The 139,802-nt window shown below is 39.1% G+C and overlaps 15 protein-coding genes across 15 annotated transcripts in view; 5 read left to right on the top strand and 10 right to left on the bottom strand.

Annotated features, from left to right (window-relative positions):
• myo15ab (myosin XVAb) overlaps nt 1-9,584 on the top strand; it is a 48,431-nt gene extending 38,847 nt beyond the window's left edge. The window contains exons 60-75 of the mRNA XM_053326163.1: nt 1,362-1,567; nt 1,654-1,772; nt 2,348-2,417; nt 2,560-2,632; nt 2,825-2,898; nt 3,062-3,144; nt 3,236-3,366; nt 3,460-3,554; nt 4,772-4,849; nt 5,178-5,274; nt 5,922-6,082; nt 6,175-6,308; nt 7,446-7,579; nt 8,961-9,094; nt 9,231-9,371; nt 9,483-9,584. Coding sequence (XP_053182138.1) covers nt 1,362-1,567; nt 1,654-1,772; nt 2,348-2,417; nt 2,560-2,632; nt 2,825-2,898; nt 3,062-3,144; nt 3,236-3,366; nt 3,460-3,554; nt 4,772-4,849; nt 5,178-5,274; nt 5,922-6,082; nt 6,175-6,308; nt 7,446-7,579; nt 8,961-9,094; nt 9,231-9,371; nt 9,483-9,584 — 1,832 coding nt within the window. The remainder of the gene's footprint in view (nt 1-1,361; nt 1,568-1,653; nt 1,773-2,347; nt 2,418-2,559; nt 2,633-2,824; nt 2,899-3,061; nt 3,145-3,235; nt 3,367-3,459; nt 3,555-4,771; nt 4,850-5,177; nt 5,275-5,921; nt 6,083-6,174; nt 6,309-7,445; nt 7,580-8,960; nt 9,095-9,230; nt 9,372-9,482) is intronic.
• A 2,259-nt stretch (nt 9,585-11,843) lies between these two features.
• On the top strand, nt 11,844-17,236 carry alkbh5 (alkB homolog 5, RNA demethylase). The gene is made up of 4 exons (XM_053337557.1): nt 11,844-13,156; nt 13,250-13,330; nt 13,424-13,540; nt 14,953-17,236. The coding sequence occupies exons 1-4, from the start codon at nt 12,435-12,437 to the stop codon at nt 15,110-15,112; spliced, it is 1,080 nt and encodes a 359-aa protein (XP_053193532.1). The 5' UTR covers nt 11,844-12,434; the 3' UTR covers nt 15,113-17,236.
• A 1,580-nt stretch (nt 17,237-18,816) lies between these two features.
• mief2 (mitochondrial elongation factor 2) lies at nt 18,817-32,289 on the top strand. The gene is made up of 8 exons (XM_053337489.1): nt 18,817-18,979; nt 24,859-25,018; nt 26,625-26,790; nt 27,448-27,545; nt 28,310-28,486; nt 29,002-29,165; nt 29,561-29,713; nt 30,878-32,289. The coding sequence occupies exons 2-8, from the start codon at nt 24,881-24,883 to the stop codon at nt 31,383-31,385; spliced, it is 1,404 nt and encodes a 467-aa protein (XP_053193464.1). The 5' UTR covers nt 18,817-18,979; nt 24,859-24,880; the 3' UTR covers nt 31,386-32,289.
• A 2,927-nt stretch (nt 32,290-35,216) lies between these two features.
• smcr8b (Smith-Magenis syndrome chromosome region, candidate 8b) lies at nt 35,217-44,016 on the top strand. Its single transcript, XM_053337348.1, has 6 exons — nt 35,217-35,625; nt 38,003-38,415; nt 38,822-39,579; nt 39,922-40,422; nt 41,154-41,637; nt 42,732-44,016. Exons 1-6 carry the CDS (start codon nt 35,305-35,307, stop codon nt 43,177-43,179), a joined length of 2,925 nt encoding a protein of 974 aa, XP_053193323.1. The 5' UTR covers nt 35,217-35,304; the 3' UTR covers nt 43,180-44,016.
• Nucleotides 44,017-45,583: 1,567 nt separating this feature from the next.
• On the bottom strand, nt 45,584-57,380 carry zgc:112980 (uncharacterized protein LOC503706 homolog). Its single transcript, XM_053326149.1, has 21 exons — nt 57,354-57,380; nt 55,421-55,559; nt 53,960-54,068; nt 53,745-53,838; nt 53,143-53,293; nt 52,920-53,031; nt 52,665-52,790; nt 52,461-52,523; nt 52,229-52,351; nt 51,838-51,993; nt 51,313-51,366; nt 50,532-50,758; nt 50,359-50,438; nt 49,581-49,670; nt 49,391-49,468; nt 49,194-49,298; nt 48,280-48,370; nt 46,985-47,057; nt 46,634-46,694; nt 45,830-45,880; nt 45,584-45,703 (listed from the first exon to the last, which is right to left on the bottom strand). Exons 1-19 carry the CDS (start codon nt 57,378-57,380, stop codon nt 46,676-46,678), a joined length of 1,917 nt encoding a protein of 638 aa, XP_053182124.1. The 3' UTR covers nt 45,584-45,703; nt 45,830-45,880; nt 46,634-46,675.
• A 1,337-nt stretch (nt 57,381-58,717) lies between these two features.
• On the bottom strand, nt 58,718-64,182 carry ptcd1 (pentatricopeptide repeat domain 1). The gene is made up of 8 exons (XM_053337370.1): nt 63,603-64,182; nt 62,955-63,095; nt 62,465-62,683; nt 62,280-62,381; nt 61,518-62,201; nt 60,879-60,995; nt 60,049-60,231; nt 58,718-59,165 (listed from the first exon to the last, which is right to left on the bottom strand). The coding sequence occupies exons 1-8, from the start codon at nt 64,050-64,052 to the stop codon at nt 58,911-58,913; spliced, it is 2,151 nt and encodes a 716-aa protein (XP_053193345.1). The 5' UTR covers nt 64,053-64,182; the 3' UTR covers nt 58,718-58,910.
• A 486-nt stretch (nt 64,183-64,668) lies between these two features.
• LOC128365412 (stonustoxin subunit alpha-like) lies at nt 64,669-66,825 on the top strand. The gene is made up of 5 exons (XM_053326135.1): nt 64,669-64,697; nt 64,792-64,843; nt 65,454-65,517; nt 65,826-65,876; nt 66,305-66,825. Exons 2-5 carry the CDS (start codon nt 64,802-64,804, stop codon nt 66,823-66,825), a joined length of 678 nt encoding a protein of 225 aa, XP_053182110.1. The 5' UTR covers nt 64,669-64,697; nt 64,792-64,801.
• A 1,930-nt stretch (nt 66,826-68,755) lies between these two features.
• Nucleotides 68,756-75,488, bottom strand: fbxl18 (F-box and leucine-rich repeat protein 18). The gene is made up of 7 exons (XM_053337359.1): nt 75,359-75,488; nt 73,280-73,477; nt 71,800-72,149; nt 71,284-71,419; nt 70,085-71,169; nt 69,410-69,628; nt 68,756-69,290 (listed from the first exon to the last, which is right to left on the bottom strand). The coding sequence occupies exons 1-7, from the start codon at nt 75,410-75,412 to the stop codon at nt 69,134-69,136; spliced, it is 2,199 nt and encodes a 732-aa protein (XP_053193334.1). The 5' UTR covers nt 75,413-75,488; the 3' UTR covers nt 68,756-69,133.
• A 4,798-nt stretch (nt 75,489-80,286) lies between these two features.
• On the bottom strand, nt 80,287-84,108 carry actb1 (actin, beta 1). The gene is made up of 7 exons (XM_053337525.1): nt 84,035-84,108; nt 82,796-82,920; nt 82,453-82,692; nt 81,709-81,955; nt 81,431-81,622; nt 81,141-81,322; nt 80,287-80,947 (listed from the first exon to the last, which is right to left on the bottom strand). The coding sequence occupies exons 2-7, from the start codon at nt 82,916-82,918 to the stop codon at nt 80,804-80,806; spliced, it is 1,128 nt and encodes a 375-aa protein (XP_053193500.1). The 5' UTR covers nt 82,919-82,920; nt 84,035-84,108; the 3' UTR covers nt 80,287-80,803.
• A 6,452-nt stretch (nt 84,109-90,560) lies between these two features.
• On the bottom strand, nt 90,561-97,737 carry si:ch211-14k19.8 (uncharacterized). The gene is made up of 9 exons (XM_053337416.1): nt 96,996-97,737; nt 96,820-96,908; nt 96,645-96,703; nt 95,797-95,960; nt 94,654-94,819; nt 94,329-94,520; nt 92,923-93,144; nt 90,821-90,980; nt 90,561-90,731 (listed from the first exon to the last, which is right to left on the bottom strand). The coding sequence occupies exons 1-9, from the start codon at nt 97,486-97,488 to the stop codon at nt 90,657-90,659; spliced, it is 1,620 nt and encodes a 539-aa protein (XP_053193391.1). The 5' UTR covers nt 97,489-97,737; the 3' UTR covers nt 90,561-90,656.
• LOC128365404 (uncharacterized) lies at nt 97,667-101,503 on the bottom strand. Its single transcript, XM_053326122.1, has 4 exons — nt 101,410-101,503; nt 99,419-99,802; nt 97,810-98,987; nt 97,667-97,705 (listed from the first exon to the last, which is right to left on the bottom strand). The coding sequence occupies exons 1-4, from the start codon at nt 101,501-101,503 to the stop codon at nt 97,667-97,669; spliced, it is 1,695 nt and encodes a 564-aa protein (XP_053182097.1).
• A 3,278-nt stretch (nt 101,504-104,781) lies between these two features.
• LOC128365394 (perforin-1-like) lies at nt 104,782-117,990 on the bottom strand. The gene is made up of 12 exons (XM_053326110.1): nt 117,907-117,990; nt 116,992-117,173; nt 114,217-114,466; nt 109,919-110,104; nt 109,728-109,807; nt 109,208-109,253; nt 107,111-107,343; nt 106,890-107,028; nt 106,712-106,792; nt 106,124-106,620; nt 105,921-106,014; nt 104,782-104,991 (listed from the first exon to the last, which is right to left on the bottom strand). Exons 1-12 carry the CDS (start codon nt 117,988-117,990, stop codon nt 104,782-104,784), a joined length of 2,082 nt encoding a protein of 693 aa, XP_053182085.1.
• Nucleotides 117,949-120,563, bottom strand: LOC128365384 (perforin-1-like). The gene is made up of 7 exons (XM_053326098.1): nt 120,257-120,563; nt 120,064-120,143; nt 119,800-119,845; nt 119,094-119,230; nt 118,809-119,008; nt 118,752-118,774; nt 117,949-118,606 (listed from the first exon to the last, which is right to left on the bottom strand). The coding sequence occupies exons 1-7, from the start codon at nt 120,524-120,526 to the stop codon at nt 118,067-118,069; spliced, it is 1,296 nt and encodes a 431-aa protein (XP_053182073.1). The 5' UTR covers nt 120,527-120,563; the 3' UTR covers nt 117,949-118,066.
• Nucleotides 120,564-124,419: 3,856 nt separating this feature from the next.
• Nucleotides 124,420-129,806, bottom strand: LOC128377544 (perforin-1-like). The gene is made up of 9 exons (XM_053337501.1): nt 129,537-129,806; nt 129,350-129,429; nt 129,003-129,048; nt 128,525-128,667; nt 128,283-128,421; nt 128,103-128,183; nt 126,900-127,396; nt 126,722-126,815; nt 124,420-124,614 (listed from the first exon to the last, which is right to left on the bottom strand). Exons 1-9 carry the CDS (start codon nt 129,804-129,806, stop codon nt 124,420-124,422), a joined length of 1,545 nt encoding a protein of 514 aa, XP_053193476.1.
• Nucleotides 129,807-133,852: 4,046 nt separating this feature from the next.
• Nucleotides 133,853-139,032, bottom strand: LOC128365366 (perforin-1-like). Its single transcript, XM_053326076.1, has 9 exons — nt 138,763-139,032; nt 138,576-138,655; nt 138,192-138,237; nt 137,715-137,857; nt 137,473-137,611; nt 137,295-137,375; nt 135,978-136,465; nt 135,795-135,888; nt 133,853-134,071 (listed from the first exon to the last, which is right to left on the bottom strand). Exons 1-9 carry the CDS (start codon nt 139,030-139,032, stop codon nt 133,853-133,855), a joined length of 1,560 nt encoding a protein of 519 aa, XP_053182051.1.
• Between the last annotated feature and the right edge of the window lie 770 nt (nt 139,033-139,802).

The following is a 139,802-nucleotide window of genomic DNA, read 5'->3' as shown; positions in this document are numbered from 1 at the left end:
AACCACATGTCAGCGTCACCGTCAGGGCTCAAAGTTAAGCTGTCCAAACTGACAGCTTTTAGAGATCTACTGTCGTGGACTCTCTGTGTACCCCGGAGCTGTCACGGTAGTTTACAGAAATAGGTACAGTGATGTTGACAGTGCCCATGGCTGCTCTTTAAATACAATATTGTATCAGAAAATTATTTTTCAGATAGAGGATGGCAACTCAATTTAAAAAATACTGATTCATATTTTTTTCTTGAGGCCTCAAAGGATGAAATGGGATTACAGATGAGAAAAAGTCACGTCAGACAGATAGTAGATGGATTGAACAGACTCAACTGAAAGTGCACCTGCACACATACTGTATTTGTCATTTATTGTAATGTATTTATTTTTTCTTTAAACCCTGAAAATCTCCAAGGCTGCCATAAATCAATCTTACATAGTTCACTGTGCTCATGTTTCCAGAATTTAAATTTACAAAGCACTGGGCACCTTTACTTCAGTAAAAATGTACTTAGGCATTAATCCTAATAATATCTAATGTCAGTATAAGATATTGTCAAACTGCATGTGTATATGTGTGTGTGAGTGTGTATTTACATCATTTCATGTCTGGACTACAAGTTAAACTATTTAAAGTGCTTTGGGCCACATGTGAGAAGCAGAACAAGCTGTAAACACAAGACTGTACTATAACTATACTGTATAAAGCTTTTATGACTAATGTTTTGCCAAATATTTGCTCATGTACACATCCAGAAGACACAGAGCAACATCAACATTCATTAGGAGTCATGTTTCCGTGGCCACCTAACAATTACAATATTCACTCTCCTTTTAGTTCTGTTTTTGGTCTCCACCACCTCCTGAGAGCCGCTAAATTCTCCACTATGTTCATCCTCAGCTTGTCACTAACTCTGCCCGTCAGCTGTTTGCTAGGGTACAGTGGGTTTATCAGAGCTTTTATTGCTTTAACCAAAGACACTTAGCTCTCAGCTGAGATGGATGATAAATCTCAGTGGGTTCATCACTTTCAGCGACCCCTCTCGCATTACACTTTTAAGTCATTTGATCCATTGTCAGTCTAAAAATATTTATAAGTGCAGTATATGACTTCTGGCAGGAGATAGTATAATTAGATCAAAGGCTACATTAAGTGTCAGGTTATCAGCTGTGGAGGAGAATTAGGTCTTGTACATGATAAGAGAAGAGGATGCAGGTAAGGATCTGTCTTTCTGTCAGAGGAGAGGCGGATATTGATCAGGATTTACAGCAGAAAGGAGGGTTGTTATTCTGTACGACTGGGTGATGTAATCCCTCTGCTGTCTGTGTCTGTGTCTGTGTATTTGTGTGTCTGTGTGTGTGTTTGTCAGGCTGGAAGTTTGGTGCCGTGTTCGGCCGCTCCGGTGCGTTCCCGGCTGACTGCGTCCATCCTGTTGCGCCTCCTGACTTCCTGTCCTTGCCACTGGACCGCAAGTCGGAGCCTCGAGGCGGAGCGGGACAGTTTGCGGTGTCATCAGCTGTGGCTGTTGCCGTGGCGTCCACCATGGCTGCACACGAGATAGATCAAACGATTGAGGTGCACAGACACAAACACAACACATTGTTTTTGTCTGTCTGAACTGAGCATTAAGTTGTTTTAATTATCAACCTTTTTGCTTTTAGAAGGTTTCCCTTGACGGCTTTGCTGATGGAGATCTGGATGAGAGGACTCTGCAGGACAGTAAATATGATATGTTGGAGTTTGCCAAGAAGTATTTCAGACAGGGAGCCAGCGGGAGGGGGTGAGCACACACACAGGAAAACACTCACACACAGAAACCATCTCATTTTTAAATCCAGTTATGGAAATAAAACATTTACTGTACTTAAGAATAATGTTGAAGCATTTTTACTTTTTCTTGGGTATTCCCATTTCATGCTTCTTCATATTGCCGCTCAGGGTGTCTGCAGGTCAAACTCAAATTAAATTGGGAGAACATTGCAGAAAATCTGTCTACTCCACCACAAGTCTGAGTGGAATATGGCACGTTTCCCTCTGCTTTATTTAACAGCTGTAGTTATTGTTTCAGATTTTTAATTTTACAAACAAAAGATATAATTAGCTTATAAAATATGTTGCATTGGCACAGATTAAACAGTATATAAAGTTGCTCAAATCAGCAATAAAATAATACTATAACACTGACACAGTCCAATCTGCACAAGTTTATTTAAGTACATTTTTATGCTAACGTAAAACAGTAATATCTTATAGTTTGCTGTAGCTACTTTAATTGAAGTGAATAATCTGAATACTTCCTTTATCATTGTTTAAATCTAAAATGCTGACCTTCAATTCTTCAATTATTGTTCACAGCGATTCCCTGAAGAGCAAAAGCAAAAGCAGAGACATCAGGGAACCCACTGAAATGATCAAATTCTCCAAGGTGCCCTTCCTTCCTCATCACCGTAACTTAAAACATCTTATCACACCGCAAGACTTAATCATCTAATACATTCATATTAGTTTCCAGTGTAACCAGTTTTTTATATTACACCTCCTTTGTGTGTTTTTTTTCTCCTTTGCAGACTCCTCTTACCCAGTCTCTGATAGAGTTTACTGACCCTGCCATGAACAGAGTGGCAGCGGATCTCTTCCTGTGTAAGTCATCTCTCCTCTAATTACATCATCTTATTACAGCTGGCCTCTAATTACTACTCTGGTGAAATGAGACAAGCTCATGTACTAGATTTTAAATAATCAAAGCAAGCTGTATTTCTTTACCAAGTCTGCTATTCAAGACTTAAATAGCGTTGATGTGTGTGTGTCCTCCTGGATGTGTAATTTGTGCAGCGGTGATGCGCTTCATGGGTGACTCTCCGTTAAGGGGATCGACCGAACAAGAAGTGGTCAGCACTTTCCTAAAGGTAACCACACACACACACACACACACACACACACACATATATACACACAGTTATTTGTCAGGTTGCTATTTTCTCTTTAACATTTTTCTAATCTGTGCATGTATGTTTGTGTGTGTGTGTGTTTGTGTGTTTGTGTGTGTGTGTTTGTGTGTCCTCCCCTCAGCTGATAGGAGAGTTCACCTTGATGAGGGATGAGGCTTACTGCCAAGTTATCAAACAGCTTACTGCTAACACCAGCTCCAAACCGTAAGTCTTACAACATACACACACTAGTCCAACAGAGAGTGAACCTCGGTCTGTGATCCTGAGTGTGACTGTGAGCTTTCGTGCTCCATAGTGACAGTTGCCAACGTGGCTGGAGGCTGCTGTACATCCTGACCACTTTCCACCGCTGCTCTGAAGTCCTCAAGCCTTTCCTGTTGAAATACCTCCAGCAGGCTTCTCGCAGCGCTGGGACTCAGTATCAGGGTAAAAACACACACACACAAGCACACACATTATCACCATGTGTACACATTAACAAAGGCCACCAGCTTGTAATGTTTTCTTTAAATATTTTAGGCATTGCTAAAGCCTGCGAGCAGAACTTGAAGAAGACGTTCCAATGTGGTGGCCGCATTGTTCCTCCCAACAGCATGGAGCTGAAGGCCATGATGGTTCGTGCTGTCTTTTATTCATTATATACTTACTTTCAAGTTGTAGAGTGTAGAATTGAATGGTATGTAGTGTGACAGACCTGGCAGAAATGGAAAATAATATTCATAAGTATGTTTTAATTAGTAATCACCTGAAAATAAGAATCATGTTTTTGTTACCTTGGATTGAGGCCTTAATATCTACACAGACAAACCAAACACTATCTCTAGTTATAGTCTTTCACAAGTTTTCGTCTACACACTTAAAGCAGAGGGGTAAGGGCGAGGGGTTGCAATCTGCAATCTCGCCGCTAGTTGCCACTAAATCCTACACACTGCTTCTTTGAATAAAACTACCAATACCCAAAGTGTAAAGATACATTACACATGAAAGTCCTACAAGTAAGAGAGTGGAAGGCAGCAAAAGTTATTAAAGTATTAAAAGTGAAAGTACTCATTATGCAGAGCAGCCTCGCTCAGAACTGTATTATTATACAAGTTACTTGATTGTATAACTATTATTGAAGTAAGAAGCAATTTAATGTGGTAACAGGTCAAATCAGAGTTCACTTTGAAGGATAAGACTTCTAACTCATTATTTTATTGTTAATTGTAGCCTGAATTGTTTCCTCTCCACTCCAGAAACTATAAAATTACACCAGTCAGCCTTACTACTTCAAATGCTTCCTCTTTGAGTGATGTTTGCTAAAAACTACAGTGCCCAGCTGTTTTAGGAAATCACTTTTACGATTTCCTAAAACCATTTCCTTTTTTTTAGGAACCAGTAGGAAAGTTGAGAGATAGAATAAACAATGGTTAGTTTAGTCTTTTCATGAAATTTGTTGACCATAATAAAGATAAAGAATATAGCCTTTTATTTTCGGACAATTTAATTCATAACAATACACCATATTTTATAATATAATATAACTGGTAATATGATTTGTATGTATAATATTGTGATGAATGGTATGAGGTAATTAATGCTGTAACATAAATGAGTGAAGTAAGAACAAATCCTTTTCAAATTTACTGGAATAAAAGTATAAAGTTGCATAAAACAGGAATACTTAAAGCACAAGAAGCAGTATGTGAGCGGCGTACTTTCCAACATTGTGTACGTGGGTTTAGGTGTATTAATATCATGGAAAAATCAACCACGGTCCAACATGCCTGTGTGTATGTATAGTATATATATAGTATATATAGTATACAAGTGTGTATTTCTACTTCCTCAGGCGGGACGCAGTTCAAAACGTCAGCTGTTTCTCTTTCCTGGAGGCATCGAACGCCACGTGAAAATCAAAACGTGTTCTGTAAGTGTGGAGAGAAGGGGGCTCTAAATGTGTGTGTTGATATTGGTGGGGTTTTTTGTTTATTTGTTTTTTGTTATAGTGATGTAATATATATACACCATATAGCGTACATGGATATACATGGATATACACTGTTGTGATGTCTAATTCCCCCAACATTAAATAATGTAACATATACTCTTATACAATGCATAAACACAGATAAATATAATACTGATAATAAGATAATAAAATAGCTGTAATATATAATTAGACAGCTTATAATTAGATAAATAAGTCTTCATCAGTGTAATGAGGTCCCGACTGTTTGGCTAATGCTGTTTTTTAGGTTGCTCTGGAGGTGATTGAAGAACTGTGTTATGAGATGGCGTTACACAGGCTGGAGGCGATGGAAGAATACTCCATATTTTTAGTCACCAATCGAGGTGCGTTTACACCCCTGTGTAATCTTCTTCCTCAGGCACACACTCTGTCTTTCTCGCTCTCTGTCTCACACACATTAAACTTTGTATGAGTGCAAGGGAAACAATCTCCTAGTCATGTATCAGGTTGCTCTCTGGTGGCTGTTCAGGATCACAGCAGCTCACATGACGTGGCTTTACTAAGTTTAAGTATTAATACAATTAATAAGTAAAAGAATAATTAATGTCAATAGTTTGTACTGGCTTGTAATGGTTATTTTTTTCAATACCTGATGCCAAATTAACTAATCCAGTAGTTTAGGTTTGTCCTAAAAATCTCAATAAATCTGTGTGTGTGTGTGTGTGTGTGTGTGTGTGTGTGTGTGTGTGTGTGTGTGTGTGTGTGTGTGTGTGTGTGTGTGTGTGTGTGTGTGTGTGTGTGTGTGTGTGTGTGTGTGTGTGTGTGTGTGTGTGTGTGTGTGTGTGTGTGCGCGCGCGCACCTCCTTCCTGAGATACAGTCTCCAGGGAACATTGGTGTAGGTGTAGTGCTCTTCGTTGGTGCTCTGATGAAGCTGTGTCTGGATGGTCTCTGTCTCTACGGGGAGCTCTCGAGAAACTGCATCAAATAGGTCATGTTCACATTTTATTTTGTGTGTGTGTGTGTGTCCAGGTCAGAATGTGCGACCTCTGCACAAAAACGAGTACATCCTGGATGTGGCGACAGAGGCGGAACTAGTCGACACAAACTACAGTTTCTGGTTCAGGCGGGTCGTCTGGACTCAGCCGCTCAAGTTTGAGAACGAGCTTTGTGTGGCCATGCACTATAACCAGGTACGACAGGCGATACTTCACACAGTGTTACTGTGTTACAGTGTGTGTTTGAGTCTGTAACTGTGTTTGTTTGTGTGTGTGTGTGTGCTCAGATCCTGCCAGACTACCGTAAAGGTCTGCTAAATATTCTTCCACACGGAAAAGTGAGCGATCAACAGTTCCACCAGATCTCCAAGCTGGCAGCGCTGCAGCACAGAGCCAAAGACATCATCTTCATCCCCAGCATGTGAGAAAACAATGATAATAACAACTTTATCAATCATATCATCACCACGTTAACACAATATGTGAAAAAGAGAGAGAGAAAAACACAGTGAGGATTTTCCTAAATGCATGATGAAAAATACATTTACATCTGAAATATACATACACATATACTGCATGTACATACAGTATATTAAACACACATCCACCCACAAAATTCTTCCCAGTCTCTTAATGATTTCAGATATTTAGCCCATTTTGATCAAATACAGTCAACATGGCCTCTAATTTTCTCCACCAGTTCTTTCCATTTGTCTTTACCTGCGTTTCCCTTTTGCCTCCAGTTTCTCATAATTACATTTTCATACTTCCACTGTAGCTGAACAGGGAAAGACTGACTAAGGAAGTACAGAGAGGGAATTCAATGCTAAAAAAAAACTTAATGTGGCAGTTATACTTGATATGACACATTCAGACTGTTTAAGCCTCATATAAGTCTCAAATTTTGGCCCCTCATCACTTAGAGAGAAAGCACATTGTTGTTTCAGGATGGCCTTGAAAAATTATAAACATGTTCTTGAACAGTTTGTCTCAATTTTCTCAGTAATTATGAGAAAATGTGATTTAATTATTTCACATGTCCAAAGTATATCTGGAAATGAGCACAGATCTTTCCACTGTGGATGGTTTTTTTTAAATTCAGACAACACATGAAGACCAACGCAGCTGCTCTGGAGCTCCACTGAGCTTTAGCTTCACCAGTCAGCTCTGAAGTTCAACATTCAGGCACAGATCTGTCTTTGGAAAGATGAGAATCCACTGCACTCACTAATAGTTGTGTTTAAGGAGCAAGAGTCTCTTATCTTTCTCTACTGGTAAAACTCTGTTGGCGTTTCTTGCTTTCGCTGCTGTTATCACTCTCTCTTTCCTCTTTCCTCTTTCCTCCCACTCGTACAGCCAACAGCCGAACAGAACGGCTCACCGAGTTGCGGAAAATCATTTTGAGAAAAGTTGGAAATCACTGAGTGAAGCAGACTTCTGTTTATCTGAGACTCTGTTTCTGCTCCGCCTCGCCTCCCTCCCTCTATCCCTGTCTCTCTCTCCCTCTCTCTCTCTCTCTCTCTCTCTCTCTCTCTCTCTCTCTCTCTCTCTCCTCCAGACATGAACTGTCAGAGTATATCGCCACACCTCTGTTCAAAAAGCAGCCACCGCAGCAGTGGGTTACCATGGTGACGCAGCACATGCAGCAAGTGCAGACCCTGAGCCCACACCAGGCCAGAGCACAGTTTCTGGGTAAGATCCTTATTCACATTTAGGGGGAAACACTGCAGGTAAAAAAAGTGGTCAGTTTTGAGATATTGTTATATTTTCTCTACACTGATTAGTACATGTCATTTTTACTCATGATATTGATATGTGTTATATTCTGTGGAAAATAAATGAATTTTCTGTTTGAAATTTCAGAAAAAAAGCTGGTTGTGGGTCAATTAACTGGACATTAATGGCAGTTTTTGGCTAATCCAGCAAATTAAATACCTGACAAATCAAAGTATCAAATCTGATAAAAATCCAATATAGTCATGAAACATTCCTGTTCACGGAAACTTTGCCCTCAATACTCCAATTCAACAACAAATATATAACCTGTGTAGCAAGATCTCTGCTGGTCAACATGTGTTTTGTGTATTTATTGTCATATTGCCCAACCTTCACACCTTCTTAAACTAAATAAAACATACTTCAGGAACAGCTTTGTACAGGCCGACCACTTACCAAACACATTTCCCACAAATACAAACATACAGTATATAGTCACCAAATTTCACATATAGTTTAAAATTTGTTTAAAAGCTTTTGAACGTATTTTGGGATATTTATGGCTCAGATTTTATGACATGCCAAGTGTTTGTGTAGATATTTCTAACTGTTTCAGAGAGTCCTTATCAGCACATGTAGATGGTTCATTTTCATTTAACTGTAACACTTTAACACCTCTTATCCATGTTGACTTGTTCTGGACCTTTTTTGACCTTATAACATGGTTGCCATTGCCAGATTTAGTCTGATTTGTACATTTGCACTTTATAAGAATATTGTCATAATACAGAAAGTATTTACAGTAGTTTAACAGTGTTTTTGGTTTTTCGCTTCTTTTATAACAGACATATTAAACAAAGAAAACAGTCAAACTTAAAGCAGCAGAGGCAGAGATTTCTTGACTTTGACTTTCTCGTTGAGGTCAAGTCTCAGAGATACTGGATCCTACATTCCCTCGTAATGCAGTGTTTTTCATTAGACTCTTGTGCCTGCCTGTTAAACTCAGTGCCCTCAGTTTGTAACAGAGGCTGTCTGTCTCCAAACCCGAGCCGAGATAACTCTGATGACACAGCGGGGTAATTTTGTTTAGACTCAGCAAAGCTCCTTCAGATCCACAGAAAACATTATACAACTGTCTTCACAGGTTGTGCAATATTTCTCGTGATGAGGAAACTGAACCTGACATTTAAAAGTTTGAGAGTCGCCTCTGATAATGTCAGGGTTTTTCTATTTCCTATTTATGCAACTCCTCCTCTCAAATGATAAAAAGTGACAACATGTGCTCAGTCTTGTTAAATTCAGTGTGTGTGTGTGTGTGTGTGTGTGTGTGTGTGTGTGTGTGTGTGTGTGTGTACAGGGTTGGTCAGCGCATTCCCCATGTTCGGCTCGTCATTCTTCTACATCCACAGCAGCAGCTCCACCACCTTCTACGCCCCCTGTATTGTTGCTGTCAATCAACACGGTCTCCACTTCCTGCACAAAAATACACACGTAAGGAACCACACACAGACATTCACAAGGCTCAGATATGCTGATCGTGACTGAAACGTGAGCCCCACAACCTAGAGTTGCATTTTCTTCAGTGGACAACTTGTGTGTGTTTTAATCTTTGGTGTCTGTGGTGCAGGAACAAATGGCAGTGGTCCCCCTGGTGGAGGTTCAGTCCAGCCGCACTCAGAGGCCCACCGCTGGAACCAGTTATCCGTATGTAGATCTCACGCTGGGGGACATGAACACACAGCGGGTCATTCAGCTGCAGCTGGAGCAGGTATTACATAAATGTAGACGAGCACACACGTCAGAGGTCACACATGATCGTTTTCAGTGATGTCGCTGTGTTGTGCGTCTCCGTGCTCACGCTGGTGGCATTTGTCCGCAGGGTCTGGAGTTGTGTCGAGTCATCGCCATGCAGGTGGAAAACATGATGTCGGTACGGGAGAAGAGGCTCACCTTGCCACCCAGCGAAATCACCATGTTATAACACTAAATGCTAAATAACAAACAATATGACACAACACATTCAGACACACACAAATAGATCAACTCTGAATTAATAGCCTACCTCTTCTTACCTCCAGGTGTTTGTTGTGTGTCGCTCACACACACACACTGATAATAATAATATGTGAATGCATGTATTTACCACTTTTATTGAATTGTTATTTGTTATATATGCAATAACTGAAACACAGTGCAGCCGTGAGACACTGAAAAGTCAACATTAATTGAGATTTCTTTTCATGTGGACATTTAATAATTGCACTTGCTACTGTAGTTTAGATAGTTTAAACACATTAAAGGTGTTTTATTTGTATTGAAGCTGTTAGCGGACAGTGACGGAGCTTCACGGGCCTGTGCCTTGTCATTCCAAAGTTTTATAACTGATGAGCAATATGTTTTTTTAATTTTTTTAATTTATACTGTTGACTGGTAAACTTGACATGTTACTGTAAACAATTGTCATTTTTTAACCAATGTTCATGCATGAACTTGGTTGTTTTGTAAAGAATATTTTATCAAAATAAAGCAATTCAACACTTATCTGTCAAAATGATTCAAACATGATCAACTCATCGGTTGTTTGACTCATCGAAATCTCGCCTTGTTTGAGCTTCACTGCAGAGTTTGACACATGAAGGCTGTTTTTACATTCATCTGCTGAAGGTGGAAAGTTTCTCTGTGCTCATGCAAGAAGCCTGTTTTAAGGGGCGGGTCTACGAGCAGGATTTATGACACCACAAATGGTTTGGAGGTCAATCCTAGTCCAAAACTGAATTTACACAAGTGTGATGTGGAAACCTGAAGCCACTGAAAAGTGACTTTACAATGAAGTAGGAGACATCTTGTGTCCAACATTTAAAATGAAATACATTACCAGTGAAAGGTTTTGGCACACTCATGAAAGTGAACAAGGAGGAATGTCCAAACTTTTAATTGTTAATGTATGTTTGTACAATCATGGTTTCAGGAAGTTTTAATGAGGGAGATGATGATGTAATGTTTAGTATTTTAATAGATAATTGGACTCTTTCTGTGAAAAAACCATATCAAATGCACATTATTATTCAAAGTTTTATCAACAAACATGTTTGGAGGGGGGATCTTTAATAAGAGTAAAATTAAAATTTAGAATACAAAACAAGGTTAGAATAGATTAAAAAACAAAAGAAACACACAAAGTTCAAGTGTTTTTCATGGATACTGACATGATTTATTAGGGAGACCATTTCTTATAAAGTAAGATTTATCTCTCATTTGAAAAGTATTCATTAGTTGTAGATTTCTTAGTTGTAGAAATCTTAGTTTGTAGATTTTGGAATATAAAATACAGATATTTGATGAAAAAAGTCAAAGTCTGTCATGGGCTTAATTGGTACTGTGACACATTTAAGCCCAAATAAGGTCTATGTCATGATTCATATTGTTTTCAAAGAATTAAAAGCTGCAATGTATGTATTCAGTAACATGTTAAATATTTTAAAAATGAGAAAAAATCCCTTCTGAGCAAAATCTCTGACTTCAGATGTAACCTCCTCTGTAAACGTCCACATTTTCATAAGTAACTGTGATTTAACCCTTACACTCTGGTCATACAGTAATTTCAGACTTGAACACCTCATACCAAAGCTTTCAGAGAGTGAATTCTTTAGTTTGTATGTCTCTTGTTGATGGAGGAAAAACATTTACAATCACACGCTTTTCAATTAAATGTGAATATGTATCAGCTGCACAAAAACATTTTTAGACAATTTAAATATTTCCATTTTTGTATAGGTAATGTGGGTCACATGAGGATAAATTATTAAATTTCTGGCTAAAAGAAAAGTTTTCGAGGTTGTTTTTCCCCCTCTATCCACTTTAAAACGGGTCAAATTAGACCCTGAACAATATGTAAGGATTAATCTCTCTCTCTCACACACACACACACACACACACACACACACACTTGTTTCTCAATAACTGTAACAGATCACAGTTAAATTTAAATGAAACGACTAGTTACTCATTAACACTGGTTATAATAATCACCAATAAAGCCACTTTAACACGTGTATTAATCAACTAAGGGGGAACTTTTCTGCAAGTAAATAAAAGGTTAGTGGGACCAAATTAGAAAGCGGCTCCCAAAATGGATCCTGAAGGACACGTGACGGTCCCTCCCCAAAACTGGCATGTCGCCACTACGCATGCGCAGATCTCCTGCAGGTTTACACGAGTTTATTTTCAGCCTTTTTTTTTCTTGGAGACGAGTCTGCTGCTGCTGTGTTGTTGTGTGTTTTGTTTGAGCCACAACTACAAACCTTTTTCTTGTGCGAACATGACAGTGTTTTTCCTGGACTCTCGGACTTGAGTGGAGGAGGTGGTTTTTTTTGGTCGTTTTTATTTGGCGGTGACATGTGAAATGTTGCTGCGCGGTTTGTCGGTATTTCCAGGCGGCGACGCACAGACTCAGCCAGGCTAGAGACGCTAACTAGCAGCTCGACTAGCCTCCTCTATTTAGCCTCTCCTCTCCTCTGCTGCTTTTATATACATATATATATCACTACTTCCTGGTTTGTGTTTTAAGTGCATAAAACCAGTCGGGATTATTTGCTGCTGCTTTAATTTGACACCACGTCGCTGTTTCAATGCACAGCTGCTAATAGCTCATGGTAGCCACTCTGGACACTACTGGGAGTGAAAGAGAAAGACAGACAGAGAGAGAGGGCCCCACTATTATATATCTTGACGTGTAGTCCTGTTAATATCAACTAGACTGATGCATGCAACGTGTTAAAGCCAGGAGCTCAAACCCCAACACCACACATTTTTTTGTTTTGTTTTGGCTGACATGGCAGCCAGCGGATACTCGGACCTGAGGGAGAAGCTGAAGTCCATGACTCCTCACAGGGATGAGCACAAGACTAATAAATACGTGGATGGGACGAGTAATGGCAGTGGAAAAGGTGGCAAGCGTAAATACAGGGAGTCAGATGATGATGAGTGTGAGCACAGTGATGACAGCGCAGAGCATCGGGAGCAAGAGGCCGACCGGGTGAGGAGCAGCATCCTGCAGAAAAACATCTTCACCCCGGAGGAGTGTGCACACATCGAGGAGAAGATAGACGAGGTGGTTGCAACAGGAGAGGCTGGGCTGTACAGGGAGCACACTGTGGACAGGGCACCCCTTCGCAACAAGTACTTCTTTGGTGAGGGTTACACTTATGGAGCCCAGCTGGAGAAGCGTGGACCTGGGCAGGAGAGGCTATACCGCAAAGGAGAGGTGGATGAGATCCCTAGCTGGGTGCATGAGCTGGTGATCAAGAGGCTGGTGTCCAGTGGGGTGATCCCGGAGGGGTTTGTGAACAGTGCAGTCATCAATGATTATCAACCAGGAGGATGCATCGTGTCACATGTGGATCCTCTTCACATCTTTGCACGACCCATCGTCTCGGTGTCCTTCTTCAGTGACAGTGCTCTCTGCTTCGGCTGTCGCTTCCAGTTCAAGCCCATCCGGGTGTCTGAGCCAGTGTTTGTGCTGCCTGTGAGGAGAGGGAGTGTCACAGTACTCAGGTGACTGTCTGCCTTTTGCTGTCATGCATTGATTGAGTTGTTGTCATGTGTGTTTTATTTGTTGTTGGTAACACACCTCTCTTTTTTTCTCAGTGGCTATGCTGCAGATGAAATCACCCATTGCATCCGCCCTCAGGACATAAAGGAGAGGCGTGCAGTTATCATCCTTAGAAAGTGAGGCCACATACAATCAATGCATAAACTATAATCTTTAATGAAAGCTTGTCTTGATTCATGTGTTTCTTACCCCTTCCTCCTATTTGCCAGGACCAGACCTGATGCTCCCAGACTGGACAGCACTTTAAGATCGTCCCCAGCAGAGAGACCAGCTCCTCTGAAAGCTAAGCGGTCTCATCGCAAAGCAGACCCCGATGCTGCTCACAGGTACACACACACACACTAGATGAGATATGATATTCCTTTATTAGCGCCACAATGGAAATCAAGATGTACATTAATGCAGCAGCAAAGTGGGTCGTAAATATAGAAGAGCGTCTAATAAAAAGAATAAAGAATAATAAATAATAACTAAGTACAAAAGCAATAAAAACAAGAGTAGTAAGAGATGAAGAGACTTGAATTCTTGTGCATAACTCACCAAGTCAGATATTTAAAAACATGCAAATACAGGCAAAATAAGTAAAGCTTGACATGTGGAAAACTTATTGAATTTGCATAAAATACATTTAATGATAGGGAACCAGTCCAAAACAGGTACGAGAAAAGTTGCAAACAATCCAGAACTAACTATTATTACTATTAATTCAGTCAAAGCAGACACACACAGGTTGTCTGTTGTGTTTTTAAAGTTGTGGTAAAAAATAGTGGACTGGTATGTCATTTTGTTCCCCAGTACTTTCAAGTTCACACTCTGCTGTGTTCCCGCTGTTTACCTGGTTATCGTCGTCACAAAAGATGAAATGTTTGCCATCCTGATAACGTCTCAGAGCAGTAAAGTCTTTCTTCATAACATTGTAATGCTGATAAGTGACAACACCTCACTTAAACAAATTGACATACAGACTTTAAACTCACAGCAACACAATGGCTCACAATTAGAATAAATATAGTTTGGACACAAATCGGTCTCGGTTGCTAGAAACCTATTAGCTCATTGAAAACCTCTAAGGCGGCATTCAGACCGACATCAGCTCTGTGTGAAAGGAACGCAGCCTCTTATTGGTCTGAATAGGGGCAGTGCTGTGACGCAGCGTGGACGCTAACACTGAGAGCTCCAGTGAAACAGTTGAACTACCTGACAAGCCTTTAAACATATTCATCTGTAGCTAGCTCCAACTCAGCTTGTACCTTTAATCTCCTAATTATTTGTTTGATTAATCAGCAAATGATCAGCAAATGTTTTGGTCTATAAAATGTCAAAAAAAAAAACTGTGGGGAAAAAAGTCAATAACAATTTCCAAGAGCCCAAGGTGACGTCAATAAATGTCTTGTTTTATCCAAGCAACAGTCCAAAAACCAAAGCTATTCAAGTTACTATAATGTAAGACAAAGAGAAGCTTTAAATTCTCAAATCTGAGCACCTGAAGCCATCAGATATTCAGCATTTTTGAGCTAAATGATTAATGGGTTATCAAAATAGTTGCTGATTCATTTTCTGGTGATCAATTAATCGACTAATTGTTGCAGCTGGGAGAAAGCACAGCTGAAATGCCTCCTGTGTTGACACTTTGATCAGGTGTCATATAAACAGTAAAATAATAAGGTATCGTACAATCAACCAGCACGTCGTTAACGATAAGAAACTGATGCAGCTTTTCACTCTTTTCCTCCTCCAGGCCGAGAGTTCTAGAGATGGACAAAGAGGAGAACAGACACCCGTCAGCTTCCCGCCAACGACGTCACAGCATCAGCTCGGAGAACTACTGGAACCGAGGACAGGATTACAACAAACACCGGGAGAGTTCAGGACGCAAAGTCAAAATGAGACGTCACTGAGAACTTCTCACACGCACACACATAACACAACACACACACACACACACACACACCTGTACACATATATAAATATACAATTTCTTTTATGTATTTCAATATTGTATCATTCATACTTTATCGCTCCAGTTTTAGTCTGGCACAAGGAGCACAGTCATTATTTCATCTCTGTTTTGATTTGAATCCGTTTTGAGTGTATATTTGTTTCTGGGCAGACGAAGCTGGCGTCTCTGCTGCACATTAAAGATCCTCAAGTTACTTATTACAGTTAGGCTTTGTTGGTAAAACTGTTCAATTACCCTGAATTAAGCATTTATTGTTTCTATGTTCATAGATACTTCAAAATGGCATGTATTTTTTGTAACCAAGATGTACAGAGCTTAAGAGCTAAAAAAAGGAAGATGTATGTATGGACTTGTACAAAAGGAAACCTGAGCTGTAATCTAACTTGTTATAATGTACAATACGTTTGTATAGTCTTTGATCGGGGGAACTTTTATGCAGAAAGACACCTTTTTAGTTTTTTTTTTTTTTTTCCACAGTTAAATTTCTGATCCATACCTTTCCTGTGCCATCTCAGATCGTGGCTGTTTGTTCACGCCTGCAGTTTATGTTGCAACGACCGGCAAATGTGCAGCCATGTTTTCTGTGCTATGGTTTGATTCGGCCATGTTGCTCATCTTGGTGGAGGTCACAAAAATGGTGTGTCAACTAAAACCGCTGCGTTATGGAGTGATGGGAAAACTCAGGCCTCGTTTTACACTCCTGTTTTAGTATATATTTGCTTTACCTGAGTGACAGAGGCCATGTTATAGCTGTTGTGTGTTCTGTATTATTTTCCTCCTATAAATTGACATTTGAGTCAGATTGAAAGTTAATTTGGGTAAAAATCACTCCTATTGTGTCTTGTTTAATTTGGGTCTTAATTTTCAGTGGAGAAAAACTCAATTTCCAGATGCATTTGTCCTTGCGTTTGCTATGTAAACACATAAATTAGTTTCTGCTTCCTGTCTGCCACAGTTGGCAGAGGTACTCATTAGCTGGCTGCTAGGTTAGTCTGGAGTTACACATGAACAAAAATAACCTTGGTTCAGAGGAGAAATTACTTTCTAAAAACAGTGTAATTGAAGATGAAGTTTGCTGTTTTTCTGAAGGTCTCCTGGAGCTGTGAACTTGAACATGACACTAAAATATAAGGGCTGACATTGACGTCATGAAATAGGAAAAATCCTGCAGTTTTTTCTGACAGTGAATGGGACACTTTGTGGACACTGGCGGCAAATGAAGTGGTTTTCGTGGGATTCGGTGGTTGCATTTTTCGGGCTAAGAAGGCGCTGCTGGGTGAAATAAAGCTGAAATTGTCTCCACAGAGTTGGCCTGCCGTTCATTAAAGCAGCACGGTCCCTCAATCAAGCAACAACAAACTGGAGCGTGCCTTCCATTGCCAGGAGCTGTGTTTACTTTCACATTAATGAAGGAGCCATACAGGTTTTTCTGACCACTATAAATAAATCACAGAAACAGTGGCTTTGTCTGAACGCTCTAACTTGTTTATATATATAATATTACATTGACCAGGTTATAAAGGAGGAGGCCACTGATTGAACACTATTATTTATAATATAAAGTATTTTTATACAGGCTTGGTGACAACTCGGAAAAACATCTGAAACAAATACTGTATACTATTCCTCGTGTGTTTTAGCTTTTCTGTCTATGTTTTGTCCCCCTGAATCGCTGCATTGAGATTTTAACACACATCTATTTCCACATACTGAGAAAGGCTCAGTGAATAAACTCTGAACTGTCATTACTGTAGAAAGTTTCTATGATCACATCAATGAAGACTTTACCTTCTCATCAGTGGAGAAGACTATTTCTGTTTGGGCCTTTCCAATTAAAGTTCTATATTCTGATATTTACTCACTTGATTCATTATGCATCCTGGATATTTACAGTTTATAATTCACACAGGAATATGTTCAATGTATCTGTGCTTTGATCTTTTCAACTGTACAATCAAAGGCAACACAGACTCAAAAAAACAATTAACAGAGGAAGAAAAGATAAGAAAAAAAGTGTAAGCCTGAGAGGTTTATGTAAAAACAGCATTTCATAGTGAACAGTGGTTAAAATGGGAATGATGAGTCAGTCAGGTGCCCATATGTATATTTAAAAATGAAGACTATAGATTTAGTTATTATGAGGTTTCAGCAGTGTGATATTTAGAAAAACAATCTCCCAAATTGACTCTTGTAGGAACAGAATTACCTCTTTGTGCTCGGTTTGGACACACTGTCGTCGGGGGAACGCAAGGGGGAACGTGGGCAAAGTTCATCTGCTGATGAAAATCATGTGACGTGATCAAAAACACCAAAACAGCTTCTGTGGTGGAATGCAACTAAGTACATTTATTCAAGAACTGCACATAAGTTTTGAAGTTATTTTACTTTACTTGAGTGTTTTCATTCTATTCTGTTTTTATAATTCAGCTCTTCTATATTTTAGAGGACAATAAACTTTTACTTGACGTTTATTTCACAGCTATTTTCAGGTCAAAACAGATGATATATTTTGTAATTTTTAGGCTCTGTTTGTAATTAATTTAGATTACTTTGTAGAGATCTGTTTTCACCTTGACATTAAATGGTATATTTCTATTTCTGGAGTATTTATTAAAAAATATACATTAAATTCACTTTGATTCAGTGTTTTAAGATAAAAACAAATCCCAAGAGGGGTGGCACTTTTTACAGGCATTGTACTGTATATCTGTGCATATTATGTAATAAATATAACACTGAGTGGGGGTATTTTGCATACTGAGTATTTGTTATGCTTTAGATACATTTGCAATTAACACTTTTATATTTTTTATCTGTGGGGATTTTGCATGTTCTCCTTGTGTCTGCTTGGTTTCTCTCCAGGTACAAAAACATTCAAATCAAGTTAATTAACCCTAACCCTCACCCAATGACAGATGGGATTGTCTCCAGCCCCCGTGCGACCCTCTGTAGGCTATGGATATAGAAATGGAAAAATGGAATTTTATATGTGTGCTTAAAGAACAGGCTCACAACTTTCCAAGTCTGTCTTAAAACAATGCGAGGTGCACGGATGAACATTGAAACAGGTTTTTCTTGCTGTCATCATTCCTCCTGTTCATACTGGCCAAGAGATCCCTTCATAATGCAATTTCAATGTAAGTGAGGGGCCAAAATCCACAGCTCTCCTGTACAAAAATGTATTTAAAAGTTTATCTGAAGCTAATAATGAAGCTTCATATCTTCCAATTTTCTTTTTAGTGCACTGCAGCCCAAAAAGATAAGAAAAGATTAGATTAGATAAGATAAGATGTATCTTTATTGATCCCCCTTGGGAGAAACTCAAATTGACACAGCAGCACAGTGGGAAAAAGTAGCAGTGTAAAGTGGAAAGTGTACTAAAAATAGAATCAGCAAGTAAATAGGACAAAAATAGGATAAAATTAAATACTATATACAGTAAACTGGATATTTTGTAAATAAATCTGCAATATATAAATGTGCAATGTCCAGAAAATCTGAGATACATGTGTAATGTATACTCTATATAAAATATGTGAACCCGTCCTTTAAGTCAAAGCTACAATACCGGAGCTGCTCACTGGGGGCGCTGCTGCACCTCGCCGGCTGCCAACCACCGAAGAAGAAGCAGGCAGACAGCTGTGTAGCTAAAGGCTGAGCTATATTTATATATTTATATATTTGAATTTACCCTGACATGGTCCTGAACGATAGCTAAAAGCCTTTGTTGTCATCGACAGTAGTATTTAAACAAACAAGCTAATGTTTTGTGGTCAGACTTTGATCTTTGTCTCCGCTCTGAGTGGTGAGTATATTATTATTATATTTAACATTAGAGCCGCCATAGCTCACTGTTGTTAGCTGTTAGCATGTTTCTTGTTTAAATTCGAAAAATCACCAAAATAAAATGTTTATTTAGTCGGTGTATTGATCTTAAAGCTGCTTTAGATGGATATTTATAGTAGCATGTTACCCACGATGACACTCACTGTGAGCAGGTTCAGGTATTACATCCACACAGTTAAAGGTTTTAGTTAATCAGTGTATTATTATAAATATTAATCAGTGTTATTATTATAAATAATCAGCAGGTAGAGGATTAAAAGATGAGAAGTGTTTACATCCTTTAATTTAAGTAAAAGTAACAAATACAGCAATGTATATACTCTGTTACAAGCTAACTCCTTCATGACAATCCTACTACTATTGGCAGCAAAGTGTAGTTAAAGTATTGCAGTAAAAATACATAAGTATTATGAGTTTGATGTAGATCATTAATAGTGAAGCATCAGTGTTAGAGCAGCATGTTTCTGCTGTAGCTGCTAGTTTACACTACTTTATACAGTTAGCTAGTTTACACTACTTTATATACAGTTAGCTAGTTTAGTCCAGTGGGTCTCAACCTACAGGGTTTCCACAGTCATGAAAAGTTATGAAATGAGAAAAACTGTTTTCCAGGCTTGGAAATATTTGGAATTAGGTGAATGTTTTGCTATTGTTTTGAAGTAGGGATGACCTGATCGTATATCAAAGATAATGGATATAAGACAGGCTGCGTGAACATGGACCCCCCCCCCCCCACACACACACACACACACACTTTTACTATGTCAAAAACCAGTAGATTCATTTAATATGAATATGCTTTTTAATATCGTCTAATATGTGATCTGGGGCCAAACGCTTCCTCTGGATGTAATTATAAAATGCAGCCATCATTTAGTGAGATCAAAGTGTTAAAAGGCACCAAAATACAAGAAATGACATCTACGCTGTTAAAAATGTTCTGGGGGAGAACCCTTTGATAAACCTTTGATAAACTACTTAGATTAAGTCATGGAAATTGGGTAAAATATTATGGAATAGTTATGGAAAACTTTTGGAAATTCATTGGTAAAAATGTGTGGGGAACCCTGAATCTAGGGGTCCGGCCCCTCCAAGGGGTCAGCAGATTATCTGAGGAGTCGTTAGGTGATAAATAGAAGAGGACAGAAGAAAAAACAAAGTCATGATTGATCACAATGTTAACAATTAATAGACATCTGATATGTGACCCTGACTGACGTCCAAAAAGGTTGAAGTCTCTGGTGTCATCTATAACAATGTGTTGTATTATAAAAGCTTGTTATATTATTAGGACTTGTTTGGAGAGGATCAGCACTCTATCTTTAAAGTATCGACCTGAAATAAAACAATACCAAGTATTAAACGTCTCCCGTCAAACGATACCTGCTATTGATCCCTTTTGCACCCACAGCTAAATATGACAAATATGACTATTTGTATGGAGTTGCTCGCTGCTGATCAATGCAAGCATGAATAAATATTAATAATTTGACTTTCAAAATGCATTTGAGTAAAAATCAAGTAATTTAGATGTTGAGGAGTGATGGCATTTTAGGCAATTTAATACTTCTTTCCACATGATGTGTATTGAATGAATTACTCAGTTGGTATCGGTATCACTTTATGGGTGTTTGGATTGGTACTGGTGTCATCATTTTTAAAACAATACCCAGACCTATTGGATCATTAGAATTTGATTTATTGAAATGAAACAATGTGAGAATTTTAGAAAAAAATCACTATTTGTTGGAGCTGTTAACAACTCATAGATATCTGAAATGTGACCCGGACTACACACTGCTTTTTATAATGTGTTGTCTTTTTAAAAAGTTTGTTATATTATTCATTATGTAAAGTCTGTAAAGTAACTAAAACTGTCAAATAAGTGTAGTGAAAATGTAGTGAAGTGGAAGTATAAAGCAACATAATATAGAAATACTCAAGTCAACTACAAGTACCTCACTATTGTACTTAAGTTAATGTTACTTTCCACCTCTTTATAGGAGAATGCAGTGCTCTTATTTATGCTAACTACTTGCTGCAGTGTCACCACCTTTAGTCACTATCAGACAAACACAAAAAGAAGCTAATTTCTACCTAAATATTAACAATAAGCAGCTTGTCCCCTCCCTCTCCCTCTGAAACAGTAACTAGTGTGTATATTATAGGGCCAGAGATAAATAAGGGTTGGTAAGATGAGCTTAAATATAAAATATATATTTTATAAAACAGTTTTAAAAGCACATTTTTAATTTTTGTTGGTTTTATATCATTTGAAATGACATTTGCACCATTTGTTTTAACCAAAAGTAAGACTGAATGCTCCTGAAAATGTCAAATGGTGTAACCACACAAGAATGATAAATATTAAATATTTTATCCACCTACAGTGTATTTAAGTGTAATAATTACTTCATTTAAAAACAACAAATGAAAAGAAAACAATTTGAGTATTTCTACATTTTAATTTTAAAGCTTTTTGTCAATATTGAGCAGGACAACCATTCTTTTCTAAATAATTTGTAATAAATTATGTAAAATTTGTTAAAAACCACAGTGTTGCGTTGCTTAAAGTGGATTATATTTATTCCATATTTTAGGTCACATTTATATTCCTGTATATATAATCTGATGTTTATATATTTAAAAAATGGGTTAGGGTTACACCAAATGACAATGGGTTGCACCACGTCAATGATAAACTACATTTTTGAACACATTGGTCAATACCTGTGTGTGTTTGCCTCAGTTTAACCAGGATTAGGTAACATTTATCAACACCAGGTGACCTTCACTCGGCCCAAACATTACCTAACTAACAGGAAACTGAACTCTGCTCTCCTGTCCACGGTGTCACCTCAGCGCTCCTCTCTCTACGTGCTACATTTGTTCTACTGTAACTTGACGAGGAAGGTTGTTTTATATTTGAGCCGGCCGGTGTGACTCAGGCATGTATGTGGTTTAAAAATAGAGAGTGTCTCCATTCTTGGGACTGCGTACATCGAGCAATGGGGGAGGAGGATGTGCACTCGTGGTGACCTGTGGTTATTTCTGGATCTCAGGTGTCAGGAGTTGATGGAGTTTTGTTTTTAAAATGCAAAATAAAAGTTGTATTTATTATTTATCTTTTCCAGAAATTACCAAACTTAAAATGATTGACTCACTATTTTTCCACCCAGACCAAATTAAAATGTTGTTTCCCATCAATAAAAACCTAACTGATGGCTTTAATATTTAAAAAGATACTTTAATCCTCCTGTCTTTAATCGCTGAGCTTATAATCAGGAAAGCAGGTGTTTTTTTATTTCATTTACCTCCACAGGAAAATCACAGGTGTAATTAATAACAATAACAAAGGCTGCATACTGGATAATGATTGAGACAGTGGAGCAGAACTGGTGATTAATGTTATTAATTACACCTCATATAACAAACCTGAATTTGTCTATTGCTTTCAACTTACAATAAAGAAACAAACTTAACACAGGGCTTGGTAATATATTGATATTATATCGATATGGTGACATTAGACTAGATTTCCTGCTTTTAAAGGCTCATTATAGTAAAATTATGTAATTTTCTGAACTTAACAGACTGTAGCTGCTCTATTATTAACCTTTAACCCACTTTATTATATCCACTAATTACTGATGAGTATTTATCAAAAATCTCACTCTGTAAATATTTTATAAGAAAAGCATCCAATAGTCATCCCTGCAATATTGTCGTAATATCGATATTGAAGTTAAAAATATTGTGCTATTTGATTTTATCCATATCGCCCAGCACTGACGTAACAGCATGATGTCCAATTCTCTTCTTAAAAGTCAAACACATTTCTGATTTTTTTTTTTCTTTTCTTTTCTTCAGTAAGATTCAACACGGTTGTTAAAGGAGCAGTTTGTAGAGTTTAGCGTCTAGAGGAACGGACTTGGCACAAATAGAATATAATATCTATAATTATCTTTTAATTAGAGCCCGACTGATATATCGGCCAGCAGATATTATTAGAGCTGCTATCTGGCACTGATTATGTATTTATGATGTATTTATTATCTTGTGTATTGCTTCTTGTGTATTAAGGTTTTTATGGTTGTTTTTATTGATTTCTTTTTAATGGCTGTAATACGGGTGGTTAGCCCAAATGACAAAGTAAAAGATAAAAATTGAGCCCATTACAAGCAAGAGAAAATATGGATGTTAAAAATGTTAAAATTTAATTTAAATAGTAAAAAAAAGGGGGAAAAAATAAGACAAAACTTAAAAACGTTACAAAAATGATGATGATGATGATGATTATTATTATTATCCATTAAAAGCAAAATGTTTCCATATCACGTGTTTAATTTCTCCATATTCCAGTAACAAGTTTTAAATGTATGACACATTCAGTAATTGTAACACTGAAAACAACATTTTTAGTCACAGTGACGAATGCTCTGTGGCTTCCTGCTGGAGCAAAGTTAAACAGACGCTTCAAATAAAGAGACTTAGTGAGGTGTGGATCCTCCAGAGCGGCTCTAGTGCTCCTTCACAGGGAACATCTCCCCTCAGATGTTCAGTTCAGATGCAGCGACTGTGAAGTGTTTTTGTTATGTTTCTCTACCTCAATTTATTCAGGTTTGCACATATTTAAATATTAATCAGTTGAATTCATTTCTAATTATAATAAAAATGCTGCATTGCACATCATCATCAGGGTCTCTGCAGATCCTTAAAAAGTCTTAAAATTAGTTTTTGATATTCAAGGTCTAAAAATGTAGTGTGTTAAATTGTAGGAGGCATTAAATTTGATTTGAGTTCAGTTATATTTGTTCAGTTTATGTTATTGTTCATTATTGTCATTGTTTTTGGATTATTTTACAACAAATTAATTAATATAAGAAATGATCAGCATTAGTTCGAGTCCTTTTATAAATTACTTCAAAATGAGTTCCACTACAACAATAAAATCCTGCTTTATTTCAGGTTACTTAACAATTAACAATAATTCAATCGCGCCGACTCATCCCTCACAAGGCCCAAAGAAAAATAAATATCCAATCCAACTTTATTTGTAAAGCACTTTAAAACAACCACAGTGGACCAAAGTGCTGTACGGAAGAATAAATAAAAGACATAACGGCTCACACGAGGCATAAAATACAAAAATAAATAGATTAAAAGACATAAAACACAAATAAAAATAACAGCTATACAATGAAATCAAATCAAATATAGTGAACGTCTTAAAAGGTGTCAAAGGCCATGAAGAAGAAATAAATTAAATGTTTAAAAAAAGGAAATAAAGTAATGTATATATCAATATGTACTTGCACACTCACATAGACCCTCTCATATACTTAAATAATGTATGCCCATACACATGTACTCATGTTATCTATATAAATTATATCAACTTAGTGTTGTGCTTATTTTTATTGTATCAGAGACACGTTTAGTCTAATGTGTCGTATTATTTTGTGGTATTATTTTTTCCTGTGGTTTTAAAAAGGTCTTAAAAGTCCTTAAATTTATACTTAATGTGCAGAAACCCTCATCATGTGAAAAAAGAAAGAGAAGAGAGGGTTTATTAAAAGTTAGAGTAACAACTACATTAAAAAGACAAAATAAAAGATGTTTAATAAAAGCTAGACTAAAACTAGGTTAAGAAAATAAATTAAAAGACAAATTGCCGATCATGTGTCAGTTCTGACTTTACAACATTCATACACGAGAGAAGTTTCTAAGATTTGAAGAAGAGAAATGTGCAGGTTGAGTTTTTATCCTCTCTAGCTGACCTTCATGTGTCGTTACTCTCTGCTTCTCTAAATGTGTGCTTGTTCCTTTTTCCCCAAGGCTAACCACAAATAAGGAAGCGATGAACTTCCAGGGCAATCGGAGGCGGGGGGAGGATGGCATCGCCATGGTGATTGACTTCCTGCTGTCGAACGCCCGGCTGGTTCTGGGAGTCGGTGGGGCCGCCATGCTAGGCATTGCTACATTGGCGGTGAAACGGGTGAGTGCTTTACGAGGCTGTTAGCAGCACATCAGCGAGTCCTTCATAGGAACTGTGAAAGCTTAAATTACTGCAAAAAGAAAAGTTCTGACATGAGCTGAAGTTTCATAAAATCCAGGAGTCTCCATGAAATCTAAAAATCAACATGCAGCATCTCTCAGGAAGGTAGTATGAGTTATAGAAAAGAGTAGAGCAGTCCAATGCGGCATAAAAATTTTAAATATATACACACTGGACGATATGGGCAGAATCAGATGTCACAATATTTTTGACCAAATACCTCGATATCGATATTTTATTGCCCACATACACATTCATACCCATAAAACTTAAAAATGTGTTCTAAAACATAAATAACAACAGTATACAGAGTCCATTATTGTGAGATATATGTTGAGTTGTCCTGAAGTGATAAATAAAAATAGAATTAACCCTCCTGTCGTCCTCCCGGGTCAAATTGACCCAGTCTCCTTTTGATTCTTCCTTCCTTCCTTCCTTCCTTCCTCCCTCTTTCTTTAATTTGTCCTTTGTTCTTCCCCTCCTTCCATACTTCTTTCCTCACTTCCTTCCATCCTTCCTTGCTTATTTCCTTCTTTCCTTCCTTCCTCCCTCCCTCCTTTCCTTCCTCCCTCCTTACTCCTTTCCTTCCTTCCTCCCTCCTTTCCTTCCTCCCCTTCTTTCTTCCTTACTCCTTTCCTTCCTTCCTCCCTTCCTTCCTTCCTACCTTCTTTCCTTCCTTCCTTACTCCTTTCCTTCCACCCCTCCTTCCTTCCTTACTCTTTTCTTCCTTACTCCCTTTCTCCCTTCTTTCCTTCCTTCTTTCCTTCCTCCCTCCTTTCCTTCCTTCCTTCCTTCCTTCCTTCCTTCCTTCTCTCCTTACTTCCTTCCTTCCTTCCTTCATTCTTGACCTGAGGACAACAGGAGGGTTAATGCCTAGTGTAGGAACGGAAGAGGAGAGAGAGAAGAGAGACTCTGGGATGCTTCCAGCTTTCCTCGTGCTCCTCTGCATCAAAATTTATATATTTTTACTGTTTACTGTTTAGATTGGAAAGTAGCCTAATAATATAATCCACGATATGTTTTCAAATCAAATCGAAACAAAAACAAATATCGTTTAGTGTGGGGTTTTTAGTGTTTTACATAAAATTAAAAAAGATTACTGTTTGGCTACTGATTTTAAAATCAAAGATAATGTAGTCGACTAACAGACTTCTCTAATTAATTATTCCCCAGCTGCAATATCACGCAACAGTCGTGTAACACGGAGAAAATAACTAAAGGCATCGAAATACTAACAAGTATAGTAAGTATAATATTAGACCCCAAGCCCTGCGTAGTGGCTCCTAGTGCTTAGGATGCAGAGTTCCTTTACCTTGAATTTTACCTGCAGCATCCCAAGTTCATATTTGTGCCTGGAAGGTATGAATTTAGTTTAAATATGTGTTTCATCCTTGTAAAATATTTATAGGCGATTGGCTTCAGTCCCCCGATCTCCCTCCTGTTGAGGCCGAGGTTATCTTTGTGCCTCTAAATTTCTGTCTGCAGGTTGTGACAGTGAACACACTCCGAACACGGCCGCTGTTTTATCTGTATTTGTGTGTTTTAGCTGATAGAGCGAGCGGGCCGCGCAGCTGACGATGAAAAGGTGGAGCAGAAGATGGCCGAGAGCTGGGAGGAGTTGAGTTTAGTCTCCGCTTCCCCGACGCTGATCAAGAAGGGCATCGAAGGCGTCGTGATGAAACATGTCGCCAAGGCAGCCAAACAACAGAAAGGTATCGGCAACAGGAAGCGTTCAGACACACAAGTACTCACAGCATATGGGTCAGTGACAAATAAGGGTTGGCAAGATGAGCCATTCAAAAATAAAAGTAAGACTGAATGCTCCTGAAAATGTCAAATGGTGTAACCACAAAAGAATGATGAATACTAAACATGTTATCCACCTACAGTGTATTTAAGTGGACTTATACTAATAATTACTTCATAAAAAAAAAAAGGTTCCTGATTTACATGATTCCCCAAATTAAATTTAATATTAAAACAGTTGTATTTCATTACCTTTATTTAATATAAAAAATTATAATATAAGATCAATTAATAGTTGATTTGGTGTTTTATTGAGAATTTAGTGTTTTAAAGCAAGTTTAATTATTTGGTATAAAGTTTTAATGGTTACACCACTTAGACAGTTTTGCCATAATCCTCTAATATAGTCTCTCAAAATGGATTAAAAGCAGAAATTTTATGCTGGGTCCAAAAATGAATGTGTGCAAGATATTCATACTTTTTTTCACATTTTAACCCCTTTAAATTTGACTAAACCACATGGACACAAAATAACCCTCAATGACCCTTATATATATTCTAATCTTCACTCCAACCTGACTGATGTTACTCGACAGCTGTTTTAAACCCTTTCTCTCAATCAGCTGACCTGTGCCAACAACCTCAGATGTCGGCCCTGGAGGTACAGTCCAAACCCGAGTCAAAGTCCAAGAGGCTCCAGCTGTGCGTGGTCACTCCGCAGGTACGCTCGGACATTTCAACCCTGAACTCTTGAAGGGGATTATTATGAATTCAGTGTTTTGCAGCTGCTGTAAGCGCTCCGCCTCGGTGTTGGCTCATTCATTTATGCATGTGTAGCATGTTTTGTAAAGTGCAGTGCTTAGGGGATACACATTGTTATGCACTGGTTAGGCTGCACAGAGCCCCCCAAGAGCCCTGCATAATGAAACTACAGCGCAGAGAGCTCGTGCTCAGAGAGGAAGTGAAGCGAGCATGAACACACTGTAGTGTTAGTGTGCAGAACGATTGTGGATTCATTGAATAAATTTGTTCAGTTAATGTTAGCAGAGTTCAGAGCGGTGAAGTCACACACATTACAAACACATGAGCGGCTCTGGGAGGTGATTTAAAAAAAATGTGGGTTGTCATTGAAAACTTGAGCAAATGTGTCTTCTTATGAGCAGCCTCTTATCTTCATTCTCTGCTCTTCATATCGAGTACTTTACATTTGCAAATAGTAATGTGTGGATTATGGGAACAGTTTAAACAAAGAGAAAAAAAGTAGAGCACTCCTTTTTTTCTTGTTATGTGAATGAGTCTTGTTTCCACCCAGGAGACTGCTGCATATATTCCCAGTGCAGGTGTAAAAGACTTCTCTCTGAAGGACGTATATACACAGTGCTCGTCTACCTGAACAGAGACTGGCTTGTTTTACTTTCCTATCTCATTATACTCTGAAAAATAAGAGTGGAAACTGTATTAAACTGTTGTAATCTGTGTTTTTAGGAGCGTCTGCTGCAGTACTATCACACGAGGGCGGCTCTCGCTCCACACGAGGTCCGGAGGGCTCAGGCTCTGGCTCTAGACATCTGCACTGAGATCCAGGGCTTTATGCACAGCCGTCATCCAGACATGCCGCTGGGTGAGATGAACCTCGGAGGATCTCTCCTGGATGACCTGCAGGTACTCACAAATACTGATTTAGCTTTGATCTCAAGGCTGATAATCAATCAATCAATCAATCAAACTTTATTTATATAGCATCTTTCATACAGACTAGAGTAGTTCAAAGTGCTTTAAAAAAGGAATAAAAAAAAATAAAAACGAAAATTGAGACAAGTGCATGCAAGAGAAAATAAAAATGAGTAACAATAAATAATTAAATAGATTTAATTAAAAAAAATTAATTAATAAATAAGCAGAGTATTAAAATAGATTTAAAAAAACAGAAGAAATAGACAAATAATTAAAATACATAAATTGTATTGTATAAATTAAAAAAGATAAAACTATAGAAAAGACAGATAAAAAAGGTTAGAAGATAAGACAGGTCTTTTTCACCTCAGCAAGACGTTGGATTTATGCCATCTGGTTTAATGTGTGTGTGTGTGTGTGTGTGTGTGTGTGTGTGTGTGTGTGTGTGTGTGTGTGTGTGTGTGTGTGTGTGTGTGTGTGTGTGTGTGTGTGTGTGTGTTTAGGTGGTCAGTGCGGACCACGCGTGTCTTCTGGTGCCGCTGCAGCTGGAAGCTTCTCTGTGGCGTCTCATCCCGGGAGAGGAGACACTGCTCACACACCCGCTGCACTGGATGGTCCGACGAGTCAATTTAGAATATTTTCCCAGAGGACGCAGCTACTGGGACAGGTGACGGCACACAGGAAACACCACATTTGAATGCTTACATCTTTATAAGTACATAAGGTCAGTCGGTTTTACTAGCAGATTATTACTAGTGATTGGCCAAAGAGGTGTTTTTGCAAAAGTGACTGTTGAGGTAATTAACACTGATTCACATCGATATATGTAATATAATAGGTGACTGGGATAAAACAGACTCATCTAACTTTGCAGCTCCACAGAGTCATTTAGCTTCCATTAGCTCACTGATCATTGAGCAACAAAGTTCAGCAGCGTAAACGCAAAGGCTTATACGACCAACATGAGGATTTTACATCAACCTTTTAAATAATGTAGAGCAGCAGTAAAAAGATGTATCACAAACACTCAAACTGTCATTTGTCCCTCGTTGTGTCTTGTAGGTACCTGGTGGGAGGTTATTTGTCAGCAGAAGCCGTTGTCAACATGTTCAATAAAGCAGTCATGGAGACAATTAACTGGCCGTCCATCAGCAGCACTTTGGACTGTCTCGTTAGACCAGTACTGGGAGGACCCGACCTTCGACTTGAGATTCGGTGCGTTTATGCTTTAAATTATGCTTTGCTCTTTTTCCAGGGTTGAAAAAGTGCTTCCACTATGAATGAAGTGTTTGAGTGAACACCGCAGCTGCTGCTTTTTTTAAACTACAGTACATAATGTTACAGGATGAATTTATGTCTTTGTTGATGTGTCTCTTGCTCTCTTTTATCCTTTGCTAAATTTTGCCCCTGAAGCATCAGAGCCTTCCCGCAGTCTTACATGTAAAGGTTTTAAAAAGTCAACTTGATGCAGATCCCTCAAATCATGTGTGTATACAAGATGATATACAAGATTAGTTCTCCTTAAAGCTGCACTAAAAGATATTTTTATGTGAACAATGATCAAGTGACTGTCATGTGAAAGGTTTCACCCACAACAATTCTCACCCAACTCTGTAGTTCCCTTCACATCTACAGAGCTTTTTAGTGTCACTGCTTCAGCTCTTTTTTTTTTTAGGACCTGAAACTTTACTGTTTTAGTTCACTCTCATCAGTGATGTTTTTGGCCACAGCAGGTATTTGTTAAAAGTGTTATACCAGTATGTATAAATGTTCAGAGAAACACACTGAACACTACCAGCCAAACAGCAGACTGACAGTTAGCAGCTAGCTGGTGAACACTGTCGGGCATTTAGTAGCTAAAAAGATCAATATTTTTCTCAAGAGTTGGTGGACATCAAAAAGGAGCTAAAGGAGAGTGAACATTTATTTTATATTTATCAGCTGATCAGATAAGTGATTTTAAATGAATGCTAATGTTACTCTGTAAATGAATGTGTAAGGCTTAAACTTTTAATTAATTACTTATTTATTCATTTCGAACATGTTAAAATAATGAAACAAAATAAACAGGCTGTGGATTATAACAAGACAGAAATGACAGCAAATTCTTTTAGACAACAATACAACAACCATCCAGTGTTCGAAAGGGTGTAGGATGATATAAAGAACTTATCTAGTCCTACCCCTGTTTTCCCTTTTTCCTCTTTTTTCCTCTCTAAACAACAGCCAAACATTCAAACATCCAATATGGGTGAATAATGAAACAATAACAAAACAAACATCATTCATCCTGTCTATATTGGTCAAAAGTGTTATCTTTAAATATCTTCTTAAACCTGTTTAATGTTCTTCAACTTTCTTCCTGTTGGGATCCTTCAGGCCTGAAAAAGAAAAAGAAGAGGCAGACGGCAGCCAGCCACTCTTCATCTCCGTGTTGCCTCTGCTGAGAGAGGAGGACGTGGCTCTGACCGCCCAGCCTGAGCTCACCTCCCCCTGGGTCAACGCCTGGCACCTCTCTCTCTACCCGTGGGAGACTCAGCGCCTGGTTCAGCTCGACGCCACTGACGACGGTCGCCGCAAACTCATGCTTAAAATCCTGAAGGCGGTGTGCAGACTGAACCCCGCTCTGCGACCGCTCGAAGCCGCCCCGCTGGCCAACCTCATCCTCCACCTCAGTGACAGTGAGAGCGACTGGTCCGAGAGCAGCCTGGATGTGCGATTCCAGCAGTGCATCACAGAGCTGATTGGCTACCTCGAGCAAGAGGCGTTGCACAGTTACTTCAAGCCAGCTGTCAATCTGCTGAGCGGCTTGTCAGATGACCAGGTGGACCAGATGGGCTTCATGCTCTACTGTGCTGTGTCAGAGCCTGAAATATTGCTTATATAACACTCCGCACACTCTACACTTCTCATATCTCAAGCTCTGACACACACAGATCAAAGGAATATTCTTTTATCATTCATGATGTTTGGTTCAAGACAAAAAAAAGGGAGGTTGTATTCTTCCCATTGCCTCTCCTCTCTCCTTATTTAGCTCCTCCATCTTGCTTTGATGCAGACATACAGGGTACAGGTCGGAGTGACAAAATGTCAGGCGCCACAGTGAGGAAGGTCGAGGAGAAGATACACTGAGAAAGCGGATGTGAAAGTGACAATCAAAGCTATAAAGAGGATGAAAGGAAACGTGCCAAGGAACGGAGATGAGGACGTGTTAATCAAGATGTTTGAAATAGCGTTTCAGGTTGTGCCTGATCTTTAAAACACCAGAGCCAAGCCTGTATTTAAGTTTGTGTGCGAATGTTTTTCACCTGAATGTTTAAGTGTGGGAGACGACGATGGTCAACAGTACATCCATCATCATCATCAGCAGAGGAGGAACGCTGATTAAGACACTGTTTCTGTTCTTCGACTGATAGCGTGTGTTCTGCATCATTTTCCTTTAAATATTCTAACTATGCAGATTAATAATGACCTGCTGGGTTTTGCTGCACCTATTAGACTACTGAGTCTGCCAGAGTTGAACTTATTTAACTCGACGTGTATATTTTATGATACTGGAGGTTGAAGTGTGCTGAATTTTCTGTTCATTGTCTTCCGTGTTGCCAATCTTATTTTTGGGGTGAACTAGCCCTTTAAACTATGATTAAAAATTTGCCTAATAATTTTATGCAGTTGCTTTTAATATATGGTATGAATGTTGTGGGGATCTTCAGTTGTGTTTTCTTGCTGAGTGAAAGGAAAATGGATTTTCTGTGAAACTGCACATTGAATTAAAGCACTTATATTCTGAACCATTTGCTCCGACAATTTCTTTTCTACCTTGCGTAAAATCGATTGTCACACATGTTCGTCTCAGATTTATCCATGTCGTTTCTGTGTGTGTAACATCCCGTCATTAACTGAGTCATGCAGCCATTTGAACTTTTTGTGACTTTTTGTTCTTGTGACATTTCGTTGGCTGACCATCAGCTGATAGTGACGTAACATATGAACTGAAATCACCACAACTTCAAATCTTGTTTATTAACTTTATATATACATGGATGTTACTATAAATTGGGTGACTTAAATAACTTTTCTGCATGAATTCTTTTAGTTTATACCTATTTTAGAGCAACACTCCCACTGGTAGTATAGATGGATTAGACAGATAGATAGATAGATAGATATAGACTTTATTCATCACCATTGGGGAAATTCATGTATCTAATAGCTCATACAAATACACATATACATAAATAATATATACAAAAAAACCCAAAGTAAAATATGTAAGAAAATTATGTTAAGAGGAGGAAAAAATGTTCAGTTTATTGCAGTGCCTCGTCATTATCTTGTGATGTTATCAATGTAAAAGTCTGATGGCTGCAGGTACAAAGACCTCCTGAACCGCTCTGTCTTAGCGCAGTGAAATGAGCCAGAATTGCTCTTCTGCGCTTTGAAGATGTTGTAGGGTATTTGAGGTTGTTCATAATGGCTTGTGCCTTTGCACCTGTAGACACTCAACAATTAGGCCAAGATAACCTCATATTGCTGTTTGATATACTTCAGACTGAACCAAATACATAACACAGGTCTTTCTGAAGGCATTTATTTGTTCCAGACTCTAGCAAAGTGGGAAAATCACACACATAGGCTAGTGTAATAACTAAGATTTTTTCACTTCCATTCACTGAGCCTTGCCTGAAACTGTTTGGAGCCCCCCTGATGAGGCCAGACTCCCACTTTCAAAACCTCTGCTACACCACATGGTTGTGAGCTTTGCCTACAGCAAAAATTCCCAGTCGGCAATGCTTGTCTTGTTCTCTTTGGGGTTGGTCGTCACATTCATGAATATTCAACATGAAATTAAACTTAATAAATTACTTTTTTGATTTTCCACCATTCACATCACAATCACATAGGGACAACCAACCCCTCAATGGGAATAGTTGTCACAAGTGCACAAGACGCATTTGACCGTCCACATCTTTTTTGAGTAGAATAACCTAAAGGAGAGTAAAGTCAGTCCTAGTCTCATGATACCAGACAATCTCCACCCACCAAAGTCTGGGTATATCTATATGTGGTAGTTGCTTGAATGATGGCAAGAATGACTGCTAAACCTACTCCCCTTTAATTTTGTCAAGGACATGCATTAAATGATGCAGTCTTCCCCCCATTCTACCAAGTAGTGAACAGCAGCCCCAATATAAAAGGCTGCCCGAAAGACTTTGCTGTGTTTCTGCAATGCAGGTATTTGGTTGTTTTTTTTAATTCTCTAATTGTTTCCACCAGTTTTAACAACAAAACTTGGGAGACTGTCCTCAGTTTCTACAAGCAAAACGTTTAGAGCTTTTTTTTTTGGTCTAACTTTATTAAGTAAATGATGCGTGCCAGGTTGGGAAGGTTACTTTGGAAATGTAATAGATTACAGATTACTAGTTATCCTATTTAAAATGTCATAAGTAATGTAACTATTTCAATTACTTAATCAACGTAATGCAACTTATTACATTTGATTACTTTTTGATTATTTCTAATTTTCTAACAAATGTATTCAGCTGTTAGGGTACGTATACCCATTAAGCACCAAAATCGAAGTTCAAGTGTTTTTCATGGATACTGACATGATTTATACGGGAAATCATTTATTATAAAGCAAGATTTATCTATCATTTGAAAATGTATTCATTAGTAGATGTAGATTTTGGAATATAAAATAAAGATATTTGATGAAAGAAGTCAAAAGTCTGCCATGGGCTTAATTGGTACTGTCACACCCCCCACCTCGTGATTTATTCACAAAATATATATATAAAAAAATTGATTTCAAAGAATTACAAAACAGCAATATACACAATGAGTCATATGTTAAATATTTAAAAATCCTCCTGAGCAAAATCTTAAAGGTCTGACTTCAGATGTAACTCCCTTTGTAATAATCAACATTTGGTCTGAGATGCTGCGGTGCTATAGAGCGACATCTAGTGGCTGAATGTTGGGTACTACAACTTTCAGGACAGTCGGAGGTTTTTTAGGGATTTAAGTGAAAGTAAAAAGTGTGACTACCAATCCCTGCTCTCCCTTGTTTACACAGAATAACAACACACACAATCTTCAAAAAGATCGACAAATAGCCTATTTAGGCTATATAAAAGTGAAACAGTTTCTGTGAACTGTAAACAGGATACAAATAGTGCAAAGAAATGAATATTGAATGGTGAAAAAGTGAAGTTACCTTACACACATACAGTAGATGTGTGCAGTAGAGTAGACTACAGCTTGTTTAGATGAACACTAATTAATTAAATGTTTTAGTGTGTTTTAATGTGATGTTAATATGTATAATTTGTAGTTAAAAATAACGTGAGAACATCCAAAAAAGGGGTGAATATGTTTATGGGTAGTCTGTGAATACTTAATCTAGTCTAACTGTGGTGTATTGTGACCGGAAGTCTTTGTGATTGTGTCTAACTTGACTCGGGACCACCAGAGCTGCTTTTCCATGAAGCGTCCCCGACCCGGTGTCTTACTGTCACATGGCTAAATATGGGTGCACAGGGTCAGTCAGCCGGTCCGAAACCTAACACAGAGGGACGAAGTTTTTAAACCGAGAGAAAGTTTGCTTAAAGAGGAACTCAAATCCCCGGGACAAAGCTTGCTGCACCTTGTGACTGCCGACGAGTCCGCAGGAAACTTTCGGTTCTCCGTGAAGTTTTCTTGTTCCTGAAAAACACCACGTTTACTTGACTGAGGTAGCTGAAGCGAGACGGGCAGGGTCCTCTCAGTTTTTGTTTGAGTGCCACTTCTGTGTCCGTCGTTGCATGACTGTAGCCAACTGCGCAACAAGTTTTTTAATAACCCCTCCGGCTGCTGCTGCTGCTGCTGTTGTTGTTGCGCCTGAACAGCTGACTGCAGGCCGAGCTGAGCTGCTCCATGGGTTGATCCCTCACGGTCTGAAGATGATCGGGTCACCGGACCTGCTGGCCTTCACCGGGACGGAGGGGTTTGGAGAGGAGGAAGGTCAGGAGGTGCATGGTCTACCCGAGGAGCTCTCCGTACCTCTGTTACCTTCATCCAACCCCTGGACCTCTGCTGCACAGTTTCACACAGACTTCATACTGGTGGCTGAATTTTCAGAGCAGGTGCGTCTGTGTTTAATGTTCACTTTCTTCTGGGAGTCATTTCATATGTGTTAGAGTCATATAATGTAAAGGCAGGGGTTATTAAGGAGGAAAAAAGGTGACAAGATGACACTTTACTGACCCCCTGGGTGGTGTGGGTAATATATTAGCCTAATATTGTATCAATATCGTGATATGACTCATCTTAGTTGTCTTTCCCTGATTTTAAAGGCATTATAGTTGCATTAGGGTAATATGGGATACCTAAGCTCCAATGCATTTATCTAATTTTCTACAACATTAAAGTGAACATGATTGGTGTTGAATCCAAGTAGGGATCATGTCATGTAATAAGTTTGTGTTGGTGTAGAGGCACTTTCAGTCAGTTCTACTATCGGGGTCATGTCATAAAAAGGGGTAGGAAACAGCAAGTATATGTTAAGGATATAAATCTGTCATGATTAAAATAGGAACACTTATATAGGTGCCATTTCCCCCTTTGAGTACAATATCTGAAAATTGTCTTCTGATTTAACTAGGAAACATCTAGGAAACATTTCATAATGATATTAGGTGTTGATATAATGTATTTGATTCAAATGTCAATATGGTAAATGAATCAAAATTGCAAAATGTGTTCCACATTACCCTAATCCACCTATCTTAAGAGACCATTATAGTTTGCCTTTATCCACATTACTGATTTTCTGAAATCAATTGTGATCCTTACAATATTGTGGCAATATGTGGTATTTGATCAAAAAATATTGTGATGTTTGATCTTGTCCATATCACCCAGCCTTATCCCCAGGTTGAATATTAGGTGTTAAAACATTACAAGAAACAGACCAAATGGAGATCCTAAAATTACAAAGAAATTGAAATTAGAAAAATAGAACAAAGCCACAGGGTGAATTGGTGTAAAATGGGACACCTAAGCTCAAATGCATCTATCTCTTGTCTACTAAATGCTAATGATTAGGACTTCCGTCAAATTAAAGCAGGAGTGACATGTAGTAGAAATCACATGACTCCCCACATGTGGTGCCCTAGATTGGAGCAGGGCAGTCATCCAACAGGAAATACTTGTTGTGAAGTCCAGTCAAAGTTCAGTGATTCAAATGTATCATAAATGAAGGAATGCTATGTCAGTTTTATTTATGTAGCACTAAATCACAGGGATTATCTCAGGGCTTTTCACACACAGAGTAGGTCTAGACTGTACTCTTTAATTTACAGAGACCCAACATTCCCCCATGAGCGAGCACATTTTGAAAGCAGCAAGGGAAAACTCATCTTTAATGGAAAGAAACCTCAAAGCAGAACTGGGCTCTAGGTGCACGGCCTCTCCTTGTCTGGTTAGGCTGAGGAGAGAGATACTGCAATTATAATGATAGAAATATGACTAATAATGATAACAGTAGCGGTGATGATGCATCACGTTGGACAGAAGTCGGTCTGCAGCCAAAGGTCTCCTGGTAGATGAGAGAGAGCACAAAATTACGGGGAAGATGCATGTTAGTGAAATGCATTAATGGTACATGATTGCTTAAAGATGGCGAAAGAGAGGAGAGAGGAGCTCACTGCATCATAGGAAGTCCTCCGGCAGTCCAGGCTTAAAGTAGCAAAACTAGAAGCTGGCCCAAGGCGAGCCTGGGACAGTCCTACCTATAAACTTTATCAAAAAAGAAAGTTTTAAACTTGCTCTTAAATGTAGTGTCTGCAACCCAAAATGGAGGATGATTCCACAGTAGAGGAGCCTGATAACTGAATGCTCTGAAGGCCTCCTACTCTACTTTTAAAGAATTTTGTTGCTGTAGTTTCTTGACATTTAAGTTGCAGTTCAGTTTTTTTTTAATTGGTCATACTGTTGCAACTGATGGTTGTTTGCACTTCATTTATTCAGGAAGTCTCATAGTGATTAAGATCTCTTGTGCAAGAGAGATCTGCAAACAAGTTAAATATAAGCTCACACATACACAGAAATACAGCAAGTGAAACATCAAAGTCATTGGAGTAATGAGGAAGGTGCAGAGTGCTAGAGTCTTTGAGTTGGTATGAGGAACGTTTAAAACTGATGTCTCTCTGTCATGGTCACTTAAAATCTGACAAAAGTTAAATGTTAAATATCTGAACAACAGATAAAACAAACAACATGAAAACAGGTTTGACAGGATGCTGATGTATTCTGGATGACTGTTAATATCCAACTTGGACTACAGTGATGATACTAAATGATAATGAACTTTATTAATCCCACGAATCATGCATCACAAAACATAATGAGACTCAAAGAGGGAGATCAGAAAATAGAATGAGCATTGTTCTATTTATAATAATAAATAAGGATTCCTTTTATTGTATTTGGTCTCTAAAAAACTCTGCTGTGTGTTTCCAGGTGGGACCAAAGCCTGTGCTGACGATACCGGATGACCCCCGAGTCATCGGATCGTTTGATCTCAACCACTTCTCTGTTCGTATCATGTCGGTGGACTACCAGGCATCCGGCCCCGGCCAGGCCCCTCCTACATCCCCTGGTCCCCGCCTCAACTTCAGCGAAGACTCCAAAGTGATCCTGGGAGATTCAGCTGAGGATGCGTATGCGTACGTTCACCACATGACCTTGTACGACCTGGAGGCTCGGGGCATGGTGCGTCCTTTCTGTATGGCCTACGTGTGCTCGGACCAGGCCAAGCTGATGGAGAACTTCTCTGATCTGTCGACATGCTTCTCTCAGGCGTCCGAAAGCCTCAAGACGGGAAACAGACAAGCGTTTTCTATGGAGCTGCAGAGGAAACTACAAGAGCTTGAGTAAGATCAAGATGTACTCTGAAGGCTTAATAATATACATGTTCAAGGGGTCAATAATATCTCCCATCGTATCACAATATATTTGTAATTTTCAATTAATCAATCAGTTCATAGAAAATTAATTGGCAATGTATGAATGGATCTGTTTGCATGTCCACAAGACCACAGCTGTCCATGGATGTAGAAAGCATGAATTGGCCTTAACGCCACTGAAACTCTTGACTTGTCTTTGCTGACCTCGAAAGGCTGCACTGATGTACAGGTGTACCCCAGGACATTGGGTGTGGTTACAGGTGCAGCAGACTTGAAACTTTCAACCGGAGCGGGCGATGAAATGCTGCTTTTAGCTTGTTGTTAAGTTGCTCTTTAAGTCTTACGACTAAATCTGACTCTCTGACTGTTTCAGGTACAGGCGGCTGACTCTGCAACCGGAGACGGACCCTCAGACAGTGAATGGGTTTGAAGAAATGGGAGAGAAAGCCAATGAGCTTGAAGCTGTGATGCGTTCCATCTCAAACAACAGAGACCTCCTCCGCCAGGTCACCTCCTACCCAAACAGGAAGCTCAAACAGCCCGACTTTCTGCCCTACGACCCAGCCGACTCGCTCACTGATCCACTTACATTACTGCCTCCTGAGCCCCCCACCACCCGCTCCAGTTCCCCCTCCTGCAGGTCCGAGCGTCATCTGAAGCAGCTGCATGAGCTTTGCAACGCCTACTTCCTGTCGCTGATGAAGGAGCAGTTGGCTGATACAGAGCGACGCTTGCGTGGCGACAGGAGTGCACTGCGAACTACTCATATCACACGCTCACTATCCAGGAGGCTCACACTCACCAACTTCCTGTTTGAGCTGTGGACTCCAGAGGACGGAGAGGAGGAAGAGAGGGAGAGCGCTGGGGCGGAGAGGGAGACACAGAGGACAACAGAGAGTAAGAGCAGTGGCGAGCTCTTAAGTGCTGAACCCATGAGCCTCGAGTCCTTCTGCTCCTGTGTGGAGGAGATCCCAATCAAACTGGTGGCAGGAGAAGCTTTGAAGGCGAGCCCTGATCCTAGTGTTGCCATGGAGATGACAGGAAGCGTGAGCAGCAGCGATAGCATTGAAGTGCTGGGGACAGAGAAGTCTTATCGGACGCAGCATGACGTCACTGGGTCTGATAGCAGAGGTACGTCCCACTGACAGTAGCACTGAAAAAAGATTCAATAACTGCAATTTTGACATTTAGAGAAAAAAAAGCCAAAAAGTCTCAAATGTGAATATTTGCTGCTTTTTTTCTGTTCTCATTGTGAACTTAAATATCTTATAGTCAACTCACCTAGCAAACTAAGGCTGCAACTAACAATTATCTGTCTATTTAATTTCTCAAGTAATCAATATATTTTTGGTCAAGAAAATGTAGGAAAAACTGGCTAATTGAAAAACAAGCAATAGATTAGTCAATTGATATAGGCCCTCACACATGCCTCTCTTATATCTGGACCAGCTGACAGCTTTCCCACTTCCTCAGAAACACACGTCGGGATGGCGGACAGCTCTCTCAGACGAGCAGTGGTGGAGGCAGGCGTCAGGCGAGTTCCAGCGTACGCCAGACGGGCCAACAGCGAGGACAGCATCGAGGTCCTGAGTACCACCGAGTCCATCTTTCCCGACGACCTCACAGCCATCACAGAGGAGGAAGCAGAGCACCAACCTCTGAGTAACGGCCTGCAGGGTGAGGAGGAGGAAGAGGAAGAGGAGGAGTTACTGTCAGAGTGTAAATATGATGACGTCCACAGAAAGGAGGAGACAGTCCTCGAGGAGGAGTCGTTGAATGTGACTGTTGTAGAAAATGAATGTGAGCCGCCCGTCCAGGAGGTTGATGAAAGTCGAGATGACGGAGAAGAGTCTGTAAAGCAAATAACTGTCGCTAAGGAAGTCGTGACCAAAGAGGAGCCGGACGCTGAGTGTTTGAAGAGAGATCACGTCAATGAAGATAACAATCCAGAGAGTACAACCAGAAAGCTGCAGGGTAATAAATCTATAACAATATTGATTTTAAAAGTGTTATTTAAACAGGATTTAAGATTTCATCAACACATGTTTGACTAATTTAGAAAACACTGTGTGAAAAAGTTACATAACATTTTATAGAAGGGTGTTAAGACCCCATTTCCCCAAGAAATTAAGTCTTTTTTTTTTTTAGCTTACTACAATGTATGTAACATTGATTCTGATATGTGATGATGCATCTGATGCAATGCTTATATATAATATGTATATTTCGATATTTCTGCACTTAACTGAATTATTAATTTGTTTAGTTTATTTGCACATAAAAAAAAGAAAAGAAAATATATAATCAAAAAAGTAATACATGCAGATTTGTTGAGATTAGTTTACTAAAACAACAACTAACTAAAAAGAAAGGAGGAGCCAATCAAACCCATCAGGGCTTGTCAGGTGGCCCTCCTATAGTGAAACATACAACTAGCTTTGAGGTGTTTATCTCCTCGGTGGGTTTAATGGTTAACCACACCTGTGTGTGCAGGATGTATAAATACGGATGTTTTCAATTTTTACAAGCATTGATATGATTGCAATCAAAACCTTATCTAGATTAAACTGTTTTGGCTTGCAGTAAGTATGCAGGTGTTGCCTTTCTTTTAATTGATGCTTCTCCTTCATCTGATAGAAATGATACCAACGCTGCAACACTTTAACCCAATCTGTAATAAAGTTACATTTCCTCTTTATCTTTAGTTGTAAAAGCAGCGAAGTCGCTTGAGGTTCATCTGACGGTGCCCGACGTCCAGGTGGACCTTTCCCCACCAACTCCCCTAACTGAGGTTGAACGATGGTCTCCTCCTCGCACTCCCCTCCGGCTGCTGAGCGTCGACGAAGCGTCTGACTGCACCAGCTTCAGCGGCACCTCGGACCACCTCTCTCCCACCCAGAGTATCCACGGCAGCACGCGCTCAGAGAGGAAGAGGAGAAGGAAGGCTGGACTCAGAGCCCTCAGGTTCCTGAAGCACCACTCGTTCTCCCAGCATGCCGTGTTCTGTCTGCTGAGCGGCCGGCCGCTGGTGGTCATCGGAGGAGACGAGGGTCTGCTGAGGAAGCAGGTGGACGCACTGAGTCTCTTCCTGCCGGCTCCTCTCGCTGATGGGAGTGCTGTGATGCAGAGTTTGACCTCACCCCTTCAACTGACCGACCTGCTCACCTGGAGACTGATCGGCATACACAGGTATAATTAACACAACCGCTGATTACCTGCAAGTCTAAATATTGATATATATTGTTTATCTTTCTGATTTTATCATTAAAGTCAAACTTAAATTGCTCTAAATTGCTAAATCTGCTCTGTAAATTACTTGTCCTTTGTCATCCTTTTAAGAGAAAATGAGACACAAAAAAAGAAAATTTATATTAGATTTTTTTAAATGATATATCGGTCAATATTAGCCTATCACAGATATATCAGTATCGGTGTATGTTGTCCAATATGCACCGATATACAGTAGCCTACTGTGCAAAAGTCTTAGGCCACCATTAAATTTGTTGTTTTAGCAATGCTATAATGACTAGGCCTATATGTAGTCTCTTTATTAGAATACAATCAGAAAATACAGGAAATGTATTAAAAAAACAGGAAAAAAATACAGACTGCTTCTATAGGCAGCAAGTATTTAGTGTGACCTCCCCTTACACTTGGGCAAATAGCAGGAACCTGGCTCCCTTAAATTTACATGAAATGGAACCTTAATAATGATATTTAATAAGTAATGTTACATTTTGTGTACATATTAACTGTATTTTCTGTTTTTATGATGGTGGTGGGGTAAGACTTTTGCACCATACTGTAGGCTATATTTTTTAAGTTATATAGAATTTCTAAAATGTCAATCATTTAACCCAATCTAAAATCTTACCAACTCTAACCAGACCTTAACCACATCATCCTTACAGCATAAAACATAATTATTTCGTACACCACGGACAGAAATAAAGAAACAGCATACAAATCTCATGAAATTCGCAAATCTACACGAACCATTTAGACACGACCCCCAGCTGCCTGAGACCAAAAGGAGCATTTCTGAAGTTTTTCCATAGACATTATTTCTTCATTGTAATAATACAAACCTATACACAATGCATTTAAAAACATGGCGACTTGGTTTTTGACTCCAAAAAGGGTTTTTTAAAAATGTGATAGTGATTTTTTTTGTTGTTTTTAATTTTTGACATCACTGAAGTCAAGATGCTGTAAGGCACAAAGTTGTCATCTTGCCTAAAATTTCACCTCGTTCTTCTCTCTCATGACCCGTCTCTGTTCAGATCATCCTCCAGTACTTCCTCCAGCGTGCTTCACTCTCTGACTCGCTACAGCCGTTATTTGGCCCTGCTGGACCTGGACCAGAAGACGCTGCGATGTCCCCCATACTCCGGCTCCCTCATCAGCAGACTGGCTGACCCTCACACCGGCATCAGTCGGGGCATCACCTACCTGCGGCACCTGGAGAGCTGCTTGACTGCACTGGCCAATCAGGCTCTGCTGTACACATTTAATTCATCCATCCAACATCCTGACACCGCTGGCGGGAATAACGTCGAACAAGGAGACGACTTCCTGTTAACGCGAGGATTCTGCACCACTGAGAGCGATTTGAGAGTAATGCGTTTCCTGTCTGACCTCATCAAACAGCGCCACGCAGGTCGTGGTCCACCAGTGTTGAGATTCTATTACAGCTCGATGAGTCTCCACAGAAACACATTTACAACATAAGAGCTTGTTAGAAGACACTGGAGGAACAAAAGAAGCCATTATTGAGATGGTTGAACACCTACTAAAGCACTGATCTTTATTCTACTGAAACAGAAATCATGTTTTTATCTGCTGTGTTAAATTTGTGTTTATACATGATTCCTCCTCCTGGGTCGTGTATCACTAGATTACTGGACATTCGTGCACTAGTGTCTCACAGGCACCAAAGACTTTCACACGCAGGCAGCCTGATACAGCTGCAGTATAAAAGTCAAGTTCAGTACTTCAAGTATTGGACTTTTTATTGGAGTGTTTTTTTAATGTAGGCTTATCACTGAATAACACATGAACTTTGTGTAAATTTAAGCTATTTGAGCCACTTATGAACACTTTAAAAGTTACTGTTTAGACAGCGTGGTGTTGTGGATTTTGGTAATCCACAACTAATTGGAGTGTTAGTTCTTTTATTTTTTTAATGTTTGTTGGGTCTGTTGCTCGGTCATCCAACTTATAATCATAAAAAACACTTAATTTGGCTGATTGTTTTGGCCGCTGACTATAAAGAGAGACAGAAACAAAGCCATGGAACAAAGATCCTGAGCTACAATCCAGGGTTATATATAGTTTGTTGTATTGTCTGTTTAAACCACATTTAACCAGCTTGAAAGTGTTTTTAATGGGTTCAAAAACTTTGAAACAGTTCAACATGTTGGGAAAATGACCTTTTATGTATCTTTATTATACAGACATGAGTTGTATCAGACTTCTCATCAAACTCTGAGCAAAAAAAAAAAAAAGTCAAATTGTCATTCAGTGCAGCTAAACCAAATGTCCTGACCTAAAATGACTTTATTGTCCAACCAAGACTCACAACTGTCACTGTCAAATTTGCTCAAATAAAACTAAACATTTATTTCAGTTTATAAAATAGATCTCCAGTTTAATCTCACTAAGTCAAAGTCATAATGTGTTACTGACTGTGAGTAAACATTTTAGCATTAATATAATAAGTATAAAATATCCAAGCCTGTGTGAATCTAATGAGTTATCAGATTGTCAATCACGGGGGGTGTCTGTGGTTCGATCTTTGTCTCCTGGGGTCTGCAAGTCAAAGTGTCCTTGGGCAACGATACTGAAAATCAAATAGTTCCTGAAGGCTGCACCATCAGTGTGTGTGAACGGGTGAGTGAGCATTCAAAACATTTGTAAAGCACTTTGGATAAATAGCGCTTAACCTTTAATCTCTAATTAAGTTGGCACTTTGCATGACCGCCTCTACCATCCATTAATGTGTGTGTGTGTGTGTGTGTGTGTGTGTGTGAGCGTTGGCATCGTGCTTTGACTAGTTGGTGGAGTCCTTTCACTTTAACTGTCAGCTTCAGTTTGCAGGAAATAATCCTTTTTAAAAAACGAATTGAGGCAGAAATGTTAAATTAATAAAGACAGTATTACATTTGGTTCAACTTGCCTTTATAAAACAACCTGCAGAGTAACATCAGCTGACAGTTGCCTTTTAAACCTCCAACACTCAGACAGCAGAGGATTTTAGGATGAATAAAGCTGCATTTTCTAAACTGCAGCTGAGATATGATAGAGCAACACCTTCCTTTCCTTTCACACTGGATTTTAACGTGTGTGCAAATATGAGCCAATTTTAGTGTATATGTATAGTTTTTTGTTTTTCTGGAAAATGAAAACTTGTTTATGTATCACCTGGATTCATTTTAACCCTCCTGATGTCTGGTCCACTGTGCAACTTCTGTCCTCCCAGATCAAAACTGTCCTGGACTGGTTTGACTTTTTATAAAGTATAAAGGTATAAATGATCACCCAATTCTGTATTAGACCTTTTTAGCCAACTTATTACCACATGTTTTACACACATTTTTGGAAATTATGGTCAATAAACCTAATTTAAATAAAATTATACCTCAATGCATGTTGTCCTTCTGGGTTTAAATTGATCCAGGAGCAGTTTTGAGCAACCAACACATTATTTTCCCTTTCTATAATGTCTATAAACCAGTCAATGTTCCCATTTATTAAGCAACATAACACAGTTACCTCTTATGAACATTTATGATGAACATTGAAAATCAAAAAGTATGACAAAAAAGAAAAAAACATTCGGAGTAAGACAAAAAAAGAACCTCACAATCAAAGCATTATTCAGTTTGTCTCTTTAGCATACTGAATAAAAACTCATTTACAAATGAAGCATCGTAAAGTGTCTGAATAATGTCATTAATTAAATGCTGCAAATAATGAGTACGTGTTTAAAGTGTTAGCATCATACAAACGACACTCGGGTCTGTTTGGTCTGTGCAGGTATATACTCTGATGTCTGTGTGAAGCCGACGGTGTTTCAGCCCCACACACAATGATCACTGGTGGTGGTAGGGGAGTAGGGGGGTAGGAGGAGGGATGTTATGGATGAACTGAACCATAGTTGTGAACGGGACTACACACACACACACTTCATACTCTAAATACTCTGCCACTTCAGTGTTTCAGGACTTCCACAGGTCTGCAGGAACAGGCTCAGCTAAAAAAAAAGAAAAAAAAGAAAAGAGAACAACACAATTAAACATTTGAAGGCGCCGCTGACTCTGATAAATTAATTTGGACCATTTGAACTCTGGGTAACACAAATCTGACTAATCACACTTACAATTTTGCCGTTTTAGGTCCAAACGGAGCTAATACATGTACAGCATCAGCCCTGCGGAGAGAGAAAAATACTGTTATGACACATCCACTCTCATATCACTTCAAACACCTTAATTATAACTATAGCTGAAATGATTTTCCAATGAAATCATCAGCTGACAGAAAAGAACCAATTTCTACTTATTAAGGGTCAAAAGTCAAACTACTCCTCCTAGTGGTGATGAATCATACTAATTAAATATATCAGGCACAGGCCATTTGTGATCGAGCCACATAAAATAAATATATCTTATATTGTTTTATTATCTCATTATTAAATGTTGTAGTATGAGAAACTCCACAGAGGTTATCACTTCCACGCATTAAGGAACAGATTGGAAATTGAAATTAAACAAAAATTAATCCAACTTAACTTTAGATCTTAGACACAGGTTTTTCCTCTTTTTCTTACATCTCTTACCTCTTTCTGCTGCTTCAGGACTTCTTTATTCTCTTATGGTAAAACCACCTGTTCATGCTTTTAATTTGTGTGTATTTGCAATTAGAAGATACACTGAAACTGATTTTTAGGTCATTTCTTGTACAACTGCTGAGGCTTGGTGTCTCTATCTGTGTATTTGTAGAGTAGGTTTGTTATGTCATGATGTCTTTAAATGTACGTATTATATTGTGTATTTAGACCTTAAGGCACAATCCTAATGATAAATTCAATATCTTAAATTCTAAAACAACAAAATGACCAAAAAAAAAAGAAAAAAGGAAGGAACGACTGGAGTGGAGTTTAACAGAAAGTTGTGGGACTTACAGCTGACACTTTGACTGGGCCTCCAGTTGGGAGGAGCTGCGTTTAATGTCCATCGGGCTGCCTGCAAAAAGGAAGAGACACAAAGGGTTAAAATCAACACCTCAGACTGCACAGCAAATATCACCACATGTGGCGAAGCGACTTACAGTAGGTGCTGATCACCACAACGTCATCAGGGAAGCACATGGAAAAAAACAAGCGACAAAGATTCACAGTCTTTTACTACCTTTTGAAATCCGATATGGAGGAAGAATCGAAATGCTGCTGCACGTGTTTTAACAGCTCAAAAAAGACTGCAGCACTTTTTTTTGTCCCCGAAAAAAAAGAAGTTAGAAATTAAATATTACTCACTGGTCCCAGTGCGCTGCTGAAGAAGACATAGTCGGTAACATGGATTGAAGCGCAAGTAACAAGTTTTCCCCATCTGAGTGTGACAGAGACACAAAGACAAGAAATGTTATGTGATCTTCATTTACAAACACAGGGTATCTGCACATTTTAAAAGAACATATTTAATGACTTTTAAGACCTTTTTAAAACTTCTTTAAGGAAAAAATACCATTGCCTAGACATATGATAATGCAAAAGCAGGATTTTACTGTTGTAGTGGGTTGAAATTGAGCTAATTTTGAAGTCCTTTATATAAGACTGCATCTAATGATTAGTTTCATCATAGTTGATTGGTTGTAAAATAATCGGATAATAATGATAAATAACAAACCGAACAAATATAATAACTCTCATTCCCTCTGCCCCAGCTCAAAGTCTGCAGTCAGAGGGGCGAGACATGAGGAGGAACAGGTTGCACTCTCAGACAGTCTCTCCTCAAAAGGTATTGATATAGTTTAATTTGGCTGCACATACAAAAACGGACAGAAGCAGCTGTTCGAATGAAAATATATATATGTATATATATATATATTTTTTTTTATTTTTATTTTTATATATATATATATATATATATATATATATATATATATATATATATATATATATATATATATATATATATATATATATATATATATATATATAATTTAAGAGAAATACTGCTTACTTTCACACATGGCCAACCATTGCGTGAAATATTGATGATCATAATATTGGGTTTAATAAAATTATGACATAAAGCCACACCTTCTATTCCAGTGTCAATAAACCTGTTTCAGACCGTGAGGTGGCAAAATTGCACAAAAAGTTCATGGGAGGACACGATTGGCTGCAACTTGTGTGACTTGTAAGAAGTGCCAGTCTGTGCCAAGCAGGTAGATCTGGTTGGAAAAGTGACTTAAACTTGTTATTCATTCTAATGTCCAGCAGGGGGCGACCACCACACTGGCTTAAAAAAGAAGTCAGTTTGTATAGAAGTCTATGAAAAAAAATGACCCTACTTCTCACTTCATTTATAACCTTATAACCTTGTCTTCTGTGTGTACTCACATTTAGACAATGAGACAACGAAACACATCTCTAAGTATGCAATTAAATAATAAATAAAAATACCCAAAAGCTAAAATACTCGGTGCAGTAGAACTAATTCTCCTGTTGGACCGATCATTTTGGGAACCTATTTTTGAGGTTTCAGCACTGAGAGCAAATTAAAGTTAGCACACATAAGAAACACAAATAAAAGCAATGATACACACCTGTTGAGTTTTCCAGTTCCTCTTTGATCTCCTGTAAAAAAGCGCTGGATGACAAATATTCCCACAACCACACGAAAGCCCACGGATTCTCCTGCAAACACAGAAAGATGGTCGGATGAAGAGCTGTCCTAAAGTTAACTAGAGAGGCTGCAGTGAGTAAATGAGTAATGGTGCTTTTGTTACTCTGATGTTTAAGATATGTTGTAACACAGTGTAATTTATTTGCAACTATGTGAACTACACATATTTATAAATCTACCACATGCTGGGTGGTGTAATTTTGCACTGTGCATTCCTCCATCACATGCACAGATGATTTCTACAATTCTGGACCACACTTTTGAGCCCAGAGCACACAACTAGAAGCCAGACTTTTGAGCCTGTGGACTGGACTTGATCATATTCAACTTATAAATAAATCTGTTTTAATTGTATTATTTTGCTTATAACTAAACAATTACTTTTGCTTTGATGTGATACCTTTCCACTAAATTACCCTCAATTGCAATAAATTCCCATTTAATTCCCATAAATTCCCATAATTCCCATGGAAAGTTTCCAATTTGGAATATTTCCAAAATTCTCCAGCTTAACTCCTCATGGAAATTTTCCACCCCTTTGCAACCCTAATAATTAGTGATATATCCTATGACGTCCTTCTGTGTTTTATGTTCATTATCAATTAATCTGCTGATCATTTTGTCTATTATTCGTTGAGTCTTTGAAACGTCAAAAAGAAGTAACCGGCCATCTCACATTACAGTCTCTACGAGTAAAAAGTGATTTCCTTAAAATATTTGTTTTTAATCAAACTAATGGTAATAATTAATATACTATCTTATCCATTCTACTAATCAACTAATTCACCGTTAACTGTTCCACCTGTAAAAAATAACAACAACAAAAAAACGTACCTTATAAGTGTTGAGCACAGGGAGCGCTGGTCTCAGAGCAGAATGAAGGATTTTCAAACCTAAAGCTCCCGTAACCAACAGCAACAAAGCCTGATCCGGATACAACTGTAGACACAAAAAACAAACATACCAACTATTTTTAAATTACTCCACCCAGTCGTTACATTAATGGGTTTGAGTGAGATAAACATTCGTACCGTCTGAAAGAATCGTGGGATCTGTACGTTGGAGCTCGACTGGTCGAGCAGAATTGAATTTACAACATCCTTCACATTCTGAGGTCCAGACATGGAAGACAGAAAGAAAACAGTTGAGAACAATTCAGAGTACATAAATGAATTATTGAAGAATGATCAAAATAGCTGGGGATAAACACGAAAAACATACAGCTAGAAACTCTGGACTGGGCGCAGGTAGACCGTTGAGTGAATTGTGAGGTGTGTTGACAATTCTGAGTATAATGGACCAACACCGAGACTGCAAGAGAAAGAGGTACACTCACATCGTCAGGAAGTACACACACACCTTCACCTTTACACGAGGAACATCCTTTGAGGTCCATCATGTAGTGTAACAGGCTATTTTACTTCCCAGCATGCAACACAAGGAAAACTTTATATCACACATTATATAAAAAATATTGAAACTATTCATAAGACACAAACTAGAAGCTGCTTTTCAAAGACGTGCAGGTTTGAGCACACATCAGATTATCATATGAATCAGAATAAAACTAAATGTAGCTTCATTTTAAGGCTGCGAAGCCTCGAGCAGAACGCCCAAATTGCTCCAGAAGGCCAAACTGCTGCCTCTCAGCTCCGTCAATGTGTCCGTGAGTGTGCAGTCAATTACATTTTAAAGCATTTTGGTTTTAAAGTAAAAATGTCCAATGCTTTGGTTTGCAAGCAAATACCTAAAATCCATTCCTCCTGTTCCATTAACGGTCCATTAGAAGATCAGTCTGTATTGTAAGTGCGTTATGGAGGGATCTCTTAAATATCAGTATGAACATGTGGATTGATTAGAGCATGAAAACACGTGTTAATGTTGATTTGAGCACCTGACTGTTGTTTTATGGCAGAACTTCTCCTTTAAAACTGAGTAAGACCACAGAGACAAACACCTGCACAAGTCTCTCTGGGTCTCGTCAGATAAAATGACTTACATCAGTGTAAACAGCAGAGCAGCATCTCTGAACGCTGAGGGCGAACTTCACCAGCTCAGCACACTTCAGTGGTATAGCATCTACAAAAGGAGAGGGTTAAACTTCTTCTTACGAGGAAATCCTTTTTAAAAAATGATTGTAAGTGAAAATGTTATAATACATCCATTTCTTACCTTTAATTGGCTTCCATTCTGCGTCAGCGTTGCAGAGGTCTGCGGGCTGACTGACTGTCAGCTTTGGTGCGAACGCTGTTTCAAAGATGCGAAGGTAAACGAGGAAGAGGCTCGGAGTGAAGCGGGAGGCGGGGCTGTTCACTGACGAGAGCAAACTCTGATGAGCCGATACGAAGTCCCCTTCCATGCACAAGAAGAAAGGGATGAGGTCCTGAACCTGCTGCAAACTACCACACACAAATCAAATGCAGAGAGTCAAAAACCACATTTAAATATATTCATCGATTATTAGTGTTTAACATGATGACTGAACCTTAATATACTGTTTATTTAAATATTCATGTAACTTTAAAGTGTGTTTTAGCAGTATATTTTCAGATTTTGAAAGATTTGAAAAACTTAAATCCAAAAATGTTACTAAATATTGTTAAAGGATGGAAATGTATGACTTTTCTTCTTCTTTTTGGGGAAATAATGAAATAACTATGAAATGTGATCAACTTAAATTATACATTTTTAGCCATTTATAGGCAAAGGTTCACAGTTGTATTATTTAACTGCACAATGAATGTATTCTGCACCAACATGATTCATCATCAAGCTCACAAAGATGCTCGTTACTGTTCTGGCAACAGTCATTAAACTGACAGTGCAGTAACTGCTTGGCTTTAACAATAACTTGGAAATCTCAGTTTTCTCTCCTTGCTAACTAAATACTTAATTTACTTAATTCAGGAGGAAAAATTCCAGTTCAACATGAAGAGATCACAAATATACTCACAGTTTGGGTTCATCAGTCTGGACAACTCGTAGGTAGCGGCACAACTCTCTGTACCTGCAGACATTAAAAAAGCCAGGTTTGGTTTTGTTAGTGTTTATAAAAAGGAAAGACTTTCTGCTCGTCATAAAGAATCAGTGAAATGTGAAGAAATATTCCCAGAGAACATGGCTACTACTTAAAATGTCTGACTAACAATCCAAAATCCAAACTGGTTAATTATTGTAGAAGAGCAAAACTAATTAAGTCGTTTAACAGTTTTCTTAGTACAACCTCAGTAATAAACAAAGTAGAATTATAACCTTCCTGACAAAGTTAACAAAAACTTTAAATGTGTAAACTTCAAAAAAGTAGCATTTAAAGCTGAGCTGTTGTATTGGGTTGAATAAGATTGCACACGTTCCTAATGAATAATGTGAAAGAGTCATGAACACAAGAAATGTGGTTGCTCCATGAAATCAACTCCCTCCAGTAGAAATCTAGCTGGAGAACGTTTGTTTCTTTGTGTGGTGTATAAATATTCTGTACCTGCACTGACGCTGGAGAAGTTCTGTCCTCAGCAAAACTACAGAGAAGTGTTCATTCAGGACGTCCTTCTTGCCTTTGTCTTTGCGGACGCCCGACACATTCTGCCCCTTCAGCACAGACACCAGCAGGATGTCATCCCAAGGACGCACACACAGACTGGAGCACACAAACATCAAGTTATAATAATACATGAAAAGGCTCGGAAATAGACATGAAGTACACACGCACACACACACACACACACACACACACACACACACACACACACACACACACACACACACACACACACACACACACACACACACACACACACACACACACACACACACACACACACACACACACGCGCGCGCGCGCGCGCAAGTCCCATGGGGATATTTTAACGCACCTGTTCTTCATGCTCTTCAGCTCATGGGGGAAACTTAATCTCTTGTAAAAATCCTGCAGTTTTTGGCTGAACTCTGGAGTAAAATCAGACGTTACCATCTGTCTCTGTACTGATGCTACAACCCTGTAAAAAAACAAACAACACAAACACACAACGCACACACTTATAATGAGTAAACATAAAGGGAAAATGGTTTATAGACAAGATGGGGTACTGTGTGAGTGTGTTTTACCTGTGCAGTAACACCATTTTGGCCTGAACAGCGTTAGACATGGGAGACTGTAGCATGAACGTCCTGTGGAGGATCAAATGAACTAAAGAAAATTACTACACAGACAATTCAAAACTTTTCAAGTGTGTGTGTGTGTTTGTGTGAGTGTGTGTGTGTGTGTGTGTGTGTGTGTGTGTGTGTATGTGTGTGTATGTGTGTGTGTACCCTGTGACTTGGAAATGCCGTATAAAGTCCTCAGCGGCTCCCAATCTCATGATGGCAGCAGCTCTTCCGTCCTGTTCATCGGCTTTGGTCAGAAACGACGACACAGTCTGAAACACTGGTGTGTAACTGCAGAGGGGGAAGAAAACAATATTAAAATGTAAAAAAAAATTAATAATTTCACTGCCTGTTGGTGATTCAATTCTGACATGCTAACAGTGTTACAGGATCTGAGGGTGGACGATGGTGTTCACTCACTCGTGGATTACACCTTGATGGTTCAATATACCGTATTCCTGTAACGTCTTTCCCTTCGTGAAGCAAGTAAACACAGCACAGAGCTCTCTTTTGAAGCTCTGCAGCATTGTTTCTGGATAAGAGGAAGACAAAAGAAAGTGAAAATGAGAGTCACATGACGCGTGGTTAAGTGTGTGGTGTTAAAAGTGTGACTGTGTTCATGTTTGTATGTGAAGGCAAATACCTGCACGTCGGAGGTGAGTGTCTATTTCGGAGAGAGTGAGGTTAAAAGTCTTCAGACCTCCCAGCAGCGAGTTGTTTCTGAGGTCGTTCCAGAAGTTGCTCCTTTTGTGGCTGTTGCAGTGACAGATGCCGCTGTGACACCACATCACACACTGAACACACACACACACACACACACACACACACACGGAAGCCGAAAGGAAAAAGTTGGATTTCTTTCATTTGGCCCAGATCTCATCTACTGATACTTAAATAACTCTGTCTCGACCCATCACACTATTAATGCTATTATATTATCATTATATCAGTGGTATAAAATGATTGTGATTATTTCTGAGACAATATATCGTCCAACAAAAGTCGTTATTGTGACAGGCCAGGTTGTGTGTTTATGCTTACTGCAGCACAAATTGCCTATCTTGGGACAAATAATGAAAATCGAACTTTAAACCATAAAAATGAGAGCTCCAACACAAAAAGGGAGAGTATTTTATTTTGGCCTTCAGGGAGTTTGGATGCGTTTGCTTTTTCTTTGTTGTGTTTAATGTGTTCAGACAGCGAGTCAGAGGCAGTACGTATAAACACGAGTACATTAACACATACCGATGACGCCAGTTTGTCACAGATGTAACAGAAGCACTGGTCGCAAATCAGCTGATTTCCAGCCGCAGGAGCGTTGACTTCATTATCTGTAGGCCTGAACAGCATAGATGAGAAGCAGGGAGATTTTATTAGGCTGGTTTCCAGGGGCGGTTAAAAGGCACTGTTCAGTAAGTGTGTGTAGGTGTGTGTAGTTGTGTGTGTGGCTGTTAACTCACGTGAAAGGATGTATGGGACAGTCGTAGCGTGCATGAGGCAGCACCTCAGCGGGGCGGGAGAAGGTGACGACCAGGTCTTCATCCAGAGCGCTGGGAGGTAAAACGCTGTCTGAAACACAGAAGAGCAGCTGGTCACGATTCACGATTGTAACTCTCTCTTTTCTTTTCTGGCATCAATCAAAAGTCTCTCTCTCACTTCTGACTGGGGTGTAATGATACATCGATCCTCATATATTCAATGATCAACGAGCCAATAGCATCAATGCAAAATGAAAACACTGATCATTTAAGATGCACGTTTATTTTGAAATTCCCCTGACACGTCTGTCTCAGCCCGAGCGTGAACACCTTCAAACAAAAAGCAAGAGGTGCCGAGGCGAGTGGCAAAAAACTGTCTTTGAAGTTATCCTGAGCAGCTTGTTCCCTCAAAAACCACAACTCTAAGAGCGAGTTTCACTGCTGTGAGTTCACATTTTCAGCACGTGTCCACAGCCTGATAAGATACTGAACTGTGCTGCTGCGAGTTTAAAAGAGAAGCAAAACTCCTGGTGTAATGTATAAAAATATAGTGACTTAATGTTCTTTCGGTTTTCTTTTATAGGAGTTAGACGCACACATCAGCAGCTCCCAATGCAGGTGGATCCAGTCCACCTGCATTGGGAGCTGTGTGCAGACTGTTTTCTTGCTTTTACAGATTTTGTAACTTGTTCAGCTGCTGTTTTCTTACTCTGGTGTGTGTGTCTACCACACAATTTATTCTTTCATAGGATGTTAAAAATGTGAAACCTCAATATACAGGAGGTCTATTTTTATTTTTTATTTCTGAAGTCTGGTTGAGCTCAGAAATAAAAATGTCAAATGATATTTTAGTTACTTGTTGTGATTTGATATGAATGGAGATGATTGTGTTAAATCAGCTGATGATATCGTCTCATATCGATCGCTGTCTCCTGAATCAAATCAAATCGAAATTGTACCGTGACAGACTTTGTGATATCAGCAAACATCGAATTGTTGTCCATTGAATCGATGTGCTGTAGTATTTTGAGGAGTCCTGTGATTTACACCCCTAGTTTCAACAGACGGCATCACATCACCACAATCCTGGCTTCTCTACACTGACTTTAAGTTGAGTTTTTACTGATAATTTTTAAACAGATATGCTGAGTGTAGGTTTAAATCTAATAGTGACTCGGTTTGCCCCCTCAGCTTTTGAACGACCTGCCTGAAGAGATAAAGCTCTCAGAATCAACGAAGCCTTCTTCTAAATCATCTCTTAAAACACATTTTTATGGACTTGCTTTTATGTAATGTCTTCTTTTTAAAAAAATCTTTCAACGTCATTTTGTCTTCACTCCACAGTGTTTTTGTATCTTTAGTCTTAACTTTATCTTAATCTAATTTATAACTTTAATCTGCCTCCATACAGAGGCAGGTGTATGAAATAAACATATGTGTTACCGCTCTTCTTCACGTTCTCCACCTCCACAATGAGAACTGAGGGTTCAGTGCATGATACGTCATTTTCGCAGCCTTCGTCTTCATCATCACTGAGGATGATTATTTCTCCATTGTCCACCGCTGTGCACATCAGAAACGTCTGGCACAGAAAAGGAAAGAAAAGACACTTATCAGCTCACAGAGGAAGAATAAAAACATCACCAGCAACGAGCTCCGCTGTGTCAGATCTTAGTCTGAACGAGTTTGATTCACTTTCATAAATCAAAGTCTCCATTTTTTGTCTTTTTTTGGGGTGTTTGGTTCGTTTCCTTCCTTAGTGCAGTCGTTTCTAATCAGAGGGTCAATGGATCAATCAAAGGGGAAACGATAGGGAAAGGATAAGGATACAGAAGAAAGAAAAAAAAAACACATTTTGGAAAGAAAATGTTTTCTATCTTTTGCTTTATTTCTTGTGGATTTTTGTATTTTACATCTTCTCTAAAAGTTGTCAAAATAAAACAAATGAAGTTCTCTTTCTAGAGCTGCGGGGTTAGAATATTAATCAAGTGACAATTAATCAGCAAATATTGTGATAATTGAATGATCCTACAAATGATCCTTACAAATATTTTTTCAGCCTCTCAATTGTGATGATTTCTTGCTTTTCTTTGTCCAACATGATAAACTGAATAAATAAATAATACATTTGAGTTTGGGGCTGTTATTCAGAAAAATGGGGAACTTTAGTGACTATTTTACACTATTTTCTGACATTTTACAGACAAAACATTTAATGAGTCAAGACAATAACTAGTAAGTTAACTAGTAGACAAAGTAATGAGTAGATTTTGCTTTATTTGGAGAGTTTAAAGACCAAAAAGATTGAAGAAGACTGCTTTAGTGTACAGCTGGTACCTACATAATAACTTCTTGCTTTTCTTTGTCTAACATGATAAACTGAATATATTTGAGTTTGAGGGTATGAAGTGTGCAAAATAAAACATTTTAAAAGTTGTAAAATGTGAACTTTACGACAATTTTTCACTAGTTTCTGACATTTTACAGACAAAATGATGAACCCATAAATCAACACAGTAACTAGCAGTATAACATGTGAGGAAAGGTCCTAGCTAGATTTAGCTTTACTTTAAGAGTTTAAAGACCCACAAGGTTAAAGAGGACTGCTTTAGTGTACAGCTGCTGTCAATATTTAACTACTTAATAACTTCAAGTAGCTATAGAAACTAATTTCCTGTGTACATACTAGCAGGGCAGCTTTATTTTGGCCAATAACTATGAAAGAATAACTCAATATAAACAGGTTAACAGTGATTATACAGGTAAAACCATCTAATGTGTAATAATCAATAAATAATACAGCTTATATCGAGTTTTTTTCCTATTTTAAAGAAACTAACTTCCTTTACTTTACTTTACTTTCTTACTACATTACATATTAACATAAAGAGATATGAAGCATGTTTTAACAGTAGTTTAATATTAATGAGAGCTACTTTTCTTACCTTTGATGTCCTTTTAAACTAAATAAATACGATGTTGTTTCGCGCCCGGTTTCCTCAAATCTGACCAAACCTGACGTTTCCTTTTCCTTTTTTTCCTCTTCTTTGGTTTCATTTGAGCTTTTAATCAAAGTGTTTGTCTGTTAGTGCCTCCTGCTGGACTGGAGGGGTCAATCTTATCCAATTTATATTACATTTAGCTGGACTTCCCCCTAAATGTGACCCACAGTGTACAAATTGATATAAAATGCGTTTTTAATACATTTTAATATATCCAAAATGTACAAATTTGACTTTTGTTTATTTTTGAAAAATATCAAAAGTCATTCAAACATGTTATTATATATATGTATTCATCATCTATAAAATGTTCTTCTGGACCATATAATAATGATTGTGAATGCCCCCCCCCCCCCCATAAATACATAGATTACACTCTGTTTGCTCTCGGACAACTTCATTAAGGATTCATTTTCAAGTTATTAATGACTGATGGGGAATTTATGAATGTGAATTGGCATAGAGACTAATTATGAGTCAGAATATGAACAGTAAGAATTAAACTGCTTTTTACTGGATTTATAGTTTATGTGTCATGAAAATCATCTTATAAATTATGAAAGTGTGACTTTATTAGTTTGTTGAGACATAAATGCAGAAATGAAGACAGAAAAGTTAGCATTTTAAATAGAGTTCAAACGATACTGAATTTTTGGAGCCAATACCAATTTTAGGGACTATATATATAACAATATATATTGGCTGATTATATTATATATACGTTATTAAGTAAAACACTTCTTTTGCGCGATGTGGTTATCAAAAAGAGATGGACTTCACTTAGCATTTATACTGATTATAGATATTATAATAAGAATTATTATTATTAAAAACAATGATAAATAAAACACACACAACAAAAAACATATGTACTATATATTAAGCTTGAATTCAGTCAATTAACTAATCAAATACATAAAATGATGCATATATAACTTTTTTTTAAATATATCAGTGGATATTGAACAATGTGCCAATAACAATATATCTGATGTTTATATCTATTTTATTCCAAGAATAATTACATTTGCAATGAACTCACTTGATGATTTAATGAAAAATTGTTGCACTGCTAATGCTGCCCAATCAATCAATGCAATTCATATTTAAATGGTGTTCTCAGTGTTCACTTTGGACGGTTTAAAAGCATCTTTCCTCTCCAATTTATAAACAATAATCACCTTTTAATCATCGACCAGGAAGTGAAAAACACACCTTCTAACTCTAATTTCACACATTACCCAACACTGATTTTCCCTTCCTTTAATCATGAAGAAACAAATCTTTGGGTTTCTTTACGAATCTTTAATCATTTTATCTACAATTATCAGACACTTAACAGCTCCTTTCTTTGTCCTATTGAAGCCAGATGAGGATAAACTCTGCCTTTTAAAGATGATACTCCACAAAAGATTAACTCTTGAGACGTTAGGTATCTTCAGCTCTTTCAGCTTATTACATTTTACTCCATCAGACAGTAATGAAGCCTTGACTCTTTGTGTTTTTTCAGTTTCAAGCAGTATTTTCAGATATCACAATTTACCACCGTCCAACTGAAGCTTTCTCACAGTTTAATAAACAAGCTGCATCGTCTCTTTTCCTTCCACAGTCACTCAACAATATCCAAAATCTTCCAAACATTGCAGAGACAGTGATCATCATCCTTTTAGATATATTAATGAGTTTATGTTAAAAAAAAAAAGATGACGAGGGTTCAATCGAAAACCTGATCTGATAGATAGACAGCCGAGATGACGAGTAATGTCTCAAGACTCATTTCCTTTAACTTAGAATTGACTTTCATGTAATATTAATAACAATAACATAATTTTTTTTAGAAAATAAATTAACAAAGAGAAAGTCCATGACGCAGCTGTTTGCAGACACACCAACAGAGTCCAGGTGAGACTTCAGAGATATTCTCAGTGCAGTTACAGAGCTGATGAAGATCTGCTCCTCTTGTCCTTGTTACGAGTATTATATCTCCTCGCTGCTGCTCTCTGTTTCCTCTCAGCTTCTGTCAGCACATCTCCACCTTCTGTTTTCAACACGGCAGAATCCGTCTGAGCCTGCAGCTCCGCAGCCTGCTCGTCCTCAGCGCTGTGAGCAGGCATCGCTCTCAGCCACTCCTGGTAGTAACCTCGGAAACCATTAATGTGAACCAGATAGTTGTTTCTGGATTTGTACTGGGAGAGGGAAGAAAGAGAAAGGGGCAAAAGATAAGAGGAAATACGATGAATAGAGAACATGAATCACTTATCTGCACATATATTAACACAAAACAGAAACATTTAAGGGCTCAGAGTGAAAAGTCTGTTTTGGAAAAGAGGAAACGCTTTGACAGCTCTGATCCGCAGCTGTAGGTCTCTGGTCGCTGATGTTAATGTTTCATCTGATAAGTTTTCAGGTTCTTGCTTTGAGATTTAACACCTATTGAATTGTTTGGTTTAATTTATTGAGCAGTGATGTTACAGATAAACCTTGTCATGTGAGGAAAAGCAATGCAAGATATGTTATGTATACAGGGGATATAGCTAGTGAGCTCATTTTCAGCCCCAGCTTCGGGAGGTGTTTAAACAGTTAAAAACATAAGTGGATAAGGCAGAATAAAGCTAAAAAAATAAAGTTTGAGAGTGAGGTTTTTTAATTCATGTGGTTTACTCAAATTCAAAGGGTGTTAAAGTTTGAAAATAAATGTATGAATAACTTAGACACGTTCTTTTTTGTGGACCCAACATAAAATTTCTTCTTTTTTAAAGAGGATTATGGTAAAAATGTCTAAGTGGTGTAACCATAAAAACTTTCTACCAAATAATTAAACTTGCTTAAAAATATTAAAGAGACGTTGCTTATCTTGCCAACTTATTTGTCACTGACCCATATATGTGTGTATTTACTGTTGTGCTACTGTGTGTGTTTGTGAGAGTATAAATGTGAAAGTATGCAGTATCCAAGTTGTAAGAGTCAGAGTCATGTAGATGTATCTGTTTTACTGTGTGATGCTCAGGTGATGCTCGGCCAGGGGACTCATACTTCCTCACATAAAGCACCGTTGCTACAGTAACTTACCTGGTCGTAGTTAGGAGGATACTGTGTGGCGAACTCCAGCTGTCTGATGATGACCTCATTGGGCCACACCTGCATGTCGCTCATGCTTTTGAGGAGTGTTTTAAGGTAGACGTAATCCAGTCGACGGATCGCTCGGCCGATGAGAGCAGAGAACACCTGGACGTTAGGCCTTAATCCCGCCTCCTGAGAACAACACAAAATAACACAATCTGTTTCAACTCTCAAAAGATTAAAACTATACAGCAGCTGCCCTTAAAAGGAAAATGACAGTATATTACAACCTTGTGTATTTACAACAAATACATAAAGTCCTTCCAGGTGGCTACTTTCTTTGTTTCCTTTCCTTAACTATCAGCTTCTCTTTTTGGCCTAATAGTAGTACAAGGACAATATGAGCTGGTAAAATCTGACATGACAATATCCAAGGTGACTTTCTGTCTTTGATTATACAAATATATTCTGATATTGTAAGATTATTATTGGCCTTGGAAACAGGACACAAAACAATGTCACCAAAAGGTCCGTTTAGTGAGTGGCTGTTCTTGAGGTTTTAATTGATCTACTACAATGATCTTGTGGTGAGACTGTTTTGCCAACTTCTGTTTTCATGGTCAAGAATGAACATTAAATCTTAATTTATGAAGACAACAGGGACAAAAAGCCCTTAAAGTGATCAGAAAAATGATATTTATCCATTTATATTCCATGACAATTTGTCAAACTCCATCTACTGACAAAGATTTCTGTAATAGAAATCAAAAACTCACACTCACACTCAAATTGAACATCTATTCAGCGTCATATACTGAAGCAAACACTGGTGTCATTACCTGCATGTCTGCCAGCAGCTGCAGGCCGTCTTTCTGTCGCTCGCAGCCCAGCGCGAGGCTCCCGAATGTCTGTACGTTCACACTTACGTGGCGTTGTCGCATCACACTCAACACGGACTGGAATAAAAAATAATAAGTGAATCACAAACAGACACATGTTCTCTGTTTCCTTGAGTGCTATCTAGCCATGCAGATAGTTTTAGATTAATGTGCTCTTTTTTTTTTTTTTTTTTAAAAGGTATTTTCCTCAGACACATTATGAACAGTTGTCATTAGTTCTCAGGTAGAAAGATGTAGTTCCTATGGAAACTGTTCACAGAGAGTTATTTATTGATTTTTCTCTGTGTTTGACCATGTAAAGCCCTTTGTGTTACACTACCATGTATGAAAAGTGTTATACAAATAAAGTTTGATTGATTGATTTCATAACAAAATCTTAGTGAGTCAATCAGGAAGAAAGAAAAAGTCCACAGCCAGTTACGTGTTTGTCTGTTGCTTCAGTCTGAATAAGTAACCAGCCAATTTCATATTTTATTTAAATATAATCATTTTGTAATGTCTCATTTATTTGATTTGTAAATTTTCCATGCTAATATACTGTAATATTATACTATAGTATAATTGATTGAGACTTTATACCTTTGCTCCATCCAGGTCACCGGCTCTGGCTGCTCGGCGAATCACAGAGTTAAAGAAGGCGATGTCGAGCTTCACCTGATGCTGCTTGGCGACCTTCAACAGCATCTGCAGAGACTGGTAGCTTGGCTCCATCGTATCGGCCAACAGGGTGAGAGTCCTGAGGTCTGGCTTGAGTCTGCTGGCTGCCATCTTCTCCAGGAAACCTTCGCCTCCTCCAATCAGGGCGAGTCTATCAGACGCTTGCTCAACGGTGCCTAAAGAGATCACGCCAACCCTTTTCCCCTCAAAAATGTCCAGTAGGTTCGGGGCTTTAGAAGCATCCGCTAAGTCAACAGGTAGTGGGACTTTTTCTCTTTGTGTGACTGGTACCAGCTGAGTAGAGTCCTGTCTACTATGGGAAGCCTCCTCGCTGTCCCCGTCGCCCTGCCGACCGTCACTATGTGAATCAGGTTGGATAAACAACTGCCTCTCCAAAGAGTCAACGTCTATTAGATTTGTGCGTCTGGAGTCTGACTTCACACGTGACTTGCGTCCCCTCTCTTTCCGATAGTCCGTGTCAGCACTCAGCAGGACACCGGAGGCCAGGGCCGGATCTCCAATCCCACAATCCCTCGCAGTCCGCAAGAGCAGGTTGTAGTTCTTAGAGTCTGGAAGAATCCCTGATTTCAGCATCTGGCGCCAAACCTGAAACAAACACAGTATTTATTAATGTATGTTCAACATCTCTCTACTGTCACTTCTTAAGTTAAGCCAAACATCTACCTGTAAAGCCAGTCTGAATCCTACGTCTTTGTCCTTCAAGCAGCCCATCAGCAGGTAGTGAAACGTCTCCTGAGTTACAGCGTGGCCGTTCTGCAGCATCTCCTAAAAAAACCCCACACACATAAATTCAGGTTTCAGTAGAACAACTTTCCATAAACTCACACAAAAGTAGGCGTGCGTCGTACCCTGAACGTGTGAAGACAGGCTTGAAGGTGGTTGGTGACGGCGTGCGCCTTCAGGAGGGCGTGGTATGTGATCGTGCTGAAGGTGTAGTTTTTACGTCGGAGTTCTTGTTCCAACTTCAGAGCCTGCTGCAGGCCGGCTTGTTTGGATGGCGACTCGGCGCAGGCGTTAAACAGCGCGGTGTACGTTGCATCTGTAGCTTCTAAACCTCGTTTCTTCATCTGGGAGACACACAGATACACAAACTGTTACTTAAACACATATAACATATTTATCTTTCTCTCCCCTTGTTCCTGTCTACCACCAACTGTCCACATTTTTTTTTAAGTTTAAAAAGAAGAAAATGATGAAAACATTTTACTGTCATAAAGGACTAAAGAAATCAAAAAAAAATCACATTTTAAAAGTTGAAATCAGAGAATTTGGACATTTTTTCTACCTACTAACCCATTAATCAACTAATTTTGCAGTTTAAAAAAAATGCATTCTTACTTCATTGTAGAGTTTTAAGGCCTTTTTGAGTTGTCCAGCTCGGGCACAGCCTCCTATCAGGACAGTGTAGTTGAACTCCTCCGGCTGCAGCTTTTCTCCCTGCAGCATGTCTCTGTTGAACATGTCCAGAGCCTCCTGCAGCTGAGACAAGAGACACATAGAGAGAGAGAGGTTATAAATCAATCATTTTCATATTTCATATTTCTAATCTAACATATTCAGAACAAACAAATAAATAAAAAGAACTCATTAAAAATAGGAACTCCTTAAAAATGGAAACTCAGGAAATGCTATCATAACTCCCAAGAATCTGCAATAAGGAAACACCAAAGGTAGGATTCAAATTAAAAAATAAATAAATACATGAATAAATAAATAAAATAAATAGGTAATAAAAGATAAATAAACTATTTAAACAAATATATATATATATATAATAGGAAATAAAATAAAGTCACTATAGAATAAAGTGGGTAAAACAGGAAATGTTAGGAGTAGAAGAGTAAAAGTAATGAAGTAAAACAGACATAAAAGGTGGGTTATGAAGAATAAACAGAATAGTCCAAGTTCATAGATACATGGAGGAGAAGGAGGAAGATGAGGAAGAGGAGGAGAGCAGAAATGAGTTAAAATCTAACACCACCTTACCTTGTTGTCTTTAATCAGCTTCTTGCACTGTAAGAAGTACCAGTACTGTGTGTTTCTCCTCCCATCTCTACTCCTCACCAGGCTCTCCTCCTCCTCTTCCTCCTCTCCTTCCTCCTCTCGGTGTCGCAGGTCCTGGAGGTACGGGCTGCTTTTCCTGAAGGACTTTCTGGAGGCCATGTCTGCAGACAGAGAGCCAAAATCCCCTCTGTCTGCAGGAGCTGAGGAGGAGGCAGGAGGGTCCTTAACCCCCCTGGAGGAGGCAGACAGAGACACTGATCTGACCCTTAACTCCCTCAGTAGATGCCATGGAGGAGGAGAGAGGAGTCTGGCGGGCAGGTGTTGTGATAAATATCGCACCCTTGTCAAATTCAGTCTGCTGGATGTTGGAAACAACAACTTAGCAGCAGGGGCAGATATTTTCCTCCCGTTCCTCAAACACGACGACAACATATTTACCAAGCTGAGGACAAGCTAATAAATCATGTCAGGTGTTTTCTTCCTGCTCGACAGCTGACTAAAGGGTTTAATAAACTTACAGTAACATGAAGAGAGTCTCTACCCTGTTTCCAGCATGTTTCACCACCACGATGTTTCAATGACAAACACCAGACCTGAAGAGTAGAGAGCAGAGATATCAAACCAAAGACTGTGCCTCATTTAGTCAGCATTGTTACTATTTATAAAGCTATGGCAAGAGATTTATAAATGTATTAATGATTCATTTATGATTGATTTATCATTGTTTTTGCTTAATTGTACAATCATAGACCAGAAATACAACAGAAATCATGTGAAAGAAGTTTACATCATCAGTTTTATAATCATGTTAGTTAAGTTTCATATTCAAAAACTCTATTTGATGTATTTATTTAATTATATTTTGTGTAAATTAAATATGCATGAATTTCATTTTAATCATGTTTAATTTAATTCAATGAACTAAATAAAGAGAAGAGGATCGACTCCATCAGCAGTACATTAGTTTGTCTGCCGCAGACTTCTTCTATCGTTGTATACAATTCACTGCACTGCCCCCTGCTGATCAAAACTCAAACTGCGTCTCCTCCAGAAGTGAAATAAGGTGACGAAAGAGAGGTAGGCTATCTGAAAACGATTCATTATGATCCATTTTAAAAGAATAAAGTGTGCTGTTGTCTACACAGGCTCTCATACAGATGTCTTTTGCAGCTTTTTTGCAAATGGAAGAAGACAGAGTCGGAGCTCCAACCGCAACACTGCTGGTAAAATAACATCATTTGACTTTTGAAGATTGGTTTGTGATTATTACCTTAAACTGAAATCTCTGTTACCTCTGAAAACATTAATGTAAGATTGAAAGTGGGTTACAAGCAATATAAATGTAATTATTACCATGAAGACTTTAAAGGAAGTCAACATAATGTCTCAGCAGAGGGCTCCAAAGTTCAATTAAACAATTGGACCTTCAAAATAAAGGCATGAAAAGTAATTTATTGTGTTTGTTAAAACCTTAGTCTGCCGTTTATTTCATGATCTATGCATGTGTGTTATTTTATCAAATGTCTTTCAAGCTTCAAGACTCTTGATCGCCTCATTTAATGTGTGTTACATCCATATGGGCTTCATATTTCAGTGATACAATCAGTTTTAAGACAGAGATCCTCAGAAAATCCTCCTGTATACTGTCACAGTCACAAACTGTATCCTATCTTTTGCATTTGTTTGGTTGTTACAGGCTGGGGAAAATGTTTCTCCCTTATGTTTGATTATAAATAAAACGTCAGTAAAAGACATTCTTGGTGTCACAGTTTTTGACTGTTTTTGAGAGTTATTGAGAGCGACGCCTTACTCAAACAATAATAATCTCTACAGGTCTCTGAACAAGAACATCAAGCTCCACCTTCCTGCCCTGCTTCTGACACCACACCTCCTCCTGGTATACACACACACACACATACACACACACACACACACACACACACACACACACACACACACACACACACACACACACACATACACACACATACACAAACACAAGATAAGACTGGACTTTGATCCATAAAAACATATTATTAGTAGTATGTATAAAATGTCAACAGAATCAATATCATGGTAATTTGATTTTATCACATTACCATCCCACAATTTTCTGTTTATCAAAACTAAAGTTCCTGAGCTTCAGAAACTTTACACAGTCACACTAAGTACTGAGTATTGTTTAATTTTGTATTATATTGACAGCAGATGCTTTACTGACAGATGAACCCCAAACCAGAGCTGACTTCTTAAAATGTGAGTATTTTAAAGCCCAACAATCTGTAATCATTCCTCCTGTTCATAATGGGCAGTAACAGATCCCTTCATAATGCACTTTCAATGTAAGTGACCATCTGAAAGCCTCCTTCTGCACCAAAATGTATTTAAAAGTTTATTTGAAGCTAATATGAAGCTTCAGCCATCCAAATTAGTCAATCAGTTACATATGTTTCAGAGTTACTGCCTTTTTAGTGCCAAAATTTATTTTCTTTTTTTTTTGTTATGACTACTTTTGTTTTGACTACTGAACAGGAAAACACTGTCCACTCTAAAAAGTCAATAACTGTGCAAGATATCCACTTTATTTGAATAACTCATGAAACCTCATATTATCCTCATAAACGTTTAAATACATTCATCATCAGTGTCTCTACATCCATACTCCTCCTTCTGTCCTCTCACAGATTACTGCCTCCTCACTCTGGACCCAAACACAGCTTACAGAGAGCTGCTCCTGTCCGAGGGGAACAGAGAGGCCGAGCTCACAGACTTAGTCCAGACGTATCCTGAACATCCAGACAGGTTCTCTCACCTTTTTCAGGTGTTGTGTAAAGAGGGTCTGACAGGACGCTGTTACTGGGAGGTGGAGTTTGAAGGCTCTGTAGAAATAGCAGTGGCATACAAAGATCTCGGCAGGTCAGATTATTACCACGAGTGTGCGTTCGGGTGCAACGACAAGTCCTGGAGTTTAGACTTGAACAAAAACAACAGATGTTTCAGACACAGTGATGAGGAGGCTGAGGTGCCTGAGCCTCAGTCCTCCAGAGTGGGCGTGTACCTGGATCATGAGGAGGGTATCCTGTTGTTTTACTGTGTGTCTGACACAACGCTGCAGCTGATGCACAGAGAGGAAACAACATTCACAGAGCCGCTGTACCCCGGACTGTGGATCGCAGGCAGTGCCCGGCTCTGTGACCTGGAGTAAACTGAGGTCCTTCTCCTTCTGTCTCATCAGCTGAAGTCAGTCCTCTCATAATGTGTAACAGCAGTGGGGATGAGCAGTATTCCCCTCAGCAGGAGCGCAAAAGAAACTAAATATTCACTCACATGACAACCAAGGACAACAAAGCTTTGATTTTTCATCTTTTTTACTAATCAGACATAAATAATCCTGTTAATGAAGGATTAATGAATTGGTTGTCAGAATCACATTTACATTTAAGTGTATTCTGCATGTGAGGTTTTGGAAATATGAGTTTACTCAAGTCAGCAATCAGAACTGATATTGATATTGGAACTGATATTGGATTTTAATTCAGATATAAACAAAAGAGTAACACACGAAGTTCATTCACTCCATTAAGGTTTTGTTGGCAGGTGCGTCGGATCATAAACTGTGACAATGAAAGGATCAAAAAATCCTGCACACTGTTGTTCACTTGGAATCACTTTAATAATGTTGTTTCTGTCCTCAGACTGTGATCCTCCAAAGTTCCCCAAAGTCCTCTGTGAAAGTTTTAAGTCAATCAGCTACACTCAGATATTGGATAAATCACTTTTGAGGTACTGCAGGACAGCTGAATCAGACTAAAGGAATCATTCACAGATAACTTAAGAACATCATTACTTCTCAGTTTCCTTTGACACCGTTGTGTAAACATTTTTATTTTTAATATTTCTACATAAACACCAGATCATATTTTAGCTTCATTGACAAACAGCGTAATATGTTAGTTAAGGACACACCGGCACACATGATCAGAAACCTGTATGAGGTGATTACATGTCACATTATCCTGATTCAGTATTCCAGTTTGTATTTTCAGGTTTCTTCAAACAGGGATAAGAGCTGAAACCAGGATATGATGTTTACACGTGATAACACAAATCAAGACACACATATTCTTAGTCCAGAATACCAGTACACATGTATCCACTTCTGTCTCCTGATTGAAACATTTTTATGTTGCCAAAGAACATTTTCAGTGACATTGCACCTTATTTATTCTCTTAGCCACAACTTTGTGACAGCAGCTTCTTGTTTTTGAACACAGATGTAATTTATAATGTTAATTGTGTTATTAACTGTACCATGTTTTAATGTTTATGTCACTTGAATGTACCCTTTCAGTTTTCTAATTGTGTCTTAAACAGCACATTGAAACATGGCATGGAAACTAAAAAAGGTCAACGTCACTCTCACTTCTGTTCACTAAATAAAAAGCTACTGTCTGCAGCTGGTTAGCTTAATTAGCTTAAATACTGAAAACACAGGAGTAAAAAAACTAGTCTGGTTCTGTTGGTAATAAAGTCTGCCTAACAGCACCTGTAAAACTCACTAATTAACACATTTTATCATGTTTGTTCCATTTGTACACAAACCAAAGTGTAAAAACTGCAATTTGAGGTTTTTATTGGGATTATTTACGATGGAGCCAGGCTAATTGTTTCTAGTCTTTCTGCTAAGCTAAGCAGCTGCTGGCTTTAGCTTCATATTTTCCACACAGACATAAGAGTGATGTAGGAGACTCCATAAAGTCACTGCTTATGGAAATGCTGAGCTAAGCTAACCGGCTGCTGTTTGTAACTTTATATTTACTGTAAATACATGAAAGAGGTTTCATTCATATCATCTACGCTTGTTCATGTTTTAACATCTTGGAACCATGTTGGAAATAATCTTTGTTTGTGTCTGTATCCATAAATAAATCATACTTTATCTATCTCTCTGTGCTCATTTGAAAGACGTCATGACATAAGCCAAACAGTACACAGATGAGTGTTTGAAATAATTTATAGGGATAATGTGGATTCAGGGCCGCTGTACAAAATTGAAAAACAATTACATTCCTTAATTAATATTTTTGGCACTTATAATGAAGTAGCAGAGTGTTAACAGAAATGATTTTTGAATGAAGAAGCCAGAATTTAGGCACCTCATGTATAACATACTTTAACAAGAAACTCCAAATCCCTACAGATGAAAGCAAAGAAGCATTCATCTGTAGCTGACACTGACCTTTGACCTGTTGAGGTGAGCTGAAGTAAATTTTCCCTTTGAAGACCGACATCACTTTATCACGTAAAAGTAAGCAAACACTTTTCATGTATGGTTGTAGAGCCTGAAACAGTTTTTTAATACAACCGATCACAAAACTGGAAATCACTGCGCGGATGAAAATCAAATCAATCTTTCAAGTCTTTCATTTGTTAATTTTATTTCCTGCTGATAAAAACACAGTCTCAGCACCTCAGCCGTCGAGCACCAATCAAACCGGAGCTTTCCTGCAGCGTCACCATGGTGATAAATGTGGTGGTTGGGCCACGTGGCTCTGGAACAAAGTCATCCGATCGAGCAGCGTTAGCGGGATATCTCTGATGACTGAAGGCAGGTCTTCATGCTGTAACGGATAGATGACCACGTTCAGGGCCGAGCGGTCAAATGTGAATCTGAGAGAGAGAGAGAGAGAGAGAGAGAGAGAGGAAGAGAAGAAGAGAGAGAGAAGTTAATTACTATTTGCACTTAATGTTTGACGTACAGTATTTGCTCTGCTTCATATATTACTGACTTCTCCTGAAGAGTTTTCTGCAGGGTCCGACAAGCCACCAAGGTGCCGCCCATAAACATGTGGCACACCATGACATTGCGGCAACGCTCCATGAAGGTTTCTACAGCTGACGGGTCGAAGGTGCCGCTACGCGAGATAAGGCAGAAACGTTCCAGGCGAGAGCAGCAGGACAGAGCCTCGAAGAAAGACGCGGTGGCGTTCAGGTGCGGCTGCTCTAACCTAAAACACACAGACACACACAGAAACACGATGTTAAACATGAATGAAAAGGAAAGAAGATGTTAAAACTACTATGTTAAACTACTGTCCTATATGTTGTAGTCCATCTAAGCCACCTCTTATCACAGAAAATGAGTCCTTTAGTAATGAAAAAAGAACACTACACTGCACTGTAATTTCCCAGCTTGGGATCAATAAAGTCTGTCTATCTATCTATCTATCTGTCTATCTATCTATCTGTCTATCTATCTAAAAAACTACTTTGAATGAAGGATTTATAATGAAAATCCACCTATTTTATGCATTCATTGATTCTGACTCTAAAGCCAAACTCTGCTCTGATTAAAACAAGTAATGAACTGACAGTAACTGCAGTATCACCTAAAGACACATTTAAAAAAGACTGCTACTACTATGTGGTTGTGTTGGTGTAACAGTAAATATAAATAGTCTAACCTGAGCTCCCTCAGCTGTGTGCACTGTCTAAGTGCGTCCAGCAAGGCGGGGGTGTAGTTCATGGTTTTTAGGCATCCCAAGTTGGCAAGGGATAATACCTGTAGGTCTTTGCAATGCCTGGCCAACTGTACCAGCCCTGTCCCCCTAAGCACCCCAGGGAGCCCGGCCAGGGTCAGACGATGTAATCGAGAGAACCCTTCAAGCGCGGCTAAGTGTGTGTCGCCAACTCCTCGAGCCCACGCGCACATGCCACGAGGTTCCACGCTTGCACGTGCACAAGGCTCGAGCCGAGGCAGTGCGGAGACAAAACCCGGACCAATGAGCTCTAAGGTCTCTAAGAAAGGGCAGCCGGCTAAGAGGTGGGTGAGCCCCGAGGTGCTGTCCCCTGACAACGAAGGCTCTGAATCGGGCTTGTAGTTCTGGACCCCGACGCGAGGAGTCCTCTTTAACCCCAGGAACAACAAAGAAGAGGAGGGGGAGCAGTTCTTTGTAGAGCACTGATGTGTGTTTACGCCATCCGACAGGGCGCACGCAGGCAGAGTGAGAGAGCGCAGGTGTCTCAGTTTGGCCAAGCTAGCACAGAGATGAGTATCCCCGCCTAGCCCGGATGTGTTGTCGTGGTGATAGTGCGTGTGCATCAGATTCAGGTGTTTAAGTTTGCAACAGGTAGTTGCCAGCCGGCTTATAGTCGCAGCCACCAGCTGATCGTCCACACTCCTGCACTCTGAGTAAAGAACGTGGTTGATCCCGCTGAGGTTAAGGCTGGTTAGTTGTGTAGCATCTTTGACTCCTCCCTCCAGCAGCGACTCGAACACCTGTGGCCAGAACGCCGGGCAGCGGCTGAAGCTGAGGTGTTTGGGGCTGTTGCCCTCCAGAGCTCGCTTTAGTGACAAAGAATCCAGCCAGGACCGAGGAAGCTGCAAGGCCTCCAGGTCACCACGTTGACCCAAGCTCCGGGCCAAGGAGGGAGCGGCGGGCCAGTGGGCCGGGTTTGGGCCGGGAATCGACACGAGGAAAACTCGGAGACGCTCTGGAACGTGAACACTGAACACAGCTAGGTAGAGCAGAAGCAAAGTCTGGTTTACCTATGGGAATAAAAACACAGATACACAAATTAAAGACTGCATAGTACTACCATGTATATTACAGATATACACTATAGGGAGAGATTACACCAACACATTTACTAATAAACTCACCTCTCCTGGGGCCAGTCTGGCGCTGAACTCCTCCAGCTGTTTGTAATGCGGCACGCTGCTCTGACCCATCATTAACTGACAGCAAACACCGACACCGTCTCTGGTTACGTCTGAGATGTCAAACTGCAGCATCAGCCTACGATACAGAGATGGGAACAAACACTGAAGCTCTAAAACAGTGACATAGTTGGGGATCAGCAAGCAGCGCTAATGTGTATGCATACACCTGAGATGTGAAGTGTCATCAGTGCTGTGTTACTTAGCCCTAAAAATGGCTTTCATCATGTATCAACTAGCACTCCTTTATACCCCCCCCCCCCACACACACACACACATAGGAGATTAACCTTTCAGAAGTATTATTGTGTATCCTTAAGTTGCATTAGTAATTCATTTACAGGATGAAGCGCTCTATATCACTCATCGTATCAAATGAGTGATTTTTGGCCACAGGTCTGAAGTGAATAGGCATTTTACTTTCTTACGTACGATCTGAGTAATCCTACAGATCCTTACTTGCGAAGTTGGGCGCAGCACGGCACAACACCGTAACTGGGCGTCATCAGTGTCTGCCTGAGCTCTGACAGGCGGCTCAGCGTATCCACAGCCTCTGAACTCAGCTGACCGGAGTTGAAGCTTGACGTCACATCGATGGCCAGCGATCTGAGTAGAGTGAGGGAGGAAAGGAGACGGGAGAGGCGAACGGAGGAGAGGCGACAGCCGGTGACATCGAGGTGCGTCACTGCCCTGCAGCGATAAAGTTTCTCTACGGTGGAGCCGTTGAGCCAATAGACGCCATTTAGGCTGAGAGACTGCACGTGATTGGCTAGCTCATTTACTAGATGTCGCATTAATAGATCATCAACCTGAAGAAATAAAAGGAAGAAATAGTAGTATTTATAATGTTGTCTGTGCTGTTAACGCTTACATCAGGGGTGTCAAACATGCAGCCCGTGGGCCAGAACCGGCCCGCCGAGGGGTGCAATCCGGCCCACTTTCCTTCCTGTGTTCTTTTCCTTCCTGCCATTGGTCCTTCCTACCTTCCTATTTTCCTTTCTTCATTCCTTCCTTCCTTTCATCTGTCCTTCCTCCCTTTCTTCCTTCTGTCCTTTCTTCCTTTCTTCCTTCTGTCCTTCCTTCCTCCCTTCCTTCCTTCCTTCCTTCTGTCCTTCCTCCTTTTCTTCCTTTTGTCCTTACTTCCTTCCATCTGTCCTTCCTCCCTTTCTTCCTTTCTTCTTTCCTTCCATCTGTCTATACTTTCTTCCCTCCTTCCTTTTGCCTGTATTTCCTTCCTTCCCTTCTTATTTCCTTCCTTTCTTCCTTCTTTCCTTCCATCTGTCCTTCCTCCCTTCCTTTCTTCCTTCCTTCTGTTCTTCCTTCCTTCTTTCTTTCCTACCTTTCTACCCTCCTTCCTTTTGCCTGTCTTTCCTTCCTTCCTTCCCTTCTTATTTCCTTATTTCCTTCCTTCCTTCCTTCCATCTTTTTAATGATTCGGCCCACATGAGATCAAATTGGTCTGTATGTGGCCCTTGAATGAAGTCATAAAACTGAATTTTGAACCACAGATCTGTTTAGAAAGCATCAATAGTCCATCTGATATGATTAAATCTTGATTAATGTTTCAGAGAGCAGAGAGAGTGTATGTTTTAGGTTTTACAGCACTCATTTATGGAGAAAAAACAGCTACTATCACACTTTGCCATGTCCTATTTTACCTAAAACATGAAAATATAACATAGCAATAATGATTTAAATGTATTATATTGAAACTAAAAATGGAACAGTGGGATTTATTGTATAACTATTAGAGCCATCAGTCTTTACTGCTACATCATAAAAAGAAATCCTCATAACTACTATCTTATTAAAACTATTAACTATTCATTTAACAAGAAGCCATGTCAATAGATATGGATATTTGATCTAACCAGTATGTATGGGTGAAAGAAATGTATTTAAAATGTAGTGGAAGTTCAAATGTTCTCAGCAGCTTTACCGTGTACTCCTCAGAGAAGCTGACATGTGAGAGCAGCGCCTTGTCGTAGCACAGCATCTGTAACTTGTGGCAGACCTGTGACACGTTCATCAGCAGGTCACACACTGGAACGTGGCGGAGGATGCACAGCAGGATCTCATCGGACAAATCGGCCATTCCCACCGAGGCAGAGGCCATCGAGTCCTTGTCCCATACAGCCTGAGACCAACAAGAAACAGGGTGAGGTTTAGATGTTTTTAGACCGTCTGTGCACTCAATGAGCAAAGAAAACGCCAAAAAAACAGAATTATTGCCAAAATGATACAAAGCAAAGTTTAATCATTTGCTACATTAAGAGAACACAGATATTTGTTATACATAGTAATATTGCCATATAAAATTACATGTGCTGTGATAAATCGTTTTAGCCATATCACGTCATGTTAAATAAACTACCCAGTTTTAGTTAGACACTAGTAGAAAGCATAGTGACAGCACTAGTGTCTCGGCCTGCAAATTAGTATTTTTGTTCATTATGAGTATAATTTAGACATACTGAAAAAATTAGACCACAAACACACACGTTTACACACTGTTTAGTCACATTAACCAAACTTGGTTGAAATCAATTAACTGAAATTTGTACAAAGCCTTTAGCATTAACTTTTTTTTTTACATTTAAAATTTGAGTAGAATAAAAAAAACTAGAAACAGCTGGATTTTAAAATGACCCAGAAGTCTATCTGTGATTGTCTTGAGCCCTTTTTGTTAGACCAAGTTAAAACCTGATCATCCCTGCATTTATCTCTCTGTATATGAATGTCAAAATGTTATATTAGAGATTTCAGTGTTTAATTCAAGTTATATGGTTGTCCTGGTGGCCATCTGCCCACTACATCAATGGAAAGTGGGGTCCAGGGACCCCCGGAGGTCCTTATTTGGGTTCCAGTGGCTCCCCAACAAAAAAGGGGAATAATATATTTTCACTACAATATTCCATCCACAGGTCTGGGTATCGGTACTCAATACCTTTTAAGGTACCAACTGACATAAATCAATACCAAGTAGTATTGAAACATCTCACTGAGATTGATCCTTCTTGCACCCAGAGTTAGAATATATGACTGTTTAGATTTGTATAGACGTGCTAAAAGCCGATCAACGCAGGTGTTCTTTGATTTAATGTAAATGAATTAAATGAATTTTCTTACCGCCTTATTTATTTATTCATTTTTAACCAAAACGGTCTGTTGTAGTGGGGTTTCTACTTTTTTACATGGCTGATGTGGTCATTTATTAAATTTGAAGATGTGCAATGTGTCTTATAATGTCTTCATTTATTTATTTGTACTATGAATGTCAATTTTACTTGCTTTGACCTTTGTGTGAGTCAGTATGGGCGGGGCCACACAGGGTGTCAGTGTGCACATCTGTCCTTATCTGTTGTCTCCATCACAGCCCAATGTGTGTTTTTATTGTGTGTTTTTTTGTTTTGTGTAATGTCTGGTGGATTGTACAACTAAATTGTCCCCTGGGATAAATAAAATGATCCAAATCTGAATCACTATCCTCCCCATAGTTTTTTTTTTTTTAACATGAAACCCCTGCTGAATGGTTTGAACCATCAGACAACCCGATATCATTTATTACCCCCAAATCTGACTTCCAAAATGCTGGATTAAATGGGCCTTGGTTGAGATTTGCAATCATCCCTCTGACCCATCCAATCTAACACCAACCAGTCAGTATCAGTGGTAATTTAATGTGACTCTTGAAAGAAAACAAAATTAGCATTTATGTTACTTTAAGGCTTTACTTTTCACAGTGTCTATTAAATACCTTAATTTAATTAAACAATAGATAAAGATATGCACAATCATAACTCCATTTTTCTTCTTGAATATAGTTTTTAGAAATGAGTCATTAATCCTTTTAAGCACCAAATAACTTTGACTCCTGTGAAACAAAAGAAGACCCAGAATACATTAATTATGGTTACGCATTTAAGAGAAAACAGCTTTAGCAGCATTAGCTACTTTAAACTCAGCTCATCGTTATCAGACCGGTAAAGTATCTGTGGAGGATTGTCTGTTCACCCACCTGCACTATCGGTCGATCCATGTCATCGAAAATCCCAGGAATAATCCCACTCATGATTCACCGATGTTTTATTTGTTCATTCATGTTTCTGAGGACTGCAGGCTGCTGGACGCCCCACCGTCAGCTGCACGGAGGAAGATAGCTGCAACACACTGACGGAAGTATTTCAGTGATGGATTCACTTCCGGCGTGGAGTTTTTTTTTCATTGAATATGTTAAAAAATTACGTTTTCATCATTTTAACAGCAAGAATACATGTCAGGAAATGATATGCTGAACACAAGACTACCATAAAGAAATACAGAAGACCAAACATAAAATAAAATAATATAAATAAATAACTTTGATGTCCCTTCTCCACTCAAAATGTGCTTAGACTTACTTCAGTTTGATGTTTGAGCTTCATTGTGTAGAATTTAGTTTATTTATTTATTCCAACATGTAAAAATAACAGAATAAAATAATATAAATAAATAACTTTAAAGCCCCTCTCCACTCAAAATGTGCAAGACTTACTTCAGTTGGATGTTTGAGCTTCATTGTGCAGAATTTAGTTTGTTTATTCAAACATGTTAAAATAACACACAAAAAAAATAGGCGGTGAAATATAACTAAAAGAGAAAAGACAGCTTTTTTAGATAAACAATATTATAATAATCATTCAGTGTTCAAAAGGGTGTTGGATGAAGGAACTTTTCCAGTCCTACCCCATTTTTTCTGTTTTCCTCTACCTCTAATAATCAAATCAAGACCAAAAAAACATTCAAAACAACACAAGACAATAAAGAAAAACTATTTGTTCATCCTTTCTATATCTGTCCAAAGTGTTATTTTTAAAGATCTGTTTAAACTTACTTAACGTACATGTTTTCATTTCTTCAGTACTGTTGTTCCACAGATTAACTCCTTTTGTTGTCATACAAAAATGTTGAATTTGTCCTCACTTATTGGTTTTTGAACATGGATATTCCTCCGAGATCGAATTGAAACAACCCTTGGATACTGTTTGGTATCTGTTGGTTTTTTACTCTGTCGTTTTGAAGTCAACCAGATCCTTAAACTTTTATGCTTTTAGGTTGATGGAGACTGGGTTTGTTGGTTCTCCATAAGAATGAGGTATGTGCAGAGTTTGACTGTGTGCTCATAGAAAATCTGAGACCTACATGCATGATTTATAAATAGTCTGGAGCCAATCACGGTCCAATATGCAACTTATAAAAGTATGAATCCTCCAGTGCACAAACACTTAGAATGGGCTTTACATAAACACATGTTTTAGTGGATGGGAACTTTAACATAGCTATGATAATTTAACTTTTACCTTAGTATTAATTTAGTTGTTAACATGAGACATTGTGATAAAGTGGGTGAAACACACACCAGTATGGGGGGTTTATTTTATTTAGTTAAATGTTTGGTTTATTATTCACATGTTTTATTCTTGTTTTAGTTTATGCAGATTAAGCTGTGAATGATGTGTGGTGAACAGTGTTGACTGATACAAGCAGCATTATTACGCAACAGTTGGTAAAAAGGAGAGGACACCCCAGCAGTAGATGTGGTTCTGCCTAATAGAGTGGAGGGTCTATTTAAGGGATGAGATGGAGATTTAGAGGCTGAATTCAGAGGATGTATATGTGTGCAATGATCATGCCTTAGTTTGTATATCTTTAGTTAAGCCAGTTACATTTTGATTGATTGTTTTCTTTTCATTTTATGTTGTTTCACTGGACTGAATAAAGAGTCTGAGTCAGCCTACAACCTAGTTACTCTGTTCAGGCTACATCATCACAGGCATGATTAAAAAAGGTTTAATTTAAAGGTCGTTCCCCACTCAAGATTTTTTTATTTTTTTACTTTGAGGCAGCTGTAAAAAGCTGCAAAGTTTTGCTCCTTTAAATCAAGTTGAATTAATCCACATCAGGTTTTATTGACAGCATTTACAATGTGTTAACAAGTGAGCAGTGGAGCCTTTAAATGGTCCTTGAGGGCCGCCTTGTGGACAAATAAAATATCCTGTTTCAGTGGGTTCATTCCTGCGTCACCACCTGTTCAGCTCAGGATCATTTGGTTAAATAGCAGTTAAAGCATCAGTAAATCAGTAAGGGACATCAGGAATGGCTATATCCAGTTTTCCAGCTTCATGCTCTGTGGCAGTCAGTGTGCTGCTGATAGTTCACCACATCAAAGTGAGTTGCTTCATCAACTTTATTGGATTTATTTCATCTCTGTGTCAAGAAGTTTAAAGAATATTACTGTTGTTGTTCATTTGTATTGCCTGTTAAAATCCATAACTTGGATTGTTTTAATAATTATAATATAATTATTTCATTTATATAGCACCTTTAAAAAACAACTTTGATACAGAACAGATAAAGCAAAGACATACAACACAGAGTAATTAAGCCAACATTAATAAGATGAGAGTCAATGAAATATAGTAAGGAGATGACACAAACTTAAATGAATGAATAGACAGTAACAATTAACAAACAACATCCCTTAAAACTAGTCTGTAGAAATGAGTTTTAAGTGATTTAAAAGATATATTTCCTCAGGCGGGTCGTTCCAAAGCCGAGGGGCCCTGATGGTGAAAGCACGATCACCTTTAGATTTCAGCCTCGACCTTAGAACAGATAGAGACCTCACCCCACCTGATGATCTCAGACTGTGGGCCAGCTCATGCAGGGTCAACAGGTTAATGCACTCTCTGTTCATAATTTTCATTTAATTCATTTAATGCATGTGGATTAATTTAGTTTCAGCTAAGAGGTCTTAGTGCACTAGCTTTGCTTTTATAATAGAGTAAGCTCTCTCTGTGCTTAATATGCTACTGTTGTCTGATAGTCTCTGTTCAGTGTGGTAGTTTCATGTCGCTGGAACAATTGTAAATGTCATAATTTGTATAATAATTAATGCAGGTTATTCCTACTCTTTATTATGTTGCAGAAACTGTCAGTTCACAGGTAATTATATGAACCTATTCCATTACTGAGTGGCTTTCATTATATGTGTGGTAGTTAATAAAGCACCATTTGAGGATATCTTCTTCTATATGTGGTGATTGCAAATGCATGTAAACAACTGCATTGATGGATTATTTAATAAATAGGAGAACCAAAACCTTCTCTTTCACAAACTGAACAAAATTAATTCAATTATCTATACAACATTTCAAACTTTTACTGCAGTATATGCTTTTTTTATTCTCATTTTCATACATGTTGCTTATTGTTCACAGGAGGTAGAGCGGGTAGAGCGGGTCGTCCACTAACACCAGCTCTTCCTCATCATGTGTCCATGTGTCCTTGAGCAAGATACTAAAGGAGGTATGATCCAACTCAACTGGATCATTCCTCCAATAATAATAATAATTATAATAAGTAGTGAAATAAAGAGTGATGAGGACTAAATTACTTTCAGCAATCACATTATAACATTATTAATGGCTTCATTCTATTAAAATGATCTAGTAAATCCATGACAGCGACACAGTTGACATTTCAAACGTCATCGACTTAAAAAAATTGCATCTGTGCATTTTCTTCTGTCTTAAAACAACAGTCAGGTGCAGTCAGGTTGTTCTTGTCATAATCAGTCCCTTCATAATGCACTTTCAATGTAAACGAAAGGGCACAAAATCAGTCCCGTGTACATGCAAAAAACGGATTTAAAAGCTTCAGCCGTCTTGCCCCGGTTGTGTAACATGTGGGCAAGAACCACCAGGCTGAGAAACAGCTCATTTCCTGCTGCTGTAAGACTGATAAACTATGAGCCACACTGATTCTGCTACTCTTTACCATCAATTTGACATGCTGTGATGTGTCTTGGTCTGTGAGATTTTATTTACACTGCATGGCTCACTTCATTTACTTATTGAGCAGATGTTTATGATATATTATTATAATCACCTAGACTTGAGTACAGCATTTCATCCTCTTTCATGTATCTTTCTGGCTGTAATAATAGATCCTCAATCCCAAATTAGTCAAATCAAGTAGATATCTTTCAGTGTTAGTCTTTTTAGTGCCAAAGTCACCATCACTATACTTCCAAAACAGTTAATTTGATGCTAAAAATACTGTAAATGTGACAGACAGATCAACTTAAGACTGCTTTAGCCTCATTTAAGCTTCAGATAAACACTTAAATGTTATACAATGGATTTTGGCCTACCTCACTTACATTGGAAGCACATTTGGAGATCTTTTAAAACCTATTTCAGGGTTCATATGGACACCTGAATGTTGTTTTAAGAGACTTGAAATATTCTAAACATATCCTTTAATGATGGCTGAATCCTACCTTTTAACCTTTACATACTGTACAGGGTCTAATTTGACCCATTTTTGCATTTAAGGGGGGGAAGACAGCTGAAAATGTGATGACTTCTCTTAAATGTGACAGTTTAACTTTCTGAAAAGTGTTGTGTGTGTGCCACTGTTACTCATTTTGACTCCTATTTATTCAAAAGGCACCATTAAAAAAGTTTTACATCCATCATTCATTGAAAGTGTTCTCCAGTGTTATGTAACCAAGGCCTATCAACATAAAATAGATTAATGATGTGGCTCTGAAGTTATGTATGAAGACTAATTATGAACAGTAGGTGAGGGTTAATCCATGACCCTGGTACTGTGTGTAATGGAGCATAAACATTAAATATTAGTTCCAGCTGCAGTTTTGATTCTGTGACAAATCAAGATGTCTGGTTATAAAGCCCCTTTTCACAGCAGCAGCATTAGATAACCCTCCTACATGCCACATCTAATATTTGTCATATTTTCACTTCTAAATCTGTAGTTGAATGTAGTCTGTGCAACATGTGGTCATCTACTAGCACAAAGATTGAAGTCTTTGGTTGATACAGTCACAGGCTGATTAAATATTTGGATTAAGCAGAACAAACAAAAAAGGTCAGACTGGAATCTCAGACATGTGCGCTTTATTGGGTTGTTGTGTACACCAGAGGCGAGAAGCCCCATGCACAAACCTTCATACAAGGTAGAAGCTTTGTCCTTTGCATAATGACAAAAACAAACTGGACCGAGTATTTTTTAAGGCTGAAAGTACAAAAACAAAACAGTTCAGATTACATAATTTACATATTAAGCAATACTACAGGTCTGTTGGGCAGTGGGCCCACCAGAGAATAAACCTTCATAGAGGCAAATAAGGTGGTGAACAAAGACATCTGGAATGACCTACACAAACACGACAATGGACATCATGTTCCTCACATTCACACCGCCTGGGACGCTCTGGACTTCCTGCAGAGTTTCTCCCCATCAGGGGGCATGGTGCCATAGCCATAGTGATGAGGGAAGAATGGGAAGAGGTGTTGTAGGCTCAGCATACACCAGTGTGTTGGTGTAGGCATGTATGCAGAGCCAGTCGTTTGGGTTTATAGCAGTGTGTGTTTGGGGAGAGGGACTGACAGTCTATTTAGAAGCACTTCCTGTGGACAATGCTGGGGCCGGACTCATCGTACTCCTGCTTGCTGATCCACATCTGCTGGAAGGTGGACAGGGAAGCCAGGATGGAGCCACCAATCCATACAGAGTACTTCCTCTCTGGGGGAGCAATGATCTGAAGGGAGAGATTTGAAAAGGTTTTAATAAAAGTTCTTGAATTTTGTTATTGTAGTATAGTAGTAGATTTGGTACTGCAGTAACCCTGTTTGTCCACTGTGTGGCAGTAGCAGTAAAGAGCTTTCTGGAACATGTTTTGCATCCTTGCCTTGAGTAGGATTACAAGTGTGAGTAATGAAGTGGGGCTTTACCTTGATCTTCATGGTGGTGGGTGCCAGTGCAGTGATTTCCTTCTGCATACGGTCAGCGATGCCAGGGTACATTGTGGTACCTCCAGACAGCACAGTGTTAGCGTACAGGTCCTTACGGATGTCAACGTCGCACTTCATGATGCTGTTGAAGGTGGTTTCATGGATACCGCAAGACTCCATACCTGTGAGCAAGGAGAAAGGTCAGTTATAGTTTGTGATAACGTTACATACACTTTGCTGCTACACCCAGTGTGTGCAGTGTTAGCTTAGTTTTCTCTAGCTTTACTTACCAAGGAAAGAGGGCTGGAAGAGGGCCTCTGGGCAACGGAACCTCTCGTTTCCAATGGTGATGACCTGTCCGTCGGGCAGCTCGTAGCTCTTCTCCAGGGATGAAGAGGAAGCAGCAGTGCCCATTTCTTGTTCAAAGTCCAGTGCAACATAACAGAGCTTCTCCTTGATGTCACGCACGATTTCACGCTCAGCTGTGAGACAATACATTTTATGTCATTTTAAGTTTTTCCACAGCTTTAAATGTTAGCTTACTTTTAATTAGGATCTGTATCCTCACCTGTGGTGGTGAAGCTGTAACCCCTCTCAGTCAGGATCTTCATGAGGTAGTCTGTGAGGTCCCTGCCAGCCAGGTCCAACCTGAGGATGGCGTGGGGCAGGGCGTAGCCTTCATAGATGGGCACTGTGTGGGTCACACCATCACCAGAGTCCATGACAATACCAGTGGTACGACCAGAGGCATACAGGGACAGCACAGCCTGGATGGCTACATACATGGCGGGAGTGTTGAAGGTCTCAAACATGATCTGTAGGAGAGGGAGATGAAAGATGAGTCATTGGATCAATGAGTCAGAGTGAGCTAGTATGGGTTAGTGGTGTCAAATCAAGAAAGGCACACCACAGCACACTGGCCTGTTAAGTATACACACCCACCAACTAGTCATTACAAAACTCTATAGTAGTCTCTTTAGTCACGTTGTCTGGTGGAGCAGGTTGCTACACTCATCCTGTACAACTGTTACATCATGCAGTCAACAGTGTAGTTAGGAAATCCTCATCCTGTTAACAAATCTAACAGAAGCCTAAAACCATGCTGCAACTAATCATTGCATCACAGTGCTGCGAGATAGACACCTGAAGCATCCGCAGAGATCAGAGATGAGTTCAGGACAGAGGAAACCTGGAGATTGAAGGAGCAGGAGGGAAATTGACAGATTTGAGCAGAAGAAGAAATGCCTGAGCCCTGCAGATGAAGCAAGTCCTGATTAAGAGGATTTATCATTGTATCAGCCTTCATTTTTACCTGGGTCATCTTTTCCCTGTTAGCCTTGGGGTTGAGGGGGGCTTCTGTGAGCAGGACTGGGTGCTCCTCAGGGGCAACCCTAAGCTCATTGTAGAAGGTGTGATGCCAGATCTTCTCCATGTCATCCCAGTTGGTGACAATACCGTGCTCAATGGGGTACTTCAGGGTCAGGATACCCCTTTTGCTCTGTGCCTCATCTCCAACATAGCTGTCCTTCTGGCCCATGCCAACCATCACACCCTAAAGAAGCAGACAGGAGTGTGTTAATAAATTTAAAATTGAGGATATTATGTAAAATCTTAAGTGTTTAAAAATGTTAAATTTAAAAGTGATGAAGTTGTACCTGATGCCTGGGACGTCCAACAATGGAGGGGAAGACAGCACGTGGAGCATCATCTCCTGCAAAGCCAGCTTTGCACATACCGGATCCATTGTCAACAACGAGGGCGGCGATTTCGTCTTCCATTTCTGGAAATAGAGAGGGAGAAGAAAAAGGAATTAGGATATTGTTTAAAAACAGATGCTCTGTGCCAAGTTATGTGTTACATCTGGCAAACATCAACTTGACTCAAAGGCAGCCTTGTTATTATGTGGACTGGACGCTGGATGTCGCAGTGGCGCAAGATCCAGTCCTAAAAATCCAGAGCTGAGAAACAAAAGGCGGTTTCTCCCTCTCGGTCTGGCAATTTCCATATAAGGCAAAAGTGAGAGCAGCTTAGAGACAGTGGCAGCCCGGCCCGGGAAGCCTCAATGGCACCGACAGCCCCGGCCACTCCCTTCAACCGGGATCATCTTAACTTAACGTTTCACAGCATGTTCACACGTGAAAAAGGGCATGCCGTTTTTGGGGAGGTGTCTGAATGAACTTTCAGATCATTTCCTGAAATGTCAATTATCTCCATCATCAGGTGTGTAACATTACCAGTCCTCCTTATGTCGTGACTACAATACTAATAAAAAGGTTATATATGGAGGTGGAGGAAAAGACAACTTCTAATTCAAATGGATTCAGAGCTGCAGGTCACTATCACAGCAATGTTTTAACACATTTCTGCACAATTTATAGTCTTTAAATGCACGTCATTTAATCTGCTCTCATCCATCTGTGTCTGTGTGTAATCGGAGACACCGGAGCCAAAGCAGAGATGCTTACATGTAAAACGAGAAGGTCAAGCTTTTTTAACGCAGTCTGATTTGTTTAAACTTAAGTGAGAACACCAGAAGGAGCAGCTGGGGTTATTTCACACGGTCTATTCATTAATTGATAAATAAAACAATTTTAAAACAAAAAAGGTGCAACAATATGCCAACATTTAAATCACATTAAAAACCAGCGTCAACTGTAACACGATATAAAAACAAGAGGCATTTAAATTTTAAATATATCCGTTAATGAATGAGACGTTAGAACACTGAGGAATCACACCAACGGTAGCTTTTAACTTGAAGCAACAGAAAACGTCTCATATTATAACTTAAAAACATACACACATACAAAATAAACCAGCTAAAATACGAAAAATAACAAATGTACTTTAGAATATGACCCGGAAAAAAAACGCCATTCCACAAATTCTCTTACCTGTGTAAGGTAGGGTTGTCGGCTTACGACTGAGGCTGAGCGCTACACTCCCGTAGGGTTTGGTGTCTGAACCTGACTGCAATGGAGGCCGGTAAGTCTCAGGGTTTTATGTGAGCTCGTGCTGCAGCCCCTTTCCAAATAAGGAGATCTTTCCGTACGGCGGCCTCTGATTGGTCCAGCCGCATCCACTGGGTGTGGCGCATGCAGATAACAGCTCTGCACTGTGACAAGACAAGGAGGGTTAAGAAGCAACATGAAAACTAACCTATATACTATCAAAAATGATCGATTTGTGTTATTTGTTCAATAAAGCATTTGTGAAAAAACTCTCTCCTCATCATTATTATGGTTACAGTGTTGATGATTTATATGTGTTTCAACAAAATTTAGAACTTGTGCTGCAAAACTCAAGCAAAGTCCTTGAGTAGCTAGATGCAGAGTTAAAATGCGTTTTTTTGATACATCTGATATTAGCACATTGAGCACATTTTGATGTAATCCTTTCTGCAGCATAATTGTTTTAATCCCTGACATCATCTACCTTAAAATGGGGCCTGTATCTTTGTATTCTCATATCTGTGGACTGGAGGGAGTGCAAAACAGACAAACAAATCCATAATTCATCTAGTTTTAATTGAGGGACATAATAAGAAGATATATAACACTTGGACTGAATTGAAGACAGTGCTAATGCATTTATTGCACAACAAAATCTTCTCACTCATGCCAGATACTCATGGTTTATGCCAGGGCGTGGGGTGATTACAATCTCAGGGTCACTGACAGCACTGTTAACACCTCTGACTGACACTTCGGCCCTGGCATACCAGTGTTACCCACACCACACGCACACACACACACACACACACACGCACGCACACACACACACACACACGCAGATCAGAGTGACAGTGATCCTTCTGGTAAAGCTTGAAGTATGTTGACAGCAAACTCTCAGCAAGCTGTAAATCTCTTATCTCTCATCACTTCCCTGGTAATGCGTAAAGTGAGAGCAAGGGGCAGATTAACCTTGCTTGCTGCAATAATAATAAGAGTTGTAATGGTCAGGTGTTTCATTTCCGGACCATACCTATATTTGGTAAAAATGATATGACGAGGCAGATTATAAAATGATTATTCAGGAATGTGACTCATGGTGAAATGGATATACACACCTGCACATGCACACGCCCAGATATGTCATATGGCACAACTCACCGTGCATCTCTAACCTGAAATATTTGTTCAGGATGTGACGTTTATCTTTAAAGAGATGGACGTGGAATTCATCATGCAAAGCTGATCTTTTAAGTTGACCACAGACTAAGTGGGTGGGTCAGGGTGCTGTTTTAACTCAATAAGGGCACCGGACAAAGACTCATAAACTTACACAAGGAATTCATACTGTGGCCCTATGTGCTCCTAATAAGGATATATGGGAGCCAACTCCTCAAAAGAGACAGGAAGTAGGTTTCACAGAGCATCACTTCTGCAGATGCATGCAGGAAGTGACCACACAGACCCACAGGCAATCACACACACACACACACACACACACACACACACACATACACTCACACACACACACACACACACACACACACACACACACACACACACACACAGAGAGAGAGAGAGAGAGAGAGAGAGAGAGACACACCCATATGCCATCATCAAATAGCCTATAGAGTAGAGCAGGTAAGGACACCATGGAGTGGGCGTGGGTGTGGGGGCGAATGAGCTGATCATGGAATTGGCTTTTCAGACAGGCATTATCCAGCCCTAGACAGAGACTTAAAGCACACACACACACACACACACACACACACACACACACACACACCAAGTATAGACCCAGGGCAGGACAGCCATCCCTTTAAGAGTTCCTTTGGATGACGTCCATATAAGGAGATATTGGAGCGAGTCACATGGGGGGAAGAATGCACTGCTCAGGTCATGTGACCAGTCTGAGGAAATGAATGAATCTCCCTTTTTAAGGCTGTGTGTGTGCGTGTATGCAAGAGTGTGTGTAAGTGTGTGTGTGTATGCAAGAGTGTGTGTAAGTGTGTGTGTGTAAGAGGCAGCCAGAGAGAGAGAGAGACTGTGTGTGTGTGTGTGGCTTGAATTTTTCAGCTTCCACCCTGATTTCTGTACTCTTCACCAGTTTCATGTATTTATAAAGATAAGATAACACCAACTTAAACTTTATATTTTCTGACTCCTCCCTGACACAAATTTCTTAGTGTTTCCTCTGGACAGTCATGCCATTCCTCCAGCCATTTCAAAACTCGGTGGCGTGCATGAGTCATGCATTCATTACAACACACACACTCACACACAGACACACACCCTCCCTGCATTGCTCACTCACACAGTCAGAGAAACTCACAGGCCTGGCTCTTGGCTCTGACTAAGACCGTATATGGAAGAAGCTAGCAGGTAGCTTCTGTCCACTTTTCACTCATCCCTCTCGCTATCTCTAGCTCTCTCTCTCTCTCTCTCTCTTAAACACACATTCACTCTCTTTCTTCCTTTATTTGCAAAAAAATGCCTCACTCCCCTGAATCAGTCACTCCCTTATTAATTTTCCCAGGACAGGGACAATTATAGAAGTGCGATATGATGTCAGTGCACACATTTTCCCTGTCTCACTCTCTCTCTCTCTCTCTAGCAGTCTTTCCCAGTCATTTATGGCATCACATTCCAGCAGAGTTTCAAGCTAGGCGCTGAGAGGAGGTGTGGCTCATGTGTGTACACTCAATTATGAGACAAAGGAGAAAGGTATGTGAAACACTTTGTATTTGATATTACATAATTATCCCTCCATGTTAAGGTGTGTTAATTGTCTTCTGTAAAGTCTACGAACAAAAAAACAACAACAAAAAAAAACGGTTAAATTAAAGCTCATTCAAAGTGCTGCTGTTAGGGATCTAATAAAGACAAAGAAAAGGGGAACATTTACACCAATTCTCTGCTCTCTGCACTGCCTCACAGTGTGTTATAGACTAGTGTTTAAATAAGTGCTGCTTGTCAATAAATGTCTCGATGGTTTAGGCCCAAAATGCACCTTTGACTGTCTGTTATCGTACACCCACTCTCTGTTGCTCAGGTCATCCAGTAGTGGTCGGTTAATCATTACCAGGGTCCAGACTGGACATGGAGAAGCAGAGTTTAGTATCAGTTCAAGTCCCACGGAGCTTTAAACATGGCCGACCATAACCTGTTCAAGGGCCCATGGGCAGATAACTTGCTTTTGGACCGCCTAGTCTTAAAGGACAAGATCATCATTTTTCAAGTGTGTTTTAAAACATTCGTCAAGTGCCCTTTTTGAATACTGAAGTAGGTTTTCCTTGCCGTATTCATTCTTCCTGTTCAAACTGATCATTCACACTTTATAGCAATTTTAAAGTCTCTGCACAGGCTACCTGTCTGCTTCAGGAGTGATTTCAATCTTTTATTTGTTTATAAAAGCTCTTAATGGTCGTGGTCCTACCCAAGGTTGGAAAGGTTACTTTATAAACGTAATAGGTTACAGATTACTATTTCAAATTTAATAAGTAATGTAAATATTTCAATTACTTAATCAAAGTAATGTAACTTATTACATTTGATTACTTTTCTAATTCACTAAGGAATGTTTCCAGCTGTTAGGGTAAGTGTACCCATTAAGCACCAACATCTAAGTTCAGGTGTTTTTCATGGATACTGACATGATTTATAAGGGAGATCATTTCTTATAAAGTAAGATTTATCATTTGAAAATGTATTCATTAGTTCATGTAGATTTTGTAAAAAATAAAATAAAATAAAATGAAATAAAGATATTTGATGAAAAAAGTCAAAAGTCTGACATGGGCTTAATTGGTACTGTGACACTATTTAAGACCATGTGTGCTCCAAATAAAGTCCATGTCATGATTTATTTACAAATATAAAAGATATTTATTTCAACAGCAATATATGTTTCAACCTCCTTTGTAATCATCAACATGAAGTAACTGTAATTTAACTACACATTTTTTTCTCAGTAACTGTAACAGATTACAGCTAGTTTATTATGTAATTAAATGAAGTAATGCCATTACATGTAACTAATTACTCCCCAACACTGGTCCTCCCTATTTATCAAATTTACTTTTATTTTATGAAATCTCTAGAGCTCTCAGGTCTTAGTGACTTTTTAATTATACCAAGAATAAGGATAAGAACCTTTTATTACTATGATCTCTGAAACAGCCTTCACAAGAATCTAAAGGCAGCAGAGAGTGTGGATATTTTGAAATGCAAACTCAGCCTGGAACTAAATTGGATGTTATTTATTTATATGTTATTTATTTATACATTTTAGCTTGTTTTAATACCTGTTTTATCCTTTTATTGTATTTTTATTTTCTTGATGGTTTCCCTTTTAATACCCTAATTTCTGAGTTGAATCACTTCACTCTTTCTTTAATATTCTTTAATATTTATTTTAAAGAATATTATTATTCATTTTACTACTCATAATAATGATTTCATTTTACTAGTCTGTATTTTTACATTTTCACTCTACCCCCGGTGTTTCCTGATTGCAAATTTGCAACAGTTATGATAACGTTTCCTCAGTTCCTGTTTCCCCCCTCAGTTTCTGTTTTTACTGAGCTCTTTAAACAGTCATTTCTTCTTTTGTGTGTGGGTAGGGGTGGGGGTTGAGGTGTGGTGGTCAGGGCGGGGTATTGTAACACAAAGAAGGAATTTGATGCTAAAAAGATTGTAAATGTGGCAGACTGTACCCACTTGATATGACTAACTCAGACTGCTGAAGCCTCATATAAGCTTCAAACAAACTGAAACTGGGGCTTTTGGGGTCCTTATGGGTTCTGGGGCTTCAGGGTAGTTTCCTGCTTTGCCCAGTTTGTAATCAAACCTCAAGAGGAACAAACATCCAGATGATATTTTGAAAGGATAAGAACTAATTAAAATGACTCAATGTTCACAATCATTAGAAACTTAAATGTAATCTTATTTAAATTCTTTATTGTGTTGTTTTAAACTTAAAACACTGTATGTTATTACTGAGGTGATTGATATCATCTTAGAAACACACAAAACATGTCAGTGTTGTCATGTGCTGTGTGTGAATGATTTAATGAACTGCAACATGGGCCAAAGACAACTTTCTACCCTGGAGGACAATAAAGTTATATTCTATAAAGCTTACTCAAGCCTCCACTACCTTTAACTCAGGGTTACAAGATTTCATGTTGCTGCATTTGACTAAATCTTAAAGAATTATTTTGATGTTTTGGATGACATGCTTTTTTGCTTTCTTGCCGTCTCTAAATATGAAGCTACAGGTGGTTAGTTTAACTTAGCATAGGAACTGGAAACAGGAGGAAACAGCTAGCCTGGATCTGTCTGAAGGAACAAAATTCACCTTCCACCACCACTAAAGCTCACTAAATGAACACATCATACCTTGTTTGTTTCAGTACATATCTTCACATAAACCCAAAATATATATACCTAATTTCTACACTTTTGTAAGGATAAAATCATGAGAAAGGGACTGCTCTTATATGGCGCCTTTCTATCTTAACGGACTAAGTGCTTTACACTGAGTCTGCTCTCATTCACACGTTCACACAAACACTCACACATGCAAGGCGTTGGCTTGACCATCAGGAACAACTTGAGTTTCAGTGTTGCTCAAGAACACTTCAACACTTCAACACTTGGTCAGGAGGAGCCAGAATTACCAGCCTTGCAGTTAGTGAACCACATCCGCCCCCCATGTCTTTACATTATTTTAAAAGTCATAAAATAATGACACATAACATTTAATCAGTGACTTGTCTAGACAACTGATTAGGATACCTTTGGAGAAAGCCAGGCTAGCTATTCCCCCGTGTCCAGTCTTCATACTAAAGTAGCTTCTGGTTGTAACTTCATATTCCCCATATATAGTACTGTGTATGTGTACATGCATGTTCCCTATACACATGTGATTGTGGTATTCATCGTCTTATTTAGGCTCAGCAAAAAAAAGAAGTGTATTTCCCCAAAGTGTTGAAGTATTCATTTGAGCACTCAGACCTTCATTCACTGCACACTTGCATCTTGACCTCTCTTGTATTTATTTATCTTTTTATTTACCTTTATGATCTAATTTGTGTTTTAATGCTTGTGTTGTATTCTCTATAAAAATCTTTTTAAAGCATTGTGTGAAGCACCTTTTTGTATCAAGTAAACTCGCCTTGCTAAGCGATGGCTTCAGAGTGGAAAACTCAGTATGTTTAAATGCAAAAGGACTTTATTTTTTTTAATTGCCAAAACTCCAAAAATTGAATACATTTATTCTTGCCCTGAGTTTATTGAAGCATTACATAGGATCTGTGCCACAGACATTTAGACAGCCCCTATATCCTTTGTTGAAGTTGATATGTTTACAGTCTCCCATCAGAATGAGCACATCAGAAACAGATTGTAAAATCAAACTGGAAAACAACAATTCAACAAAATGATATACTGTAAACCTATACACATGTACACTTTTTAAATCTTTTTTATATTTATTTACAATACATGAAGATTTGACTGCAAATACCAGTGTCAGAACAGATTTAATCCTTCTTTATGTGCTTCAAGCAGTCCAGCTCTTCCCCATGTCAACCAGCTCCATACCTTCACAGTAGGACCGCGGCCTTCTCACCCTCACCTGGTGTAACGGGGAAACAAAACATCTTAAGCAACAAATACATATCTCTCCCATGTCTCTCTGTATCTAACACATAGACAGACACTCACTGTGGGCGTCCTGTGTGCGGCCAGTTGCTGCAGAAGTGGGAATGGCGTCCACTGAATGGGTTCAACAGGCCAGCTACAGACTGAAAGGTCACTGGCCTTACCGGAGTCCAGCACACCATCCCCCATGCTCATCTCGCTCCCCCTCCAACCATACTGGGAGCTGCAATGAATACAGAGACACAAGGGATTACATATGGGGCTTTTCCATTAAATAGTTCTAGCACTACTTGACTCTACTCGACTCTACTCGTTTTTTTTGCTTTTCCATTAGGGTACCTGGTATGTTTTTGGTACCTGCCCAAGCGAGCCGAGCCGATACTAAAATGTGACGTCAACAGGCTTCCAGCTACTGATTGGTCGGAGTGTCGTCACTGGAAGAGTCATGACCCCGTCCCACACAAGAATCAAACCCGTCATTTTTAAAAACCGGCAACAATAGTTACAGCGAGTTCCAAGCGAGATAGGTTACACAAACATGGTCTTTGTATGTCTGTATGAGTCAATGTTTACAGATATACAATTACACTGGGAAACTAGAAAAGTTTAAAGTTAATGGTTAGGAGAGATCCAGAGATGCAGTTTTATTACTTATTTGTTTATTTATGTTTTATTTACTTTATTTATTTGTACCGTTGTTGAATGATTTACATTAAATATTGTAACTACAATTGTCAAATTCAATCAATAACACATTAAGCTGACATATTATTATTTATACACAATTATTGCTTTAGTGTTTTGACCATACTTATTACCCTTTCACCTTTTCTTGAATTGCTTGTTTGGGTTAGATTTTTGGGATTGATGCAACAAAGTAATCAATCCTACAGTTAAAGCAGCTGTAATCGATATTTATATACTAATACTGAATAAAATTACTTTGTATAAAAAAGTGTTGCTTGTTGTGACAAACCCACACAGACTAATCACCCAACTCTGTTATTAGCACCTTTCAGCTCATCATTTAGTTTTATGGACCACAACTTAACTGTTTAGATTTTTGGTTCAGTGTCATTAACGTTGCGTTCAGATGCACTTGGATGGTTTTCAGCTAAAAAAGCTCTTAAAACCCACCACACACTACCTGCCCAGTGCTACATGGCATACAGACAAGCTGGTGAAGATAGTGGAACATTTAGGAGCTAAGGACCCAGATATTTGAGGACTTGGAGGAGACCACCATAGGTGCTCGATGGAAGATGAATATTGGACTTAAATTCAGCAGTTCAAATGAATGCTACCGATGATATGTGTGCTTATTATGTGTAAATAGGCAAGTTTGCCAACATGTGAGCCACATCATTTTCATAGTGTGATACCATGTCAGTGTTGTGTTTACAGCTTGTTGCACTGTCCCCTGTTAATCCAGGTTTAAAGTAATGTTTACAATTGTTTTAGGAGGTTCTTAAATAAAAGTAAAAAGTAAAAGTGTTCAAGTTGATGCATGCAACTTTAAAGTGTTATCAGTTTTTATGTTTGAGTGATATAAAATTGCTGATGGCCAAGTTGTCTATAGAACCCCAAATTAGGATGTCCTTAAAAGTGAAATCATATTCGCATCCAACATTTGCATTAGAAGACTGCTGGTGTTAACTATAGTCACTATCTTGAATTTTGTATTCAGGTTAGCAGGATCCTGGATGTTTGCACAGCAGTGAAAAACAGACATAAAGGAATCAAACCAACCTATTTATATTATAATCATTTACTGTTGTCTACAGGCAGGTTAATTTGTGCTTTTAGCTTGCTTGTTTTTTTTATCTTGGTCAACATTTTTTTGGTTATCTCTTAAATTGGATGTTACTTTATATGGTGTAACCTTTACAATATCAAGTGTATTGGCACATATATGTCTTATATTGCATACATGTTGTAGTACGTATTTGGCGGTTTATGGCAACAAATGACATAAAATCTGATCAAATGTTATATTTTTGCTGACTTTCACTGAGTATTATTTTAAGCTTTTTATCGACCAACAGGATGGGTGGAGGAACAGATGTACTGACAGATATTTCTGCATGATTAATCATTTCTGACGGTCTGAATCTGTCAAGCAGTTCATGTTTGATATTTATATGTGTGTGTGTATATGTGTGTACCTGTGGGGATAAATTGTATTGATGTGTGCTCCATGGCTGGGGCAGGTTGAGGCCAGTGACAGCGTGTCGTCGTGGTAACAGCAGGGACGGTCGAGTGCTCGCAGGTGTAGTAACTCATCGGAACGTGTAAAAACAGGATTATCCAGTGAGTCTGCTGATCCTGGTAACGAACGCAACCAGAACCGGCCTGACAGCTCATCAAAATGGTTGAACCTGCGATAGCTGCACACACAACAAACTGCAATGTGAGATTAAATATTCATAGGATACAATATTTATTTATACATGCTTCAATTTGATCTGGTTTTGAGTATTTTTTCATGTTTTAGCATTTTTATGCCTATTTTGACAGTCTCACTGGAGCAAGATGAGCTAAAATCAACAATAGAAAGGAGATGTAACTCTTACTTCATGTTGCCATTACATGGTGGCTTGTCATGTAAAATAACTTCAATAAACTGCATACTGTTCTCTCCTGTTAAGCCTGTTAGAGAAAGTAAAGCTCTGATCTTATGAACTTTCTCTAGACAGAAAGCTCACTCCCATCCATTTAAAAACAAATCTGGATTTAAGGCTTAGGTTTAAGAGTAATGTAATTTTGCCAAGAGTCTACAGCAGAGCTTCCATCCACAGTGTATATTTTGGCAGTCAGAGTGTGACACCTAGTGGAGACCACTTTTAGTACAATTTGTGCATGCAGTTGTTTTTTCACTTTGCTTTTTTCACAAGAATCCGTGATCTCATTTCTGCCTTCTGTGTTTTCAGCATTAAGTTCAAATGGATCATTGCTGTTGTAGAGTCATTTTGAGGCTGTCATTGTATCATTACTGTGCACTTTAAAACATATTTCAATCAGTGTGATACTTTGATCGATGGAGGTCTGCATAAACAACATCTGCCAATGTTTTGGTTATTCCACATGAGAGATTTTTGTTTTTGTGCATATTTGTCTGTTTTTGTGGGTTTGAAGTTGGGTGTTGGGGGGGGGGTGTTTGTATGTGTGTGTGTGTGTGTGCGTGTGCGTGCGTGTGTGTGTGGGAGGTGGGGGAGGACGGTGGAGCAGTTGGGAAAAGGTGATGTCATGTATTTCCAATTAGGATACAACAACGTTTCAATCAAAATATGATGGTAGTTACATGGCTGGCTTATGTTTTTACTGTTAAACTCTAATATAATTCTAATATAATGTATGATAAGAACTATGGAAAAGATCTGAAACCAGGAGGGCCATTCAGAAGCCTATGGGTCACAAGTGGAGTCTACTATCAGATTAACGTTCCACATTTTTTAATACATTATCATCTAAACATCTAAGCATGTCAGTATATACATCAACATTATGAGTATTTATGATCGCATTAAAGGTTCTGTGTGGGATATACGTGTGTACATGGTTGAGTGAGTACCTGCTCCGAGTCTGATCTACTTTGGCCTGGATCAGAATGGCTCGGTAGCGTCGCACTGCTGCAAAGGCTAGGACGCCAATGACGGTCACCATGATGAGTAAGATGGCAAGACATGCGCTCACGAGCCGTGCTCGAGTCATCCTGACATCACACCTCTGACCCATGTACCAGAAGTCCTCTCCTACGAGGCAGCTAATAACACAAAAGGAAAATGCATGCACAAAACTGTCTTGGATGGGTGGAATAATACAAAATGAGTGAGTGTGTGTGTGTGTGTGTGTGTGTGTGTGTGCGTGTGCGTGTGCGTGTGCGTGTATGTTCTCACCGGCAAACTGGAAGTTGGCCCGGATGGTGTGTACAGATGCCATGGTGGTGACAGTAGTCAAAGTGGCAGACAGAGGAACAGCTATAGTTGGCAGTGCCAGGCTGGGACACACATTTAAAGCCTGCTGGGCACTGCAGTAACCAGTCGCACACATCACCCTGTAGACCTGGATGGGAGACACGTTAAAGGATGCAGCTGGTGTGATTCTACATTTTTGTTATTGTCAGAAAAACCTCATAAAGAAAACCCCCAAAACCAATATTATGGTTTTGACTTCTCTTGTTTATCTATGGCACTCATTCTCACACCCATTAATACCTAAATCACTACTATAAATCTTATAAAATACCTCATACATTTATAATTTCAATTATTTCATAAAATAGCTGGTCTCTGTCTTTTTTAGGAAACATTTCTCAAACAGGGGCGAATAATGCTTTTGTTGGGTACTATTTTCAGTGATGTGATGTGTTTTTATCAATCAATAGATGTGGACAACAGTGGAGGTATATAGCACATAGGAATGCATGTCAACATTAAAACTAGCTGTAAAGATTGCAAACAATGGGGCATGTGTGCTAGAAAATTAATAAAATAACTGAATGACTGTTGTGGAAGTCCGAATTTGGTGCAGACAGAATACACCCATCAATATGATTTTGTCCGTCAGCAAACAGAAAAAAATGACGTGGTTTGACAATATCAGAACTGTGACAGTCTGCATTTGTGCAGTGAATGAATGACAAACACCAAAGTGAAAGGAGTACGATATTTACATGCCCACAGCAGCACGTGAGTAATACCTGAGTAAGCCAGACATTTTAATGAGATTAGTCACATATTGGATTGTGAACATAACTGAGTCAACCTAACTGAGTTATGATGTTTACATGGATCTGCCTTTAACTGGGTTAATTGAGTAACCAGGTTAAGAGTGGAATTTTCACTCTGTGGCAGACCGCTAACCAGGGTGAAGCATTTTGGAGCATTTTTATGCCAAGAGTAGAAAAATGAGGGCAGAGTGATGGAGAGAAATGTTTGACAAACATTCCTGCTCAGATCCCACTTAAATCCCTAGGCCACTTCAAATGTTAGGAATCTTAAGTCAGCTGTCTATAGGCCGAAGTCTCAACTCAGGCTCACCTCCCAGCGTGATGTTAGTGATCTTGGATGATCTGAAGGTCCTCCCCTCACGAACAGCCTGAGCTAGTCCTGTTTGTTCCAACAGGGATGTAGGTCCTTTGTTGCTGAGCCACTGCAAAGCCCTGCTGGTTTTAAACTCCACCAGACTCTGCACTGCATGGCCACTGGAACAACAGCAGACATTAGATTCACCATCTGTGCCTCTTTTCACACAAACCACTGGAACCTAGTCCTAATTTGTTCTAATGTATTACCATCCTGTTTAAGCCATTGAGATATGCATCCAGTTTTCAAATAATAATAAAAACCTTGTCTTTGAAAAAACCTAAAAGGTTGTTTGACTGCTATTTTTTCTGACTACCTTGAAAAAAAAGAATCCATTCGCTTTATGATAAAAAAGATTTTCAACATGTTTCTCTTGTTGTGTCTCTTTTACAAAATCCAAACAAAGATAGTGGATGGCAATAACATGTCATTGCTAATGGTTTATATACCCCCCCCACCCCCACCCACATACATTATATACATAATATAAAAAAATAACATTATTTTGTATATGTTCAACAAAAGAGCAAAAACATACTGTATGTCATTTCTGGAATAATTTTCATCAGGATGATTAAATATGTCTTTGAGGATTCTGGCAATGCCTTCAGAAGAGTGGTGCATGTTGTTCACTGGCTGTCTCGTTTTTTTTCAAAAAGCACCTTGTATTTATTGTTTGGAAATTCTGATGCTTCGTTCTGTGATTTAAATGTAATAATCATACATGAGAGGCACAAACTGGGGCTGATTGCAAGCTAGTTATGCACTGGATACCATCTATCCATCTCTCTAAACCACCTCACCTGCTCCAGACTCCCACCAGCCTGCTGAACCCTGAGGCTCTGAGTAGGTAGGGCTCCACCTAAAATGAACAGGGAAGTGAGAATTGTGCAGCAGCTACTAAATAAAACCATTCTATAATAAAACACCATGCTTATTACAGTAGTGTGTGCATGCATGCTAGTGTGTGTGTCTCACCCAGGCAGCCATGTCTTGCTCCAAGCCAGCAGTTAAAGCTGATCTGGACTCTTCTACAATAATCTGCAGCAGCAACTCAATTGACTCCACTGGACAAAATAAGCAAATCATGTCATTACAACAAGCCTGAGCAAACAACCTGGACATATAATTACACAAACAAATATATAAAATACCTCTTATGGCTGCAGGCTGGTCTGGCTCAATGTAAAATTTGGGTGTCTGAGTAGTTGTAGAGCTCCAAGTGGGTGCAGAAGTCGAAGCAGATGGTGTGTGAGCAAAATTGCTCTCCTGGCTGGGATGCGGGGCTGTCCAGGATGGTGGTTGCTGTGGAGGTCCAGTTGTGGGAGTGTGTGCAGTTGTGCTGCTGGGGGACAATTGCCAAGACCCATCTTTTTTCTCTACTTCTACCTCTCCATCTTTATGTTGATAATCTGTGTTGTCTGTGGTAAACGAAGGCAGAGCAGCATGCGTGGTGGTAATATAGTTGTGGGATTGTTTATGTGTAGCAGGGACAATAGTAGAGGAGGGAAAAGGCAGGTTGTTGTGTTTTTGATGTGTGTCTGTAGATGTTGATTTAGTTGATGTTTGTGTAGGTGTAGGTGTGGTTTCGGGGTTGACGAATGATGAGTGCACAGAGGATTCAGTAGCAGTGGAGCTGAAAGGCATGGGTGTATTGGGAAATGTAGTGTGTGTTTGGAGCGAGTGTCCAAGTGTTGGTGAGTGTATGGATGTACTGGATGGGGAAAGAGGAGCAGGAGTCGGTGAATTTGCTGCAAAGGACTTGTGTGTGGGTGAGCTGTCATTTAACAGTGTCTGAGTGGCATCCAATGTATTAGTTCCTGTGTCAGCTAAGTCCTGGACGTCTCCCAATGTCACCGGTGCACTGGGTGTGGAAGAAGAATCAGTGAATCCTGAAATCCAGTCATCGGCTTTGGTGATGTAAGGTGAGGAAGAGGGGATAGATTGTGTTGCTGTTTGTGCGTCCACTGTGCTTGGCTGTGTGAGTGGTGACAACGTGTAATGAGGTGGCGAGTGTGTGAAGCTCTCTTTGCTCTGTGGAGCATTTGTTTGAGTCTGTGAAGCTGAATCCAGTTCAGACATGAGAGTCTGAAACTTCACTGTGTTATCAAACTCTGCAGTGGATTCAAATGGCGCTGTTTGACTGGCAACATCTGATACATATGAGTTGCTTTGACCACTGTTTGGATGAGATGATGCTGCTACCACAGTTCCAACGGCAGCGTCAAACTCTGGTATGTGGGAGGTGGATGAATGTGTCCTGCTGGGGCTCTCTGATGATGCAGTGGATTCAGTATCAGTGTGTGCACTGCTTGAGTCATCCCACTGAGGTGATTTTGAAGGGTCATGGGTGATGGCGGATGTCAGATCAGAGTTAAGTCTGTCTGTACTTCGCAGGCTCCTCCAGGCATGGGGCTGCTTCTCTACGGGTGACCCACTAACAGCTCCACTGCGTGGGATTAGGATGGTATCACTCTCCCTAGTTGTCAATGGAGATAGGTCAGGGACAGAGGAGGTGAGAGGAAGCACACTGGAGCTGGACACAGTGGAATGAGCTTGTGTAGTTGTATGTTTGTCTGTGTGTTTAGACATCTGAGTATATTTGCGCGTTTCTGTGCCAAGCATGGTTTTGGAGTTACTGGCTCTAGAATCTGTCAGCGTGTATGCCATCTGGGTTTTAGGGGGCTCGTCGCTAGAGTTTGTTTCTGTGTTTTCTGTGTGATAGGGTGTTTCTGTACTGAGTGTATGCTGTGTATGAAAATAGGGGTGTGTTCTCTCTTTGGCAGACATGGGACCATCAGTGAGGTGAGCAACCACAGATGTATCCGCTCTATTGTTTGGTGCTTCCTCAGGAAGAGAGAGAGTTTCCCTATCAGCTCTCCCAGCCACAGTGTGTCCCGGCAGGGGTGAGGTGGGGTGCAGCAGCCCCTGGTCCCGAGAGGAGGGACCAGACACAGATTGAGGCCCAGAGCTCCACTTCAGACCTTCGTTAAGGCGACCTCTGCCCCATTCTGTCCCTCTCACCATCTCTTGGTCAACAGGAGCAGCACTTGTAAAGCTGGTTCCTGTCTGAGACCAGCGTACAAGGTCTTGATCTGAATGTGGGTTGGTCTGGTCCTCCAAGGAATTCCTCACATCTTCCTGAACTGGATGACCAGGAACAAACACAAAAACAGAGAGGGACAGGGTGAGGAGAGACATAGTGGAAACCACAACAACATAACATCTCTCTGTCTGCCACACCACAGTGAATGTGATAAGTACTTTCCTACTGACAGATTTACAGCTCGCAGTATGTTCCAAACAATATATTTCCACAGCTTGTTTCCACAGTTTCATGCCATGAAACCAAAGTAACCATAGCAGTCTTCTTCAGCTGTAAACAAAAAATACTTTCACCACAACACTTCTTATATATCCTTGAAAGCAACAACATGAGACATGGGCAAACAGCTCTAAAACAAGTCCAAGCCAAATGTTATTACCACTATTAGATCAAACTCTCATGATCAGGGTACACATGCAGGCAAGTGAAACTCAATAAATTAACCTGGGTAACTGAGTAGCAGTTTCTCACCATAATAGGACAGCTGAACTGCATTTGAAGAGTGTCCTGTTCCTGTCCAAGTGAGGGTGGCTTTGTTTGTGTTACAGCCTGAGAGCAGGGCAGTCCCCCCGCTTTCCAAGACCTGATCTTCCTCATTCCAAACACAGCGCACTGATATGCTTGAACCAATTTCCAACGACACTAACTTTAAAAGTACCGTGCGACCCAAAGGTATATCAAACATCCAAGTGCAAATTGAAACTGGCAGGGTTCTGTCAGTCTGGTGGTTCACTGGGTCGAGCCTGTTGGTGTGAGTAAAAAGTTCTGGTGGGGTGAGATGGATGTGACCAGCGGCCTCCTGGTACAGGTTGACATTCCCACCACACTGGTGGTGTGACAAAGCCAATGTTTTATCTGGGAAAGAAAAAAAGATGTTTATAAGAAAGGGAATTAATTTTAGACACCTCTGAGAAATTATGTGGTGTAAAACAAGTTTAATAATTTAGAGGGGTTATATTGGTTCCCAGTCTTGTTTGTGGATTTTGTCTCTTCAACCACTCATCATAGATTATGGACGAGTTGTGGGCAGTTCAAAATAAAAAAGGTATTTTTCATTCTCATATCATATAAAGCTGCAACTATGAGTATCTCCACTGTTAATTAATCTGTGTATTATTTTCATTTAAAAAATAGTGAATAATGCTGATCACTGTTTCCAAGAGCTCAAGGTGACATCCTCAAATGTCTTGTTTTGTCCCGAAAAACAGTCCACAATCAAATATATTCAATTTATTGTCATTAAATACTAAAGAAACCAGAAATATTTATATTTGAGAAACTGGATTAATGGAATTTGGACATTTTTTCTTAAAGAAAAGACGTCTGATCGATTCTCAAAATAGTTGCCTATTAATTTAATAGTTGATAACTAATCAATGAATTGACTAATCATTGCAGGTCTAGTTTTTATGTGGTTACATTTGTCTGTCTTTGAGCTGAGTCAAAGAGGTATTTCTGTTACTATGAGACAGATTTCTTTAATCTTGAAAGCAGTGGTTCTCAGCCCTTTTTGGACTTTTGATCTTTTCAAGGGCTAACCCCTCATTACAGGTTATAGATTTGACTATTCGAAATCCAGCTTTTGAGAAAAATAAACAGAAATTTGATGACATTGAGAAAAATAAACTTAATTTTCTGTAACAGACCCTTTTATACTTCTTTCTAATTACTCTAATCATCTGATGAACCCATGTTGGGAACCAATGGACAATCAGTCTATTGACAAGAGAGAAGCAACAATATAACCTTAGAACTTAATTTATAAGTAGCAGATAATGACATCTACAGCAGTTTCAGCTGAAAAGATTGTAGTTCAGTGACTATAAAATTGATATATAATGGCATCTATCGCAGTTTTCAAGGTCCCAGCTATGACTGTCAGACTTCCTTACCTGTTGTGATAATAAAAAGCAACAGACAGGCGTGGAGCTGCATTTCCAATCCTGAGACATTTCAGTGTCGAAGACCGTATTAATCCCAAATCCATACAGATTTTTCAGATCTTCAGTATTTGTGTGTTATGGTGGAGACAAGCAAACCGCGTATAACGAAAATGGGTCTCCAGTCTTCCTGCGGACAGTCTCCAACGACGTGGTCAGGCGTCAGAAACTTTCCTTCTCCATCATTTCCTCCTAACGGAAACCTCTGCGCTGTCAGGGGCGCTGCGTCGCGGAGTCACCTAAATTAGATACACGTGTGTCAGTCAGTGTGTCCTGTGAAGAGGGCTGGACAGAGACTGGACAGAGAGACGGTGTAGCGGGGGAGCGAGGCTCATAATGCCTACAGGCTGTTCCGTGCGGTTTGGATCAATTGGCATTTCCAAAAATGAGAGGAAGGAATCCAGCGGTCACGGCAGGAGCTGGTTTTTACGCAGCGCATAAACGCTACACAGGAAACCTTTACCACAGGAGGCACGAAGACATGAGGGCGGGGGCAGTTCATTAGCACTTTTACATGTGTACCCCACTGTGTGTCAGACAGGCAGTGTTGAAAACTAAAGGCACTGTCTGGTACTTCAAACAAGATGGGCTCGTTTTTGCTCAACATCACTGTCATTTTGCACCATAAGGTCATTTGTAAAGCTGTATTTACACTTTTTGGCCACATAGGGGCAGAAGGGCTCCAAAGCAACCCTCACTCTGGCAACTCAGGATTCACAATGTTTCAAGACTGCTTTTAAAAATAGTAAAATACCCAAATGGACAGTGACACGGGTTTTTCTTGCTGTGTGTTGACCATTAAAAGATCCATTTAATGCGCTTATAACGTGGGGACCAAAATCTACAGTCCTCCTCCTGTGCAAAAAAATATTTAAACATTTAAATGAAGTTTTACATGAAGCTTCAGCCGTCCAAATGAGTCAAATCGAGTAGATATCTTTTCAACGTTATTTCTAATATTTTGTCCACCCTATTAAAGGTTGAATATGTAGAATATTTATTAAAAGCTATATATTTTTTTAAAAATAATACAGCCACGGGGCGTTTTGAGGGGTACAGAATGAAAGTATTGCTTTTCCATAAAAAAAATATTTTGTCTGAATTAATATTTTTAATTTTTTTTGACGGGTTCGACAATGACGTTCTGACACGTTCTGTGTACATTGTTACCAGCCATTTAGCGGCCGGAAGTGCGGGTTGCCAGGGTTGTCTGTTGTTCCGGTGCAGCTACTGTAGGCTGGCACTGGGTGAAATGGAGTTGTAAACAAGCAGAGCCTGTTGGACTTACTAAAACCAGCGTTTTTTGCTCTCAAGTACAACTTTTCATCACAAAACTTCGAAGGTAAGACAGAATATCTGTTAGTCGCTGTAAATAAGTGGTTGTTTACCTTTGTATGCTGCTGGTTCACTGAGTTTTTAGCGCAATAATAGTGGTACTGTTGAACTCGCCAGGGTCTTAGCTTTCATATGAGATGCTATTTGTTTGTGTACCATGAAGTATCAAAACGGTAGCAATGGAAACGTGGAGAGTGGGTTGACTTTCTGATGCTATTCGGATTTTGATATTTGATCATTAACCTCTTAACACACGCTGTTCCGTTCACGGGACGGGACGGATGTTAGGAGGTAGCCACACGTTCTTCTGAATGTTTTAAACACCAACCCTTAAACATATATACTCATGTTGTACATTGTTGGAAAGCTTAGATTGTTCTGATTCATTCAAGACCACTCACAACTTATATGGTTGCTCACAGCCGTAATAGTATTAGCGATTAGCTTGGCTAGCCACTCAGCTAAGTGAGAAAAGCTATAATGCCTACATACCTTCAAAGTCTTCCCTTTATCCACAACGATCATCTTATGACTCAGGACTTTCTGTACAGCTCGCCAAGTATCCATTCTGCTGAAATATGAAATCCGTTTCCATAAAACCGGAATATTGTCCTCAATATGTCCATGTATTTAGTCCAACACGTAAAGTAATAACACAAATAACAAACCATATACGGTCCGTTTACGTCATTTCCTGACCTGCACGTCCATCTCAGAGTACACGTGACTAGATGTTTACGCCCGTGAGCCTCTTCTGCTTCTGACGACACCACACACAAGCCAATCGGTGTTTAGGATTAGGCAGTACATGCAGAGACATTGCTGCTACTCCCACTGGCGTTACAACGTAATGTACCTCGGTGGTTTCAAGCAAAGTCAGTTACAGCGAGGGTATGTTCGCTTCCTGTTTTCAAAATAAAAGCACCAACTCTATCGTTATGGTTTTCTTAATAATAAAAGGCAACGGGTGTTTTATTTTGTGAAAATGACCGGAAGTGCGTTACTCGCTACGGCTAACGTGGCTCCGAATTCGCAGGAACAAAACTTTAAGCAGATGTTATTTGGACAAATTAGCGTCACATTGTGGATCTAAAGGGCTACTTTCTCGCCTAAAAGGGTTAGACATGTGGATAAAGTGGTATATTTACAGAGTTAGAGCTATAATAAAATCGGCACCGGACCTGGCAACCCGACTGCTGGAATTACTTTTTGGTTGTTGCGACTACGATCTCGAGACATTAGATGGCGTTGTTCTGCTCATTCTACATATTCTACCTTTAACTTACACAAAGGGGCCAAAATTTGAGGAACACTTTTCAATATATTGCACTCCAGTACACCACCACCAGCACCCATATGACCTCAATTATAAACATAAAACAGAATTATCACCTTCCTAATAATGTCAACAAAAACTGAAAATGTATGAGTTTCTTTAAAGTTGAATTAATGGCAGATGTTTTATTTGATTAGATTAGATTTCAGAGGTGTTCCTAATGAAGTGGCCAGTGAGTGTAATATGAACTTGTACTGACTTGTTCATTTACTAATGGTGAGCAACTTGAATTCATGGCACAGCCTGCTTTGTCTCATGCATTAAGTCATAGTTATACATCACTACAGTGTTTGTTTTTTTAAAACTCATCATTATGAAGTTTCAGCAGTGTTGATTAATGGAGCTTTAAAGAAACAATTTACATGGTTTACAAGCCTTTATTAGCACAAGAAAGTCACACAAAAATGTACTGATTTTAAGACCCCAAGCAAACAGAAGAAATAAAATGTAAACTAATTGTCAGTGCTAAAAAGGAATTCGTTAACTTGGTGTTACAATCCTTTGCTTTACTTGCCAGTTTAGAGTCGATCTTGGATATGACCACTAGATGGAGCCACAATTCAATGGCACATTGTGCAAAACCTTGTCTTTCAAAACGGGCAAAATCACAAACTCCTTGGTGCCAGTAATTGCATAAAATGAATGAAAAAAGTACATAGTTTTGACATATGAATTCAGAATATAATCAACAGCTACTGTATATGACAAACAGGAAGTCCATAATTTAAATGTGACCCCAACACCAAAGTTTAAAACAGGAATACAAAGGAATACTATCCATCCCAAAATCTCAATATTTTCATATATGGTTTCATACTTTCAATAAACAAACATATAATGCTGATTATCCATTTATTAATCAAAAACTTTTACCTCTAATGTAAAAAAAGTGACTGAAAAGAGTGACAGTCATTTTACTTATAATCTGTATTATAGTACCACACACCTGTCTAATTTATATAATTCAATAAAGCAAATGTCTGATATCACACTTGATTAAAGAAAAGCCAGCAATATTTGCATAGAATACCCAGAATGCATTTCTCACTATGGGGCTGGTTTGTATTTGTCACACTTGTTCCCGGTCATTTTACTTATAATCTGTATTATAGTACCACACACCTGTCTAATTTATATAATTCAATAAAGCAAATGTCTGATATCACACTTGATTAAAGAAAAGCCAGCAATATTTGCATAGAATACCCAGAATGCATTTCTCACTATGGGGCTGGTTTGTATTTGTCACACTTGTTCCCGGTCAGGTGACGGTCGCAGGTCAGAGTGTATTCAATGTCAACGCGACCTCTCTTGACTGGGCAGCTGAAACTGTGTGACCCCTGCTTCAGGTACTTCACACATGATCCCAGATTGTCATCGCTGTACCAGTCCTTATCCCAGACCTCGACCTTCAGACCCAATTGAGTGTCCACCTTTATTAAAAAAAGATAGTGGAAGTTAAACCAAATTAATATTCCAAAATGACCCATCACACAGTCAGTTTGGTCAAATATGTTTTCAAAAAAGGTTGTTGATGGTTGCCCTCTTAAATGATGACACAAAAACGTCAACTCATCCTCTTGGTTGGTTGGTTTCACAGCTAATCATATAAAACCACAGCGGACAACTAAAGTATCATAAGCAGCAATATAAAAAGTAGTTTATGACAACATGTATGGCCTCCACAAAGAGAAGCACCTACATTAGACAGGATTTTTGATATAGTTTTTGTGTTGCCTAAAGTTTGTTTGTTTTTTCCCACATACAGTACCAGTGAAAGGTTTGGACACACCTTCCCATTCACATCAATCAGAAAGTGTATCCAAACTTTTGACTGGTACTGACATCACAAAGGTAATATTACTTATTATGTACTTTAAGTAATTTATTTTAGAAAAGAACCCCAATGATAATGTAATTCAACACTGAGGAGCTCAGAATGTATAGTTAGCATTCTTGTAAAACTCATTTCAACCTGTTTTTTGACTACCAAAAGACTGATAATAGTAGAAAAGGTATCAACAGTGGACTGGTTAAAAGAATAGTTTGACATTTTGGGAAATGTCTTTTTTGCAGCGTAAGATTAAAGAGTAATACCGTTCTCATGTCTGTACAACGAAATCTGCCTATCTGCAACTCTAAGGACAAAGTCAGGTGAGCTGTTTGTTGTACAGACATGAGAGTGGTATCAATATTCTCATCTAACTCTTGACAAGAGCACAAATTATCATATTTCCCATTATGTCAAATTATTCCTTTCCACATTTCTTAAGACCTCAGCTGTTTTTGGGATTGACGTGATATGCTTTGCTCTCTGATGTAGACCTTTTAGCTAATCTGTAAAGAGAAAATTAGTATCGACCTTGCCGAGATCGTAGTGAGCGTTCCAGTGAGGGTTGTTTGACTCAATCACACGGGTCTTGCGGTAGGTGGAACCGTACCACATCTTGGCATACCTACAAGTTGGGAAAAACACAGAAAAGCAAACAACTGTGTCAATGTTTGTGTTTCATGCATCATGTCTATTGTGCCTTCTCTCTGGATCTTGTCTTGTTATCTACGCACCCCTCAGTCTCGCCCCAATAATCTCCTTTCAGATCCCAGGCTCGGACAATGGTCACCTCCAGTTTTCCTCTCGAGGCCTGTTTAGGGCAGCATTGGTAATCCAGGTTGGGGAATCTGTTGCCACAGTATGGTTGTCTGGTTGAGTTCTTGATGCTGTTGTCTTTTAAGTACTGCTCTGTGGCAGCCTTCAGTCCGATCTTTTTTGACCAGTATGGCACCAGCTCATACATTGGTCTTAGAGAATATTGGACAACATCAGGGTGGTCTTTGAGGGTTTTCAGCCAATTACGATAGCCCAGGGAGTCATTACGGAGGAGAGAAAACTCACCCACCCAGCCGATGCCTCCTACCACCTCTGTATAATGTTGGTGGAGACTAGAGCTGTATAAGCTGGAGACCTCCTGGTTCTGTAGGATCTTGGTGCAGAACTTTTTGCTAGCAGGCAGTGTGAACTTCCCCAGGCCTACACTGACACCCAGTGATAAGCATTCATGTACCTATATGAAAAGACGGGATATAAGATGTTGTTTTTGGTACAGTGTGTATGTTTGCTTTCTGCCTTCACTACTAGATGTGTGTTGCACATACCTGTTGTGAGGTCAGACCATTCAACCTGGACAAACAGGTACGTGTAGCTGTGACTCGCCTGTATCGCCCCCCAAGATACACCTGAAATGACACACAAAATATGGTGCCATTTTATACATAACGTTGTATAATTTATTCCTGTGAAATAAGTAAATAAGAGTGGTGCACATGTTTTAACCTGGCGGATATAATGTGTTCCGTAGGTCTCTATGATCCGTCTGTACTGGACCCTTGTTGAATAATTGTAGGAAGCAGGCAGTCTCTCCAAATCACTGCGGAACTCAGAGCTGAGGGGTGGTTTGGTTGACACACGGTAACTAAACACAAAAAAGACAGCAGAGTAAATTACTGTAAACTTACCTGATGTTCTGTGGGGATGCAGGGGTCTTCATACATTACCTGTAATGGCTACATGTGACTCTGTGTATGCTGAAGGTGTAGCGGTCCTCTCTGCTTCTGGCTGTGGCAAAGTCATACGCAGTGGAACGTGTTCCCCCCACCTCCAGGCCGGCAAACTTCAAAAAATCTAGTCCAACCTGATAGTAAAGGAGATCATGAGCTGCCTGATGCCCCAGTGTAATATCCAAAGAGCTTACAAAAATGCTTATATTTCCAAATATAATTTCCTGGTCCTTTTTTTAATTACGAGAGCTCACTGTAAACACACATAAATAACAATTTTTTTGGTCATTCGTGGTTTCTCATATCATCTCATAGGATGAATCCTAATGACTTTGATGATCCCCTGACTTTTCCACCATGAGGTTGACATGTGCTTTTGAGTGAAACGTCTTGAAATCCTTTAGATGGATCACCATGAAATGGTGATCAGTTTGGTGATCCATAAACTTTATGTCTAGCATCATCAGATCAGCAATTGCAGTTTTAAAATAATTTGAGTTCAGGACCAGACTTCTACAATACAAATGACTTTTTTCTTTTGAAAAATGGAGGCGCAGCTTCTTCAAAAATGCAGTGCTATTGTGTATTAGTGGTGTAAATGAAAAGTGTAGTCCCTAGGAAATCTGTGGCTGCACCTGGAGTAGGCAGTGTGACAGGACACAAAATGGGGGAAGCGCAGAGGAGTTCATGCTAGGCTAACTGCTAATCCACACAAATGGGCAGTTCCCACTGCCCACACTCATACTGACAAATGTTCGCTCCCTTGACAACAAGTTGCACTACATCAGAATATGGAGTCCTTCCCAACATAGAGTGAGGAACTGCTGTGTGTCCATTTTCACAGAGACATGGCTGAATGAGGGCATGTACACACGTAGCCGGATATCTGGAAAAACTGATATATTTTCATGCGTTCTTTTGCCTTTCATTCACACGAAATCTCTGTTTTAGGTCACTGAAAACAATTATTTCTGAAAACTCGGGCCAAAGTGGAGATTTGGGAAAATTCTGTTTTCGAGTTTTAGGTTCCTGAACGTCACAGTATGCGACAGAAAATGCATTGACGTCAGGTGTGCGGCCTTTGTTTAGGCTTTATGTGGTGTATTTATGTGGGTTTGTGTCTATGCAAACTTTTCTGAAAATGATCTTGTGTGTACAATATTACTATTGAGTTAGCTAAGGGGAGGCGGCCTGGTCATGTACATCGGTAAATTGTGGTTTCTACTCACTGCTCACTACATGAGCAGCTGATGAGTGTAGGGTGCTGGCCCTTTCTTCATGCTGCCTCATCAGTGTAAGTCACTCATTGATGTGTACCAGGTGCCAACATTAAACATGCACTCTTCTGCTAATTGTTTGTTCTTTTTTTGCATTGCTGTGGGCAAGGTGATCAACATTTTTTTTTTTTTTGTCTATGCAAGTATACAAGCAAAGGACAATTTATTTAATCTTCAGTCTTTAAAAAAATCTTACTCTGTGCTATTGCTAATTGGCAATTGTTTGCATGCTGGTATGTTAACAAATATCGGGATCATGATAAACATACCTGTGTGACATAGCTATATTAACATTGTCTTTGTAGGCATGTTAGCATGCTAAAGTTTGCATTTAGCTTCATTTAGCACCTAATCACAGCCTCACATGACTGTAGACTAACAGTCTGATTTTGATTTTTAAATGAATTAAGCAGCACAAAAGAAATTTAATTCCCCCAAAACAGATTGGCAACAAAGGTTTAAAGTGAAATGAACTGAAATCTCTAAGCTGCTTCATGGCTGCAGAGCACTCTGTTTAAGACAAGAAAGTAATTTCAAGTAAATTTGTGTGAATTGACCTTTGAAATATGAACAACAAATATTTATAGACATAGACATAGAGACATATCATTCGAAAATAATAATTCTACATTAATATGCTTGTTTTTCACATAATATATAGGAAGTACTATCCAAGTCTGTAGGCTAAGCATTAATGAGTTAAGTTCTCTACAAGTGCATATAGGTTTACTGTAACCTAAAAAATGTATGCATTCTGTATATAATTAAATATAGTACAGTGCATTTCTCTCAACAATAGCTGTGAAATGTTTCTTACCTTCCAGTCAGTGCTGTCCTGGTAGGTGTACTTTCTAAGCAGTGAGCTGTGGACACATAAAATACCGAACATGAAAACTATTTAATTTCCAAAATACATTTTACAGTTCTCCCAACAGACAATATAAAATTAATTATTAGACAATTCACCTTAATCAATTCCATTAATGGAGCCAATTAAAGATAAGAAAGAGACTGACTGTGTAAATACAGGTAACAAGATACTTTTGAATTACCAATGTTTATGAAAGGGAAAAGACACCCATTTTCACCACTGTTTCCTAAAGCTAAAACTTTTGACCTTGTAATTTTCAATTCGAGCCTGAAATATAAACAGTGGAGTTTGAACCATTTATTTGTCCCAGCCCTTCTAACATTAAGAATTTTGATGCCAGGTGTTAAACATTTTTGTCAAAGGTTAGTTATCTTGTTTTTTTTAATTTGCTGGGTGTGGACTGACTGACCAGTCTTGGGGCACTGGACTACAACACTGTCAGTAATGTTTCTGTATCACTGAATACCTGACAGAGGTGTGTCTGCTGTTTTGCCGATGAATACTGCAGCGACTGAAGGGGCGCCAGTCTACTGCAGCGAGTGGAAGCTGAAAATGAGAGTGAGGAAAATCTCTGTTAATAATAATATGTTTGTGCCAAAGCATTGAAGTTGCTGCAGAATGTGTAATGCTATATTGTGCCTTTCTGATTTAAATTACTTTCTGCAGCTCGTCGCCTTGAAGGGGGTTGAAGTGAAGACTACAGGTTCCATTTGGAGACAGGTAGGTCCGAACATCAACCATGTAGGCTCCTTTTCTCCGTGAGGTGACAACATCAAAGCCCTCTCCCACCAGGTTGTAGCCTGGTACAAAAGGAGCAGACTGACACTGTCTGCGGGTGCCAAACTGACAGGAGAGGACAAGGGAGTGGTACGAGAGGAAGAGGAGGAGGCTCAGGTAGAGAGAGGGTAGGGTTGAAAATGAGGGCATGGCTGGAGGCAAAGAGACACTGACAGACAGAGAGAGAAAAAGAATATCAGTAAGCATCATTTCAACTGTTACATACCTGTGAATGAAGTTCATGTTCAGTTAAAAACTGGAAACTGGCTTTGTGATTATTTCCTTTTGAACTTTCACCACAATGTATAAGAATGAAACTGTCAGTTCCTCATTTAATTGAATCTGATGTGTATTTAGTTTGATTGGATATCTTACAAGAGTTGTCAATCAAACCAAAAATACAAATGATAAGCTGTGTTTGATAGCTAAAAAAGTGTCATAGTAGTCAAGTTGATCAACTACTAATTCTCCTTGCCTTTTCCATTCACTGTTATACTCTGTAAATTATGGAAGTCTGTAAATTGTCTATCCTTTTCAATTTATCTGCATATTTTTTAAAGGCTGTTTTTCAGGGACGTTTTCAGTAACTCTGGTATGTTAGTCTATGATATGGTCTGATATGGTATGATATTTTGGATGAATTTGAGAGTTAATATGCTTGAGGTTACAATAAGTCAAAATAAGTGTACAAGAAGTGATGATGATGCAGTCACAGCTATTTATCATCAATATTTATCATCATGGTCTGTTCACCACATTTAAAAAGTAAATCATTGAGCAGTAAAATGTCACAAGGATATCTCAAAACATTGATAAATAAACCTCTATGTCCTGTTTATATAGCACATATGTGTATGTGTGTCTCCTAAAAGTATTTGTCTCTGTCTTTGTTTGGTCTTACTGGAAGAATGCAGTGTGAATATTATAACCAAATGTACATATACTTAGTGTATTATAGCAAGTCTAAAACAAAACAAACAGACACAAAATGAAATAACACCAAAAAAATCAAAAAAACCCAAAAGCAAAAAACATAAAACACCTTTTTTGTGTAATATAGGTGAACATTTTGTATTATCTATATTATTCATTAAACAAGATTACCTGTTCAGGCTTCAGCAGAGTTTCTCAGTGAATCCTTCAAGTAGGATGGAGACGAGTGTGTCAGCTGAGGATGCAGAGACACTGTCAAGTCTGCAGGTAACTGTGTTTTTATACACTTCATGTTAAACAGAAAGTCGTTCCTGAGATGGCACGAGTACAAAAAAGGTTATTAGACAACAAGACAAACCACATATTACATTTCAGGGAATGTGCTGCATTGTCTTTGACAAGGTTGAATGGCAACATTTCTCAATTAATTCAAGTTTATTAATAGCACCATTCACAGACACCTATCCCAATCCCGTCATGGTTAAATAAATAAAACAAAACAGCAGATAGAACACAGAAGGGTAAAAAAGACACAAAACACAAGTTAAAACATAAAATACCACATGCTACCTGCAGAAAATGCCTGTATGAACAGATGGTTTTTAGCTTATTTTCAAAAGAGTCCTTAGAGTCCCAACACCTCAGAATTATTGGGAGTCTATTCCAAAACTTGGGTGCTGCCGACTGGAAAGCACGATCATGATCATGATTGTACCTCCAAAATTTTTGCATTAAATTTTTTAAATGCCTTTACATCTGCATTTGGACTTTGAATCTCAAGTTCTAAAAAAATATGACATATTCATAACATACTCATTCCAGATTTATGTTTAAGAACGAACACAGAAAACAGATTGAGGGTAACAGTGAAAAATCTCTACTTGGTATGACTAATCTGGACGAAACTTCGTAGATGGCTTATTTACTTAACAGCTGTTACATTTTCTGGAACATCTTTGTGGTTGGGAGTTTTAAGAACATAAAGGTCTTTGATGCCCCACTTATATAAGACCTCAAGTGTTTCCATGGAGATACATTGAAAATACTGGCCCTGTAACTCATTTAAAGGTGTTTTCTTAACAGTTCTTATTGGTTCTCATATATGCAACATGTCCTATCCTTCGAGAGCATTTATTTAACCCAACAGCAAGAGATGAACTGTGGTTTTTTTTAATTATATTTCAAAAACATGCAGGTTTTTGATGCCTTTTGAGGACCACTGACATTTTTATTGATTATAAGAGAGGAGATTGACAATAAGCAGGCAGTGTAATAGGCTCAGATTTAATTCAATATCCACACAATAGCGTGATCTCCTCGACCCGCCCCCATCCACTGGTTTCATTTTCTTGTTTGAAGGCGTTTTAAAAGCACCACCTCACCAACAAAACAGCCTTCAAAAATGAAACCTAACCCAACTATCTCACGTATTAACCTGCCAATTTTTTGTCACAGGCTTGTGTTGGCAGACTGCTCATGTATGACTTACAGGAATTCCTTTTCACTTTCGCTTCACTTGAAATGAAAGAACAGTCAAACAGTTTGTGCACCACCACTGCTGATGCAAGAAAAAAAAAGAAAACATGTTTTAGTAGTTGCACACAATTGAAGCACATTTTTGTTTCCATGACTATCATCTCTGAGATATTATTGAAAACTCTCAATCTTCGTTCATTAGGCCTGTCACCATAATTATGTTATTGACCTATATAATAACATAATTATCAACATTATCATGTCTATATATCGACTTATTGTATGATACATGGACAGAGAGGAGATTGACGGTAAACAAGCAGTGCAATAGGTTCAGATTTAATCCAGTGTCCATACAATAACGTAATCTCTTTGAAACTCCCATCCATTGGTTTCTTTTTCTTGTTTGAGGGCATTTCAAAAGCACCACCTCACCAATGAAACAGCCTTTGTTATTCCACCTATCCCAACTATCTCACATATTAACCAGCTATGTTTCTGTCATAGGCTTGTGTTGGCATACTGCTCATGTATGATTGACAGGATTTCCTGTTCACATTCGCTTCACAATGACAGAAAGGTCAAATAGTTGGGCATCATCTTTCTTGTCACACTAAATCACTCTTGTGTTGATCCTCTGACATTTTCTCTGATACACTGTTCATTAGGCCTGTCACAATAATTACATAATCGACTTAACATACAACATAATTATCAACATAATTTCTAAATATATATCGACTTATCGTATGATACATGGACAGAGAGGAGATTGACAATAAGCAAGCCGTGTAATAGGCTCATATATATTCCATTATCCAGGCAATAGGATAATGTCCTTGGACCCCCTGCTCCCTCCCCCCCCACCACACCATCCACTGGTTTCAGCTCATGTATGCCTCAGGAATTCCCTTTCGCTTTCGCTTCACTTAAATGACAGAACAGTCAAACTGGTTGTGCACCACCACTGCTGATGCAAGAAAAAAAAAGAAAACATGTTTTAGTAGTTGCACACAATTGAAGCAAATTTTTGTTTCCATGACTATCATCTCAGAGATATTATTGAAAACTCTCAATCTTAAAGTGAATTCAAACATTTTCTTCTAAACACTTTAAATAGGTCATAAATGTATTTCTAAAAAAGGTGTAAAAAGCATTTCAACCATTTAGATTTGAATTGTGGAGCTAGGCTTCACAAACTGTGTTTCGGCGGGCACTCCCACAGCATTTGCCAGCAGAGAAAGAAACTGAGTTTTACACAACTTTGAAGCCTAATTTCATATATTTGGGATTTTTTTAATCATTCAAATGTGGCAGGGTGGTTAACAACACACTTTTCTGTGGTATGTCAAACTCAGAACACATTTATTCTTACTTTACACTGACTTTAAGTAAAAAAAACTTTACCCATTCACCTTTTTAAAGGCTGTTAATTGCATAGTTATTACTGCTGCACTGCCCCTACTAACTGGGCAGAAGTGGACACCATCCAATACAGACTGCAAAACCAGCCTCATGCAAGGGAGATACACCAGGCGGCACAGTCAGGTCCTCAAGAGCCTGACATAAAGAGTGCAACTAACTATTTGCCTTTGAGAGCAACCAATCTCCTGAAGACACGTTTGTCCGAAAAGGACAGAAAACACCTAAACATCCTTCCACCGAGTCAGAAGCAGGACACTTAGACATGGAGAATACTAGTGGATATCTCATTCTTTCTGTCACTACCCAGCTTGTGATCGTGTGTGAGGGTTGAAACGAAGACTAACTGAAAAATTGAGAGCTTTGCCTTCAGGCTCTTTCTTCACCAGAATGGTCCAGTGCAACACCCACATCACTACTGATGCTGCACTGATCCGCCCGTCCATCTCAGTCTCCATCTTACTCTCACTTGTGAATAAGACCCTGAGATACTTAACTCCTTTGCTTGGGTCAGCAACTTCCTCCCAACCCTGAGGGGGCAAACCACTTTTTTCCAGCAGAGCACTGGCCTCACAGTAGGAGGTGCTGACTCTCACCCTAAAATTTGCAAACCAAATCCCAGTGCCAGTTTGGAGATCATGATATGTTGAGGCCAACAGAACCACATCATCCGCATAAAGCAGGGAGGCAATTCTGAAGTCCCAAGCTGGACACTCTCCTCCCCCCGGCTGAACCTTGAGATTCTATCCATTAAAATCAGAAACAGAATCAGAGACATGGGATAACCCTGGTGGAGCCTAACACCAATTGAGAAAAAGGTCTGATTTACTGCTGAGAATGCGAACACAGCTCTCACAGTCGTTGTATAGGGACTGCCCCATACTACTGCAACACTGCCCACAAGGTCCCCCGATGGACATGGTGGTAAGCCTTCTCTAAGTCTACAAAGCACATGTAAACTCCCATGACCCGAAGTATCCCTGCAAAGGTGAAGAGCTGGTCCACTGTTTCACGATCAGGATGAAATCCGCATTGTTCCGCAAATTGGCTGGAGCCTCCTCCTTTTCCCGCGAGGCTGAGTAGTGGGATCCCCTGATAGTTGGACACCCTCTGCTCCCCTTTTTTAAAAAATGGGGACCACCATCCTGCCAGTCACCTGACCCCAGGTATCCACATCATTGCCCACGTGGGTGATGAAGTCCCTCAGCAGAACTATGGACTCACTGGGCCGCTCTGCAGAGAGTCCAACAAGGCTGGGTACTCTGAGCTGCTGTTCAGTGCATGTGCATCGACAACAGTCAGAGTCTTCCTCCCAGCAACACAAAGTTTCAAGGAAGCAACCCTCTCGTTCGTGGGAAACCCTACCAGCAGTTGGTTGGTGGGATTTCCAGATCCAGACTAAATTAAACTTGTAATAACTGATTTTATGACCCCAAGCAGAGAGAAGATGTAAACATATTATCAGTATTAAAAGGAACATACATTATGCAAAATCTTATCTTTAAAAACAGGCAAAATCATAACATACTCAGTGCAAATATATACATGTAATGAATAAAAATGACAATGTTAAAACAGACTTGCAGCTGCAGACCTTTAGTGAAAAAAACCAGGCTCGCACTGAGGTGGCATTACTTGACAGTGCCACTAAGAGGATCCTGGCTTCTCTTACTTATTCTGTCTGGGTAGGTAGCATGCAGTGTGTTTTTAGAGATTTTTTTCTGATGGTTTACTGCGGCTGTGGCTGAAGATGATTCTATGTAAGCTGTATGAAAGTGAACCTAAACAGTAAAGTGGCCAGTTTTCATTTTGAAGATATGGATTAAAGCTGTTTTAAGCTGCAGCCAGTCAGTGGTATGATTGCCTGCTTGGAAAAAACTGGGATTTGTAGCCCAAAGGTTTTAGATTTTTAAGTGTTCTCTGGAAGTATTAAGACTGTATTAACTGTGCATGCAGTTTGCTTAAGTGAAGCTCTGTTGTATAGAGTTATTTTTTTAAGGACTTTTGCACTTACTGTGTGTAAGATAAGGACCAGACTGACGTTTTTGTATGTCCATTTAGTCATGGCCCTATTACGCACCCTCCATGCTTTTTATTTATCTGTAATAAATACCTTTATTACTGGCTGTCTTTTTCAACTGGCTGTAGGTATACACATTACAATTACACTGATGTCTTTTTAATTGATAGCATATTTTATTGTTGGTGCAGTTTGGTGGCATATAATCTGATATAACATAATAACATAACTTAATATTAACCATGAATTGCGAGAATTAACTAATCACATTAACTCGTACCAACTTGTTCATTAATTAATGGTGAGCAACTTGAATTCATGTCACACCCTGCTTTGTTTCATGCGTTAAATCATTGTTGCCTGCATTAGTGTAGCATGTGTTATTTAACCCTCATTATGAAGCTTCTGCAGTGTTGATTAATGGAGCTTCAAAGAAACAAGTTATATGGTTTGTAAGCCTTTATTAGCACAACAAAGTCACACAAACTTGTACTGATTTTGTGGCCCCAAGCAGACAGAAGAAACAAGATGTAAACGCATTGTCAGTGCCAAAAATAATTCATTAAACAGGACTTGGTGTTACAACCCTGAATATTCAGCAGTTTACGTTAGGGTAGAGACGATCTTGGATATGACCACCAGATGGAGCCACAATTCAGTGGCACATCTTTCAAAACGGGCAATGAAAAAAGTACACAGTTTTGACATAAGAATTCAGAATATAATCAACAGCTACTGTATGTGACAAACAGAAAGTCTGTAATTTAAATGTGACCCCAACACCAATGTTTAAAACAGGAATACAAAGGAATACATCCCAAATTGTCTTTTCATATATGGTTTCATACTTTCAATTTAGAAAAACATATAATGCTGATTATCCATTTAATAATCAAAAACTTTTAATGTAAAAAAGTGACTGAATAGAGTGACAGTCATTTTACTTCTAATCTGTATTATAGTACCACACACCTGTCTAATTTATTGAATTTAAAGAAAGTAAATATCTGATATCACACTTGATTAAAGAAAAGCCAGAAATATTTCCATAGAATACCCAGAATGCATTTCTCACTATGGGGCTGGTTTGTATTTGTTGCACCTGTTCCCAGTCAGGTGACGGTCGCAGGTCAGAGTGTACACAACCTCAACGCCACCTCTCTTGGCTGGGCAGGTGAATCTGTGTGTCCCCTGGCTCAGGTACTTCACACATGATCCCAGACGGTCGTCCCTGCCCCAGTCCTCATCCCAGACCTCGATCCTCAGACCAGGGTGAGTGTCCACCTTTATTAAAAAAGATAGTGGAAGTTAAACCAAATTAATACTCAAAAATGATCCATCAGTTTAGTCAAACTGAGTGCTATGTGTCTGATGTTCAACAAAGATTAGGGTTGTTAGGGTTATTTCTTTAGTTACACTTGTTCACTTGGTTGGTTGGTTTCACAGCTAATCATATAAAACCACAGCGGACAACTAAAGTATCATAAGCAGCAATAAAAAAAAAAGTAGTTTATGACAACATGTATGGCCTCCACAAAGAGAAGCACCTCCATTAGACAGGGTTTTTGATATAGTTTTTTTTGTTGTTTTTTTCCACATACAGTACCAGTGAAAAGTTTGGACACACCTTCCCATTCACATCAATGAGAAAGTGTGTCCAAACGTTTGACTGGTACTGACATCACAAAGGTAATATTACTTATTATGTACTTTAAGTAATTTATTTCAGAAAAGAACCCCAATGATAATGTAATTCAACACTGAGGAGCACAGTTAGCATTCTTGTAAATCTCATTTCAACCTGTTTCTTGACTACATAATGACTCATAACATGTTGAAAAATCAACAGTCGACTAGTTAAAAGAATAGTTTTACGTTTTGGGAAATGTCTTTTTTGCAGCGTTAGATTAAAGATTTATACTGTTCTCATGTCTGTACAACAAAATCTGCCTACCTGCACCTCTAAAACTCACTAAGGACCTTTCAGCTAATCTGTAAAGAGAAGATTAGTATCGACCTTGCCAAGATAGTAGCGAGCGTTCCAGCGAGGGTAGTTTGACCTGATCACACGGGTCTTGCGGTAGGTGGAACCGTACCACATCTTGGCATACCTACAAGTTGGGAAAAACACAGAAAAGCAAACAACTGTGTCAATGTTTGTGTTTCATGCATCATGTCTATTGTGCCTTCTCTCTGGATCTTGTCTTGTTATCTACGCACCCCTCAGTCTTGCCCCAAAAATCTCCTTTGAGACGCCAGGCTCGGACAATGGTCACCACCAGTGTTCCTCTCCAGGCCTGTTTAGGGCAGCATTGGTAATCCAGGTTGGGGATACTGTTGCCACAGTATGGTTGTCTGGTTGAGCTCCTGATGCTGTTGTCTTTTAAGTACTGCTCTGTGGCAGCCTTCAGTCCGATCTTTTTTGACCAGTATGGCACCAGCTCATACATTGGTCTTAGAGAATACCGGACAACATCAGGGTGGTCTTTGAGGGTTTTCAGCCAATTACGATAGCCCACGGAGTCATTACGGAGGAGAGAAAACTCACCCACCCAGCCGGTGCCTCCTACCACCTCTGTGTAATGTTTGTGGAGACCAGAGCTGTATAAGCTGGAGACACCCTGGTTCTGTAGGATCTTGGTGCAGGACCTTTTGTTAGCAGGCAGTTTGAACTTCCCCAGGCCTACATTGACACCCAGTGATAAGCAGGCATGTGCCTATATGAAAAGAGGGGATATAAGATGTTGCTTTGGTACAGTGTGTATGTTTGCTTTCTGCCTTCACTAGATGTGTGTTGAACATACCTGTTGTGAGGACAGACCATTCAACCTGGACAAACAGCTACGTGTAGCTGTGACTCGCCTGTATCGCCCCCCAAGATACACCTGAAATGACACAAATTATGGTGTCATTTTATACATAATATTGTATAATTTATTCCTGTGAAATAAGTAAATAAAAGTGGTGCACATGTTTTAACCTGGCGGATATAATGTGTTCCGTAGGTCTCTATGATCCGTCTGTACTGGACCCTTGTTGAATAGCTGTAGGAAGCAGGCAGTCTCTCCAAATCACTGCGGAACTCAGAGCTGAGGGGTGGTTTGGTTGACACACGGTAACTAAACACAAAAAAGACAGCAGAGTAAATGACCTTTGCAAACTTACCTGATGTTCTGTGGGGATGCAGGGGTCTTCATACATTACCTGTAATGGCTACATGTGGCTCTGTGTGTGCTGAAGGTGTAGCGGTCCTCTCTGCTTCTGGCTGTGGCAAAGTTATACGCAGTAGACCGTGTTCCCCCCACCTCCAGGCCGACCAATTTCTTAAAATCTAGTCCAACCTGATAGTAAAGGAGATCATGAGCTGCTTGATGCCCCATTGTAATAACCAAAAACCAATCCAAAATCTATGCAAAGAAAATTAAAACTCCATGGCTACAGATCATTCTGTTTGAGAGAAAAAAGGTAGTTTCAAGTGAATTTGTGTGTATTGACCTTTGAAATACAACAGAAAACATTTATGGGACAGATCATTCAAAACTAATAAACATGCATTTTTCGAAGCTTGATAAGCGCAGTTTCAGGAGCGGGAACACACACCAATTACACCCCTTCCGGCTCCTATATAAACAGACCTAACAGCTTTCCCCTCGTTCACTCTCGCTTTCGAGTTTCCCGCCCTCTCTTCTGTTCTTCTCTCCTCTCTTATAGGTTCCTGGGGGTTCGTCACTGCCCGGGCGCAGCGGCGGATCCTTCGTCCGACCTCCCCACACCGCATCAAGAATCACCGTATCAAGAATCGTTCCGCATCAAGAATACACAATTCATTCAAATTCTGTCAATAAATCTGTTAAAACGTATCTCGTTGGTGATGTGTTCCTTGCTCGTGATGAATATACTTGTTTCTTACCTTCCAGTCATTGCTGTCCTGGTAGGTGTATGTTCTTAGCAATGAGCTGTGGACAGATAAAATACCAAATATTTCACCAGTTTTCCAACAGACAATATAAAAAGAAATTAGTGGACAATTCACATCAGCAATTAAAGATAAGAAAGATACTGACTGTGTAAATATGTGTTACAAGATACTGCATCGAATTATCAATGCTTATTTAAGGGGAATGATGTTGTGTTTGTATATTTCAAACAATTATGATTCTGTATCACAGGATACCTGATGGAGGTGTGTCTGCTGCTGTACAGATGAACACTGCAGCGGCTGAATGGGCGCCAGTCCACTGCAGAGACTGGAAGCTGAAAATGAGAGTGAGGAAAATATCTGTTAACATACTATATGTTTGTACCAAAGCATTGAAGTTGCTGCAGAATGTGTAATTTTGTGTTTGTGCCTTTCTGATTTAAATTACTTTCTGCAGCTTGTTGCCTTGAAGGGGGTTGGAGCAGAGAGTACAGGTGCCGCTTTTAGTGAGGTAGGTCTGAACATCAACCATGTAGGCTCCTTTTCTCCGTGAGGTGACAACATCAAAGCCCTCTCCCACCAGGTTGTAGCCTGGTACAAAAGGAGCAGACTGACACTGGCTGCTGGTGCCAATCTGACAGGAGAGGACAAGGGAGTGGTACGAGAGGAAGAGGAGGAGGCTCAGGTAGAGAGGGGGTAGGGTTGGAAATGAGGGCATGGCTGACGGCAAAGAGACACTGACAGACAGAGAGAGAAAAAGAATATCAGTAAGTATCATTTCAACTGTTACATACCTGTGAATGAAGTTCATGTTCAGTCAATAAATGCAAACAGGCTTTGTGATTATTTCCATTTGAACTTTGACCGTCCTGTATGGGAATGAAACGGTCAGTTCCTCATTTAATTGAAAATCTGTTGTGTATTTAGTTTGCTTGGATATCTTACAATATTTCTTAAATTCAATTCAAACCGAAAATACGAATGATAAGCTGAAGTGTTTGATAGCTAAAAAGTGTCATAGTTGCAATGTTTAATAATTACTAATTCCCCTTGCCTTTTCCATTCACTGTTATACTCTGGAAGTCTGGAAGTTGTCTAGCCAACTCTATTCATCTGCATATTTTTAAAGGGCTGTTTCTTCTGGATGTTTTTCAGTAAATCTAGCGTATTAGTCTATGATATGGTCTGATATAGTATGATATTTTGGCTGAAATTGAGGGTTAATACGCCTGAGGTTAAGTCAAAACAAAAAGTGCACCTTTAGCAGTGTTAATCATTGTCTCTTCACCTAATTTAAAAAGTAAATAATTGAATAATGTAAGGCAGTAAAATGTAACAAAGATGTCTCTAAACCACGATAAATAAACTGTTTTTGTTTTGTTGTTCCTGTTTAAACACTTTATACATGTGTATCTCTCCTACAAGTATTTGTCTATTTCTTTTTTCTCTTACTGTAAGAATGCTAAAAGTATAAATATTATAAGCAAATGTACATCTACTTTGTGCATTATTGCAAAAAGTAGATGTAAAAACAAATAACGAAAAAAACAACATACAAACCCAAAAACAAAAAAAAAAACCGTAAAACACCTTTTTTGTATAATACAGGTGAAAAGGTCCATTAAATTTTAATTATCTATATTATTCATTAAACAAGATTACCTGTTCAGGCCTCAGCAGAGTTTCTCAGTGAATCCTTCAAGTAGGATGGAGACGAGTGTGTCAGCTGAGGATGCAGAGACACTGTCAAGTCTGCAGGTAACTGTGTTTTTATACACTTCATGTTAAACAGAAAGTCGTTCCTGAGATGGCATGAGTACAAAAAAGGTTATTAGACAACACGACAAACCACATATTACATTTCACGGAAATGGGCTGCAAAAATCCTTCCTTCCCGTTAACCTCTGAATGTGTGTGTGGGTGTGTGTGTATGAGTGTTTGTGTGTCCCTGCGGTTGTTTCTTTAATAGAATAATGTTTTCCACATCTGTATAACCACCCTGACATATCATCCATATAAATGTTAAAAAGAAAAGGAGACAAAATACTGCCCTGTCTAACATCAGTATTAGTTTTTTGTGTGCGTTCTTTTTCTTGTAACTCCAGCCTTATAATGTTAAACAATTTCTTAAAAAAGAGAGATTATGGCGAGAAAACTTTCACTTTCAGCATTTCAATATTAATTTTTTTAGGACTGGGAAAACCTGTGAATCCTTCAAGACCTCAAGTGTTTCCAAGGAGATAATTGAAAATACTGGCCCTGTAACTAATTTAAAGGTGTTTTTCTTAACAGTTCTCATTGGTTCTCATATATAGAGCATGTCTTATCCTTTAAGAGCATTTTTAACCCAACAGCAGGAGATGAACTGTGTTTTTTAAAATTATATTTCAAGAACATTTTTTTGATTCTTTGATGCCCTTTGAGGACCACTGACATTTTCATTGATTAAAGAGAGGAGAATGACAATAAGCAAGCAGTGTAATAGGCTCAGATTTAATTCAATATCCACACAATAGCGTAATCTCCTTGATCCACCCCCATCCACTGGTTTCATTTTCTTGTTCGAGAGTTTTTTAAAAGCACCACCTCACCAACAAAACAGCCTTTATAATTACTCCAATCCAAACTATCTCACAGTTATTTACCAGCTACGTTTCTGTCACAGGTTTGTGTTGGCAAACAGCTCATGTATGATTTGAATTGTTCACCTTCTCCTTGATTGAAATGACAGAACAATCAAACTGGTTGTGCACCATATTTCTTGTCACACCGAATCACTCTTGTGTTTATCCTCTCACATTTTCTTCTGGTACACCAAGCTTTATCACTGTTTGTCCACCAGAGTGAGTGTCCAATGTAGATAATATTTATATTTTCCTCTGATCCACCTGTAGGCTTTATTGCCTGGTGAGGCAAGAAAAAAAAGAGAAAACATTTTTCAAGTAGCCTACTTGCACCAACTTGAAGCAATATGAAGCATGTTTGTTTCCATGACTATCATCTCTGAGATATTATTGAGAACTGGCTGCTAAAATTCACAACTCTCAATTGTAAGTAACAAGTACATTTTATCCATTCATCTTTTTTTACAGGCTGTTAATAGCATAGTTATTACAAGACAGAATGTATGAGATGATGTTTACGAAGTTCTTGTCCTCTCATTTACTACTCCCCATATAACTGACACTCAATAGTTATTAACTTACTCGTTAATATAGCCTATATAAACACATCACCTTTACGTTTCAGGGAAATGGGCTGCGAAAGTCCTTCCTTCGCGTAAACCTTTGAATTTGAGTTGACAAGCTTGAGGGGTGACATTTTTCATCATTGCAAGTAACACAGCCTGACTTGCTCTATGTGCTTTGCTCAAGAGCATGTGCTGAACAACAAAATGATCTCAATGATGAAACATCCCTCATAATTGCCAGATACATCTCTGTTGACAGCTTGTTTTGTTTAACGATCAAAGCTTATGGGCATGTTACTTATTTCCTTGCTGTGAAACACCAGAGCAGATGATAAAGATGTTCGTGTACATCCTGGATGTAATGTTCTCTACCATTTCACATACAGTTTATGCCTACCTGATTTGAAGTCCAACATAATTATTTTACACATCTGCTGCTTATATTGTCGAGTATTGCAACAATAAATGTTTGTGATCAATTTTTACTTCAGTGCGTTCCACATACCAACATTGTGTTTATATACTACTTAATTGTTTTCCCAATTAGACTGGCCAGGATTACGTGGACATAGGACTCCGGCAACAGAGACCAGGGTTCACATCCTGAGTCCTGTGCAGTTATGTTTAGATAACACACTTTTGGATAAACAATGGCAAACTGCTGAACTTTTTCAGTGTCAGTAGTATTGACATTTTTGCAACGTGCCAAAAATATTAAAATAGTTTTGAGAGAAAGTGTAATTCTGTCAGAATTACATTTCCTTCCTTATTTGTTGTTGCAAATTAGTAGTAAAAGTAATTTATAGGAGACAAGGTTTCTACATACAGACATCTGCAGATGAGTACAGAACACTTATATCTAGATGAATCATGTTTCCTGTAATTTAAGATATGAAGTACGTGATTTTTAAAGAGTTTATTGGCAAAATGGATAAAAAATGGATTTGAAACCAAAAGTCACCATCTGCAGATGGTGACTTTTTTGTTTGAGTACAATCAACTTATCCGGGTTTACAGTGTGTACAATCTGCAATCCAAATGTAAACCAACCACCACTAATTCAGTACCATACAGTATCCAAAAATGCAATGTTGACTGATATTACTCAGCACTGACTGTAAAACAGATCTACATTATATATTAGTAATAATTACCTTGAAACCAAACATTTTAAGGTAAAGATAAGTCAGTATCTGAATTGATCTATTATTCATATGGACAAATAATTAGTTGAACTCATAAAAAGAGACAAACATCATATTGTCTTTTAATGGTAGGAAAATAACTTTATAGTCCCTCAGTCATCAATTAAGTTTTAAATAATCAACTTCAATCAACAAGATATCACACTTGCTTAAAGTAAAGCAAGTGGTAAGTTGTAGCATGGCCCCAAAATGCATTTCTCCCTGTGGAGATGGTTTCTAAATGTTACACCTGTCCCCAGTCAGGTGAGAGTCACAGGTCAGTGTGTAGTGGACCTCGAAGCCACCATTCTTGGCACCACAGGTCAAGCTGTGTGTCCCCTGCCTCAGGTACCAAACACATGATCCTAGACGGTCGTCATAGGTTACGTCCTTATCCCAGACCTCAACCTTCAAACCAAAGTGTGTATCCACCTTTATGAAAAAAACAAAACAGTTGAAATAAAATTACCCTTCAAATGCTGAATTGAAAATTGTCCTGAGTAACAAGAACAGTCATCTAAATTCAGATTATTTGTACACAGAGATATGATAGGAGTACTTCAAGCAGTCAAAATATTGAGCCACTTGAATAGGTTAAACAACGGAGACCACAGACTCATTAGGAAAGTGTTTATTGAGCTAACACATCAGGCGAGAACAAAGTTAATTTTCTCAAAAACACATCACCTTCATGTTCCAGGGAAATTGGCTGAGAAAATCCTTCCTTCACTAAACGTTTGAATGTGAGTCGACAAGCTTGAGGAGTGACATTTTTCATCACTGCAATTAATGCCACTTGACTGGCTCTCTGTGCTTTGTTCAAAAGCTCCTCAAGAGCATGTGCTGAACAACAAAATGATCTCAATGATGAAACATCCCTCATAATTGCCAGATACATCTCTGTTGACAGCTTGTTTTGTTTAACGATCAAAGCTTATGGGCATGTTACTTATTTCCTTGCTGTGAAACACCAGAGCAGATGATAAAGATGTTCGTGTACATCCTGGATATGATGTTCTCTACCATTTCACATACAGTTTATGCCTACCTGATTTGAAGTCCAACATAATTATCTTACACATCTGCTGCTTATATTGTCGAGTATTGGTTGCCAGGATTACGCGGACATAGGACTCCGGCAACAGAGACCAGGGTTCACATCCTGAGTCCTGTGCAGTTATGTTTAGATAACAACACACTTTGGAAAATGTTAATGAAAGATTTGATTTTGGATAAACAATGGCAAACTGCTGAACTTTTTCAGTGTCAGTAGTATTGACATTTTTGCAACGTGCCAAAAATATTAAAATAGTTTTGAGAGAAAGTGTAATTCTGCCAGAATTACATTTCCTTCCTTATTTGTTGTTGCAAATTAGTAGTAAAGGTAATTTATAGGAGACAAGGTTTCTACATACAGACATCTGCAGATGAGTACAGAACACTTATATCTAGATGAATCATGTTTCCTGTAATTTAAGATATGAAGTACGTGATTTTTAAAGAGTTTATTGGCAAACTGGACAAAAAGGGATTTAAGTCACCATTTGTACAATCTGCAATCCAAATGTAAACCAACCACCACTAATTCAGTACCATACAGTATCCAAAAATGCAATGTTGACTGATATTACACAGCACTGACTGTAAAACAGATCTACATTATATTTTTAGTAATAATTACCTTGAAATCAAACATTTTTAGGTAAAGATAAGTCAGTATCTGAATTGATCCATTATTCATATGGACAAATAATTAATTGAACACATAAATTGAAGGCATGAAAAGAGAAAACATCATATTGTCTTTTAATGGTAGGAAAATAACTTTATAGTCCCTCAGTCATCAATTAAGTGTTGAATAATCAACTTCAATCAACAAGATATCACACTTGCTTAAAGTAAAGCAAGTGGTAAGTTGTAGCGTGGCCCCAAAATGCATTTCTCACTGTCGAGATGGTTTGTAAATGTTACACCTGTCCCCAGTCAGGTGAGAGTCACAGGTCAGTGTGTACTGGACCTCGAAGCCACCATTCTTGGCACCACCATTCGGGGCAGGACAGGTGAAGCTGTGTGTCCCCTGCCTCAGGTTTCTCATACATGATCCTAGAATGTCGTCAGCCTGTGGAGGAGGGCCATCCGCATCCCAGACCTCAACTTTCAAACTCAAGTGTGTATCCACCTTTTAAGAAACAAATAAAATAATAAGTAATAAGAAATTAGAGTAATGAGAACAATCAGATTAATTCACAATGTTTGTACACATAGATGTGATCGAATCTCTCCACAGATTCAAGCAGCAACCCCTGGGTCTAAAAAATGAAGCCAGCACTTGAATAACCACTTTAGGTTGGCTCCAAAAATGAGTCAATCCCGAGAGACCCCCATGTTAAAATGTCTAACTGAGTATAGGCATAGCCATTGCTGACACTGACTTAAGTGACATTATAAGGCAATTTATCAGACTGTGTAGCTTTTTTTCACATGATGCTGTAGTACTCCCAAACACCTGTTGACAGAGGTATGGAGAAGATTTACTGACCTTGCCCAGATTGTAACGAGCGTTCCACCTAGGGTTGTTTGACCTGATCCAATTAGTCCTGTGGTGGATGGAACCGTACCACATCTTGGCATATCTGAGAATTAGAGAAAAAAAAAGAATAATTAAATGAGACTTCTTCTCAGACAAAATGTCACAGTGTTAATGGGCCCAAACGCACCCCTCAGTGACACCAACTGGATCTCCTTTTAGATTCCAGGCTCGGACGAGGGTCACCACCAGTGTTCCTCTTGAGGCCTGTCGAGGACAGCAGTTGGGTGCCAGGTTGGGAGTGTTCCCCCCACAACTTGGCTCTCGGTGTGAGTTTCTCTCAGCGCTGTCTGCTAAGTACTGCTCAATGGCCGCCTTCATCCCTGCCTTCTTTGGCTCATTTGGCACCAGCTCGTATATTGGTCTGATGGAGTACCCAACAACATCTGGGTGGTCCTTGAGGGATTTTAGCCAGTTCACATAGCCCAGGGAGTCATTACGAGTGAGTGAAAACTCCCCTGACCAAAAACTGCCTCCCACCACCTCTGTGTAATGTTGGTGGAGACCAGAGCTGAATGAGGTGGAGGTGTCCCTGTTCTGTAGGACATTGGTGCAAGACTTATGGCTACTGGATAAGCTTAGCTTCCCCAGGCCTACAGAGACACCCAATGATAAGCAGGAGTGCACCTGGAGGATAGGAGGAGAAATAACATGTTATTTATGACTAATGGCAGACAGCGCTTGTGTTTTATCAGCAAAACACCAAATGAGGGAATATCTTTTGGAAGAACGGTGTTCATCCCCCAGCAGAGTGACACTCACTTGGAGATATCATGGGATCTATAAATTACATATAATGTACAGTAACTGATTTATATCATTGTTTCTTTGAATGTACTCAACTCAAAAATATTTTCTTTCTTTTAAGACATTGCACAAAAATGTCATATCGGAAAGAGCTCGTAGTACCCTGTTAACTCACTACAACACTGCACTGCCACTTTGCAGGTTTAACTGTGGTTCCTAAAATCTCAAAAAATAGATTAGGGTGTTCAAGGTACTTTTACTTGAATTTAATTTAATTTAAAGAGACCCATCATTCCTCCATCAGCAGCACTTGGTGACAGCGGCAAGGAAAAACCTAGGTGGGAAGTAGGTAATTATTGTAATGAGTGTTATTGCTATGCTTCTCTGAGCTGCTGTAACCAAGTGCCTGCTCATGAGGAAATGTTGGGTCTCTGTAAATGTAAAAGTACGACCAGACCTGCTCTATGTGAGATAACTTCTACTGTGATTTGGTGCTATATAAAATAAAATAAATTGAGCAAACATTGGATGTTAGTGCATGTGGTGTGTGTACAAACATGCAGTTTGGTTATTGTGTACTACTAACCCCACTTGAGGAGAGCCCGTTTAGTGTGGACAAGCAGGTACGTGCAGCTGTGACTCGCCTGAGTCTGCCCCCAAGATGAACCTGAAACAAAGTACAATGTTGTTGAGACAAACAATTAATGATTATTGAGATTTATTTGTGAAATAAGGAAGTAAATATGGTGCGTGGGTGTCTTTTAACCTGGCGGACATAGTGTGTGCCGTAGGTATTTATGACTTCACTGTACTGATCCCTGGTGGAGGAGTTGTAGAAACTTGGCAGTCTCCACAAATCCTTCCTGAACTCAGAGCTGAGAGGTGGTGTGCTTGACACACGGTAACTACAGAAGATTCAAAGAGACACATTAGTTAATTATCTATGTATAAAAAACATAACTGAAAAATCAATACGACTGTGGTCATGCAGGGTTTTTTACACCTTACCTGTAATGGCTACAAGTGACCCTGTGTGTGCTGTAAGAGTAGCGATCCTCTTGTCTCCTTTCTGTAGCAAACTTATACGCAGATGAACGAGTTCCTCCAACATCCAGGCCGGCCGAAATAAACTTATCTAAATCCAGGCCAAACTAGAAAATAACAATCAATTTGATGTATCAACTATAATCACGATACTATACTATATTAAATATAATAATTTACTTGTAAAAACATTATTTATTTTCAAAATACTTTCAATTTAATATAGTGTTCTGTCAGCATTAGACTTGCAAATTGAAAAAAAAACATTATTTGAACTCAATTTAACAACATGATACTTCAAAATCTAATATCAGCTCTTTTGACAGAAACTGTAGTCTATGAAGATTTTTATTACTGCACAGTGGCTGCTTCGTCAAACCACGTTAAGGAAAAATATTCCATTGGTGATTGGATGTCAACAACAGCAGCAAATGTTTCCTACCTTCCAGTCTTCACTGTCCTGGGAGGTGTAAGTGTCAATCAGTGAGCTGTGGACACAAATTGGAGACTTATTATTAAAACTCTTTAATTACAGAAGTTGTTTTCTTTGAAATGTATATACATTTTTTAACTGTAATTATGTAATATCAGATAAATGTCAAAAATGTAGGACAGGTATACAGTGGCTGCATGAGTCTGTATAGTTAGACATTAAACACAAATGCTTATTAAAGGGGAGTGACTTCCTGAAACAACTTCATAAGTATTTATTGACCTACTTGAAGGCACTGGAATGAGATACTAAAATGATACCCCTTTCATTGATTATGATGCTGTATAATACAATACCTAACAGAGGTGTGTGCACTACTGTAGAGGTCAGCATTGCAGCGGCTGAATGAACGCCAGTCTACAGCAGAGACTGGCAGCTGAAAGTTAAGATGAGAACAGCATGGTTAGTATCTACATATGAAGTATGAGCAACTCTTTAAGATGCTGCAGAATATATAAGTCTGTGTTTGTTGATTTTAATTACTTTCTGCAGCATGTCGCCTTGAAGGGGGTTGGAGCAGAGAGTACAGGTGTCACTTGGAGTGAGGTAGGCCTTAATGTCAATCATGTAGGCTCCTTTTCGCTGCAGGGTGACCACATCAAAGCCCTCTCCCACCAGATTGTGACCTGGCACAAAAGGAGCAGACTCACACTGGCTGCGGTTCCCAATCTGACAGCAGAGAACAAGGGAGTGGTACGAGAGGAAGAGGAGGAGGCTCAGGTAGAGAGGGGGTGAGGATGAAATGGAGATCATGGCTGGAGGCAAAGAGACCCTGAAATATTTCAGAGAAAGACAGAGAGCAGAAAAGGAAATCAGTTAATGTGATTTCAGCTACACATAATTATTAATGCAGGCAACAAAAACTACAAATGTTTGTCTCCCCATCAGCATGTTGCAGGATAAAAACATGATTTTTTCCTCTTTATATTTAAATTTGCTATAATATCTTCTACCAACTGGAAAAAATTTTGGGCCATGAACATGATTTAGGCACAGCAGCCTTTAAATGACATTAACATTAAGATATATGTAGAATAAACAGTATTATAAAAGACTGCAGTCAAAAGCCTTTTCGGCATCTAATGAAACAGCAACTGCAGGATTAAATAAGGTCTTGGCGTAAAGGAAGGTGTGCATTAATTTTCGCATATTATCGCCAATTAATCTATTTTGGACAAAACCCACTTGCTCCTTATGTACAAGCCAGGGTAAGTAATTAATGTCACTGCTATTATTTTCCCAAGTATTTTTTGATCGACATTAGGTAACTGAATCGGTCTATAACTTCCACATTCAAATGGATCTTTATCTGGCTTAAGTAATAGAGTTATTATTGAGGTATTCATATTTTTAGGAAGTTCTCTGGGCAAGTACTTTCCCAGTTTTCTCACCCATTTCATAATTCATAACAATTGAAATGATTGCCTGAAAGAAAAATCTACTCCCGCACAGATTATTGATTGGTTGATACATTGCAGATTGGTATCATATAGTCATCATCTCAAACCACTACACTGACTTTGATTCAGCCGTTTAGAGCCTCAGAACAACATAATTATTTACAGTCACTGATATTTTTCCACTGATGTGAGTTTATGATTTATCAATCTAATGGAAGACATAATCATTCTCTGTAAAGATTTTTATCTGCAAGTTTTCTAAACTGATTTCAGCAAATACACCCAATCCCATGAATTTAACACACTTGATTTGTCTTATCTTATTATTAAAGTTACTTGCAGCTGGTAAGTTTAAATCATGCTCTGAATCCATTGCATTATGCAGAGGTGCGTATATGGTAAGTATTTTAACAATGGTATCTTCCTGCAAAAATGTTGCAAAGAGGTTACTACCTTTTCCAAATGTCCAAAATGTTGATGTTGCTGCTAGACCTTGAGTAATCAAAATTAGAACCAGCAGGAGAAGAGACTGTATTTATTTGATCAGAGACAAATGAGGAAGTAAGGAAAAAGAGGGTGAATAGCAAATAAAATGAGATAAGGATAGTAAAAATTAAGCAGAAATTAAATATTGATAAAACATTAAGGAAATGACCTTGAAGTAAATTATTGCTTTTGTGGCTTACCAAATATACAAATTATTAACCACTCGAGATTAGGTGTTGTAACCGACACACACTTGAGATATAAACTGTTCAGTGACTGAAATTATATTCATTAAATTATTATGCTCCTTGTGGCATAATAATGTTGTTGTCCATAATTCAAAATAACAATCATTCCAAGTTGAACTCAAATAAGACAGGGCAGGGCCTTTTCTCTTATTTAAATTTAAAACACTTAATATGGCATAATATATTAGCCCCTAATTGTTGACACCATAGCAACAGTTATAATAACAACATTCAATGGAACATTCAATTAACAAATTAAATACAAAAAATATACCAAATCAGACATCATGCAATCATATCACATCCCATTCATCGATATACATTCAACATCTAATTTTCCTGATTCCCATATACAAGCTACCAAGTCCATAATATAAGTGCCCTTAGTGGTGTTGGTTTAATTTCGACAGACTGTTCCTTGAGAAGTCAATTTAGTGTAATTGTAGTGTGAAACTGATTGTTGATTTAAGTGAGGATATGTGAAGGCTTTGGCAGATGTGTTTGTCCATGTACGTGAACATTGGTCTTAGTTTTAACCATAACACTACATACAATAGTGAATGAGAATTACCTCACATAGAGCTGCTATAGCAATTCATCATATATAGTTTGCTGCTTCGGAATTCAAGAAAGGTTTTTTCATGAGCCTGACCAATCTTTACCACTCTACTCCAAAGTAGGCAACAAACAGGGATTCAACAACCATTTGACTTGACTGGTCAGCAGTGCATCCTGTATCCTTTGGTGATCTAGCTAGCTCAAAGTGGCCTCTAAGTTATTTCTGAGCACCTACAAAATGAGTACCACTCCAGGCATGTAAGAAGTACTGCCCATCACTTTACTTGGGTTTGAAATGTGAGAAAAGGGTGGCAAATCAGAAGTTACAATAATTGGTAAGTCAACTATTTTCTGCTCCCCAACTCTTGATTGAAGGTGTCTGCAAAACACATACACACACACCTGATATTTTTTTCTTTAGAGACATATTGACAACAATTCATTGTTGTCCATTGACTTTACATTGAGTCAAGACGCCTCCTTGTCACTTCCATCTGTTAACAAATAACAAAAAAGGGTAAACATCTGCTGTGTGGTTTAATATAGTACCAACAGAGTGAAGAACCTAGAACTAAGTTTTCATAAGCTGCCAAACTGGAAAAATGAGCTTAGTTAATTAGATGTGAGCCATCGGGGAAACTGTGAGATCCTGATACTAAGTATGCCTACGTATGCAGCTGTAGTTGAGTTATAAGAATATGTAGATTGAATGCCCCCCCTGGAGGAAAGAAAGAGAAGAGACTGACGATAAGCAAGCCATGTAATAGGCCAAGATTTATTACAGTATGTGAAATGTACACAGTTTGAACCCCATGCTGACATGTAATATTTATATTTTCCTCTTATCCACCTGCAGGTTTTATTGCCTGGTGATGCAACAAAAAAGATTATATAGAAAAGGCGTGATTATGACACTGAAGGTGGACCAAATGGTTTACAGCAACAGCCCTGGTACCCCCTCAGCAACCTCCACACAGTGCCCTGAGGGATATGGTCATAAGCCTTCTCCAAGTCCAAAAAGCACAGTCCCTGCAAGAGTGAATAGTTGGTGTACTGTTCTGTACAATCTGCATTGTTAATTGACCAGAATCTCTTCAACACCCCAACATAAGGTTCCCTTAGGAGGCCAAGTAATGTGATTCCCCATAGCTGGAGCACACCCTCCAGGCTCCTTTTTTAACAATGGGACTCACCACCCAGATATGCCAGTCCACAAGCCATGTCCCTGAACATCATGTGACACTGAAGAAGCATGCCAACCAAAACACCCCAACAATGTCCAGGGTCTTCAGCATCTCCCGGGGGGCGAATCTACACCAGGAACTTTGTTAGGTTTACAGTAGATAACAAAATACTTTGCTAAGCACTAAAAGATTGTAGTTAAATGTTGATAAAGTGATTACCCTTTTCTGTATCAGTAGTATCAAAAAGTTAGCATTTTCTAATTGTGTTGAGATGTTTAGAAGTGTGATTCGAACAGTATTACATTTCCTGTAAAACTTCTTCGCTGTAGCAATTTTGTAGTAAATTCAATGAACATCATTTCTTGGAGACAAGGTTTCTACATAGAGACATCTGCTGGTGAGTGTAGAGTGCAGCACATTTATATCTAGATGAATCATGTTTCCTGTGATTTTAAAGATATGAAGCACATGCTTGTCAGTCTTTATTGGAAAGTCACCAGCTGGTCAATCTGCAATCCAAATGTAAACCAACCGACATTATTTCAGTGCCATTCAGTATCACACAAATGCAGTATTGACTTACATTACACAGCACTGACTAATTTTTTAGTGTTTACATAATGATTTGAATTATAGGGGTAAAACAGATCTACATTATATTTTTTGTAATAATTACCTTGAAACCAAACATTTTTATGTAAAAACAAGCCAGTATCTGAATTTACTCGTATTTATATGGTGAAATAATTGATTAACTCTAAAAAGCCATAAAAGAGAAAACATTATATGGTCTTTAAATTGTTGGAAATAAATGTATAATCCCTCAGTCATGAATAATGTGTTGTATGATCAACCTATAAGATATAAAACTTGATTAAAGTAAAGCGAGTGGCAAGTTGTCACATGGCCCCAAATTGCATTTCTCACTCTGGAGATGGCTTGTAATGATTACACCTGTCTCCAGTCAGGTGACGGTCACAGGTCAGTGTGTATCGGACCTCAAAGCCACCAACACTGGCACCACAGGTGAAGCTATGTGTCCCCTGGCTCACGTATCTCACACATGATCCTAGAAGTTTGTCAATGAAAAGGAAGTACTTTTCATCCCAGGCCTGAACCGTCAAATGCAAATGAGTATCCACCTTTAAGAAAAAAATAAATAATTAAAATAAAATTACAAATGCTGAGTTAAAGATCATTTTGAGTTATGAGAACAATCAGATTAATTCACAATGTTTGTACACATAGATGTGATCGAATCCCTCCACAGATTCAAGCAGCAACCTCTGGGTCTAAAAAATTAAGCCATTTGAATGGCCACTTTAGGTTGGCTCCAAAAATGAGTCAATCCCTAGAGACTCCCATGTTAAAATGTCCAACTTTATAGCTGAAATAAACATGTTTACCACCTGGTTTAAAAAACAGGTTTTGGTGTCAACAACTGTATTGAACACTGAATTTTGTTATAACTCACTCGTTTAAATTTTATTAAGGCTTAATGTTATGCATAATTAAAGATGTGTGGCAGCTCCCACAGGCAGGTCGTTACCATGGGTATAGGAATAGCCATAGCCATAGTTCTCGCTATTCTATTTTTTAGGCATAGACACCATTATTAAGCAGTAGACAGACAACATGGGAGAGAGAGGGGGTGACATGCAGCAAATGACCTCTAATCGAGATTTGTACCGGGGTCGGCTGCATACATGGCATACGTTCTAACCACTCGACCACCTGCGCGTCAGTTCTTGCTATTTTTAGTGTGTTTTCAGTTAATGAAAGTTATTATAGCATTTTAGACACTGAAAAAGTCAATTTGATTAGATGAAACATTTTGTTTTAATGCTTTTAAGCCTGTTTTTCACTAGCAGAAATTATCATTAGTATTATCACAGTTAGATACAGACTGTAAATGAACCATGCTAACCGGGCTAGCAGCTGGCGTTACGGTCAACGCCTACCACTTATCCAAATATGGTCACAAAATCCAAAAAGCAGACTGTCAAAATCCAAAAAGCAGACTGTCAAAATCCAAACTCAAGGCTTTAAAATGGGACTACACAAACAACTGGGTGACATCAACTTGGCTACACCAGTGATCAGTAGCCCCAGATGACCTTGGTGGTAATATGCCCTACCAGGTAAAACTGGACGAGTTTCAAGCTTGAATGATTTTGTGGGTGTACAACCCATGTCCACACTATTTTCCCTGTTGAACCACTAAATTTGGCTGCTACTTCAAACCCAAACCAGCCTATTTGCACCAACTTTTACCACAGTAGCCTACACAGGACATCCAGCAGTTTAAGACAAGTTACAGGAGAGGGACTTTCCATCACTTGTTGAAGTTGATTCTCCAACGTTGTTGGAGGAGTTCCACATAGTATAATCTAAATCAGGGTACCACAATGACACAGACTAAACTAAATTATTATTAATGTTATTGGTAGATATTTTCATAGAAGACATCAAAGACAAGCTAATGCATTATTGTGCATATTTTGGATAAAAACTGAATTGCTTCTTGTGCTGTTGTTTCTGCATTACCAGTCTGATAACTCCTGCTCACCTTTTGGTACCTGCTTATCTCTATGTATAGTTAAATGCTGCTGTTTGGTCTGCGTCCTCTGTGTGTAGTTATCAGGCGACGTTGGACAATGTGTTGCTTTGAAGGTTAAAATATAAAAATGGCCAACCGAGGACAACCAATTGCCCTGCCAACATGCATACTGTGGCACCATCTTGAATATGAGAGCTGCTTCAAACAGGTGCGTTACTAACAGGCATGTTAACTCTTAGAGTTCATATGATCCAGGTATACTCCCCCAACACATGTAAACAGAAATAGTGAGAGGATTTACTGACCATGCCAAAATCAATATGAGAATTCCACCAAGGGTCATTTGACTCGACAATATGAGTCTTGCGGTGCATTCCACTATACCACAGCTGCACATATCTGAGAATTAGAGAAAACAAGGAAAAATAAATAATAGAGACTATTTCAGACAAAACCACAAAGTGTTAAATGGTCTTTACTTTACACACCCATGAGTATTTCCAATGAAATCTCCTCTCAGATTCCAGGCTCGGATGATTGTCACCACCAGTCTTCCTCTCGAGGTCTGTGGCGGACAGCAGCTGGTGGGAGTGTGCCCCCCACAATTTGATTCTTGCGGTGATTTCCTCTCAGCGTTGTCTGCTAAGTACTGCTCAATGGCCGCCTTCATCCCAGCCTTCTTTGACTCATTTGGTACCAGCTTGTACATTGGTCTGAGGGAGTGCCAAACAATATCTGGGTGCTTCTTGAGGGATTTCAGCCAGTTCTTGTAGCACTGGGAGTTCTTATGAAGGAGTGAAAACTCTCCTGACCAAAAAGTGCCTCCTACCACCTCTGTGTGATGTTGGTGGAGACCAGAGCTGAACGAGGTGGAGAAGTCCCTGTTCTGTAGGACACTACGACAAGACTCATAGTTACCAGATAATGTCAGCTTCCCCAGGCCTACAGAGAGACCAAGTGATAAGCAGGAGTGTGCCTGGAAGACAGCAGGAGGAACATAACGTTATGTATGACCAATGGTGGATAGCGATTATGTTTTATCATCAAAACACCAAATGAGGGAATATGTTTTGGAAGAACGGCGTTCATCCCCCAGCAGAGTGACACTCATTTAGAGATATCATGGGATCTATAAATTATATATAATATACTGTAACTGATTTATATAATTGATTCTTCAAATGTACTCAACTAAAAAAAAAAAACTGCAGTGCACAAAAATGTGTGACACTGTCATATCTAAAAGAGCTCGTAGTACCTTTTTAGAGCCTCAGGCAGTATCATGGTCTTGGATAGCTTAGTTATGGAACTGAAGTGTCAGTGGTTCATGGTTGTGGACCCTGTGCCAGATTGGTTCTGCTTGATGCCCACACCTTCTATTATAATTAATATTATTATTATCATTATTATTATTATTATTTTATATCCTTTCAAGGGACTTTTAATTTAATTTAATTTAAAGAGACCCATCATTCCTCCATCAGCAGCACTTGGTGACAGCGGCAAGGAAAAACTCCCCTTTAACAGAAATAAACCTCAGTCAGAACTGGGCTCTAGGTGGGAAGTAGGTAGTTATTGTAATGAGTGTTATTGCTGTGCTTCTCTGAGCTGCTGTAACCAAGTGCCTGCTCATGAGGAAATGTTGGGTCTCTGTAAATGTAAAAGTACGACCAGACCTGCTTTATGTGAGATAACTTCTACTGTGATTTGGTGCTATATAAAATAAAATAAATTGAGCAAACATTGGATGTTAGTGCATGTGGTGTGTGTACAAACATGCAGTTTGGTTATTGTGTACTACTAACCCCACTTGAGGAGAGCCCGTTTAGTGTGGACAAACAGGTACGTACAGCTGTGACTCGCCTGAGTCTGCCCCCAAGATGAACCTGAAATGAAGTACAATGTTGTAGAGAAAAAAAAATTAGTTAGGGTTATTTATTTGTGAAATAAGGAAGTAAATATAGTGCGTATGTGTATTTTAACCTGGTGGACGTAGTGTGTGCCGTAGGTATTTATGACTTCACTGTACTGATCCCTGGTGGAGGAGTTGTAGAAACTTGGCAGTCTCCACAAATCCTTTCTGAACTCAGAGCTGAGAGGTGGTGTGCTTGACACACGGTAACTACAGAAGATTCAAAGAGACACAATAGTTAATTATCTATGTATAAAAAACATAACTGAAAAATCTATAATGTTGTAGTGATGTGGGGGTCTTGGCACCTTACCCGTAATGACTACAGCTGATCATCTGTAAGCTGAAGGAGTAGTGGTCCTCTTGTTTTCTTGCTGTACCAAATTTATACACAGATGAACGAGTTGCCCCAACATCCAGGCCAGCCGAAATAAACTTACTTAAACCCAGACCAACCTGGTTAAAACAAAAGACCAAACATTTTTTTCACATATGATCACCATGATACAGTGTTATAAATATTAATTAATTAATTTATAAAAACATTATTTATATAAAATACAATATTTTACAATATTAAATGTATTATTGTGTTCTGTCAGCATTAAGAAAATTATGTGAACTCTATTTAACAACATGGTACTTCAAAATCTAATATCAGCTCTTTTGACAGAAACTGTAGTTTAAGGTTTTGTACCACAACGTGGCTGCTTCTTCAAACCACGTTAAGGAAAAACACTCCAGTGGTGATTGGATGTCAAAACAGCAAACAAAAAAAAAAATTTCCTACCTTCCAGTCTTTACTCTCCTGGGAGGCGTAAGTGTCAGTCAGTGAGCTGTGGACACAAATTGGAAAACCATCATTAAAACTCTTTCATTACAGAAGTAATTTTTTGGATTTATATTCCCAATCGAACAGGAAATAGGAATTGAATTGTGTGATTTTCAACCATAGTTGTTTAAAAGGTGATAAATGTAAAAAATGTAGGACAGTGGCTGCATGAGTCTGTGTAGTTAGATAGTAAATACAAATGCTTATTGAAGGGGAGTGACTTCCTGACACAACTTCATAAGTATTTATTGACCTGCTTTAATGCACTGGGATGACATTATTAAAAATATCAAAATAAAATGATCACCCTTTCATTGATTATGATGCTGTATAATACAATACCTAACAGAGGTGTGTGAACTACTTTCGATGTCAGCTTTACAGCGGCTGAATGAACGCCAGTCCACTACAGATACTGGTAGCTGAAAATTAAGATGAGAACAGCATGGTTAGTATCTACATATGAAGTATGAGCAACTCTTTAAGATGCTGCAGGATATATAAGTCTGTGTTTGTTGATTTAAATTACTTTCTGCAGCTTGTTGCCTTGAAGGGGGTTGGAGCAGAGAGTACAGGTGCCTCTTTTAGTGAGGTAGGTCCTCACGTCAATCATGTAGGCTCCTTTTCGCTGCAGGGTGACCACATCAAAGCCCTCTCCCACCAGGTTGTGGCCCGGCACAAAAGGGACAGACTCACACTGGCTGCGGGTCCCAGTCTGACAGCAGAGAACAAAGGAGTGGTACGAGAGGAAGAAGAGGAGGCTCAGGTAGAGAGGGGGTGAGGATGAAATGGAGAACATGGTTGGATGTGAAGAGACACTGAAGGACAAAAAGCAGAAAAGGAAGTCAGTTATTGTCATTTCAGCCTTACATAATTATCAATGAAGAGAAACAGAACTACAAATGTTTGTTGTCCCATCAGTGTGCTGTAGGGCTAATGTTATTTTACCTCTTTGTATCTATGTATTAAATTTACTGTTATCTTGTAACAAGTTATCAAACAGTGGGCCTTTTTTTGTTCTTCACTCTGGGTCGTGAACATTATTTATCAAACAGGCACAAACAGCTTTTGACAAATGTCCTACTTCTCTCCTTCTTATATACTTATCATGATGCTCATCTACCAGTTTACTGGCTGGAATGGGTTTTCTTCTCAGTCTTTCTTCTTCTCCTTCTCTCCAAATTTCACAGAAAACTGAAACCTCAGAGAAATGTCACTCTTGAGATTTTCAGATGTCATATTTGATGTGTTAAGCACAAGTGAAAATCCATTCACCTCCACCAGGGGGTGAGTGCAGGGTAGGAAGACGCACACAAATGCATAGTTAGTTGTATCCCATAAGCTGTATCCTAAAAGGCTATAGTTTTGTACAGTAAGTGTATTCATCATTATCTACTGCTAGTATAAACTGTTTGAGGTAATGGCCTACAAAATTTCTTGTCAATGTTTTACAGTATTTCGTCTTGATTTTATGACCAGTTTCTATAGGTAGTGTTAATATGTATTGTATAGATTGTGCAATAAATGATGGTTTATTACCAGTTGTGTTTTAATGTGCTATATACAGTA

This window comes from Scomber japonicus, chromosome 2, assembly GCF_027409825.1.
Source record: "Scomber japonicus isolate fScoJap1 chromosome 2, fScoJap1.pri, whole genome shotgun sequence".
Classification (NCBI taxonomy): domain Eukaryota; kingdom Metazoa; phylum Chordata; class Actinopteri; order Scombriformes; family Scombridae; genus Scomber; species Scomber japonicus.
Note: the sequence above shows the minus strand (reverse complement) of the source record. Positions and strands in the feature narration are given on the sequence as shown.

Bases quoted from the DNA above. Each gene is read 5' to 3' on its own strand.
- alkbh5 (XM_053337557.1), top strand. From the start codon at position 12,435: ATGGCAGCCAGCGGATACTCGGACCTGAGGGAGAAGCTGAAGTCCATG. The intron at 13,157-13,249 runs GTGACTGTCTGC...TTTTTTTCTCAG, and splicing joins GGGAGTGTCACAGTACTCAG to TGGCTATGCTGCAGATGAAA. The intron at 13,331-13,423 runs GTGAGGCCACAT...CCTATTTGCCAG, and splicing joins GCAGTTATCATCCTTAGAAA to GACCAGACCTGATGCTCCCA.
- mief2 (XM_053337489.1), top strand. From the start codon at position 24,881: ATGAACTTCCAGGGCAATCGGAGGCGGGGGGAGGATGGCATCGCCATG. The intron at 26,791-27,447 runs GTATCGGCAACA...TCTCTCAATCAG, and splicing joins GGCAGCCAAACAACAGAAAG to CTGACCTGTGCCAACAACCT. The intron at 29,714-30,877 runs GTGCGTTTATGC...GGGATCCTTCAG, and splicing joins GACCTTCGACTTGAGATTCG to GCCTGAAAAAGAAAAAGAAG.
- smcr8b (XM_053337348.1), top strand. From the start codon at position 35,305: ATGACTGTAGCCAACTGCGCAACAAGTTTTTTAATAACCCCTCCGGCT. The intron at 35,626-38,002 runs GTGCGTCTGTGT...GTGTGTTTCCAG, and splicing joins TGGCTGAATTTTCAGAGCAG to GTGGGACCAAAGCCTGTGCT. The intron at 41,638-42,731 runs GTATAATTAACA...GTCTCTGTTCAG, and splicing joins AGACTGATCGGCATACACAG to ATCATCCTCCAGTACTTCCT.
- zgc:112980 (XM_053326149.1), bottom strand. From the start codon at position 57,380: ATGAAGTTGTCCGAGAGCAAACAGAGT. The intron at 53,294-53,744 runs GTATGTGTTAAT...GTGTGTGTTCAG, and splicing joins GTGACAAACTGGCGTCATCG to TGTGTGATGTGGTGTCACAG. The intron at 48,371-49,193 runs GTACGTTTTTTT...CTGTGTTTGCAG, and splicing joins CTGTGCTCAACACTTATAAG to GAGAATCCGTGGGCTTTCGT.
- ptcd1 (XM_053337370.1), bottom strand. From the start codon at position 64,052: ATGTTGTCGTCGTGTTTGAGGAACGGGAGGAAAATATCTGCCCCTGCT. The intron at 63,096-63,602 runs GTAAGGTGGTGT...CTCTTGTCTCAG, and splicing joins AGCTGATTAAAGACAACAAG to CTGCAGGAGGCTCTGGACAT. The intron at 59,166-60,048 runs GTAAGTTACTGT...TCCCTCTCCCAG, and splicing joins ATCCTCCTAACTACGACCAG to TACAAATCCAGAAACAACTA.
- LOC128365412 (XM_053326135.1), top strand. From the start codon at position 64,802: ATGGAAGAAGACAGAGTCGGAGCTCCAACCGCAACACTGCTG. The intron at 64,844-65,453 runs GTAAAATAACAT...TAATCTCTACAG, and splicing joins CTCCAACCGCAACACTGCTG to GTCTCTGAACAAGAACATCA. The intron at 65,877-66,304 runs GTGAGTATTTTA...GTCCTCTCACAG, and splicing joins CAGAGCTGACTTCTTAAAAT to ATTACTGCCTCCTCACTCTG.
- fbxl18 (XM_053337359.1), bottom strand. From the start codon at position 75,412: ATGAGTGGGATTATTCCTGGGATTTTCGATGACATGGATCGACCGATA. The intron at 73,478-75,358 runs GTGGGTGAACAG...TGTTGGTCTCAG, and splicing joins TGGATCGACCGATAGTGCAG to GCTGTATGGGACAAGGACTC. The intron at 69,629-70,084 runs GTTAGACTATTT...TGTGTGTTTTAG, and splicing joins ACACAGCTGAGGGAGCTCAG to GTTAGAGCAGCCGCACCTGA.
- actb1 (XM_053337525.1), bottom strand. From the start codon at position 82,918: ATGGAAGACGAAATCGCCGCCCTCGTTGTTGACAATGGATCCGGTATG. The intron at 81,956-82,452 runs GTAAAAATGAAG...CCTCTCCTACAG, and splicing joins ACAGGGAAAAGATGACCCAG to ATCATGTTTGAGACCTTCAA. The intron at 81,323-81,430 runs GTAAGTAAAGCT...CCTTGCTCACAG, and splicing joins CTTCCAGCCCTCTTTCCTTG to GTATGGAGTCTTGCGGTATC.
- si:ch211-14k19.8 (XM_053337416.1), bottom strand. From the start codon at position 97,488: ATGCCTTTCAGCTCCACTGCTACTGAATCCTCTGTGCACTCATCATTC. The intron at 94,820-95,796 runs GTGAGCCTGAGT...TCTCCCATCCAG, and splicing joins CACTAACATCACGCTGGGAG to GTCTACAGGGTGATGTGTGC. The intron at 90,981-92,922 runs GTACACACATAT...TATTCATTGCAG, and splicing joins AATACAATTTATCCCCACAG to CTCCCAGTATGGTTGGAGGG.
- LOC128365404 (XM_053326122.1), bottom strand. From the start codon at position 101,503: ATGACAGTGATGTTGAGCAAAAACGAGCCCATCTTGTTTGAAGTACCA. The intron at 98,988-99,418 runs GTGAGAAACTGC...CTGGTCATCCAG, and splicing joins AGTTCAGCTGTCCTATTATG to TTCAGGAAGATGTGAGGAAT. The intron at 97,706-97,809 runs GTGGACGCACAA...TTCCACACCCAG, and splicing joins CACTCACACAGCCAAGCACA to TGCACCGGTGACATTGGGAG.
- LOC128365394 (XM_053326110.1), bottom strand. From the start codon at position 117,990: ATGTGGTACGGTTCCACCTACCGCAAGACCCGTGTGATCAGGTCAAAC. The intron at 114,467-116,991 runs GTGCAACAAATA...TGCAAATTTTAG, and splicing joins CGTCACCTGACTGGGAACAG to GGTGAGAGTCAGCACCTCCT. The intron at 104,992-105,920 runs GTCGATACTAAT...TTTTTAATAAAG, and splicing joins CTCACTACGATCTCGGCAAG to GTGGACACTCAATTGGGTCT.
- LOC128365384 (XM_053326098.1), bottom strand. From the start codon at position 120,526: ATGCCCTCATTTCCAACCCTACCCCCTCTCTACCTGAGCCTCCTCCTC. The intron at 119,009-119,093 runs GTAATGTATGAA...TTTTGTGTTTAG, and splicing joins GCCACATGTAGCCATTACAG to TTACCGTGTGTCAACCAAAC. The intron at 118,607-118,751 runs GCGAGTCACAGC...CTTTTCATATAG, and splicing joins TATCTTGGGGGGCGATACAG to GCACATGCCTGCTTATCACT.
- LOC128377544 (XM_053337501.1), bottom strand. From the start codon at position 129,806: ATGATCTCCATTTCATCCTCACCCCCTCTCTACCTGAGCCTCCTCCTC. The intron at 129,430-129,536 runs GTAATTAAAATC...CTTAACTTTCAG, and splicing joins AAGGCGACATGCTGCAGAAA to CTGCCAGTCTCTGCTGTAGA. The intron at 126,816-126,899 runs GTGCGTTTGGGC...TCTAATTCTCAG, and splicing joins CCAGTTGGTGTCACTGAGGG to ATATGCCAAGATGTGGTACG.
- LOC128365366 (XM_053326076.1), bottom strand. From the start codon at position 139,032: ATGTTCTCCATTTCATCCTCACCCCCTCTCTACCTGAGCCTCCTCTTC. The intron at 136,466-137,294 runs GTTAGTAGTACA...GCTGTCTTCCAG, and splicing joins ACGGGCTCTCCTCAAGTGGG to GCACACTCCTGCTTATCACT. The intron at 135,889-135,977 runs GTGTGTAAAGTA...TCTAATTCTCAG, and splicing joins TTCATTGGAAATACTCATGG to ATATGTGCAGCTGTGGTATA.